At 39.5% G+C, this 144,179-nt stretch overlaps 2 protein-coding genes across 2 annotated transcripts in view; both read left to right on the plus strand.

The window, feature by feature from the left end:
* Positions 1–24,607: 24,607 nt before the first annotated feature.
* reck (reversion-inducing-cysteine-rich protein with kazal motifs) lies at positions 24,608–106,251 on the plus strand. Its single transcript, XM_023271774.3, has 21 exons — positions 24,608–24,791; positions 43,367–43,425; positions 48,670–48,744; positions 55,881–55,917; positions 58,089–58,174; positions 58,314–58,361; positions 58,814–58,847; positions 59,467–59,664; positions 61,615–61,879; positions 62,011–62,184; positions 68,142–68,354; positions 69,407–69,543; positions 71,203–71,346; positions 71,415–71,603; positions 78,035–78,157; positions 79,669–79,840; positions 83,302–83,491; positions 84,979–85,189; positions 85,346–85,419; positions 92,121–92,276; positions 103,152–106,251. The coding sequence occupies exons 1-21, from the start codon at positions 24,719–24,721 to the stop codon at positions 103,371–103,373; spliced, it is 2,880 nt and encodes a 959-aa protein (XP_023127542.2). The 5' UTR covers positions 24,608–24,718; the 3' UTR covers positions 103,374–106,251.
* Positions 106,252–128,622: 22,371 nt separating this feature from the next.
* tgfbr1b (transforming growth factor, beta receptor 1 b) overlaps positions 128,623–144,179 on the plus strand; it is a 61,530-nt gene continuing 45,973 nt past the window's right edge. The window contains exon 1 of the mRNA XM_023271778.3: positions 128,623–128,722. Within this exon, the coding sequence (XP_023127546.2) occupies positions 128,659–128,722 (64 nt within the window). The 5' untranslated portion in view covers positions 128,623–128,658. The remainder of the gene's footprint in view (positions 128,723–144,179) is intronic.

Genomic DNA, 144,179 nt, shown 5'->3' on the forward strand with positions numbered 1-144,179 from the left:
CTTTTTGCAAAAGACTGAACATGTTTTTTGCTCATTTGAACACACTTTTTCACTCAGCACACATTTTTCAAACAGTGAACACTAGGAAGCAGAATTGGGACACTGTTCCAACACTGCTGTCACAATGAAGACACAACAGGTCAAAACTGAAAACACTTTTACCAATGAAGTGCACACTATAAAACCTGCTGGGAAGCAGAATTAGCTGTTCAGAATGGATGTCAGAGGACCAAGAGGTCATGTTGGAAGAAGAGGACGTGGACGACCCAGACCACGGCCAGAACCAGAACCTGGACCTGCCCCTGCACCTGGTCCTGGACCACTTTACATGGTGTGTAGATGTTGTTTGCCACTTCAATGACATGTCTATACTGGAACAATACAAGCAATCAGCCTGTGGATGTGGGTCGGAACGGCAGTGGACAGAGTGGTGTTATGGTCCCTGCCCTTCTTCCTCCTTCTCCCTCTTTTTCTCTTTCTCCCTCTGATATCTCTCTCACTCATCCTGTCTGTCCCTGTTGTCTCTCTGTCCTTGTCTTGTCCCTCTGGCTCCCTCTGTTTGCATCTGTTGGTCTCTGCATCTGTCTGCCTGTCTGCCTTGTCTCTCTCACTCACCTGCCTGCACTTTGTTGATTATAGTGATGAGAGTTAGCAGCGCTGATCAGCTCATTAAGCTCACCTGCCCACAATCACACCTCCAGCAATATAAGCACAGTTCAGTCACTTTCTCCCCACTGGACCATAGACTGTCAGATCCCTGCTTTCCACCAGACTACTGATCCTTATATGGATGCCGTTATCCTGCCAACCCCTGCTTTCCTCCAGACTACAATAACCCCAAATGGACTCAGTTTTTCCCCGGATCCTTGCCTGTCTGCAAACCTGTCTTTGGACTCCTGTCTGCCCTGTCTCTTGTCTAGGCCTTCTGGCTGCACACCACCTCCGCCCTCCACGTCTCCTCTCCCATCTGCCACTATTCCCCAGTTAAGTTCTTTACTCAATCCCCAAACCCAGTACAGTGTTTTTTGTGTTTACATTTCCTGCCCTGGTAGTGATTATTGTTTTACCTCCTGTTTAGTTTTCCTTAATTGATGGTGATAATTGTGTTATTCCCAGCTCAGTTTTCCTGCCTTAGTTCTGATTTGTAATAAACCCTTTTTCTAGTAAACATCTGTCTGCCATTTTGTGTCTGCACCTGGGTTTTCCGACTCCCCCCATAACAAGTGGAGCCTCTGAGTTGGTCTTGAAGACCCTGAGTAGAACTCAGGAAAGATTCTTAGAAAGGACCTGTAGGAAGAAGGACTCATAGGAGGGATGACTCTGGGGAAGACTGATATTCTTTATTTTCTTGTCATGCACACAAGTGTGACCAACCCTCATGGGTTTACAAGACACCAATATGCTTGCATTGCAAGTTTGACTCCAGTAGTGACAGAAAAACTTATCCAGTCCAGTGTCTCGAATGCTACCACTGCGAGGTGCACTATATTTTAATAACTGCAAAGATATAATAGGATCGTTGTCCCCTAATTGCAGATCTTCTCTCTCTTGTCTGGCTTTCAGCAGGGTGGCCAAATTCGGTGGCTTGGCTCAGGATCTCCAACATCCATTAGATCTGCTGCCTTTGCTGACCTCCATACGGCTGGTTCCATCCTGCCCTCACACAGCTCTTTTGCAATCTGCTCACGCAGGTTTCCAGACATGAACTGCTTGGAACAGCCAGTGTGCAGGGAGATATCTATATTTTTTATGTAACATTGGAGCATCATTGGGCTATTAATTGCTGGCTCTCTGTCACATTTCATTTCCAAATGGCCATTACACTCCTTACAGTAGCCTCTAATCTGTATGTAATCATTGGTGACAGTTGGATAAACCTTGGCTCTTTGGAACACAAATGTGCATGAGTTTTTTTTATCTTCTTCCACATCAGATCATTTATGACATGAGTCCAAGTGCCAGGCTTCAAAACTGTGTATTCCCTTTTCTGAGATGGAGAAAACTTGTCTTTGTATTGCACTTTTTCAGGAATGAATTTAACCCATTCCTCAAAAGGGACTTCAAGCTGAAAATCCCGACAGTCTTTTTGTCCAGGAGAAATGCAACCCAAATCTGACTCCATGTCAACAGTACTTTCAGGATCACTTTCCTGCTCACTGAATTCCAAAGCTGACCAGATGTTATGTCTGTTCAGCTTCACAAAAGTGTACAGGGCCTTTGCAGACATCTTGCCTTCTAACTGCTGACTCAGCTCTGTCCAGACAGTGGCAGCTGGAGTGGCTATTTTGCCATTCTCGACTATGGCCTCTTTTGAAGTGCAGAGAACAGCAAAAATTGAATCCCTGTCTACTGATGGCTTTCGGGGCATCTAGTTAAAAAAACAAACAAAAAAAAGCATTGATCAAAACATTAATTCTGGCCTATATAATCTGCCTGGAGACACAAAGCATATCAGTCTCCAGCAATCTACACACGCTTACTTGGGTCTTTTGTGTATTTGCAAATGAAGTATTACCTGTTTAATTTTGAAAATGTTAGCGATACCATGTTAGCTATAACATATTAGCTATGCCATGTGTTAACTCGGTATTTTACAAGTGCACTTACCGTGTCTAGAAATCAGATTTATCTGAACGTTGTAAAAATACCACTGAAATGGTAAAATTGTGTAAACGTCATTGAACGTGTTTTTTCAAAATGCTTGTTGATTGGCTATGAAAGACAATGTGAAAGGCTATTTTGTGTAGTTCTTAATGGGGAGTGCAGAATGTTTTTTTTTTTTTTTAAATGCTCCATGCTCCTAAATAAACCTTGAAGCAATTTCATTTATTATCTTATGACAGAAATGTGATTGGCAAAGCAAATATAAAGCACAGTTCATTAAAAATGTAAATTATTTATTAAATTAAATGTATTAAATTTTATTAAATGTTATTGAATAAACATACACACAAAAGCACAAAGTCATTTCAGAAAGACATTTTCCAGCAATAACAGGTTGAACATCCTCAGATGTTATTACATTAGTTATTATACATGTTATATACATTAACACGTTATAAACATTGCAGACCACAGACGTCATCAATTCGGGTCAAGGTATGCAGGCAGCAGCTGGTGAAGGTGTTGTCCATGAGGCTGGGCTATGGGTAATTAATGGACAACAATTTGAATCATCATTAAACACCAAAGGCTCCCCACTCTGCTGCATGTTATTCCATATATGTTGGTTAAACAAATACAATATATAAATAATAACTAATGAGGGGCTACAACAGATAATTACGAAATTGCTTAATTCAACAAAATAACCTACTTTTGCAATAATCCAAAAGTAATGTTTATTTCCAGCTCTTACTCGATGATTTGTATGAGGCTGTACAAATGTAATTTTATCTGGTCTGACTGCACTGATTTTATCTTCTGCTCAATTTTTATTGACCTGTTTTAATCAGTTGTAATCTAACTTGTAAATATGTTTTTTTTTTTGTTACCAATCACACATAAATTGTGAATCTGCAGTTGTTCTTAATTTACCATCATCTGATATACTTTGTAGTGTAAAATGTTACTGAAAATACTGAAAATTTACAAGAAAACAAAACTGAAACACCAAACCACAGTTTTCTTTTGAAATGTAAGTGACGTTCTGAATATCTTTAACTTGAAAAAGGCACGTTATATGTCTCTAGAAGTCTCCTTGCTGATCTAAATGCTGCACACCTCCCACTGTCCTCCACTGTGTAAACAAAAGAAGAACACATAATAGAAAAAACTATTTGTCTAACTTGAGTATTTGGGTTATTTCAGGCATTAAGCAGTCTGGAAACAGCTTCACACCACAAACTGAGTGTTGGTTGTAGATGTGATTCTTTTCTGTGGTTTGGATCATCCCCGTTTTAGCTGGTAATTAGCTTATGTGCCATCAGTGGACGGCTGCCCTGAGGATCAAGGTTTGGCTGAGAGGGAATGGGGTACAGTTGCTGTGCTATGTGTGAAAAATATGTCATCAGTACAGACAGCATATGATGTATATGTTTTAGCCATTTGGAGGGGAACATTTTCCTCTCAAAAACACTGTGATATCTCTCCTCTCAGACCATTTAAAGGCTCAGTACTACTTTTACTATTTTCTCACTAGTGGCTGGTGGTATGTGTCCATCCAGACACATTTTTTGTCCAGGTGTACAGTAGTTCAACTGTGATGCTCATACCAAAAAAATTGCAAACATTTTAAATTAAGCCATTTTTAATTCAGTCCACGTGCAACTTACAGTAAAGTCCATTAGAAATGCATATCTTTGGACACTTAAAAGGCAAATGTCTGTCTGGGACTGGGCATGTGTCATGAATTTGGATGTATCCTTATTTTGTCAAGCATTACATCTGCGGTAGATTATTTGTTCAGCTGTGCTGCTGATCAACAGATGCTGGCTTTAGGGCCGTTTTCTTGTTTGCTAACCAAAAAACAGGGTGAACAAAGGTATGATACAAAAAAGACATGAAAATACTCATTCGGACACACAAGCAACCTGTTGTGTAATCTAGACCTGGGCCCGCCGGACGACCCTGACTGGCCCGTATGAGGTCATTGGAAAATGTTAAAAGTCAATGCAAATATATATCATCACAATACATGCAAGCAATACACCTGCACTGCTTTTATTTTGAAAGGTCTGCTAAGTTAACGTTTTTTCGCGCGTGTTTTCCGTACTTAGCATAAGGTTTATGCGCTGATTGGTTTGTTTGTTAGCTTCAGCCCGGGGAGGTGTCAGCTAACGGCAAAGAAAGAAAGATTGATTCCGAATGCAGAGTTTTAAACAAGGCATGGACTTCCAAGTATTTCTTCACTGAAGTCAGAGGTAAAGCTGTGTGTCTAGTTTGTGGAGAACAGGTCGCGGTGCTCAAGGATTATAATCTGAATCGACACTACGAGACCAAACATGGCGGAGAAGTACAAACATTTGACTGATGCAGAGCGGGGAGGATGTCTGAAGGTTTGCTAGCTAAACTGCTAAAGCAGCAATGACTTTGTTTTACCAAAGCTCACATCAAGGGATGCAGCAGTCAAGACGAGTTTTCTAATATCCTACAAAATCGCCAAAAACAGTAAGCCATTCTCTGATGGAGAGTTTATAAAAGAATGTCTGGTGGACTCTGCAGCGTTTATATGCCCGGAGAAGAAAGGAGCGTTCGTTAATGTGCCCCTTTGGAGGCGAACCGTAACGAGGCGGGTGGAGAGCAGCGCCGAAAATCTGGAGCTTCAGCTGCACAACAAAGTGGACGATTTTGACGTTTTCTCCTTGGCTCTGGACGAGAGCTGTGATGTCCGTGACACAGCCCAGTTACTCATCTTTGTACGTGGACTAACAAAAACCTTTGAGATGACGGAGGAGCTGGCAGCTGTGCAGCCAATGAAGGGAACCACGACGGTGAGTGATTTGTTCACTGAGGTAAATACACGCATGAACAAGCTGGGACTAAAATGGGAGAATTTGGTTGGTGTTACAACTGATGGCTGTCCAAATTTGACAGGGAAAAATGTTGGACTTTTGAAATGGATGCAAGATAAAGTGACTGAAATAAACCCAGAACAGAAACTGATATTTTTGCATTGTATTATACATCAGGAGGTGCTGTGTAAGTCAGTGCTAAAAATCAACCACGTGACTGATGTTGTAACTAAAGTAGTTAACTTCATCAGGGCAAGAGCATTGAATTACAGACAGTTTGTTGTCTTTTTGGAGGAGATGATAGTGAACATGGTGACCTTGGTTACCAGACAGCTGTCAGATGGATCAGCCTGGACAAGATGCTTAAACGAGTTTGGGATCTGAGAGCAGAGATTCAAGAGTTGGACATTGTACATCATTGTGTTGTGTAATTTACTGTTTTTATTGAGATATATTGAACATTGCTCTAAGTAGTGGGGAGCTGTTGTCTTTCTTTATGCTTCACAGTCATCTTAATGTAGATTTAGAAAAACTGACAACACCTCATAGCGTTCATGATGAACAAAAACTGACATGATAAGGCAAGTTTCAAATCTCTGCCAGCTGATGGTCATATTGTTGTAGAATAAATTCTGAGTGATGGCTTACTTTGTTTGTAAAAACAGTGACTGCTGAAAAGTAATTAAAGCACTTGGAAAATCAGTTTCACATTTTAAGTATGTCTTTATGACAGTAAATATCTACAACTCAATAGGCAGCAATCATAGTTTGAATGAAAAAACAAAATCTTTCATTAAACAGTTGTGTTCTGTGTTCCACATTTTCATTGTATCATTGTATTGTTTCATTTACTGTTTTTATTGAGATATATATTGAGCAGAGCTGTAAGTGTACTGGTCCGGCCCTTAACAACCGTCAAAGTTTCTCATGTGGCCCCACATGAAAATTAATTGCCCACCCCTGGTGTAATCTGAGTTTGAATGTTTTATTTTACAAAGACATAAAACCATCAGTATCCATTCTATTTATGCAGTGGTGGGTTAAATATAGCCACACACACATAGCAGAGAGCTGGTAATTGTGGCCTTCGCGGTCTCTTTTTTAGATGTTTTTCAACAGATGGTAAGGACTCCGTGGCAACATGTATGGTTTTCTGCACTGAATAGATATAAGACAAAGTCTCTCTCCTGCTAAAGTCATCTGTTACAAACTATTTTTGTTCCACTACGAAAAAAATAAAAAAAATAAACATATGTTGCTGGTTGTATAAAGAGCCTACTGTAGTGTAATTTCCTAACTGGGACAAAAGTGAATATGAAAAACAAAGTGACTATTTAAACGAAACTGTAGCCTGCTGATGTTTTAGCAATATTGATTTTTCACCTGAATGTCATAGTGTTGTTTGCATGAAGGTATTCGTATGTAGTTACCTGTTGAAACCTCCAGCACATAGCAACATTACCATTCATCTGAAGCAGTGCTTTTGTCCAGTATTCACTCTACTCCACTTCCTGAGAAAATGCAGTCTCCACATGTACACAGTGAAATGAGCAAGGAACAGAAAAGAAATGACGAAAAGAAAGATTTGGTTGCAAAAGAAATCACAAGTTAAGTTGTAATGCTGCACAGTTAATGAGGTATTAGTCATCATCACAATTGAACTGCAATATTGATGTTTACAATGTTATGTTCATAGAAAACAGGTCAAAAACAGTCCCGTGATTTTAACTGGAATAAATCTGACAATAGAATGCCTTATTTCACACTACAGTAACAGGTTAAGAAAAAAAAATATTTTTAGTCTCCCTGCATCTTGGTGCACATCTGTACATTAGTAGGGATGTTGCACAGCATGCAAGTGCTCTATTTATTTTAATGTGAAAGGACAATAAGAATGTCAACACAATCGCTGTGATAAAGAGGCAAAAAATCTGTGCTGATCAAAACAATTGTTAACAGTTTGGCAATAATCATGCAGCCCTTGCCAGTTATATTGAAATATTTCAGCCACAGAAAGGTTAACAGTGATCAAAAATTGGTACACTGTTGGCAGTGTTTTGCAGTTGTTGCCACCATATAAGGCAACAGAATTTATTTGTCTGACCGTTTAAATAAGTGTTTTTATGTTTCTGAAATGGCTAATCCGTCAGTATGTGCAAGCTCGCTAAAATCAATACATCTTCAATGCTAAATGGAATTATTGTTTTTATCCATGAATTTTCAGATGTGCTGTTCTACAAAAAAAGCAGAGAAAAATAAAGCACAATATTATTTTTTGATAGAGATCCCAAATTACAATTATTTACTTACGCTTCTGAACAGAAAATTTTGTTAGAATGTTCTTAATTAATTTTCTGACTTCTCAGAGAATTCCAGTGTGCCATCTCAAATTTGGGGATAAAAATGTGAATTCAGTTTGAAATTGCTCACTTCTGTTCAAAATGGTCAAGTGTAGGGAACTCACTGAGAAAGGCAGAGTCTGAATTAAAGCACCTCAGGATGCTAGATGGTCTTTGAGACAAATAGGGCAACACATGAAGTGTTCTCACAGTGTGGTCAAGTGTGCCTTGGACTCCACGGCAGAGACTGATACTTACAAAATGCGCCAAGGAAGAGGCCGAACACAAAAGCTAATTGAAGCAGATGTCAGTGGGAATAATATGACATAAGAACTGTCAGCGAAAGCCATAATTTTTAAGCCCCTGATTGGTGTCATGGGGCATGTCTGGGAACCCAGGTGTGGACACAAAAACAGACAGAACAGTCTGGGGAGGCTCTAAAGTCAACTAAAAGAGTCCAAAAAGCACAGGCTCAGCTCAAGAAGGCGGCCCAGAGTCTGGTCAAAACCAAAATGCAGAATTACAAAAGAAAAAAAAAGCAGACCAGAGGGCAGTCCAGAGACTGTTCAACAAGCCAGATGCTGGTCAGGCAGGCTGGGTCGAGGGTTGGAGCCCTTCAAAGGGTCAGGCTGTGAAGGAGGTGGAAACAGCGCAGAAAGAGAGACGCCTCTAAAGGCCGGACTGAGAATGGTGAAGGAGGCTGGACCCTCTGGAGGCTGGACCATGAATCGGCAAAGGGAGCCGCTCTGGTGCCACAGTGGCCAAGACTTTTCACAAAGTGGCTACTTGGAGTGCTGGGGAGCAGGTTCAGGGTGGTTCTTGGGAGGTGGTGGTGGTGTTGTGGACCAGGTGCTAGCAGGCTGAGAGCTAGCTAACTCTGGAGCAGGCAGGGGACTAGCAGACTGGTGGCTGATTGACAGGTGGAGTGTAAGCTGGGAGAGGGGTGAATCCAAAAAAAACCAAAATAAAGTCCAGTAGTGGATTAATGAGCTAGGGCTTTTGTGCAGCTTGTCTGCAAGCCACAGAAACAGATGTGTCTTTGAGATCTGTGTTTGAGGCCGTTTTCCATTCCTGATAAAAAACAAAGCAGACTCCAAATAATCATTTGATTCATCATCTTCAGCAAAAACCTTGGTAACTAGATGACCCTGGGGGAGAAGCAGATGATTTGGTGGGGATTAAGGGGTTTATTGACCTGGGCTGAGGATGAATGGCTAAGCTGAGCAGACAGGGAGGCCACCTGATTTGTAAGAAAACTAAGTTGACTGAGCAGAGTTGGTTAGAATTTGACAATGCAATGAGTACCTGCTCATGATGACTGAGTAACATCCCCTGGCTAGTTACAACCTGTTGGATCACAGGAGGACAGAAACAGGTTTTGTGTGTGTTGAGTTTGTAAGTGGCCAGATCATACTGCCACGGAGCTATCTATCTATCTATCTATCTATCTATCTATCTATCTATCTATCTATCTATCTATCTATCTATCTATCTATCTATCTATCTATCTATCTATCTATCTATCTAATCTATCTAATCTATCTATCTATCTAGAACGCAGCTGTTTCACAGTTCCAACCCATCAGTCTTAGTGAATATATATAATTATTGTTATATTATTTACCCATCCATTATCTAAACACCGCTTAATCCTCACTGGGGTCACAGGGAGTCAGCTGACTTATGGTGAAGGCAGGGGACACCCTCGACATCCTATTACTTAGCTACATATAGAGTCAACCAGGCACACTCATTCACACCTATGGGCCATTTAGGATCGCCAATTAACCTCAGCATGTTTTTGGACTGTTGGAGGAAATCAGAGTACTTGTAGAAAACCCACGCATGTACAGGAGAACATGCAAACTCCATGCAGAAACATCCCAGGCCTGGGGATCTTCTAGCAGAAAGGTGACATTGCTAATCACAAAGCCACTGTGCAAACCTTTGACAGTTTATTTCACAGATTTTTCTACTGTATTTTTGAAATGCAAATAATATTAATAAATTTACAAAAATAACATTAAAAATCTGGAAATGTGAATAATCATAAAATTTCCAATAATTTTTTCACAAAAAAGAAACATTAGCTCTTTAATTTCATGTAGATTTTTTGTCTAATTAGAGCTGTCTTGTATTATTACAGAGTTTTTTTTTTAGAAAAAAAAGGTTGAGTGGATATGTTTTCATGAAGGCATAACATCTAAAAACATTGGTAAACTTACAGTGTAGTTTTCATCCTTAAAAATAGCAATGATCACTGTTTAATGAATAAATTGATTGTAGTTTTTTCACTTTTACATTTAGATTCAAACAGCAAATACTGACCAAAAGTGAATCAAAAAATGCATATTTTATTTTTCTATTTGGGTTTAGTGTTAACTGACTTTATGTATACATGCATCAAATTATTTAATGACTGAAGGCTGCTATTACCACTTGTATTCATCAGTGTTGTGCTGTGTGGCAGTTAAGAATTAAATGCTGTTTGCTCTCTGTGTACAAAAAAGCAGAGGACAGCCTCTGATCCCAGTGCTCCCCCCAGCATGAATGAAGACCATGTGTTTATACATATGTGGTCCTCACACTGCTGTTTTGGAGAACTGCACGCACATGTAAGAAGGTATTTATTAAGCATGCATACCACACACACACACACACACACACACACACACACACACACACACACACACAGATGTGGGCTTCACAGTATTCAGTCCTTTGACATGATATTTTGCATGAGATTTCCTGATCACTTTAAAGCTGCCACTGCCCACCTTTAGAACTCTCAGAACTACAAGATGGGCTCAGTCTTGTTACTTGAAGCTGCACTCATTACTTTTGTTTTATTAATAATACATCATGTCTCTGTCCCACAACCTTTAACCTGCAGCAGTGGGCCGCTGTTCTCAGTTACGACACTCAGAACCCACTTTATAATACATCTCGACCAAAACACTTCCAGAGTAGCTGGAAGTGGAGCATTTAGCAGCTAACAAGTCACATAGTTGCAATGAAATCATAGCATTTATTATGAACTATTTTGTTGATTATGTTCCTGATTAGTCTTTTTTATAAGGATGTTCTATGACCAAATGTATTGTTATCTGATTGTGATTGTGAAACTTCACAAAGAAGGAAAATGACATCAAAACATTGGTGACAATTGACAGTGTGAAGGATATAATCTTAACCCTCTATAGACAGCAACCAAGAAAAAAAATGTTATTTGCTGTTCAGTACAAAATTGCCAAACTAAACTTTGCTGAATAACAAGAACTGATAAATACTGGCAGCACATTATTTAGTTAGATGAGACCAAAATACATTTGTTCAGGTCAGATGGGGTTCATAATGTATAATGTTTGGTGTGAAACTGAGGACTTCCACAGTGAAGCATAGTCCTGACAGTAACGCACAGAGGTGGGACTGTGATATATGGGTTAGGGTTAGGTAGGGAAAGTGTTGGGGAGATGACATTTCCAGATGCGCCATGAATGCCTGTGGATACACAAAAATACCATCTTAAAAGATGACTCCCAGTCCACAGAAGTTTTCACAGTTTTCCTGTGTGAAAAAAAAAAGAAAATGTGAAAACTATGACCTGCACAAGTATAGAATAGAAGAATAGAATAGCAACTTTACTGTCAAACAGAACATACACTAGCTGGTGCACAGTGAATGCAATTTCAATGCAAAAGCTCACCATCACACTGGTAAAAAACAAAACAAAAATTATTTGAAATAAAAACAATTTCAATATATACATGTGAAAACTATATATATATATATATATATATATATATATATATATATATATATATATATATATATATATATATATATATATATATATATATATATATACACATACATATATATGTGTGTGTGTGTATATACACACACACACACACACACACACACACACACACACACGCACACACACACAAACCAGGTGTCAATAAATACACCCGGTATGTGTATTTATTGACTATATTGTCTCAAATAATTTAAGCAGACCATCTTTGGGATATTTCAGAGAGAAAAGTATAGCATCATCTCTCTTAGTATCACACAAATTTGTGTCATACTGGTATCCTCCATGCCGAGGAATATTTTTTTTATTTCATTTAACTTTTATTTATACAGGTAATCTCATTGAGACACTGGGTCTCATTCTCAAGAGAGACCTGTACTCAAATAACATAACAAGACAACACTGAGTCATTGACAAACAACACTAAGGAACCTGTACTAGACAATATAACAATACAATATGAGTTCCAGACAGACAGGGTCATGACAAAACACAACATAGACAGCAAGCAATGAAGTAAAAATGTAAAAACACTCAGAACAAGAACAAGTCCTAACAGATGATATTTCCATAGTGTTTAAAAGACGTTTGAAGTCCTCCAGTGGGACATCTTCAGACTCTGCTGTAGTGAGTTCCAGGTTCCACGTTGAGGGGGAAGAGTAAGAAAAAGTTGTGTTGCTGAGCTCTGTGCAGACTGAGAGATGGTGAAAGTAATGAAGTCCTGGGAACATAGACTATGACTGAATTGTTTACGTGACTTGAAAGAGGATAAATATGTGGGCAGCAGACCAAGAATGGATTTGTAAATGCAGTGATACCAGTGGAGAAGTCTGTGTGAGGACAGTGATGACCAGTTAACCAGGGAGTACAAAGTGCAGTGGTGTGTGAGGTTTACAGTCCGTTATAAAACTAAGAGCTCCATGATAAGCAGCATCCAACAGTCTGAGAGAGTGGGTTGGGGCATTCATGTAAACAGTATCTCCATAATCAACAACAGGCACGAAGGTGGCAGCAACAAGCTGTTTCCTGGCATTAAAAGAAAAACAGGATTTGTTCCTGAAAAAGAAACCCAGCTTTAATTTCAGTATTGAGTCTGTCATCAGAAATAAAGGTGTACATATGAAGTACTGAAAAAAATAATAATTTGGATCTCAGTAATGCAAGGAGTATTGATGTTTGTTGCATTTCAGTTCCTATTGTGGAGCCTGTATTTGTAATTTAGCATATCTAAACTAGTAGTTTTTAATTTTCCACAAGAGCAAAAACTCCACTGTTAGAATGAATGCAACTATTGTAAGGTCATACAGTGTTGAATACTTTTACAAATATTGTAATGCTGCAATGTTACCAGCACATAAAGGCCGTGATCAGTTTTAATTCATGTCGGCAAAAATAGATTCTACGGCACCAGTTCTCATCAAGAAACCAAAGCATCAAGTCCAAACCAAAAGTCCACACAAACAACTCAAACCACAGCTGCAGCATGATCTACAACTATCCTTCTGTATTGTCCGTACGTTCCAATCATCTTTGCAACATAATTGGTCAATGAATTGCTTCTTGATATTTTTTGTAAGTTAAAAAGAATGTATATCATCTATCTAATTTCTATATTTAAAGCTGGTAGAAGTGGTTGAATAAGTTTGATTGTTGCCTCTTGAAGAACAAATTTGTTTTGAAAAGTTTTGTTAAATACATCATAAGATTGCTTTACATAGACCCAGAATAAAGAAATCTCACCCTGTTTGTGTTTTTCTCTGGCAAACGTCAGCTGACAGGGCACACACAGAGTGCAGGCATGCTGTTTCTGTTCTCAGTTAATATAAAATGTGGTTTGAATTTTTACATGTCTTTCATGAGTCTGTGGTGTTTTTAACTCAGCATGCAAAGACAAAAACAAAAAACAAGAAACAACAAGATCTGTCCAGAAAAAAGCCTTCAGACCAGTTTCATACTATACTGTAGTTGTGTCGCTAATGTGGCATTTTGAAACCTGATAACACCCTCAGTTGTCTGTTAATAATTTTTAGATTGTTCATCTTTCATAATGATGCTTATTATACTATCAACATGGATTCCTCTCTCTCCGATACCTTTAGATCAGTAAGGTGTGAACTCACCTGCGGTGATGTCACAACAGGTGTTTGATAGCTGATGAAAAACAGCTGCTGTGGCATTACTTGTTGCTGGAGTAGCAGCCTGCAGGCTTTTCATAGAGCAGCTTGGCAGCAGTGTTCTCCTTTGTGATTCACTACTAATAAAACCTGCTGTATTTGCTAGTAATGTGTCTATTGTGTTTCCATGTGTTATGCTAACTTTGCACTCTTCACCTCCTTTGGATGGATTCACACAAAACAGCTCATATGTGGTGTTTAGCAGAACATTTTAGCATAAGCATCCTTTAGGTTACCAAAGAAATTTGGAATAAATTCTACTCTTAGAAACCTCTCTCTTTTATAAACTGTAAAATGGCAACCCAGTCTCACAAAAATGTGTAACAGCTGTAGTGTTTACAAGAAATTCTGCAAAACTGTGAAATGCTTACAGTTTTTGTCATTCAGTTTTTAAGAAGCCTGATTAATATTGGAAGTGCATTCTTTAGTCAGATTAGACCAAGCTAATTGGTTGGTCTTAGATGGGGACAGCCTATTTGGTGTGAACTTGTCCAAGACTATCCCACTGAATACATTTCCCTGACGGTGAAGCGTGGAGATGTGAGCGTGATGATATGGGGCTTTGTGAGTTGCATTCCCCAGTCAACTATGATACAAGCTGTTAGGATATTCAGCATGTAGAACGTTTATTCAGCTGTTTCATATTTTCTGTTTTTCTTAAGCAGCACATATAAGTGAGAAAATTACTTGAACTAATGTTACACTGTTGCTATGTCTGTGAATTATTTCATATTTATTTTTCATTCACCTCAGTGATGCAAAAATACATTTGACTGTAATTTTCTTAACTGCATATTACTCCAGTGGTGGCATGAATCCGTGTCTTACCTTGTTCAGCTCTAAGTCAAGTACAGATTCTTCAGTTCAAGGCCAACAGATTCTGATTGGGTGTTCCTGTTACAAACACTGTTGTGGTAGCAAACTGTATACCTTCAAGTAACAAAACACAACCAGTAAACAATTAGAAGATTTTCCCCCACAGCAGACACCATCATAGATCTTATATCAGGAAATATAAACACATTCACCAACAGCCCGTAGCAGAGCCTTTTAACTGTGGAATGAGGTTACTTCAAGTGCAGAAGGAGCAAGCAGAGCAATCCTCAGTGTGTGGCCCAGAGTAATGTGGCTTCCCACACTCATCTTGTACATTGTCATGCATATAGTTAAATGAAGATACAGAAAATCTGATAAAAATAGCGTTGTTGTCACAGTCCCTGATGAGGGAAGATGCAGCTTAAGCATGTCACATAGGTCATAAAGTATAATGGAATCAGCTGTATTTTTGTCATGTTCATTGTATTCTTCAGGTAATATACCTTTAGTAGTACCAGGCATTGAAATGAACAAGAAATTGAAGTAAACAAGAGTGGTCTAATATTTTTTTTTCCATGACTGTATAGTTCTGAGGTTTCTATCTGTGTGAAAGAACATGTGGTCTTCATAAGTATAGAAACATAACTACACACACAGTCCTGGCTCAAGTGGCCCACAGGTGGCTCATGTTTTTTCTTCATTCTACTTTCAGCAGTGTTGTGAGTCATGGCTCATCTCAAGCTACGTCAAACCCAGCGCCTGGAAACCAAGCAAACAGCTCAGTCGTGAAACGGGGGATTTACTGAGAAACAATAGCAAACCATATGTTCCTGTTTCCCATCCATCATGGCTGACACCGAAACACTGACAGAGCCTCCTCTTTTCTCTTTCTCTGTTTCGCTCTCTCTCTTTCTGACACACACATTTCCCAATGTTTGACTCAGTGTGTGTTTGTATGTCTGTGCGTGTCGTGTCCACCACTGAGCTAGCAGGGACACTTACATCTGCAGCTTGTGTGAAGTTGACTGATGTTGTTTGTTCGGGAAATGTAGGTTTTCTATTCACACTTCTACTGCAACTGACTCTGTGTGTGTGTGTGTGTGTGTGTGTGTGTGTGTGTGTGTCTCTCCACATACTGGGAGGTGGTGAAAGGCCATGCAATGCTGCCAGAGTGACAAAACACACACACACACACACAGACACACACACACACACAGCTGTACTTGTAATCACCCTGGTAACTGCATAGGTGAGAATGGAAGTCCCACACACAAACGTACCATATGGTGTGATTGTGTTGACAAGGCAGAGCAGGAGGCTTCCTTCACTTTAACTCAGACAAGCCTTCACTGGTCACCATATGGGATTGTGGTTTTTTTAACCAATCACTAGGAAAACTAACAAAGGTCTGATGAACACACCATCAGCTCTGTGGTGTTTATTTGATTTAAATTTGTTAATTTGTTTCACTTATTTGATTGTTCTTTCATCATAAACATACATTTCAGTGTAACTAATGTGACCTGTTCTGTGAAGTTTCTCATGTTCATTTCCTTAGTATGAGGAATCGGTAAAAGTTTTTACATTAATAACATGGGTTCTTCATGTAAAAAGGCACACAGACACATGCATGCGTCTGTGTGCCTTTTTTCTTTTTAACACATAAGACAGAGTATACAGTAGGAAAACAAAACACTGAAGCTGGAACATTTACAGAGGAGAATAGGGGTATAAACACTGAAATTAGTATACAGGTGGTTACATGTGATTGTGTGTACATGACTAGTGTGTCCAGTAGGGGCAGATCATGTCAGGTCCTGGTAGTGTCTAGTTGTTCATATTGGAGATTTGTTGGTTGTCGTGTGTGCTTTTGTGGTGATGACTGGTTCTTGTTCTGGGCAGGTGCTGTGGCCTGCTCTTAGGTCTACAGACAGTTGACTCTGGTGCTGTGTGTTGCTTCTTTCCCATATGCTTCTCCAGTATTGTTCGGTCTCAGTTCTGGGTCTATCCATGTGCTCTTCCAGGACAGTGGCACTGTTGCTTTAAGGTTATTAAGCTGAACTATTCTTCTATTTTACTTCATGACTTGCATTTATTTTGTTTTTGTTGGAACTGGTTTTGTGCAGTTCTGATTTGCCTTGGTCCCTGTACAGGAGAAAGCTGATTCACTGCATGATCCCTTCTAAAACAGCCCCAAACACTGAGGAGAGAGCCTGTTTTTGGGGATTGGCAGTCCAGTGATGTTAATGTTGTGTGCAGCTGGGAAGAGAACAGTGACTCTTGATCTTCCTCCCCCATGCTGTGGACTGCTGCAGACCCCTCAGAGTAACCTGGATCTGCACACCGCCCCTATGCCAGTCATGGTCAATACAAAGATAACGTGAGTTTGAACCCACAGATTTTATTTTGTGTCCTAGTGGAGACTGAATTCAGTCTTTTTCAACATTCTCTCATCATTATGAAAAAGCCACCATGTATTGACCCTTTAAGGACCAGTGTTTAGCATGAAGTGGCATCTAGAGGTGAGGAGTTTGCAAACTTTTTTTTCAGATTCAGATTTTTCTGATTCACTCGTCACCTGTCTCCTCATACAGCACAGGCCCCATGTGTCCAGAGTTTTATCTTAGCAGCTCACAGTCATTAGAGGGGCAGCAGTTTTAGGCATTTTGATCAGCTGCAGCACTTTGTGCTTGGTTATCCCTGCCTGGTCTCATTTGAACGTATGCTTGCTTACTGCTTATTGTATCTAGTAGAAGGTTCTGTTAGCTGTGTTTTTAGTTGCATCACTACCTTTACTATAAATGCTATATACTGTATAGTAACGTTGGTCTTTTGTGCATAGTGTCTCTATTAAACCGCACTGTCCTCTCTGATGGGACTAAAATAAATGCATACAAAATTACAATCATTGTTTTTGCTTCAATTTTTCAACAAATTTCCATGATATATGGAACTGTATTAGTTACTTGTCTTATAATGTGCATGTCTTTCTGTTTGCCTCACTGCCAGCTACTGATTCCACTCACCTGTGGTCCAGCGTTCCTTGTGTTCAACCAATTCTCCTTCCTCAGACTCTCCATGCCACCTCCAGCCAGTCATCTCCACCCCTCAGCCACCCCTGCTCTCCTTTAAAGATGGTTTATTTAATAAATCAACCTTTTCTACCACAACTCTCAGTGGTCTGATTCATGGTCCAAAACAAAAACCCAAACCTCACAGAACGTGGTTCAGATTGGTGGGTTTCTTCTTCTACCATTGTATTTTCTATGTATATGACTTCCCTAGCACACTTCTACTTGCAGCCGTGTGTCTGTAGGGCTTCTAGATCAACAGAGCTGTGACAAGATCCTGAAAATGGAAATTAAATGTATTGTGTTGCAGCAGTATGTGTAGGGGACTATTGCACACATTGACATTGCTTTTAAACATAACCTTGACTCTCCTTTGGGTTCTGGAAGGATCTTGTAACTTTTGTTTATTGAACTATTTAAGGGAGAGCAGAGGAGTGTCCTTAATTTTTATTCTTACACTTAAATCTATTTCTGTTCAGCATTGCTTTACAAGATACGAAGTGTGCCAGATGTCTGTTTTGAAGAAAACAATACATGTGGCTGTCATCATTTATGCTGACTGAACAGCTCTGTCATAAGAAGTTTATAATTTTATCACTACGCTGTACTATTTAAAAATGTTAATTGTATCATATGAAGTCAGTCTGTGTACATTCAGCATCAAACATGACCATCTATTCTTCTAATCAGTAAAATCCTGTATGTTAAAAACACCATGTGTGAGGCGATGAGGAAATGTTACATTCAGAAATGTCACATTTCAATCATTTGTTTTCTGTCACCTGGCTGTATTAGGTATATGTGTGGCTCTTTAAATGATGAACTCTCATTGTATCCGTGTCTTCTTCAGTGGTTTAATGGCACATAACTGGAGCATTACATACTACTAAATATTGGCATAATGGAAACAGGCGAAATTCTAAATTTCTTTCTTCTAATTTGTGTAAAATCTGTGCTGCATTTGGATAATTGAGTAATTGTGACTGCAAAAAATTGAAGCATTATGAATGTGATTACTTCAGTACAGGCTTTCCTTTGATCCACTAACGAATCTGAACCAATCTAAGTTCTAGTAAAAGGCTGATATCTGCTCCATATATGGGTTTAATTCAGAGCTACACACAGTCCACATGCACCCATCACAGGCAGACATCTGTAAAGCTGTGTAATAAGTGAGATTATACAACATCTGGTTAGCGGTGATAGCAGCAGACCTTATGGAAAACAACAACACTGAATTAATCATGGTTTCTAGTAACATCGACTTTGACAATGGAGCTTTGTGCTGGAGCTGAGAGCCAGTTGGTCAGTCAGTGAATAATGGAGCCTCTGGCCTCAAGGTTCGTACTGTAGATCTGACGGCAAACAAGAGACTCTCTCTTCAACAGATGCTTTATTCTTTCTCACTCTTGGTCAGTGAACTGCTGCTGTATGCAGATGCCAGTATAACTGTTTCTAGTGATAAGCAAGTGACACAACATAGTAATAGTTAAAAATGGTACCAGTGTATTAAATTATTCATGATACGTTACTCATTTAAAAAGTTAGTGCATCATTTGACTCAGTTATTCTCAAAATGTAAATGAACCAACTCCCCTTTTCAATCACACCCCTGACTTTGTTTTGACATATGGCATAAAAATTGAACATCTAACATTTTTTTCCCCAAACTCTCTTTTATCTGATCATTTTTAATAACATTTGAATTTACAATGATGAAAAGTGGAGCATTTACCAAGAACACCAAGAATGCAGCACAGTATTTGTCATGCTGCGGTTCCCAGTTAGTGGCAGTACTCTTCCTCTCTCTTCCCTGAGTTAATTAGCAGGTGCAGCGGAGCAGGAGGCGGCAGGTGTTTCACATCTACAATCAGCTGACCAGGATCATCTACACCCTGTGCCATAAAATGAGACTTCATTCACCAGTCGACGCCGGACCATGAACAAGCAACACCTGGACCTCAGGTACAGTCCACAAGGTTTCCTTATATTCGGATGACCTCCTCCTTTGTGTATCAGATGCAGTCAATTCATTCCCTACAATTTTTAACATTCTTGATGAATACAGCAGCATCTCTGGATCCAAACTCAATTTCCAAAAAAGTGAGATCACAGATCACTGCTGTTCAAAGCATGTGGGAAGAGAGTCTCAATGTCAAATTAACAGAACAACAGTGGGAATCCGCATTCTCTTGTTCATTTGTCATCTATCTGTGTTCAGCACAGGCTGATTCAATGTAAGGTTTTATTCAGAACTCATTAAACATATACAAGACTAGCAACAATATATCCTTCTGTTAGTGACTTCTGGGCAGATGCAATTTATCTCCTGCAAATCGTGCACATATGTTCTGGTCTTGTGCTAAGCTGGGGTCATTTTGGCCATCCATTCTTGATACATTAACTAATGCATATGGTTCTGCTATTGCTCCAAACAGTTTGTCTGCGATTTTTGGCATTGCCCCTTTCACGGGCGCTCCTAAAATTTGAAGCAGGCCTTGGCATTCTCCACCCTGTTGGCCCGTTGGCTGATTCTCCTTAATTGGAAACTCCCCAGTCCCCCTTCACATTCTTGTTGGGTCTGTGAGGTGCTTTATAACTTGAAGCTTGAAAGACTCAGGTTTGCACTAAGAGGCTCGGTGAAATCATTTCATGTTACTTGGGATCCTTTTCTGAACTATATATACATGTGGACAAAATTGTTGGTACCCCTCGGTTAATGAAAGAAAAATCAACAATGGTCACAGAAATAATTAGAATCTGACAAAAGTAATAATAAATAAAAATTCTATGAAAATTAACCAATGAAAATCAGACATTGCTTTTTAACTGTGTTTCAAAAGAATTATTTAAAAAAATAAAGTCATCAAACAGGCCTCGACAACTATTCATCTGTGTTAAAATCATGTTCTAATATTGCCATGTTTGAATTTCGTCAATGTAGCTTATGGTTCTGAAATGGAGAAACCACATTGATGTTCACATGCTTTACGTAAATTTGGACCAAACAAGTTTTGTTTATTCAGTTGAGAACAATTTCTCATTTACATTGATGACCTGGCAAGAGACCACAGCAGGAAGAAAGATAACAAATAAACAATACATACACAAAAAGGACGCACAAGTGTTTAAACAGAGATTAAAAACAGCCTAAATTAATGCTAGCAATTCATAGTAAAACATAGTAGTACCAGGTCATATGTTTATCTCAAAGGACTATCTATCCCAGAGGACATTAGCACACTAGTATGAATACATGATTTATTGTCTCCTGCTGCCAGAAGACACTGTCTCCGAAGACACTGTCTCCGTGGCCCCTCACTATTCATGCCTATTGACAGCATGATGTAGCCACATGGAGCCAAAGTGCTGACTCCAGCCACTGGCATCCTCCTCACTAATGACCTCTGACCCAATACAAAAGAGGGTGTCTCCCTGGACAGAGATTTCCCTGCTGTTTGACGGCTGTGCAGCACAAAAAGCTGCCTGGCCCTGTTGACACGGTGATTAATAGGGACAATGAGGGGACAGACGGAGAGGCCCCCATGGAACACAACACTTCCTGCCGCTAGATGAGTATATTGGAAAATCACAACATCTGTCTTAAATGAATACTTTCTTGTGCTGAATCTTGGACAATATTCTAACCAGCAGTACTAAAGACAAGCCCAGATTTTACAAAATGATTTTTTTCTTTTATTTTTTAATAGCAAACCATTTAATATGTTTTACAAATACATAAAAGACATAAAGACAAAAACACACGACCAGACGTTGACAGTAAAATCAAGAGCAGTGTAACATATGATGAAATTATTCGAAATTAAAGTAAATTAAAGGGAGCAGTCTAGAGAAAGGCTTCAGCTGTGATTTTAAAAGAAGGAGGAGTTGGTGCAGATCTCAAATGTTCCAGGAGTTTATGTCTAGATAAATGGAGCATAAAAATTGAATGCTGCTTCTCCATGTTTGGTTTCGACTTAGGGAACAGTAAGCAGATGTCCCAGAATAATACCCCAACAAGACCAGAAATGCACTTTTGTCCCATACCAAACCATTCAACAAAGCCTTTTTTCAACACAGCAACCAGTGTAAGAATGTAAGAACGGAACTGATGAGATCCATTGTCTTGGTTTTAGTGAGGAGGTGCCAGTGCCAGACCTGTAAAGGCAACAGTACAGTGGTCAAGTCTACTGAGGTCTGCTGACACATAAGTCCTTAAATTCTTGTATATTCCTGTGGGGATAGCAGGCTGATTCTGAGATTATATTAATGTAGATTTTAAAATTTAGAGTCTGTGACTACATGAAGATTTCTGGTATGTGGTCTTTAACATTTGCGACTGAAGCTGAGAACTTATCTTCATTCAAAAAATACAACAAATATTTAGGCATATTCTACCCAATATGTAAGTTTCAGTCAAGGATCCATTTTATGCATGTGCATTATCACAGTTCTGAGATTCTTTTCACCCATCTAAAGCTTGAGATGTCTCTATTTTAAACAAGACGGATAAATAATATTCAATTAAATTTTATTTATATACCACCTATATGCCTTAATATAATATGAATACAATATGAAATATGAATGTATTTTACCAGTCAGTATTAAACATATCAACCAATGCCTGTGGTGCAAATTAAGACTGTTACACATGGATATTAACATGAAAAAAGAACACTCAGGAGTACAAATTTATGACACCAAAAACCAACCAAATACAGATTCAGTGACTGCAGTCAGGTCACTGCACAACAGGTAAAATAAAAACTGAGATGCACCTCATCTTCAAATGTGACAAATACAGTATTATAAGACATGGATAATGAAAGAAAGTTGACGTATTAATCCCCGACTTTACAGAGCTAGATGAAAATGAAAAGCAACAGATGTGTGTTAGGAAGGGTACATGCAGCACTGAGTTGCACAACATGTGACAGCATGTCACAAACTAATGATTATTAAAGCATCACTGACCAATAATTACTGCTTAAATTACTGCATAATTAGCACTGGATATTAGACAAGTGTAAGTAATAAACTGGGGAGATTTCATTGTGATATCTCTTAGTGAAAAGTTTTACTTGTAAATTGTGGTTTCCAGTAAATATGTGTGGCGTATTACAAAAGGAGCACTTTTTCTTTCTCTGAGCCACAAATCTCCTCTTCAGCAGCACTTACAACAAAGTCGACACCATTGTCCATGTTCTACAGGTTTTTACAGAGAAATTTGTTCATTTATTATTCACAGTCTCATTTGTAGAGCATTTCATTCATTAAAACATAGTGAAAGTGATTTTTGTTAAAAGTAATTTCTGGTTTATAGAGTAATAAAAATAGATCCCAAACTTCCCTTTTTAACAACTTTGGCTTAAAAGTGAATAGAATGAAACAAGAATTTTGACCCGAGTTTATCAAATATTTTTTGGTGGGGTTTTTTGTCAAGGTTTTTACAAATGAGTTTTTAAAAAAAAAAACTTTAGCATACAATTTCAGAAAACCTGTAAAATAAATATAACTGTCTTAATGTCAATAATGAACTGCAGTTTATACTAATATCTATTCCGTTTGTTACCCCATTCAGCTGTAGAATTTACCTTTAAGTGTACTTAATGTCAGCAATACACAATTTTCACTATAGTGGACAGCTGTGTATCTCACTCCAAGTAAGACAAGGGACTACATGTAAAAAAACTTTGAAAAAAAATCACGCTCTCTTTCTAATGAATCATGCATGAAAGAAAAACACACATCAGTCCATTCATTCACTCAACCTTTATTTGAAGTGAGTTTTAGAGACTTCATTTTCAGTGCAGTCCAGAAACAAAATAAGAGGTGTATGTAAGCAAATAGAAAACCTGGATAACAGCAACACTAAAACCCTCATATTCAAGTTAGAAAATTGATTTTTTTTAAACAAAACATTAATTATAGCAATTAAGTTCTCAAAACAAATAAATAAACTCAAACAAGAACAGCTAGAAGTAAAGTTAGATTAAACACCTGGACTGCCCTGAGGATGGGCTAAGTGTTGGTCCATGAACCTCAACAATAAACTGGACTGGACACACAATACAGAGGTCCTGTACAAGAAGGACCAAAGTGGTCTCCACCTGCTGAGGAGACTGAGGTCCTTTGGAGTGTGCAGGACTCTGCTCAGGACATTTTATGACTCTGTGGTAGCGTCTGCTATCTTCTATGCAGTGGTCTGCTGGGGAGCAGGGAGCACTGAAAGGGACAGAAAGAGACTAAACAGACTGGTCAGGAGGGCTGGTTCTGTCCTGGACTGTTCCCTGGACTCCATAGAGGAGGTGGGTGAGAGGAGGATGTTGGCAAAGCTCACATCCATCATGGACAATCCCTCTCACCCACTGCATGACACTGTGGGGTCTTTAAGCAGCTCCTTCAGCAGCAGACTGAGACATCCACCCTGCAAGAAGGAACGCTATCACAGGTCCTTCATCCCATCTGCTATAAGACTTTACAACATCAGCATCACTGGCTGATGTTAACATAAACTGGACTATATCATATCATCTTAAACTGTGGTAAAATCTTGCAATGTTGCACTGCTGGCATTTTTTCCACAAGTCACTTTATGCTGATGTCCCTTATAGTGTAGCAGTACTGTAGTTATTCATTTTTCATTCTTGTATGTATTGTACATATTATAGTTATAATTATTATCATTACTGTATATATGGTTAGTGCTGCTCTGAAAGATGTTTGCTGCTGTAACACTAGAAATTTGCCCTGACGTGGGGAGTAATAAATGATGGTCTTATCTTATGTTATGAAAGTAACATTTAACAGACACTTACAATACTCATGCTCTACTTGTTAATTTGACTTTGATGCAGGAGTAGCTTTGCTCTCGGCACCGTTAACCGGGCTCCTGCTCCGTTCTGCGCCTGCGCTCTGCAGTACACAAAACTAGGGAGTGTGGAGGCAGAGAGAGAAAGTTCACAGGGATCCATGGAGCGGCATGTCGCAGCACCAGTGTTTTCTACGTCTTCTTGTCCACGATGCACTTTAGGATTTCAGTAAGATGCGTGTGTGTTTCCAGATAATTAGCTTCCTCCTCTCCGTGAACTTTCACTGCCAGCCGCTGCGAGCTCAGGGTGAGTCTGTCTGGGATTTTTAACTACACAACTGTAACTCGCGTCCGCGTTGCTGTCTGTTTCTGCTTTCGTGATTTCCTGAACAAAACCAAAACAAAACCAAAGAGTTCACAGCTGAAGCTTGAAGCCGTCTTTACTTGATCTCGGCCGCTACTTGTTGATTCAGTGACAGCTGGCATCTGCTTTGACCCGAAGGGCTGCGCTCCTGACGACACGCAAAACTTCATTCACAAATCCTAGAATTTGACAACCTCTTGTGCATTAGTGAATTTGAACGCCTCAGCAACTAGTTCTTAAGTTGTGTTCTTCAGTACAAAATTCTCTGGTAAATTCGGGTCATTACGTAATCTAGGAACTCGCTGCTATTTAATAATAAAACGTTTTCTGCATCACATTGCTAGCTACCGCCCACCAGTCTAGGTGTAAAATTACTGTGGGAATAACGGTAAAAATAATAACAATAATAATAATAAAAACTTCTGGAAAAGAGGGGATTTAATAGTGTTTAGTGATTTTGCTACGCGTCGATTGAAAAGTGTATCCGAGATTGTCACCAGATTGTGTTGGTTAATTTTCGGCGTTAGTCAAAGCGACAGTGAGTGTATCCGTTCCTGCTATGAAAGCTAGCATGATCCGACGTATGGGTTAGCATCCTGGGTAGAAGTCTTCAGGACAAATGGCGAAGTTAACAAACATTTTCCTTGGAGATAATTCTTTCAGTATGCGGCGTCTGGCAGACTATAATAGTTTTGGAAGGGGATTTTTTCGGTTTCTTGCCTGACGAACAGCCGGGCGTTGGGAGGAAAGTGATCTGACATAGCGGATCCGGGGAAAAGTAAAAGAAGACCGGTGCCGCGATGGCAAACCGATGTCATTCAGTTATTATTACTGGCAAATGTACGCAGCTTCTGGGAACAACTGTTTAGATGTTTTACTGATCAGCATAACTCATTCTTCAGCCACAAATACCCTCAAACATACGTACTTCTGTAAAATATTTGATGTTTTTAATGGTTGGTGCGGTAGTACCTTATATTTTTTTCTCCGAAACACACCTTACTAAATGCTGTTATTTCAACGGAAATCTTGTACTAAATGATAAATTATATATATGTCATTTGTGTCTGTTATTTTGTCTTAAGTTTCACTTGCTTTAATGCTTAAGAACGAATGAAAACCAGGCAATAAAACTGCCTGCTGTTTGGAATGGAGTGTGGTTACTGAAAGAAAGAGGCATGTAAGCAAAATGTGAATGAATGAATAGTGCTTTTCAGGGTGCTAATTAATTCACTGGGACTTGTTAAAACAGCAAGACAAACACAGAGGTGTGTGCTGGTTCTATAGGACAACTGCTCTTGGATTTGCTTTCACTTGTTAATTGGCTGAGTAAACATGGAGTTGCCACTTTGTTCTTTGTTGTTACATATTTGAGCCTTTTGGCAAAGTGTCTTATCCAGAGACCTTCAGCTGTTGTCACTTTTTAGTATCATTTGGGCCACAGTGCGTCCAAGCCTCGCTAAGTAAGTGTTTTATCTAAAGGGGCTCCACAGACGGGGTTATAAATTGGTCTAACATGCTGGTGAGTAGGGCTTTGATGTTCGCTGCACATGGGTGCAGGATGTGGATTTGCTCTTTCTAAATATCACTATGTACAGTTTCTCTTCCAGACACATCTGTCTGGAACATGAAAGAAACACAACTCTTAGATCCTCATTTGGGGTGCACATTGTCTCCCAGAGGCTTTTGACAGTAATAAAGGTCTTAGAATGTACCAAAGTGGTAAAGGTGTTAAAAAAAAAAAAATAGCAGTAGGTGGAAAAGTGACAGAGCAGTTTTGCCTTAAGGCGACAGTGGCTTTTTCTTCAACTTCCTCCCTTCACTTTGTCTAGAAATACCATACATTTTTCTACATTATTTGTTGTGTGCCGAGTTTTGTGAAACTTCTCTCCTTCCTTCCTTTCATGTTGCGATTCAGTGAGGGAAACTAGCCACGAGAGAATGCATCTGGAACCAATTTTACTCTACAAAGCAGAAGGGGAAGAGGAGGGGAAGGAGGGAAGTGAACGGCAGCCCTTTTCTTTCCATGTCCACTGTGAGCAGACATGGGCCCAAGTCCCGCAAACCTAATTATAGTTTACTGAACACAAGATTAAAGTGCAGCATACAGAGCTGAATTTCATTGTTGAATTGACTGAAATATAATGTTTTTCCAACCAGCAGCCCATTGCAAGTATTTTGGAAGGCTAAAAAAAAAAAGAGAAAGTCAAATTATGAAAGAAAAAACTTCTTTGGGTGACGTCTGATTTTGCAAAGTAAGCTCATGATAATTTAAAAAAAAAAAATCACTATAAAATTAAAATGTGATGCATGTAAAAATTATGATTTTAGAGCTACATTTTAAAATCTGAAACAGTAATTAAGTTGTTATGCTGGAAACACAGACATTCAGAGTTCCAGAATCTCAGCAGTTTTGCTTTGACTGAGACTGTTGACTCGACTGTGGTCACTGGAGACGCTCAGGTCAAAGGATCTTGCTATCGAAGGCAGCATCAGCAGTCTCCATAGCTGAGGCTTACATGCTGGTAAACAGAAACTTCCAGAGCAACAGGAAGACTAGCAGAGGGCAAATTTAGCTGTAGACGCATTACACAAGCTACATCACGTCCAGGTAGGGTTTTCATATTGGAAAACCAGCTGCTACAGTCATCAGCAGTTCTTTTAAATCTATATCACATGCACCTGCTGCCAGTTTCACAACTCTTATAATCGACTAGGATTTTCCAAAAGTGCCGCAGCTCTGTCCTTTGTTATGGTGAGTAGGTCAGAATGAAGACATGAAGAACATTAATGGAAACGTGACCTGTCAGTACTTTAATAGACTGATGAAGCAGCAAAGTTACATATCCCATGTCTGACTTTGACGTCAGGAGCATTTTCAGTCTGCACATAGTGAAGGTTTTACTTCATTATTGTTCTGAAGGTTAGACAGTGCTAGTGGCTTCTTAGTGATTTTTTTATTAGTGTAGTTACTATATTGTATGTTAATGTTGTTTCACAATCCCAAAAAAGGACATCATGCAATTCATTAATATAATGGTCACAAATAGTCCGACACTGATGTTCCTCCGTAACAACACAGTGAGTTGCTGTTCCAGTCTGGGTCACGTTCTAATATTTTCTGAAAAAGTAAAACTAAGAGTGATGTCATGACAGTTGGTGAAGACGGACAGTAATGTTCATCACTTTAACTTTTCCTCTTAACTGAAACGGGAGACATGTTGAGTCACTGTTAATTTCACAACGTTGTTTTAAACTAATCTGTCGGCTCAGCACACTCCTGTAATGTAGGCTGGCTGTAGCTTAAAAGGCACAAGGACATCATTCTGCATGACTCCGAAACTTAACAGCATTTACTGTTTTATGAGAAATTAAGAATATATCTTTGTAATCGGCAAAACTCCGGTCGATGATGCCTATTTTGAAAAGGAGTATAAATGGCCGATTTAATTGACTGGCCGATAAATCATTTGGGCCCTACTGTTTACACTGCAGATGCATTAATTGCATTAAAATTTTTAATCATTTTAATTATGATGATGGATTAATCTGCGTTAACACGTTAATTTTGACAGCCCTAATTAAAATATAAAGGCTAATTTGTGAGCTCATTGGATTTCAGCACAAAAGGTGATTAGTTTGACATGAAAATGTTGATACTATCAAACCCCTCATTTGTTTTTATAAACATTGCAGACATACATGTTCAATATTCACTCTTCTTTTAGCTTTATGGAGTTTTAGCTAGTGAAACAGCAGCTGGTTACAGATTGGGCTGTATGAGTGGTTATTCCTCAGGTGTGCCGAGAGGCAGAGTGTGAACGTAGCTGGAGAAATGATGACTTTGTACTGTGTTTGGGCGGCATCAGGACTATCCACATGGATCCTTGTGAACTTGGTTGGATGACAAAATGTGCATCATGCCTACCCTTGCAGACAAAAATGCATAAAACTATGCATCTTTGCTGTCTGATGCTGAGCATATAGTTCTCACTGAAACAGCTGCTTCAGCTGGGAACAGTTGATAAGAATAGTGAGTTAGTTGATTGTTCACTCTTAAAACAAACTAATGAGATATACAATAAAAATCTTTACGGTTCTGTGTTTTTGGTGGAAGTGATTATTGAATAGTAAGATTGGAGCAGGTGTTGTACTTTTTATATCTGAACCAGACCATATTAACTGGTTACAATCAGCCTAATATACTGAGGCAGGTGTGCATGTTGCTTTAAGACAGAACATCCTGCAGAAAATCTCTTTCAGATTGATTTACTCGGGGTAGCAGCTTGTGTGGATGTCATTGTTTGAGGTAGAGGAGCATCTCAGCAGTATTGTGGTGAAGGTTGATTGAAGTTGAATTTGAGTCAGCTGGCCAACATTCGCACATTGACAAAAATGCTATCAATTTTATGTTGTCCTGATAAAGAAGTAAAATAAAGACATCATGTACCAAATTGATCAGGGTGGATACAGATAACATTACGTCTCTACTAGTCTGGGCAATCTGAGGATATTTTAAAGTGGCTGATCTTAATTTAGCATAAGTTCTGCCCTTCAGAGGCTGTTTTATATGTGCCAAAATGTTCCTAAACACTTTCCTTCTTTAAATATAATCTCTGGCGTGTGTTATGGTGTCCAGTGGCTTACTGGCTAAGCAGTATCCATGGTTGTATGTCCATGCCTCTTTCACTGCCCTGGTTTCCCGTCTGCCTCATGATTGTGGACGTTTGTGGTCACTAAGACATACTCTAGTATATTTATTAAACATAATATCATATAATCTTTAAAGAACCCGTAAAACGAGACACTTGACATACTGTTGAGAAGTGCTGTGTTCTAGGACGGAATTTTGGTGATCAGTCTACTTGTAAATACCATTATTTTTTCTTTTTTTTTTCAAAATACAAAAGAACTCTAGATGACTCTATTATTGCAAGTACGAGCTGCATGCTCATACTTTTTTGTTCTGTTCCTATCGTGAATAGAAAACAAAAGTTATTAAACATTCGCACAGGATTTAGAAGATACTGATTCAGGACCGGTCATTTCTTGGTGTATTTCTTTCAGGTAATTTTTATGCTTTGCTTATATTAGACCAAATCAGAGTTTGACTCTAGTTTAGGATGTACACAATTAAAATTTGAGTTTGGGGTTTTTTTTGTATTCAGGATATGATCTTTCATGGAACATAATAAACCTATTGATCACACCACACTACACACATAACATTTTACAGATTATTCAGTGAATAGCAGTTTATTTATAATGGTATTGTGCACACTGGACCTCAGACTAGGCTGAATGGCTCCTTCGGCACTTAAGTTTATACACATGACTGCATGCAGTTTGGTTACTCTTCCTTCGCTCCCCCTTTCATGCTCTTCACCTTTTCCTTGCTTCATGTGCTCACATGTGCCTTATTATGTCATTTTCCATTACATACACAGTGTCAGGTCTGCATTCTCCTTTGATTCTTCTAATTGAATAAGAAATGAGGGGGCAGGACTGACTCCACCATGTAGAAGTCTGTGTGTGTGTGCGTGTGTGTGTGTGTGTGTGCGTGCGTGCGTGCGCGTGCGTGCGTGCGCGTGTGCGCGTGTCATCTGCTCTTACTCTGATCACATTCAGATGCTCTGGAGGTTTTGTGGATGTGTGTCTGGTGTGTGTGACCGTGTTACCCAATAATACGCCTAATCAGCATGTGGTCATTCCTGCACATTATATAAACATAGACACACGTGTGCCCCACACACACACACACACATTTTAGTTAGTTTTTATTTCATTCATTGACAAAAGAAAAAAACAAAAAAAATATTCAGTACAATACAAAAACAAAAGTTTCCAAGCTTCTGAATGAAAGGGAGCAGAAAGACGAATAAACTTATGTAATCTGTCCCTTTATAACAAACAAACTATTTCATACATGTCTACAACACATCTGTAACTGACAGTGATGTATCTGCAACACACCTTTAATGTCTGATACTATTGTAACAACAACAAAATTCTGTTAAAATTATGGCTATGAAGACATGATTTTCAGGAATTGTAATTTCGTAGACAGTGTTTGGAATTCATTAAGTTTTCAAGACCAAGCTAAGCATCAGATGGACTGTCAGAGTCCTGGGTCTTTGAAAGTCATGAAAGCAATCTTAGTAGGTTGGACCTAAGAAAAAATTTGTTTCACTTTTCACTAACCCAGAACAGGTCTGAATGAATGCAGTAAGGTTAGCTGATTGACTTTGACAAGGGTCTAACTGTTGATGACTTCAGTATTTCGAATAATAGCAGCAGGTCTTGTTGTGTGTTCCCAGTATGCAGTGGTTCGTACTGACCAAGAAAGATCAAAGAAAGGACAACCATTGAAGCACTGACTGTCATTGGTGTTCATGGCTACTGTTGTACAGTCTGCTGTAAATCTTAATGGTGGCTATGACAGAAAAGAAGGCAGAACACAAAGTTGAGATGAGGTGAGGTGAAGTCACAGACTTGTCAGAGTGCCTTTGCCGGAAAACTATTCTGATCCATGGAAACACCTCGCAACTTCCAGGATTTTAGGGACCTGCTGTTTACATCTTGGTACCACAAGACGCCTACAGAGGTCTGTGGAGTCCAGGTCTCAAAGGGTCAGAACTCTTTTAAGCAGCATGAGGGGAATCTCCACAGTATTAGGCAGGTGGTTTTAACGTTGTTGCTGACTGGTGTGCAAACACTGTGTGTATGTGAATATATGCAATGACTCTTTTCATAATGGTCTCTGCATGTTTGAATAAAGCTGTAACATTGAAGTCACTTATGTTTCAATGACACAAAGCTCTGACTTTTAGTAATGTTATTGTTTTCATGTTCCATGTCTGAAAAGGGATTAGCTCCTGTGATGTGTCACCCAATGATATCTGAAGGTTCTTATGTCTCCTACTGAAAGTGAGACTCCCAAACAGCCCCACTCCCAATTAATTAGTAAAGTAATGCACAGATGCAACCCGGAGTTTAACGTTATGTTTGAAAGCAACGATACACACACGAACAACTCAGTAACGCTCAGTAACACACCCACTGACAAGGCTTCTGGGTCCTGTAAACATCTAATTTTCCATCACAGGAGAGTTTTTGAGTCTGTTCATGTCTCTGTCACAGATGTCATTCTGAGGTTTCTGACAGAACATATTTGTTCTGTATCAGGAACAAGTAAAGGCTCTGTTTATCAGTGTCTCCCACTGAACAATGCCAAAAATCTGAAGTTTCTTTAGTGAGGGAAGCTATATAGAAGTACAAACATTTTTCATTGTCTTAAATGTCACCACAGACCAAATGTTCACAGAGTTTATGCTGATTTCTTACTGGTGACAATGTTAGTGATGACAGACTGTGAGATTGGAGTAATGTGAGTAACAAGTTCCACAGTAGTTTTCCTTTCTGAATTGGATTCTTTTAAGCATGAAAAACCTAAGAATAGAATTTTGACCTTTATTACCTAATAAACTCAGCTGGTACCCTTGGTAAATTTGCTTCTTTTTGTAGTCAGTGATGCACATTGAAAAATAATTGTTTCTTAATCTTCTTGCGTGTTCTTGCCTGGAAATACTGTGTGGACTCTTTAATGCTTAGCTCCATATGGTGTTTGTCAATTAATCAATGAACAGGAAGTGACCTCTGACCTCCATCCATTAAATTCTTCTCCCACAGTCTGCAGAGGCTCTAAGGAATGCAGGCAGGAGAAAGGTAGTGCCTAGAATGCATTGCTTAGCTGTGTATATGTGGCTATGTGTATTCCTACACATACTATCAAAGTCAAATTTTGTTTGTTACAGTACTTAGTGGTCATAGTCATGGTGGAATGTTGTTTGAAGAAGAGATTTTTTTTCTAATCAATGCAATATTTACATACATGTACATTGGTAAGTATGAGTGGGTAGAACACATGGGCATGTCGGTATTGTTGTGGAGTTTGCATTTTCAGGTTTTTGCAGCTGTGGCCACTTAACAATCTTTTTTTATTTTATTTTTTTAGTAAACATGAGCCAAACTACAAAATTAAACTGTTTGCTGTTATCTCTAAACTATGCACTGTGAAACAATGTATGTAATGAAAACAATGTAGCCAAGGTGGATTCTTATGAAGTGCCTCTTTGTATTGCTTACATACACCGATCAGCCACAGCATTATGACCACTGACAGGTGAAGTGGATAACATCGATCATCTTGTTATAGTGGGCTGCACAGTGGCTTGGTGGTTAGTACTGTTGCCTTGCAGCTAGAAGATCCCTGGTTCATGTCCCAGCCTTCCTGGGATCTTTCTGCATGGAGTTTGCATGTTCTCCCTGTGCATGTGTGGGTTTTCTCTGGGTACTCCGGCTTCCTACCACAGTCCAAAAACATGCTCAGGTTAATTGGTGATTCTAAATTGCCCGTAGGTGTGAATGTGATTGTTTGTCTGTATATGTAGCCCTGCGACAGACTGGTGACCTGTCCAGTGTGTTCCCTGCCTTCACCCTAAGTCAGCTGGGATAGACTCGAGCCCCCTTGTGGCCCTAATGAGGATTGAGCGGTGTATAGATAATGGATGGATGGATCTTGTTATAGTGTAACGTTCTGCTGGGCAACCTTGAGTCCTGACATTCATGTGGATGTTTGGCATGTACCACCCATCCAAGCGTTGCAAGCAACCCTCAGCTGCTTCAGACGGTGTCAGAAAATGTATTTTGCATTAACTGTAGTACATGATTGTGCCACCAGGTGGAGCCACTTACTTCTTAGCACTGTTCCATGTTGGCAAGCTGCGAGTATTGTGGGAGTTTAGCTAGCAATAAATCACCACTTCTGTGATACTTACTGGCTTCTGGCCAGAGCTCATAAATGTTGCATGACCCAGAATTGACAATGACAGTGTTTCTGTAACCCATTGTCATATGCTACTTGGGTGGTCAAATTTATCTGTTGTTAAAGTACAGTGGATTTTAGTCACTATTACTGTTACTGTCAATTTGTCATATTGATTAATCGATTGATTGATTGCGCTGCTGATTATCTGTTAAGAAAATGATTCAAAATTTGCTAACCCTTAAATAAATATAAGTAGAATTTTTCACCTTAATCTCATTTTCACTTTTGCTTTCACTCGCTGCTTTTACCTTGGTATTTGCTTGCATTTTCAGACAGTGTTTCCTTAAGTTTAGGCACTAAAACTACTTGGTTAGGTTGAATAAAGGATCATGATTTAGGTTGTAGAACACTTGAGGACTCCTGGTCATCTGGTACCTGGGCCATCTGTGCTGCCCTGTTGGTAAACCAGCGTCTAGCAGCTTAAGACTTTCTAGAAGTAGCCTTACTTTTCATAGTGTTTTTGTTACTTCACAGTGATATTTATGAGTACATTACATCAGTTAGTGAAAACCCAGTTTGTACTGTACAGGACCACGCATATGTAACATACGTGACAGTTAGTGTTCTAGTGTGCATTACAAGTGCTGCCAAAATGTAAATAACGTACATTCAGTACAGTGTGTGAATGCCTCCTCTGTCTGTGGCACAGATGTAGAGCTGAAGCTGCTGCTCGACTAATGTGCTTCTCATGCTATGGCTCCTGTGTAGGCACAGTGTGAGATGACTTTATAACAATGGACGCAGACATGATGTTCACTGTGGAAGATTGGTCTGTTCTAAATCCTCTTGTGAGGTTATTATAAATCAATTGCTGCTTGGAAGACACACAAAAAAAAAATCATGTATAATAACATGAAATAAATAGGCAAAACCACAGTGATGCTTTTAGCTGAGCAACTGTTCAAATGCATTAGTTTGACTGTAGTTAGGGATACATTAAATTAGGTATTGGAACCAGACATTAAAGCTGGATATCCACAGCTCTTTAAAGCCATGAAGTGTTACTTTATATCTGTGGTTGAGAATTAGAAAACATTGAGTTCTTTCCATTTTTGCTGACGTTGGAGACTTACCCTAGGCTCTGCTGAGCGAACATTATTTCTTATTTGATTTAATATGCAATAATGCATTAAAAAATTTCCAATTGCTGTGCTTAATCCATAGAAAATTTGAATGCATTAATTAAACAAAATTATTTTTTACGAAAAATACTTGCTTTACTACTTCCTGAAACTTGCAGATGTCCTTTATGAGCATCAAGCTAAGCGTTATGCCAAGTCTCTTCTTCCACACAAACAAACACACCACAGGAAACTGAGTGGCAGGAAACCCCGAGTAATGTTACATTTAAAGAGTAGGGGGTGCACTGAAATTCCTCTCCTTATTGTTCCAGCAGCTGGCTCCCGGTCGAGTGTGGCTGGTTCCAGATTGTTTGTTTTGAAATAGGGCTTTTTTCTGGCTATTTAAAATAAAGCGGTGCCTCTGATAGTGGACACTACAGAATATAGTTTTGTCAAGATGCACGAACAGGACCAAGTACCAGCCACTTTAATTTTCTCTATTTTTTGATGCTCGGGGTGTGGAGAAGATCATTTGTCTGCATTATGATCGTTATTTTTAATTATACTACCCAAAGAACTTTTCCTCATATGAAAACAGTTATTTAATGCCTCCAGTGTCTCTGGTAGAGGTTTGATGAGTCTAAGAAAATGACTCTTGACATGCCTTGAGTAACTTTAAGCCTTCATCACTGTGGCTTTTATACAACATGTGCTGCTGTAGAGTTGACATTTTAAGACAAATTACTTTGTTTTTGCACCTTGGATGAGTGTTTCTGGTGAACCTGTTGAGGTGAGTGAGTTTGCATACATAAATATATGTAAACAATTAATTAACACACACTGCTTCATTCAAAAATACATTAGTTTGAGTTCTTTTGTTCAGACATAAGGTGAACAGATAGATGTTGATTACCTTCTTGACAGCTTCGGCGAAAGCTCTCGCCTTCATCTGAAGCGTCTATCAAGAAGATAATCAGCATCTATCTATTCACCTTATGTCTGAACAAAAGAACTCAAAACTAATGTATTAACAAGGAGACATGATGCACGTTTTTGATCTATTCAATATGATCATGCAATATTTCAGTGTAATACTAAAGTACCCCTTTCACTATCCCTTTCACCTTTCGGCTTTAAAGGCACTCCCAAATACCAACCAGCCAGTACATGTTGCTGTATTTTACGTATTAACCAATTTAAAGATCTTGAGAGTCGCGTCTTGCTGGCCAGAGGATTCTCTTGTTTCATTATGTGCCATTGGTTGTATCATCAGTAGGTGACTGATGAGTGATCAATAATGAATAAGATATTGTTTGGTGAAATTATGCAGCTCTGGAAGAGAAGGAAGAAGCAGTATCTTTTTGTCTTCAGATGCACTCAGTGGGAATCACAAGTCTGGGAACAGCAATTAATGCTGTGAATGTTTTTCGGAATGTTAATGATGAGCCTTTCAGTATTCAGTTTACCAAATCCATTAGATTGTGGTTGACTGTAAATGTTTGCCGTAAATCAGAAGCATTGTCAAGCAGCTTTTTTTTTTTCCAAAATAGTGATGTTGTGGCCAAGTTCGAGTTCTACACAGCCTCTTCTGGATTCACCAGTAAACTGGTTGTTATCTTACAGTGTTTGATAAAGAAATATTTAAAATTTGAAAATTTATGGTATTGTGCACACATTGAAAAATGAGGCAGTTGGGAGCGTAGCCAGGGTGCTTTTTCTGTTTGATGACGAACCAGTCTAACATATGGGGTATTTTCCTATTTGAGAGTGGAGAGAGATATTATTATGCTGTCCTTTAAAACTCTACCCTCACACTTAAATAGTCCCTGCTTACATTCAGAGTTGGTCTGGTCTTGCTAAAAACTGCACTATATTTCACAATACAAGAAATTTGGCAGTTGCTATCAATACCACTGAATATCCACAATCCTTGATACCAAAAATATAAACCAGTCAAATGAATGCATTTCAAAATAAAATATTTTCTTTGAATAAACCTGATGCAGACACAATGTGCTAACACATGTCAACAATGACTGACTGAACATTAATGATTGTAGCCTGCTAACGTTATGAGCAGCATCCAGATCAAGATATGTCTTTTAGGAGCGTTGATACAATTTCAGAACAGATCAGAACAACAGTTGCAGTTCACAAAAAATTGCACCATTATTTTATGAACAAGTAACGACCAGTAACAATGAAGTAACAACTAGTCTCTCACCTTGAATTATTTGTACAGATCTGGATGTGTGTCTTTCAGAGGCCTGTGTTTCCTCAGTTCATTCCCAGTTCTGTTACTTTTTGGGGATTTTAGCTGTTAGTTGTCCAGCAAAACATATCTCCATACACAGTATTGGGTGTGTTATTTTTTCACCAGTAGCATTTTTCACCTACAGCACTGATAGTACCATTATGGTTCTTTTGAAACGCTTTCATTAACATAGAAAAAGATGCATTTGCAATTAATGCATTTCCAGCATGGCTGGCTTTGACTTGAAGTGAACCTGAAGACTTGAATCGGTTCTCATGATATCCCTAGTCTACACAGAATGTACTGCTGCTTGTACAGGGTTCATATGCTCCAGCTTAATACCTCCTTCTTACTCTTATATTTCTTCTGTTTCCTTGTGAAAATTCTATTCTCAGTTCTCTGTTCCTTAACATATTCAAATAGCTTTATTTTACCTGACCAAGATGATGAGCTTACTGTCATAACTTGGAATGGATATTTTTGACATTTGTGGTTATGAGTGACTAGTGGTTATGAACAAAAAAATTTCAGGAGATTGATCCAGCCCTGGCATGTGAACATTTGTTAACATTAAACGTCTGAACACATACCATCGTTCTTTCACCTTTATCAATCAAAAGGTCAGAAGTAAGTTTGTGAGGCTAATGCAAGCTTAAGCAGCTATTGTGCTTTTAACAGAAGCATTAAGGCTTTTCAGAATTCAGATGATAATGCTAATACTACAAATGGACAACTATGTAGCTAAATATAATTAGCATTTAAGGTGTTATTTATTGAGTAATTGAGTGATTGTTTGACTGTTCTTGGAAATTTCCTGGTAGTTAACAGTGAGCCATAAAGTTACCCTGACACTGAGATAATCTGTTCATGAGATATGAAATCTGAACCTAACCTCAATGTCTGTAGAAGCTGCACAACATTGTGTGAATTTTTCAAGGGCAGAATCTTTTCCACTTCCAATTCAGTGGTTTTTTTCCCACTCCACAGAATCCACAGCAGTGTTTTCCATCACAGACAGAATTTCTCTCAGCCCACACTGGATTAATACTCCTGCATCTAGTCTGGCTTATAGATGGCCACCAGCTGGACACATTTACCATTTTACTCCACATTTACACCACATCCATGTCACAGTCGGCTCCACTGAGAACTCAGGGTTAATGTGGAATTCTCATGCACAGTTCATGTTATCGCCAGTATGTCCCTTTTATTTACTATTTTGCTGTCGTCTGTCTCTGAATTGGTATATGGGTCTGGATATGATAGCTGAGTGTTTCCACCTTGAAAGTACAGTGTACTGATGACAGTCTAAAAAGCATCTTCTAGGATTTTGTATGTAACAGACCTAAGGAAACACTCCTTTAAACTTGCATGGTGGGACTCTGTGTCATTATTCTTTTTCACAATTGGTGTCTAGTTTGACTGGCTGAACTACTCTAGTATTAAAACCTACCTTTGTGTAGTGTAGACTAGCTTTACAATGTTGGAGCAGAGTTGGAGGTGAGCTGGTATGCTCAAAGTGCCACAGTGTAAAGTTACATCTAAACCATTTTAAGGCATGACGGGATAATTTTCTTGGAAACAAAATTCTAATTATGTAATTCTGATACACAGAGAAAACTGTTTTTATGGGTTTGATCAATGGCTGAAGGAGGACTTTAATTTACAGCATTCCTTCCCAGATTTTCAATGTACAAACTGAAGTTGGATAGAAATACACTTGCAAATAGGAAAATTGATTTTACAGTTGGTGCTCCAATTTGTGACTGATGCAAGATAAGTTTGACATGAGGTTTGTTGGGTGTATGAGGTGTATGTATGTATCATATCAGGACTATACTGCATATCATCCCGTCTGAACATGGGAATAATTAATGGTAGAAGTTAATGGATGAAACGTATTTTCAGAAAAAGAGTTTCTCTGCTTTTACACTAATCTCAGAAGTAAAATCCTGTTCGCACCCCAGCTGTACATCCAGACATTCTTTGTTAATCATAGTATACAAGGAGCAGTAAACTGTAATGCGTTTGACTGACTGAAGAGGTTTTGCCACACTGTCCTTCATTCCAGCCACTCTGAATGCAACAGTGTAGCACAGAGGGGAGTTCTTGTTGCTGTGCTGAGTATACTGAGCCACAATGGGGCCAGTGCTCATTAGCAGCCAGCCATACCAGGGGCCTCATACTGTACATGACTGAATGGCCTCCATCATCCCTCCCCCTCCCTCCAACTGTTATGTCATCTGCCATTGTTTAGAAAAGTTGTGTGAGAGTGAGAGTGAGCGAGTGAGAGTACACTACAATGTCACAGTTGGGCAGAAGAATATAATTATGTAGCTTTAAAAATATTTTAAAGAAATTTGACAATTGACAAAACAGCAATTTGGAGAGAGAAATATCTGACAAGCAGAGAACTGGTGAGAGAATAGATATAGAGAGATTTTTAAAATTTATTTTCAATATGACCACATTACAATTTAGGCCACAAAGCAGTTTTCTGTGCTCCTCCTAATTATTAATTATTAATGTTTTGTTATTACACAGACAATGTGTTTGTGTAATGCTGACTACATTACACAAACACACACACTCAGTCGAAGCCAATTCTTTTTCAGAGCATCAAAGATGAGTGTAGCAGACCCAGTGATGGAATCCAGAAACTCCAGTGTCAGGCAGCTGAAGACGCACTATTGGAGGCCACACACACACACACGCACACACACACACACACACACACACACACACACACACTTGATTGCAGTCATACTGATAAGTGGGTGTTGTGGTTTTCATCAGCTTGTGTCAGGCCTGTGAGGTCTCATAATGCCTGCCAGCAGTGGCTGGTCTGGCAGAGTGGAACAAAGAGGGACTGGCAGAAAAAGCTCCAAGTAAGGACAGGGTGAGGAAGAGTTTTCAGCTCTACCCATTACTTTCTGTGGCTGTTAAGCAATTTAAACATGTCATTGCAATTTATTGTGTGACTTTGTGTGGTTAATTGTGATGAATCGCATTATTTCTTTTTCGATCTGTTAAACTTTTACTCCAGTGGAAGATTTATGAGGTCAGTATGGTCAGGTCAAAAAATGCGTTATACAAATTAAATTGTGTTTTTTTTTTTTTTAATTTGCTGTGTTCTATCTTTGTTTTCAATGTGCCATTGCTTTGCTCCATCCAGCAAGATGTCTTTTATCTGTTTTCATGGGAGTAAAAGTGAATGCAGTTTCCACTGTTAGCAATATAGTACGTAACCCTGAGGAAGCTATGTTTCCTGAGTTATGTCTAGTGGTGCTATGAGCTCCATTTCATACAACTGATATATCAGAGAGATCATCTTTCTCTTAGACAACTATGGTGACCTATTGCTTTAAATAAGTGTAAAGAATGTAACTTGTATCACTTGTAGTTCTACTGAGTCTCATGTAGGCAGCTAAGAATTACAGTGAGGCAAATAAGTATTTGATCCTTTGCATATTTCATGACGTTAGCTGCATACAAAAAATGAGCCTAGAATTTTAATAGAGGTTTAATTTTACTGGAAGAGACAGAACATCAAAAAAATCCAGACAAAAGCTTCATACAACAATCAGTTCTAGATTAATTCCCAGTTGATGAAGGGAAATAAGTATTTAATCCCCTTCCTACCAGCAAGAATTCAGGCTCCCACAGATTATTTATGTGGATAAGAGGCATGCATATTAGCCCATTCTGCTTCAGAAACTGATAATCTGAACTAGTTATGTGTACATGTAAGAAAGAAACCTGTCCGAAGAGTCACACTTTGCATGTCCTACTTTACTGACATGGGACAAGACCAAAGAGCTATCCATGTATGTCAGAGACGAGATTGTGGAGCTTCACAGTGCTACAAGACTATCAACAAAAAACTTTGTGAGAAGGTGACAACTGTTGGTGCAATCTTTCACAAATGGAAGAAAGAAAAAAACAATCAGTTACCCTCGTTAAACTTACAATTAAAAATTTTAGACTGGTAGTTTTTTTGTATGTGACCAAAATCATGAAATGTGCACAGGATAAAGTATGTATTTCCCTCACTGTACCTACACCCCTGTTAGCAGGTAGTTGTATGATTCTTTATCAAGCCACAACTTGATGGTTGACTTTTTTACAGCTGTTCAGTCCATATGAACAGTAATGACTACAGTGCTATGTCCTTAAATGGTGATGTAAATACATAGTTTTGAAAAAATTACAATCAAGCCTCATTTTGAACAGAACTGAAAAAAAGGATTTTGGGTAATTTAATACTTCCCCATTTATACTGTAGATATATGAATGACAGTACCTTTACTGTCACTTTACTTCAGTCAGTCGGGGAAGCTTTACCGTTCTGAGATCAAGTAAAATGCGTAATCTGTCATGTTTGTGAAAACGGTTCCTGGTGCTGACTATTTTTCACATCAGTGTTGGGCGGTTTACTGCATATGTGATAAAGTAGTATGAAGGTTCTAGTGTCTCTGGAAGGAACTGTGTGAAATTTGATAAACGTCCTAGAGTGTCGGTTGAATCAAAAGACTACAAGTTTGAAAATTGTAAAAAACTGCTGATACAGAGTTAGAAGATGCACCAGACCTCTGTACCCTTCCAATTATGTTTGCTGAAGCTTAAAGGATTCAGAATGCATTACTTGCCAGTAGCACAGCTGAACTGAATTTCAGACCATCTTTCCGTTCCTTACTGGAGGAGTCCAGCTCCTGTCGCTGCATTCACTGTTATGAAGTCCACACACAACGAGGTGGGTGCAGTTTGTTGACAGCAAACTGAGCCAAGCTGCTTACTGGAAGTCTGGGCAGGGCTGTGGTTTGGAGCTCTGCTGCCAGCCAACACCCCCGTTCTATTTGGGCTTCTCACTCCTCTTAAACTGTCAGACATGTCAATGTGATGTTGAAATGATTTGGGTGATATAAATTTTGTGTATCTACACAAGATGGTTCCATCTTTGCCACAGCACCATGCATCGTCTCACTGTTAAACACTGTACCTGTAAACCCTGACCCAGTGTTCAGAGGATGGCTGTTAGTCTCCCTGATTTCATCTCTGGGGAGGAAGAATCTGGTACATACACTTTAAGGTAACTCTGACTTTTGGGACCCTGCATGTGGAACAGTAATATTTATTATATTATGTTAGATTTTTTTATACTTTGTTGATACCAAGTAACCTCGTACATTTAAGAAATAAATGTTTTAATAGCCACACTATTAAAAAGTAGTGTGGCGTGTTGAAATAGTTAAGTGTTTTTCCCTGATTTAAAGTAATGGTAAACCATTATATGTTTAAGACAGCAGCCATTATACACAAACACAGTTGGAATTGAGCTTCTGTTAACATACATTCTATATTGAAAACTCTATGTCAGTGAAGATATTGACAGATAATATTCCCTAGGTCAGTATCATTCCAAGGTTGGGTCACACTAGCGAAGAGTTTCTGAAGAGTTCAAATTAGGTAAACTTTGCATGGCAATAAAATATAAGTTATTTAAAGTCAGATAGATGAGCTTTTGTCACTTTAAAGAAAAAATAGTGTTCTGTAGAATGATCAAAATGGTTAAAAGATGTGACGTGTTAATGACACTGACAGAAAATGCATTGCTATCGATACTTTTAACCAATGCACAAGTATGAATATTTTTTAATGCTTCACTTCACTGTGAAAGTGTTTTTCTTTTGTATGACTATGTAATTGCTGCATTATGACATCAGTTGTTTTTTGGCTCGTTGCTCAGCTCCAGTTAGGGCCACAGCTTCAGACAATGGTAGTGGCAGAGTCTGATGAGGTTAACTATAGAAATTTCCCAAGACCCAAGGCTTCCAAAATATGGAAAAATTATCCCAGAACAAAAAGCTGGTTTGTAAAGTGAGCAGAATTTCTGTGGCCTATAACTGCAGCACAGCACAATGTATAAGCACCTGAAGAAAAGCGCACAGGTAATCTTTAATACAGAGACAAATCCAATCTGTTTCCTCTCTCCTGCTCTCTGTGCTTACTGAGAGTGTATTTTAATACAAATTCCCATGCGCCCAAAGCTGTTCTCAGACAAGGGAAGGTGTGTGAAGTAGTGACTGAAACATGACCCATTAAACTACATGTTTACCAGCAGCTACTTCAGAGCTACTGCTCTGCACCACTAAAATAATCATTTTATTTTTTAGAATGGTTGAGAGATTATTTGACCGAAAAAAAAAAAGTACATTCCATTCGTATGGCATCGTCTTCTGGACAAACATTTGACATTAACTAATGGCTCTGTTCTAATAGTAACATCACTGCTAACTTGGTATATCTGTGTCTGCAGATCCCTCCTGTTGCCACCATGCTGCCGAGTTCTCGCCTTGCAAAGAAGCTTGTGACCAGGTATGTACACACACACACGCACACACACACACACACACACACACACACACACACACACATGCTCAAGTGCTCACAAACAAGCCCACTCCTCAGCCCATTATAGTCAGCCCATTAGCAGAGGTTTTTGAAGGGGAGTTGTGTAAAAAAATTTTGTCTGTTGGTTCTTTGAAGTGCAGAATAAAAGTTTTGTCACACCCCTTTTCAGTTGGGAGCAGGTGACACACTCTCTCTCTCTTTCTTTCCCTCTGTATCTGTCTGAAGCCCTCATGTCCTGCTTCATGGCCAAAGGGACATAAAGGAAATGTGAAAGAGGCTGTTCTTTTGAAGAAGCAAACAGGATGACAGTTCAAACCTTATTCCTGGGGGGTATTCACCATTTTGTTTGACAGCTAAAGATAAAAACAGAACAGAAAAAGATGAAAAAGTGAAAGATGAACATGAACACTAGCAATGGAATATTGGGAGGAACATCTTAAAAGAAAAACAAATGAAATGAAGTGATAAAAGACAAGAAAGCTGGAAAGGAAGGATAATAGCGTTTTAGAAGTATAATGGCTTTAAAAGAACCTTTGGAGGGTGTGATTAAAGTTTTGTGTGTGTGGGCGGTTGCATTTGTTGGTGTTGGGGTGTAGGGGCTGGATGTCAGGCATACGTAATCACCAAGACCATTTTAGCTCTAATGGAAGCTGCCATGTGCTTGGTTACACCCAGAAAATTAGCAGTTCTGGTAGTTATATAAAGAAAATAAAGGTTGAAAGAACGGCAAAGCTGATATGGATTAAGAAGCCTTTGAAATTGTACAAGCAGTGGACCAACAGAATTTGAGACAGTCAAGCTTTTGATTTGTTTCTAGATTAATTTGCTTAAATAGTTCTGGAGCTTTAGCCCTGCTGTGGAAAATGCAGTGCAATGGAAAAGCCTTTAAACCTGGGGAAGTTCCTAGACATTGGCTCCTAGGAAAGCAAAGTTCCTTGAAGTTTTGATGAAAGCTTCTTAAATTTCATTATTTCTATCTCTACATGTAGGTTAGATCTGGTATATTCCTTCAAATCTACAAAGACTTGTATTTTTCTTTGCTATATGTATTTCATTGTTTTTTCCCCCCATTGGCCTACAAGATTGTGTTATAGTGATGTCACTATATTCCTAAATGTTTGCCAATGTTTAAGTTGTTGAGTAAAATGTTTTAACAAATAAAAATGATTGTAGGAACTTTATTATAGAGAAAATGTATTTAAAATGTTTTTGATAGCCAAGAAGTCTATAGTATTTCATTCCATCTGAACTAGACAGAGATTGAATTCTGTAGATTAACATATCTTCATACTTCATAATCTGTAATTGGCTGTTTTGACTTTACTTGGAATGAAAACCTGCCAGCTGTCAGACTCTGATGGCACACAACTGGAAACTGCTACTGCACTGAACCATTTTTCTTGGTTGTGGAGTGTTTAATGAGCCTGCCTCTATCTCTGTTGGCGATTGAACCCATCAGTCTGAAAGCCCACAGTTATTCACCTTTCATAAAGACTGAAAGTCTTATAAATGGCCACCTTGGCTCGTTGGTTTTCATATTTTTTTTGTTGTATCAGTGAGATTTTTCTTCATTTGGATTCTCTGCCAACAAATCGCTTTCACTTCATTTGATGTTGCGTTTCTGTCAGTTTAGCAGGGATGGAATTGGTAAAGGAATGGATGTCTTAAGTTGACAGCAAGCCTGTGTTACATTCTTCTGATTCAGTTAACTCCAACAACAACCACATTATGAACACCTGCTGCCTGACCTGAAAGAAATTAGTAAGCTGGGAATGATTATTGATGTTCAAACAGATGTAAATGCGACATATGCTAACATGAAACATTCTCAGTTGTCCTTTCTACCCAAGCAAAAGATATGGAGAAACGTATGTAAAGCAGTGGGGGGACTCTTGAATCAGAAAAAAATTGTAACTATCAGCATTAGAAATAGAGTAAACATGTAATGTTAACCAGAACAACCAGTGCAGTGTACGACAAAGAGGATATCAGGCACATGAGTGAGCATTATAAAAGAAAATAGAAAGCATGCAGTACTGAAATCTGTTGGAAGCAGCATTTACTGAATTTTATGAGCCTTTTCGGGGCAACAGAAACAACCTCATATCATTGTTGGGGCAAATATATTACCTGGCTGTTTTGCACATCCAGAAGGTGCAATGCAACCTCAGGATTCTTTTATGTTTCATTTACTTCCACATTATGAATGCAAGTTCAGTATACCCCCCTTCTTTTAGCTCAGCTCTTTGCCCTTCATTAATTCTTGAATGTCTGTGTTTATGGTTTAAATGTGTGCCCTGTGTTCTGCAGCTACTCTCTGTGTTTTTCTGCTCTTGTTGGTAAGTAGGTAATGTACAGTGGGTTGATCGTAATCTTTTCATTGAAAACAACAACCTGCTGCTATTGGAAACTAGGTTGATGAAAGTTGAAACAAAATATTAAAAACAAAACTATGAGCTAAAAGAGGCTAAAAAGTTCTTTGGTGCTGAGGGGAACTGCAGAATTGATAGTTCCCTATAGAAGCAGGCATGTGATCTAACACCACTGATTATAGTTACTTTAATATTTTTTAAATAAACTACGAACAGAGATGTTCGAAACTTCAATCTGCACACTTGCATTTTCAGACTTAATCATGACCTGCAGCAGGTAAAGTTTGGCTCTGTGGGTCAGAGAAACCCCCCATTACTCACCCTATGAGCACAGTTCTAAATTATTGTGTTGTGTCTGTACAGCAGGCAAATATTTCTATAAAATGGATAGAGGTGAGTTTCAGTGTTCCAGGAATATAAGAATGGCACATTTTAGACTTAGATAATATTAAATAGTTCAGCAATTCAAAAGTCAATTCACTTTGTAACCCCAGTTCCTGGTTGGGGTCCTGGGAGATGTAAACAGGAAGTATAACTTTTCTTCAACAAGAAACCTGTATGTTTTGGCATATATTATTTTAAAATTTTGGAAAACTGGCACCATTCAAAGTGGGCTGATTTAGCTATTAGTTGATTTTGTCTGTAGCATTGCCATCGATGTACAGACATATGGTTGATAAAATTGTTTCCTTTTTATGATTTGTATGTGAGTGATTTTTTCACAATGGATGTTAGATGATGATATCCACAGAGGGTGTAAGTTACACTGATGTTACTACAATATGTGTCACAGCCTCCAAATCAGCAGTTAAACTACAGTAAGAAAGTTTCTGTTTTTAGAAAAGCAGCAGCACCTATATTTTCACTTCACACTGGTTCTTTGCCTCATGTTACTTTCTCCATGATGTCCCTCAACTTTCCCATGCCTCACAGTTTGTTTATTGTATCACTCTTGATCTTATTTTCTTACAAAGGCAGACACACAAGAGTTTCTTTTTCATATTCCTTAGCAAAAAATGAAAAATGATGACACTGTGATGACAGACCATCAAGCATCTTTGATAGTCTTTGTCTATTTATTTTCACAGACTTTGTTTGAATCACAGTAATGCCTTATCGCTGTAGATGAAAAGAGATGATCCACAGAAACGAGTGTGTGTGAAGCTGTAAATCTCACTCCCTTGGTTTCATGACTTCACACTTCAGCCAGACACTGCTGGCAGTGGCTGCATTCTCCCAGGCTCTCACCGTGTATGTTCACACACCACTTGGCTGAGTGTGTTTGTGGATGCTCACCACAAACTTGGGGGTCTTGTTGATGTCTAAATGAGCATATCAAGAAAGTGCTGGGACTGAGTGTATTTTCCGTCCCTTTCCCATGGCCTGAATACATTTCTCTGTGTAGAAATCCAGTGACATGCAAGACCAAAGGTGCAACAAGTATCTTTTTATTGTCTCGTGGATCAAAAGGACATATTACATGCAGCAATCTTGATCATTACTAATGACTCAGCAATAGAGCCCTAGGAGTAAATCTTTCACTATAAATTCTTTAATATGTTCTTCGTCTTCGTCTCCTGAGATACAGGATTCATTGATAATTTACAGTTTTTTGTAAGAACACAGTCAAAGGTGTTGATCAGAACTGTGTTTCCTGACAACAATGGACGGTGGAAGTTTTCAAGTGCATTTTTGCAAATGCGTTTAGGTTTCATTACATATTTTTCAGATCAGAAATTAAGAGAGCAGACACATGCATGGCATGAAGATCTTTTAAAGCTGACAGGTAGGGGTTCTTAAGTTGATGCTGAATGCTCTTAAGGTCATCATGTTGGATATGAGAGAAATGAGTGGGTATAATAACGAAATGAAGTGGTTGGAGCATCTCTAAAATGGCAAGACTTTGAGGTGTTTCTCGTCAGCAGTGGTAAGCATCTACCTACATCTTGATGAAGGGCAAGCCACAAATCAGAGGATGTGTTGAAAGAAGCCTGATCCATAGAGGTTTCTGCTCACAGCTTCCAGGACTTAAAAGATCTGCTGCTGAGGCCTTGGTTCCTGATACCACAAAACACCTCCTTGTGGAGTGCAGGGCTCATTAGGTCAGAGCTTGATGGCTCATTAAAAATCATCATATTTAGCAGAGCCCATTTCCCCCTTTTCCAACACATTGAGTGTGGCAACAGGCTGTTCATTTAAAGCCAGTTGACATGTGCTATGTGCTTTGAAAGTGTACAGCAGACACCATAGCAGGTAAACACTGGTCTGCTATGCAAATGGTAGTGTTGCCCCTCATATCAAACACATAAAAACACGTGTGACTTGATGTTTCTTAAAGGAAGACTGTGCGCTTTTTGCTGAACATAACATTTAGTTACAGATTAGGCTGTCAATGGAAAGCATGTATAAATCCAAGCACCCCCAAGGTCGGGCAGCAATTTTCAATTGCAACACTTGCAATGATGAACTATGAGGATGACTATAACCATTTGTTTTCCTGGCACATGTGCACTTTAAAATTTGAGCTGCACACAGACATGCACTTTATTTGTGGTTAGATTTCATTCACAAGAATGACACCAAGGCTAATTATGATGGTTCTTATCCAAGTCACTTTGTCTATGGAACAAATTAGGACACTAACAATATAACCTCTGTTTTTACAGGAGAAAGTGAGATTAATTAACCTCACTGTCCATCTCTTATTATTTTTGATCCAATATCTGTGATGGTACATAGACTAGCCACTAAAAGTTTTCTCTACTATTCTGTTATTCACTCCCAAAGAATTGGATTTGGAATGTGACATAAATTCTGGATTTTTGTTTTTATACAGCTTGCAACTATAAAGAGTGAGTCACGTCTGAAGCATCTCCTCCAAAGGTTACCTGGTTACTGTCCAGAGTCTATGGTGAGTCAATTTCCCATATGGCAATGACACATGCTGTACATTCACAGACAACATCCCCTGAACATTGGACTTTCAGAGATTGAGATCTAACCTTGAGTACCCACTGAACTTGCCCATCAGTTAACTGGTGGCACAGTCCACAAGGAATCTTCATAAGGTATTCCCCCTGAGGGACTTTTGGGGGTATAAATGATCTTAATCTGGACCCTTGTTTCTTCATTGGAAACCCAGATTTAGGAACTCAAAAAGTTCTTGTTTCCTGGAAGAGTCCCCATGGTGGAAATACACCTGTCATTAGGAGAATGTAAATTCAGTAAATGATAAACTGTGCTCTTGGTTTTTGGCCTAAAGCCCTGAATTTGTTCTCTGATTACATAAAACTAAGGTAAGACACCTTAATTATTTTAAACTCTGTCTGGTATAGGCACATCTCATTCAAACATGTTTTCCTTTTCACCAACTATCAAAGCTGAGCAGTGCTCTGCATACCTGTGACAGAGGAACCAGTTTATTTGATTTATATTTATAGAAATGAAAACAACAACCTGCTGCTGTTGGAAACTAGGTTGATGAAAGTTGAAACAAAATATTAAAAACAAAACGATGAGCTAAAAGAGGCTAAAAAGTTCTTTGGTGCTGAGGGGTTCCAAATTCTGATTCTACATAGTCAAAAATGTATGATTTGACACAAGATCATTCAAACAGGACCAGTCTCTGCGATTTTATTGTGAAATGCAATATTTCTGTATATTCAATGGTGGCCATCTTGAAAAGTGGCCGCCATCGTGAATTTTTAGGTGGCTAATGGGTTTTATCAAAAGAGCAATCCCCAAGGACTATGCATATCAATTTTGGTGCTTGTTAAAGGAAAGGAACGAGTCTCCTGAAATTTGCAGTTATCTGCTCTACTATCAACAGAACAGCCTACAACTCTATTGGTATCTGAAAACATATTAAAGAAAAACATTAACACGCAAGTATATTATTGTTACATGTGTAAATACCAGATTACGTGTTGTTAGTACTTAACTAATAAACAGTAAATTCAAATTTGGATTCAAAACAGAAACTGAAATGTAAAGTTGAAATATAACTTACCAAAACTCTGATACGATCAAAAACTGTTAATGCTCAAAGATTTTTTACTTTGCTATATACATAGTATCTGCCACTTCTGGGGTAAAATCTGAACCTTTGTGAAATCTGCTGGTTTCACCCATGATGGACCCTCATCCTTTACTGAAAAACCTTTAAAACATCCTTAACTCAGCCAGAACATAAAGGCTTAAAGTAACAAGAACAACAAACGGAATGAAAAGTGATCCAAAATGAATCCAAAGATAATGCAATAAGTCAATACTTGTTAGCAACCAAACATTGCAGTGTATGACATTATAGTGCAGATATGCAATACAGAATATATTCTATCAGGAATATACTATATATCAATGAAAAAATTGACATAAATATATGTATAATAAAATTTGAGTTGCTAATACTAAACATTTCCGGGAAAAAGTTAACTCTGAAACATGCTGTCATTGTATCGTATGTCATTTCTATTGTAATGAAAATACAAGAACAATATGATGCTATTTGTAAACTAATGATTCCAAGCTTTTATATGATATGTAATATGTTGTGATTGCCATGAGTGAAATGGCTACAACAGCCATGTTAATTTTCAGTAAAAAAGAACCGAAAAATTAGTGGGAAAAAATCACATTTCTGGGTAGGTCATCTGGCCTCCCGGACTATGGGTGGAACTAATTTTGTGTAACTGCCATTTGAAATTATAACTTGGAATGAATCTTTAAACCCACGTGTTAGGTGTAATTACAGAAGCATCGGTAAACAGCAGAAGCCGGTAAATGTGGGCGGGACAGAGTCTCCTCGTCTCTCAATCAGTCTGATCAATTGCTGCTGTCTGGCTCCACCCTCTGAAAATCTTTTTTTGTCTCTGACTTCAAAAATCCAAGATGGCAACCAGGACGTAGCAATATCTGGCTTCATTTTCTCAGTGCAGAAACCAGCGAGTGACGTCACGGTTGAATGAATACACAATGAGTAGTTACACCATCTAAGCTCTGGTACCATCGATCAAAAGTAATGCTGTGGTGTCTGGTTGTGTTGATCTCTTTCTGGCCAGTGTAAAGACAAAATTAGTATCAACTCTTTCATTAGACCTATTCAGGAAGTGGGTTAGTGGTTGTGGTTACTAGAGCACCTGGTTAAATCAGACTCACATACACACACACACACACACACACACACACACACACACACACACACACACACACACACACACACACACACACACTGGCTCAGTTCTTCCTACCACCATGGCTGATTACAAAGCAGAGAGGCTGGTTTGGTGCTGTTTGGTCTAGCCTCCCTCCAAGCAGCTTGTCAGAACACACCAGTAATTATACTTCGGCAGCCCTGAATATTTGCTCTCATTTGAACATATGTCCCGTTCCTATACAGTTAAACTGCTGCAAAACTAGAATAAGCAATGTAAAGTCTTTATCTGTCACTTGCATGCTGACAACTGACAACCTTCTGTCTGAGTTCCCCCCTCCCTAGCCCTCTGTCGCTCGTAGGGAATCCAAAGGTACTCTTTGGATTGTTGGATTTGTTGTTTCCTGTTGATAACATGTAAGGTCTGTAGCCTTCTATGCTAAGCGCTTTCAGATGGCATATGTTGTGAATCTGCGCTATATAAATAAAATTGAATCGAACTAAAGTTCTTTGCTGCTGTGCTTTTACAAAAAATGAAGGAAATAACAGTGTGTAGAGGTTTGTTTCACAGACCTTATAAAACAAGTTGTCGCTGGTAATAAGGTAACGATTGCTCTTAATTTTAGGTTTGAGATTAAACCAAACTTGATTATGAATTTCAATGCTGGCACAGTTTTCACTGTATAATCATGACAAAATCCAAACACTTTCATACGAAAACAAATAATAAACTGTCATAATTACAGCCTGTAAAAGTCTGCAAGTATAAGACAAAAATTTCAGTGTAAGTCTAAATTGAACTCACTAATTGAGTCACTAAACTTCACTTGTTAATCATTGAATCACTTGGGGCTGTTTCTTACAACCCACAGACATGTAACATAAGGCTATTTCCCACTGCACCAACCTGTGGGCCGTTTTAATGCAGAAAAAAAAAACTGTATGCGTTTTCCGACTGCAAGACCCTCCCTCTGTGTACATCTTCATGTTCATCTTTATCACAACTGACAGCATGTCTCTGAAAGAGTCCTGACCACTGATCTTTTATGGTGTAAGTGATGGTGGTAGTCATTAAGATATGGGTGACTTTTATGTTAATGTTCCTTTTGGCTTTATTCACCCATGCCATAATCATTATGAAAGAGGAATTGCATACTCATTATATTTAGCATCTAGCACATAAGACTGGACAGTGTACAAAAGGCCAGGATGCTTCAGTGAAGCTTTGTTATTATTTCATCCTGCTGTGAAGGGAGAGCAGGAATCAGGTCTCAGCTCCCTGCAAAGATGTCAGAGAATAAGTTGCAGCTTTTTCAGTATCACGTCCTCGGCTGTCATGATTTTCTACATCAGTACCTTGTAATTTTTGCATGTCTGTTTAAAATTGAGACTGGATTATTTCAGACTTTCTCTATGTTTAAAGTGAGACAAAAATCCAGTTCAATTCAAAAAACTTTGTTTTTCTCATGGGGGCAATTTAAAAAACACTACTGGGTCTAATCTATAGTAAGACTTCCATTGTGTCTTCAATAGAAAAAATAGTAGGGAACTTTGTGAGACCACTTTAAATTGTCATCAGATGAATGAAAAAGTGTGTGAAAGGAGATTGTGACATTGGTAGATGGGCTTCTTGTACACAGTGGTGTTTATGCTTTCATCAGCCTGTATGTATGCTGACCTGAACATGGCGTGCAGCTAAAATCTCCAGAAAAAGCTGTTGTTCAGCAAATATTTCCAATGTCAGGAACAAGCTTTTACAAAAAATAAGAAAATGATTACAAGGAGAATAAAATGAATATGCAAGAATTCTCAATTCAGGTAAGCTACTGAACATAATCTGATATGGATTTTCATTTTTATTAACATTTATTTTTCATTAAAGTAGTAAATTTCAGGGTATTTCTGGGATGGCAGGAATAAAACTGAGGAAATCACTAGATTCTTTAATTCTATCATTTTAAAATAAAATGCAGGGGCAAAACTAGAAATTGTGTCATATTATCCCTATTAGACACACAAAGACACTGACTCTGAGGCAACTGGAGGGCTTTCTGCTCTTGCTCTTCTAAACTGCAACATTATTCTTCTTGTCATGCTCTATCTTTACTGGCCTTTGTTTCATCACAAATCACATTTATGCTTTATGGAGAGACACTGTTACTCCCTGGACTGCCTCATAAATGATGCTGACGCCAGCTGAGAGGAACCTTTGTTCCCCAGCCAAAAGACACAGGCGGAGTGTTAACAGTGACGTGGATGTAATAACACAGGAACATGGAAGGGATTTTTCTTTCTACCACGGTTCTGTTTCCATGTCTTTCTGTGCTATCTGTGTCTCTCTGTCCCCTACCTTAAGGCAGAGGAGAGAGACAAATTTGTTTGTGGTGATTAATACAGAAACATCTCACCACAAACCCAACAGAGGTTTCATTCGATTCATGTTTTCCTGTTTTTCAACACTGTTTTGATTTATGGAATGGAATGTTTGTTCTCTGTAAAATTAGAAAAGTGTCTCTCAGGTTCTTCTCCGACTATTTAGATCTCTTCAACATCTGAGTCGGTTGTTTAGTATGTTCTGGTATCTCTTAGTATTGTGTGATAGGTTTTTTAAAGCTAAGGAGTTACTGGATAATTAGTTTATCTCTAGCTCCATGTGTTTCTCATCCCATACCAGATATGATATGTTCCTAAAAATAACCCTAACATAATGTAAATGTGTTAGATATTTTACATTAAAGTAAGTACCCAAGGCCAAGCATGCAGTTTGGTTTGTGCACTATCGTCACCCCTCATATTTACATTTTATGTGACCATCCCCACATTAAAACTGTTGGTCATTCAAGCCGTGAACTGATTATCAAAAAGGAGCCATGTACATTGAAGTACATACTGGATCAGCATCCAGTCTCCAAGTTCATAGTTAGATAGCTTTTGTCACAGTTCTAGTAAGACCCACATGCAGAATCACCTAACAGAATCAGGATAAAGCAAAAGTAGCAACTTTGTGTGCAGTTAGGCAGAGGGTAGTACAGTCTGTTTCAGAGATAAAAAAAAAAAAACAGCAATACGTCCAACCAGGCAAAGGTCCAAAATCATCAGGCAAAGATCCAAAAAAAATCCCCCAAAAAACAGGACCGGGCATGTGTCAAAATCAAAAACAGGAAATGCATATGGACAGGTGGGATACAAAGCAGTTTGGAGCACAAACTGTGATCTGGCAAAAAGTATGGCAAACTGACTTGTATATGCAGAGAGTTAAATAAGTTCCAGGTGTGTGGCTGAGTGAACAGGTAGACAGTCTGATAGGCTGATAGGTGGTCCAATGGGAGTATACTGTATGCAGATGGAGACTGTGCAGTGGTGAGAACAGCTGGCAAGTGGAGACTGAGCAGAGGGGTATGTGGGAAGAGCAGGAGGGGAAAGGGGTTGAAGAATAGCCTTAGGCTCCAGCAAAGTCCATGACAGGTTGGTGGATGTATATTCAGAGTCATGCAGCAGCCTTTTTGACGCAGAACAACTATCTAAATCTGTTGCTCTTGACTTCTCTTTCAACCTTCCAATTTTTCTCTCAAAATTAAAGGCCAGCCATTTGTTCCTTCAATACATTATGGTTTCATTTTCCCTTTTTGCTTCACTTATTTGTGTTGTTTAGGTTGAACTGAAAATGAAGCTGTCAAAAAAATGATAACGTACATTTTGGAGGGTGTTTGTTCCTTTGACAGGAATCAAACAAGTTCAGATCCAGTCTGGATCCCTCCTCCTTGAAACAAACCACCAGTGAAGCCACAATCCTTTTTCACTAAATGGTGCGACGAGCCTCCAGCATTGTGTATGATTTCAACACATCTGATCAGATCCAAACCTCATTTGATCCAATCACTTGCACAAAGACCTAACCTAAAATGAAGTGCTTTGAGAGACTGGTTCTTCAGCACATCAAAGACTGTCTCCCCCCCCACACTCGACTCCCACCAGTTTGCATACTGAGCGAACAGATCCACAGAGGACGCCATCGCCATAGCTCTGCACGCTGTGCTGAGCCACCTGGAACAACCGCAGAGCTATGCCAGGATGCTCTTTGTGGATTACAGCTGGGCATTAAATACAATCATCCTGGAAATCCTGATAAACAAACTGGACACCCTGGGCCTCCCCTCTCTCACATGGACCTGGATTAAGGACTTCTTAACCAACAGACCCCAGTCTGTGAGACTTGGCCCCCACCTTTCCTCCACCGGTACACCACAGGGTTGTGTGCTGAGCCCCCTACTGTACTGTCTCTACACCTATGACTGCAGACTGACCCACAGAAACATCATCATTATCGAATTTGCTGATGACACCACAGTGGTTGGTCTGACCTCAGAGGGAGATAAGACAGCCTACAGAGAGGAGGTCCAGAAACTCACAACCTGGTGTTCAGAAAACAGCCTGACACTAAACACCTCAAAGACAAAGGAGATCATCATGGACTTCAGGAGGAAGTCCACGATGTGATTTATATTGTATATTTGTAAATAGAGACTGTTTGCGCTATCTTTAAGATTTCTGAGACTTTTATCTTGCACCTTCTTGTTTGCGCTGAAAAGGAGAAGCTCTCCAATCTCGTACACTGTATAATGACAATAAAGCACATTCTATTCTATTCTATTCTATTCTATTCTATTCGCAACTCTTAACTTTTAGTTCGTACCCAACTCAATGACAGTCCTTCTGTACAGTAGGAATAGCATTGCTTTAGTCCATGTGAACAACACAATCTATGACAAACAGGAATTCTTGTGGTGTTAAACTTGTCCAAAGCAGCACCTAAAAATTAAGGTTAAATTTTGGTACTTTTGGTTCCCTTATGGTAACATGGTAACATTAACCCTTTCATCTCCCTTGTATTCCAGAATGAACTTTGGATGTGCATCAACTCCACACTTCCAGGTAAGACAAAAATCTACATTTAGCCAGTGCTGAAAAAGTGTTTAACTGCTGAATGTGCTGAATTTTAACATTTTAATGTTGGGGTCTTCTAGTGGTGATATCAGGAATGATTTAAGTGAAAAAAAAAACTCCCATTAACCTGCTGTACATTACCTGCCCAGCATCAAACAACAGACAGACACAGTTAGCAGGTAGGTTCAATGCTAAAGAGACAGATATTTTCCAAGGTCCTGGTCGAGATCAAAACAAATGTAAAAAAAAAAAAGGTGATTAAAAAAAGTCTTTATTGGACTTTCATTAGGTGACAAGAAACAGGACAAGTTATTCACTGCTGGATGTGCAACTATTCTGAACATTAGACACATCCACCTTGTAAGGATGTTATCTATCACATGTAAGTGTTATATTTAGGGTTGTGACTAGCACTTATTTTTAACATAATTAACCTACAAGTTATTTTTATTATTCCGCGTTCCTTGGCAGAGTTATGTGATGATCGGCGTACATGAATCCTTCCTTCCCTCCTTCCTTCCGTCTGTGCACAACATTACTCAAAAACAGATTTGGATAAAATTTTCAGGGAAGGTCAGAAATGACACAAGGACCACCTCATTAGATTTTGGCAGTGATGCGACTTATAGTCTGGATCCAGTATTTCCCATTGAGGTAGCGGCACAGTATCTGATAGTGGCGTGGCGTCACTGTAACTATGACAACAAGTGAACACTACCTCAGCTGCCTGCTGACGATCACGATTGTAATCCTACTACAAATCCACCGCTACCGATGATACAGGGAACAATTGATTAAATTGTGGAGTGTTTATGAGTCCCATCAGTTCCTGCCACCCGCTACATGTTTAGGTCAGGTGATTTGGTTTCCATACATAACATACACATGCAAAACACATGCCTGTGTTCAGCGCCATGTGAGGGAATGAACAGTCTTGGCAGAGTACTGCACTTTCTGAATGCTTTTCTTGTTATTTAAATACTTGAAATATCATATCTTCTCCAGATGTTTTGTTTTGTCTAACTGCCTAAAACCCAGACAGGCAATAATTTTTCAAATCATTCTTTACATCCACACATGAGAAGCTGAAGTCAGCAAATGTTTGTGATTTCTTGCTTAAAAAAATATACAATTGAACAAGTTAAAACATTTTTTCCCATTATTTAAATAGCTGCTAATTAATTTTCCGGGATGAAATAAAGAGCTTTAAAAATGCAACATTCAGATAAACATCCTAGTAATAGTGTTTCTACACATGGCTATTATGTAGAAGGTTTGCTGTTTTTCATATTTTTTTTGATAAATGATAGGCATAAGTGGTCTCATTTTCATTTTTTGTCTAATATTAAAACTTGAGGTAAGTTTGCCATTATAAAGATTCTTGACTGAGTTTTTATTCAAAATTGAAGACACACTTTTCCTCTGACATGAAACACGACTTTCAACTCCAAGCTGTATCTGCTGCGCGTATCTAACTGCATGGATTAAGAGTCGTTAAGCTGTTGTACCTGTGAAGAGAGCTGGCCCTAAGCAGAGCACAGCAAAGCAGAAAGCAGGCAATGGATCAAAGGCCTGAATCCTGCTGTCCGTGCTTAGAACAAATCTACCTGTCAGAAGCCTAATAGCCTCAAGATTGGGAGGTATTGTTTTATACCTTTTAGTTCACTAAACACTGGTGTCCACACTGTCTCAGGAGTCTGCAGACATTTAACCTGTCCTCTCAGACTGTGAGATATCATCAATTCTCTGATGTTCACTGCATTCCAGCAGCTTTTATGGATTTACTTTGATAGTGTAACCACTTTTATTCAACATTCCACTGTCAATTAATGACCTTAATTTCTCCAAATGCATTTCCTCAACATTACCAAAATGCTTTTTGAAACTCAACATACACTAGTGCGCCAAAATATTTTGAGCAATCACAGATTAGTCAAATAATATTGGTTTTCACTTGAAGGGACACGGTAATGAATACATAATTGAACAAATTCCACCATTATCACAGTATTGGCAAAAGACATGTCATATATCCAGCTTTTAATTAAGGCAAACATTAGGACAGTAAATAAATGAGTCTCCACTAAGTGTACGAGCTCACCCCCACAAAACCAATACGTAAGATATTGATGACTCTGTGGTGTTTGATTTGGCTCTAGGAGTATCCAGGAAGTCGGATGGCTGGGTGGGGCTGGGCTGCTGTGAGCTGGCTATCTCAGCCGAGTGTCGCAGGGAATGCAGACAGGTGAGATACTGGAAATACAGCGTGTCCGTCATTCTTTTCAGTGTGCTGCCCCAGCATTAGTTTGGTGCTACCTATGTACACTGTGTTTTCTCTTGTTCTTTCATGAAAGAGTTGAATTTAATTTCTTGATTCATTTTAGGCAACATCTAAAAATGACATAACAAAAGTCTGCAAGAAAGTCACAGAGGTGAGTCCAAGAGCCTCAGAGAAGGAACATTAACTCAATAGTTCCGGGTTATGTGCTGTATTTTAGAATTGTAAATATCTAAAAAGTTGAATAGAGCAGAATGACGTGTAAACCCGAACTGCATTATGCTTATTGGGATAAAAATGTAAAATGTGTATGCATATAGATGAATGATGAATGCTATTAATATATGTAATACTTCTTGAAGAAAATATGTATCAGTTGAAAAATGTGAATAAAAGAGCACAGATACACAATTCTCAGAATTTTGTTTAACTGATAATGTATTCATTTTAATGAAAAGATTTACAAATGGTTCTGTTCTATTTTTTTAATATGTACTGGATACCTCCATTTCTGTAGGTCTCTAGCTTTTTGTTTTTTCAATGCTTAAAAAACAAAGTAGCTGAAAAACTCTTGCCAGTATCACAGCTTTTCTCTTCTCCTTGTAGAACTCCCTCTACAGCTGCATCACCAAAAATGAAAGTAAGTTGTTGCATAGACAGGATGATCAGTGAAGAAGCCAACAACTACAAATATCAAGCTCCTCTCTCTTTCCAGCTAATACATAAATAAACTCCACAAGAACATCTCTTATTGTCCTGTACCAGTAGATGGGCTTGTTTGTATTCTTTCTCTCAGGGTCTCATTCTTGCATTGTGTCACACATGCTGTAAACGCACAACACACGGAGACACATAGCAGAGCCATGTTACTTGGATGGCAGGACGTGAGCTTAATAATGTCCTGTTGAGAGGTTGAATGTTAGTCAAACAACTTTAGCCAGAAAAATGAAATCTGAGGAGTGTTTATCATCTAGAGGTACCACGACTAGACCCTGAACTGATTAGCATTTTAGTGGATTAGCACAACATCCCAAGGCCCCCTAGCACAACCATTTCATAGTTGGCAGCATAGATGCCTTTGTGAACACTGCCCAGCTTTTACAGAACAGCAGGGCAATGTCATGTTGGCAGTGTTTGATGGTCACTCACTGCTGCTTCTTAAATGGCCTTTGTCTTTTCTGATCGCTTAGCTGATTGCTGGCATACTAATGCTTGTTTGTTTTAGTGTTAAATCTGTGTGTGTGTGTGTGTACCTCCAGTGGGCTCTACATGTTGTAGCTATGCAGGGCGTCACACCACCTGCAGGGACTACTGTCAGGCAATCTTCAGGACCGACTCGACCCCCACTGTGTCACAGATCAGTGCTGTCAAAGACTACTGTCAGAGTCACAGCGCCCAGCTGCTCAGCTGCGTCAGCAACTTCACCAAGTCCTACCCAATACGCAGCCCTATAGACAGTAAGTCCATCTGCATCTTACACAGCACACACAGTTGGCACACTGATGGATTGTGTCTTATAGATATTCCACCTTCCTTTTCCCTGTTTTAAGAGGAATTACATCAAACACGATAAAGTATGTTTGTCTTTTGGTAAATCACTAAATCTGATATAAATACAGGGTTTGAAAATATGCAAAGTGAGCTATGAACTGTTTTTTTGTATATGTGTTTGAGTTGTTGTTTGTACCACTGTTGTATGTTGTGCTAAATAACACAACAGTCCTCCTGTCTTTGGCTTCAGGACCACGGAATTGCTTAAATAAGCTCATTATTCTAAAGTAGCTCCACAACTCTCCACATGCTAAAACTAAAAATAGAGACCTCAAATATAATGAAATATGATTTCCATACCACCACTATACCATTAAAAGAATGTCTCCAGCAGTTTATATCAGACTTTATTTGTCATGGTATGCATGGAGTTTAGAACTGAAAGTGAGAGCAGCACAGAGCGGATGGCAGGCAGGAATGATTGTATGTACAGGGTTTTATTCACAAAAATACAACAAAAACTATTAACGCCACTTAAGGCCAAAACTCATTACGGGCAGGTTCTGGGCCGGGTCAACCGGAGCGGGTTTGGGGTCCACGTTCTCTCACCTACAGGACGGCAGGGGTCCCAGTCCTCACCCAGTAGGACTATCGGGGATAGTCTAGTCCTCATCCAGGAGGACTATCAGGGAAGGTCCAGTCCTCACCCAGGAGGACTATCGGGGATAGTCTGGTCCTCACCCAGGAGGACTATCGAGGAAGGTCCAGTCCTTATCCAGGAGGACTATCAGGGAAGGTCCTGTCCTCACCCAGGAGGACTATCAGGGAAGGTCCAGTCCTCATCCAGGAGGACTATCGGGGAAGGTCCAGTCCTCACCCAGGAGGACTATCAGGGAAGGTCCAGTCCTCACCCAGGAGGACTATCAGGGAAGGTCCAGTCCTCACCCAGGAGGACTATCAGGGAAGGTCCAGTCCTCACCCAGGAGGACAGCGGGGGGAAAAAGGCAGGCTGCTCCAGCAGTTCCTGGCTTGTCTGTCTGTGGCTAGCAGTAGAAACCCACACTGAACGGTGTGGGGAGACTGTCTTTATGCCGGAGGTGATTGGGATGAGCTGCAGCTGCACAAACCAGCAGCTGCTCTCCATCAATGCTGATCACCTCCAGCGGCTGTGACATTATTAGTCATTTATGGCACAAAACCATACTTGAGATCAAAAATAACCTCTTTCAAAATTTGATTTGATATTTTTTCTGAATTTTCCTTATTTGCAATAATGATTTTTTGGGGAGCATTTGGGGCAAGCCATGAACACAACACTGACCTCTCATCCCCTTTTGAAATAATATAGTGCAAATAATGAAGTCCAATATTAGTTTATATTTTGTTTGTATTTATTTTTGCACTGATCATCTTCCTGTTATGCTGGCGCCTAGTGAAGCGTAGCAGGCCAGTGAAAAAAAAAGCCGCCATCTGGTCAAAGGGTGCATCCTCAGCACTTCAAGACTGTTTTATGAACGCTGATTGGGAGGTTTTCAAGACCGCAGCCTCCCAGGACGATCAGACTGATGTTGAGGAGTATGCTGAGGTGGTGATCAGCTATATCGCAAGGTGTACAGAGGACGTCACAGACATTCACTGCACGTGGCAACCAAAAACCTTGGATGACTACAGCGGTGCGCCTGAGGTACAGCATTTTCAGGGTGGGCGACAAGACTGCTCTTCGCTCAGCCAGGTCTGTGCTCTCAAAAGGGATCAAGGCTGCGAAACACACCTACACAGAGAAAATCCAGGGACACCTCTGTGACACAGGAAACACCAATCTTCTGGCACAACACGTCTTGTTCTGTATTTGACCTATTTTTGTTGATTTGGCACCTTTTCCATTGCTGATGAGTCTCTGTGTCCCTGACACCTAGGTCTGTATTGCTGCGACCGGGCACAGGCCACCCACTGCCAGGTGGCTTGTCGTCGAATCCTTCGCACCATGAGCACAGAGCATGAGATCATGGAGGGTCTAATCAAGGAATGTGGCTCCCAGCCCCTCCCGCAGGAGCCCATGTGGCAGTGCTTTCTAGGCAGTGCCCACCCTCCTTCCCCGCCTGAAGAAGAGACTCCCCATCCCGCAAAGATGGACTGTGCCAAGCTGCACTGCTGCTCCAAAGCCAATACCTCACTCTGCAGGTACAGCACCCTGCTCATCTCATCGCATCAGTAGATGACATTGATGTCATCTTTGCTCAGGTAGAGAACAGGTTGAGGTGAAATGTGTTAGTCTTTACTGCTGTAACAGAATCTGTACTGTGCTCTGATAGGGACATGTGTCAGGAGATCAGCACAAACTGGGGCAGCCAGACGTGGCAGGACTTCGACCAGCTCTGTGAGTACAACCCAGTAGAGACGGAGCTCATCAACTGCCTGGCTGATGTCAGAGAGCCCTGCCAGCTGGGCTGCAAGGACCTCACCTACTGCACCAACTTCAACAACAGGTCAGACTCCTGCTTCTCACCAGGGTTCTTCATCTGATGCTTCCTATCTCAGCTACTCTCTGTATCTGCCTACCACTGTTATTGTCTAGTTATCTTCATATCAGGCAAAATATGTATTCAGTTAATATGTTCATGTTGCCCTCTGTCAGCATCCTTACAGCTTTCACCAGAACAAGTGGAGAGAATCAGGTTCATTGGGTTCCCAACATTCTTACCGTGTCTTCATATACTGCTGCTCACAGACACATCTTTTTTTCGCATTCACATCTGCAACCACAAAATGTATCCTCAGACAAATAACAAATTTGTTGTTCTTTTTTTTAACCAGATACTTTTAAAAGCAGGTGAATAATAAGCACCATGATAAATCACGTTTGTTTGGAGTTTTTAGAAGAGTGCACCAACTATGCAGATGAATGCTGTGTAAAAGTAACCACCTTGCTCAGTATCTACTGTTTTTTTTGTGTATGTAGCGACTTAAACAAACAAGAGTCGCTGAGAGACTGATACTAGGCCTGTTTGTCCGACGCGCTAAACCAAAGAATCCACTGCGATCTCCAAATAATAAATTTAACCTTTTATTAAAGAAAAAAGGATAATCAACTCATGATAACGTGCACAAAGTTATAATCAAAGTAATCAAAGAAAAATAACGAAAATAGCGAAAATAGTGGTCAACAAAAAATACGGCGACCCAGCCCCCCCCCCAAACAAAGAAAAAAATCAAGACAGGTGAACAGGTGAATATATTTACTTCATTATCCCCACCTATGCAGGTGACCCGTTATCAACCTATTTAACATAATAACAAAATCATACTATAAACAAACAATTAATCTACCCTTTAACCTTACAAATAAAACAATTCATTTATGGCTCCCTCTGGTGTGTGTGCATATATATATATATATATATATATATATATATATATATATATATATATATATATATATATATATATATATATATATATATATATATATATATATATATATACATATATATATATATATATATATATATATATATATATATATATATATATATATATAGTCTACCTTACAATGATGGCAAAGAGTCATCGTTTATTTTTTGACAACGTATACCTATTGATGCCAGAAGTCCGAATCTGTGAATATCTTTCCAACTTTACTGAACTGTTTTTTTCCATATATTCAGAGTTTCATTCCATATATTCCGAATTTCATTCTGTATATTCAGTATTCTAGATTTTTTTTTTTTTATATATATATATATATATATATATGTATTATAATTGCCTTAACGACATGCCATATGTGTACATGTGTGTGTGTATGTATATATATATATATATATATATATATATATATATATATATATATATATATATATATATATATATATATATATATATATATATATATATATATATATATATATATATATGTATTGTAATTGCCTTAACGGCATGCCATATGTGTATATGTGTGTGTGTATATATATATATATATATATATATATATATATATATATATATATATATATATATATATATATATATATGCCTCAAGGGAAATTTCCATTTACCCGTCATCTCAACTTATATTTGAAGCTCTTTGAATGACATTTAACTTTCAAATTTTGATGCTAATGCGTTTATTGCATAAACTTACTAACTTGAATATATCAATTACCTTCAAGGATGATTCATTAATGTCCATTACAGCTGTAGCCAAGTTTTACATTCGAAGTATTAGTTAAACTTTTTTTGATAGTCCCATGCAAACTGACAACTCCACAGCATGTAGGGCTTCTGCTTGAAACAGACTATCAGTCATTACATTTAACTGCTCTTTGTTCTAACACTTTAGCCCCTTTTAAAGGCTTACACTTCTAATGCAAATTCAAACTATTTCACTGCTTCCAGTTCAGCTGAGACTTTTCAGAGACTCTTCAGTGCTCCACAATAGTTTGGCTTCAATGCACATGCAATATTTTGAATTTTAAAAAGTAACATTTACCTTTTTATGACTTTTGTCTCCACCTGCAATTTTCAGCCCTAGAGAGCATCCTACATTTTTCTTTAGTTTGTGTGAACATATTCATATTGTCACACTCATTTCTTAACCTTTTCTTCGTGTGTGAAAATATATCACGTAGAGCCTGAAGGAAACAGGGAGACTAAGACCAAAACAAGAGACGGATTCATATTGCACCCAGTGTGACCCTGGAATGATCAGCACTACAGCATGTTTTATATAATATCTACAGATTGGGCGAAAGGCCAAATGGAACAGCTTCAAAGGCTGCACTGAGCAGTCACACTAACATAGGCACATCAAAATAAACTCAAATACACTTCACTAATACACACAGCAGTCTGTTGAATACCTGTTGAGAAAAACTCACAGCAACTTGTGGAGCATTCTCAAAACCCAGGGTCATGTTTTGCACAAGAAATTCGATTTTTGAAAACAATGTAAAGTCTGTCAGTCATGAAAAACATTCTAGTTTGTTGAAACAGTGGGTGTTTCCTTATGGTTTATGTGTCTCTGTGCAGAGAATTTATTACCCGTGAGCATAATGACTATGTCCAGAAAATTTGATATGTAGTCTGTATGGCATCCACAAAAACCGTGGCGACATCTAAACTATGCCCTGAAAGTTAACCGACAGGTGTCAGGTGGTAACCAAGATTTAGGGGTTTTTCAGAGAATTAGAATATAAAGTAACGTGATCCAAAGTGATGGTTTTAGAACATGATGGCATGCTGTGGCATTGCAGGACTTAAAACTCAGGTAAACAGACTGCATGCAAGGCTGTTGGAGTTTTCTTTGATGGGCTCGGGGCCTTGGGGGCCACTGTTTTCCCTTTGGGGGTGCAAACGCTGAGCTGTGTATCCACGACCCACATGAAGACGAACACTGACCTGGAGGTGGTGCTTCAGGGCAAGGGAGCATGGAGCTAATAACTGTGTTCACATGTCTGTCGCCCCTAGTGTGGGTGTAAGACAAACTGAAGTTCTTAAACCTTAAATTAGAAACAAATTCCTAAACTCCTTGTGCCTCGTGCTGTGATTAAGTGTACTGTGTCTTAAACTGGATGTTTTTTTTAGACACAGTCCGTTTGACTGGCCCAGAAAGTAACTCACACTCATTAAGTCTTTTTTTAAAACTTTTTTTTCTTTCATTGTTTCACTATTGTATAGAATTTTATTAGGTACTGCATAATTCTTTGACAGTGACTGGATACTCTATACTCTCTACCTCTTGGATGCATGACACATATGATTGCAACCGAGTCCCAGTTGAGGGGCTGGTTCCATTGCAGGCTTCCTCAATAATATATATTCTTCAGAGGAGCCAGGTTGGCCCAGGTTGACCAAAAATAAAGCAGTCTAGCATTTCAGAGACTTATGGAATGATGCATTTGGATGGTATTTACTGTTGAAATTAATGAGTTTGCACAACACTGTGTGCAACTACAGTGTCTGTACCTGTTCCCTGTGGACAGACCAGAGCACAGTGAGCAGACTGCAGCACTGCCTTCCTGATTCTTTTCTCCTAGAACTTTGTCTCATGTGTTTTTGCAATTTTGTTAAGTACGTGCACTGACAGATTCTTTTTGAAGTTATTTCTATTGTGGTTTTCATTTGTAGTCAAGCAGTAGTTTTGTAAAGAAACTAGAGCTGGTCACATTAACATGTTAATATGCCGCGTTAACGTTACTTAGCATAAATGGAAGTACTTTATGCTAATGAGCTCCGGGGCAACGCACCACATGTTAACCACAATAGTCCTGGTACCGGCAAATGGTGTCGCCAGCCCACAATAGAGCACTTTCCAAGACATTGAAAGTGCTTGAGTTTACAAAAAGTCTTAAAATGTTGAATAAAATCGCTATAATTGCAATTTGAGTTTGTAGTAATCTGTTAATATAGCAGACAGATGAAAAATGCAGATAAATATAAATGAAACAAACATTTTTGCTGTTTAAGTTCATGTATATGTCTAGTCATCTATTCAGTTGTCAATTAAAACTTCTTTGAAATGAAAAGCTTTGCTTATTGTGTCAAATATTGCTCTTTGACAAAAAATACAATTAATCGCAATTAATTACAAAGACTGTAATTAATTAAATATTTTTTTAATCGTATCCAACCACTAATATTAGTGGTAGGGCTGGGCACGTTAACGCATTAACCATCCCTAATTTTTTATATATTCACCTTTCTGTCTAAAATCTGCTGCTTCTGAAGATATTCAGTCCTCTTGAAATTCTTGAGGAGTCAAAGAAAGTGAAAACATTTCATCTGAAAGGCTGCACAAATATCAATATCATAGTTTTTTACTCCCTAAAATTGATATCGGCCCCCTCAAAAAATTCATTATCAGTTGAGCTCTAGTATGTAAGGCATAATTTCTAGGAGACAGGGTTATTAGGATTGATCCTTGGGCAATTATAAATACAATACAATACAATACAACTGGGGCTCCACAAGGAACAGTCCTGGCTCCATTCCTGTTCACACTGTATACATCACACTTCAAACACAGCACTGAGTCCTGCCACATTCAGAAATACTCTGATGACACTGCTATCATGGCATGTATCAGAAATGGACATGAAGCTGAATACAGGATCTGATAAATGCCTTCAGTGACTGGAGTCACAAACCACTTTTGAAATTTCAGGTCAATCCTCACTGACCCTCAGAGTAGTTTTTTCCATACTCAATAACCATGTACAATAGTAGTTCGAGATTTTGCAATACACAGTCTTGAAAAGCCATACTAGTAAATAATTTTTGTGGCATTCATACATGCAGAATAGTACGTCATCCAATTCAAGCACAGAGGATACTTAAAACATATCTTGGAAATTCACTCCTTCTTTAGAAGATCCCAATTAGATCCTAAAACGGTCCTTGTCCTTTGTTGGTTCTGTTTATTCTACTTTATATATTAGCGTATACATACATGTTCATACATGTTTGTTCATGCATTTGTTCCCACACACACACACCTACATTTGGCTGCTTTGCACAGACCCTTGCAGATGTGGTGCAGGTAAATGTGAAAACTAGAAATCAAGGTTAATATATTCATGTGATTGTGGCATACATTGCTGTTGGTCACAGTGGATTTGTAAATTGGTTGTACACTTCAAACTCAATACACACTTATTACTGCAAATCCATAAAATAGCTTTGATAACACTAAAATAGGTGGTATTTATTGAGATGGATTTTCAAACAAACAGGTTTCAAGCAAGTTGGTAATCACACCTTAATGGAAATGAATTTAAACAAATTACTTCCTTAGAGAAAGGAAAAAGTTGTTTTTCTTTGTTTTGTCTGAGGCTTAGTAAGAGTAATAATTCTTCATGGGAGTGTTGTCTGAAAAAGATAAAGACCCTGAATATATTTACTGCAGCAGCTCTGATTAAAGTCTTCAGACTGCCATTCTCTGTTATTGAACACTGGACAGAACTTTAGTGGGCCTTTCTTAATATGAATCAGCTGGTTGCTGCATTTACTTCTGGTTTGAGAGGAAAACCACCATTTACCACTTTGGGTTGACTAAAGTTCAGGATTCAAAGCTACACACACAAGCACGCACATTCACTATCAAGATAAACAAAGCAGTCTCTCTTGAGTCGCAAATAGTATGTTGGAACCACACCCAGAACTTCACCCTGGAATCTTGTCCATTTTAAACCACCAATTAGCTGACTCACTGGAGACCCAAGCCACGAGTCAGACATCAAAGACACATCGTGATGCAGAGAAGGAGGAAAACAACTCTCAAATTATTCAGATCTTAGCTCCATCTGTATGGCCTGCCGAGGAAACAGCTGCCTGCATTCTCCGTGTGTTCAGCCAAGCTCATGATTGTTCCTTGTTTTCATCAAATCATCTAAAATTTTAGTTTTACTTTCTCCAAAGTCATCTTTGTTTGTTTGTCTGTTCACAGGCCAACAGACTTGTTCCGCAGCTGTAACGTCCAGTCAGATCAGGGCGCCATGAACGACATCAAACTGTGGTCCAATGGGACGATCAAGATGCCGTTCATGAACATCCCTGTGCTGGACATACGGAAGTGTCTGCCGGACATGTGGAAGGCCGTGGCCTGTTCCCTGCAGATCAAACCCTGCCACAGCAAGTCCAGAGGGAGTGTCATATGCAAGTAGGTCTACCACCGACATTAAGATCTGGTGTCTAACCAGCTGTTTTAGTATGTGGCTAATGTAGATGTGAATACAGTGACATCGCTACATGTACGACTTGATTCATGTTTACCTGTTTAGTGATAGATCTGATTAATTCCAAATTGTCCAAAATGCATCACAATACAAAAGTGTGAGGTGTTCCACTATGTTAAGCTACCATGAATGAAACACAGCACTTCTTCCTCTTGTGTTTTTGAAATTTCTTTCATTTAGAAGGTTCATTTTATTTTCACCAATCAGATCCAGAGTTCAGACACTGAATTCCTCTGCATAAATCACAAGTGCTGCTCTTTAGCAGTCACTAATTTAATAAAAAATAAAATTATGTAATAGTGAACATGTCATTGTAAAACCTAACATACAGACTGACTTCATACAGAAAAAAGCACAGCGACACATTGTAAAACATTTTATCTTTAAAACTAGGTAGTCTAAGGCTCTTGTTAGAGTCTTACACTCTTGTGACGAAATCATCAGAACAGAATTTTCGGCATGATCTTGCTTGCAGGACTAGTAAAGTAGTAGACTAGTAAAAATTTGTAAGGTCTATAGCTTACTATGCTAAGAGCTTTGATATGGCATATATTACGAATCTGTGCTATATTAACAAAATTTAATTCAATCGAATAATTGAAAGTTAAAGTGCTAGTATTGCCTTTTCCAAATATGAAATGCAGCATGTTCCTAGTGATTGTTCCAAAGTGCAAAGTTCCTGTCAGTCCCTGTTGTCACAGGGAAACTATCGTGTGAGCACTGCATTACAACACTTCACCCTTCAGGCTATACTTGGTCTTGTTCAGTCATTTGTCAGATACAACCTCAACTTGTCTTGAATGACGTTACACCATTTCAAGTATTGACCTACAGGCTATGTGTGTTGGCAGAGGCTCTCACTCTGCACCCGCTCCAGCTTACAACTGTCTTTACCTTAAAAATTCTACATTTGTAGATGGAGAATTTATATGTTGCAGCTTAATTTAATGTTGTGTTTTCTTTCATCTGTCCTCAGGTCAGATTGTGTGGACATTCTGACCCAATGTGGGGACAAGAAACGTTTTCACGAAGGACAAACACCAGAGAGAATCTGTGAGTTGCTTTCACCCATTGATGACCCTGAACGCTGCATCCCACTCCACAGATACCTCAGTAAGTCACACTGTACAGCATACACTCCTCAGGAGAACCTGAAATATTTCCTCCAGTGCAGATCAGTATTAGTTTTTCTCAGTCGCTTTGGTACATTTCTCAAAACAATCCATACAAATAGTAAAATGCCATGGATTACCTGCAAAAGCCAGTCTCTTGCTCAAAATCCTTAGTTAAAATCTCTAAAAAGTAAATATCTGTCAATGAACATGTCAGTGGCATCAGAATGACAAGTCCTTGTGTCATTGTGTGTGGATCAGACAGTCAGATTACTAAGTCATGTTGTCATTACAACAGTGTTCTCTGGAGGATGTTCTGATGTAAACTGTGGCTAAAGTTTTGATGACAAGATTCACATTTACGCTTTTACTGTTGTAATTTGTTGACAGACCACATCATTGTGATACAGCGCTGCATAACGCAAACAAAAAAACAAAAAGACAAAAATATAAATGTGAACATAGGACGATCTCTTTAGGGAAAACTGTCCATGCAGTGCTGTAGGAATTCCAGTCCAGTCTTCCTACACCTCCTGACGTTCCTGTCTGTTGGGACACAAATTCTCATCCACATCACAAATATCTTCTCTTGCATCTTTGAGTGATTTCAGAAAACTGTAACCCTTCACACATTTCCCTTTGTTGAAGAAAATCAAGATTCACCTGGTAGTAATTTACCAATTCGGGACAGATTTAGAAAAAAGTCTAAAGGAAATGTATAGAAATATCCTTGACATATTATGACAACTTGTTCAACCTTTTTGCATGTAAAGACTGATGCGATGAACTAATGCCTAAATGTGGAGGGTGAGACTATTCAACAGAGACTCATTAGAATACATTCTGATCAACATGACATAAGCAGCTGATAATGTAGGAAACAGCAGAGAATTGTACAAAATCATTTGCATGGATTTACCAAAGCATTTGTAAATTGTTGAAAGAAATGAGAAACTGCTTTTTTGATGTGCACAAGTGACACAATGATGTGAAGATTGAACACGCAGTTTTGAGAATTTCAATTCTGATCTGAGAAATGTACCAAAGCAACCGAGAAAAACTAATTATTTTAGAGACGCAGACATGAAAAATTCCAACAAGATGCTGTGACCACTAGAGGGCAGAAGATCACATCGGATCAGAGACGGTCACAGAACTCACTTTATTTTATTTAGGCAGTTATGGCTCACATTTTAGCCAGCAGTAAAGATGTGTAAACACATGTCATAAATGGACAGAATCAATAATGTGTTGCTTACAGTGAAGTGTAAATACTGAACAGTCATAAGACAAGTTGTATTATGAAGAGAGGAGCTGAATCTGCAGCATTATTGTTTTTCCTGGAACAGCATGAAGAAGAAAAGACTCTTCATCTCAGACAACCACAGCTGGATGATCATGTTCTCTGTGGCTCTCAATCCACATCAGATTAGATGTTCCCAATGATCCACACTTTTTAGAAAATATATGGTGTCCAGAGAAAGAATCTCATTGCCTTTTCTCTGACTTCTTTTTGTAGTGAAATAGCTACTGGACGGAACTGCCATAAAAACTGTGTACATGTACATACTATCATAAACAGAAGGTATTTTCATATCTGATATACTAACTATCATGTTTAATCTTATTTTCCACCTTCCCCCCAACACACACTGTCCAGTGCCCAGTTCTCTCGGCAATAACATTGTTGAGGAGGTCATCCATCCATGTAACCCTAACCCCTGTCCCAGCAACCACTTGTGCCAGGTCAACAGGAAGGGCTGCCTTGACGAGCTCAACTGTCAGCCTTACCTTTGTGTGCCAGGTAGGACCATCTGCACTTTTCAGCAGCTTTAAAGCGTTCCAGAGTCTGAAGTGTGTATATGTTTTCAGGCTGTAAATTGGGCGAGGCCTCTGAGTTTCTGGTGCAGCAGGACACTCGTATCCAAGTGCCGACTCGCACTGGTCCTGCTGGGTGCTACGAGGTGTGCAGCTGTGGACCCAGTGGGCGCCTGGAGAACTGTGTGGAGATGCCCTGCGTGGACACCAACAAACCCTGCATTGTAGGAGGCCAGAGGAAGAGTAAGATCTCCCTCATGTATTTTTTTCTCTTCAGTATTTCTACTAGTCCCTCTAGCACTTTCCAGACGTGCACTCCTTCCCATTAACCTAACAGCAACCGAATGAGACAACTTCATGTCTAAACTAGTACCCTGTAGTGGCAATCTTACTGTACCTAGTCACATTTTGGTATCACTTTAAAGTTGGCAAAAGTCTAAACTGCATTCAATCACATAAACAGATAGGTGCATGTAGGTGGCAAAACTGAATTGTAGAGTTATTTGGTCAAACTTTTTCCCCCACGTTTCAGCGCTGATATTTGTTCCAAACATCACTGAGAGCAAAAGACACAGTTTGCTGCCAAAGTGACAAAACACTTTTTTCATTCACTTTGCTCTATTATTTCATAACTATTACAAACTGTAAAATATCCATAAACATAAATCTTTACTGTGATGAAGACTGAACAGTCAGACTAATGATACTGACCAATAATAAATGTAATTCAGTTTTTGACAAAACATTAACAGTAGCAGGTAGTTGTTTACAGCTGTTTGAGTTTATTGAAACAAAAAGCAGGATCTGTATGAACATATGAAAGTAAGAGAGGTACAGGCATTTGTGAATGTCGACCAGCAGCATTACCTTCATTATTTACCTATAATTACAAATTGTCGCTGATACAGATCAAGATCGAACAAGAAGCCACACTGTGTACTTGTCTTTACCTTAGATAGGTGAGCTGTCACACAGTCACAGTTTATCAGCTGCAGTTAAATTATTTGTTACATACTTAAGTCCCAAGCTCCTTCACAGCTGCCATAATATGTTCATATTGCAGCATCAATTGCATTAGGATCTGTGTCAGAATGACAGAATTCCATCACTTTAACAGATTGATGAAACAGCAATGTCATGTATCTCATGTCTGAAATGGGTTTAACAGACATGACAGTCTCAATTTTTTTTTTATGTCTAGCATGTCTTTTACAACAAGATTGTAATCCTGTATTGTAGCAGCACCAACTGGTGGGATTCAAGTGTTAAATCTTACGAACTTTGTTCAGGAACTAATCTGGTAGTGGATGATGAAAATCACAGCAATAACAAGCTTAGGCCTCCACTGGAGACATGATATCTCTGCACGATCCTCATGAAATAAGTTTTTAGACTAATCAGTTGCTGTGGAGAGGAGAATTAAATTTGGACAACTGTGATTCATCTACAGCATCTTCATTACAGCAGCAGGACACTGTTCTCTTTATGTCATGCAGTTTCATACAAAAGAGGAGGTTGTTGTGGATGGTTGTTTCTCCTAAACGTGTGAGACCATCCTGTTACAGTCTGTCTCCTACCAGCATTAAGTGTTTGTTTTTGTCACAGCACAGCTCAGGCACTTGTTGCATCAGATTGAAGGAAGTTTTGACTTAGCCTAGTTTCAAACTGTTGAGGTGTTTACTATGTGCAAATCAACAGATCACTAAATCAAAACTTGTTATATTCCTCAAAGTTCCTCCTCCACCTAAATTAGATGTCCCTAATCGTTTGCATCCACAAAGTGTCCTGTGGAACTGTGGCACAGCATAAAGTAAGATTTTTAACATACGACAGACAGAACTGCTCCCCATTTACTATTATTATTAACTGAAAGCTGTCTCCTGTCTGAAAGCTGTTTGTTAAAGATATATCCATGTCAGAAAACGTTTTGTAAATTAGCTTAGGTAGCGGTTGTACTACCAGGTAGAGCCTCTTACTGTTTAATAAGGCCGAAGACAGTAACTTGTTTCCTGTGTCTAATGCTGTAACAGCCTGAGATAGCGGTCACTCAGACTACGGACAGTTTTATGTTGCTGCAAAAACTGTTGGAAATGTTCAAAACCAAATTCAAAATGCAAATACAGTTGTATTTAGTTTTTTTGGGAATTGGTGAGGTGTTTTTTGTCTTGTGTCTCCGAGAGCATTGTTGGGGGGGGTTAGCAGAATTCTGTTGTGTTTAATTGCTTCAGGTCAGTGACTATGGGCAGGTAATAGTCTCAGCGTGGTCTAAACAGCAAATCTATAGCCACATGACACTTTACTCATGGGAAATGATTGCAAAACTATTTTTCTTGGGTAAGCGCTGGACCAGGCTAGTTATTGCAGTTAATTATCAGTTGTTTGTAACGTATAGTTCAAAATGCTTCATGTTGACTGTATCTGCTTCTGAAATTTCTAATGCGAGTTGATTTTGTGATGAACAGTAAGTGTCAGTGGGTAAAAATGGCTATATCAACATATGGAAAAACGTCCTCTGTATTTGATTTACTTCGAGGATTAAATGTTCTTATTATTCTGAGTTGTTAACGTAACCAACAATCGATTTAGGAGATTGTTCAAAATTTCCATTCCTAATTTTTCATAAATGGGTGGTCCACAGGCCCACTTGCCCCTGCATGTGTGCTCTCAATTAATTTTCCTTTCAATCGTACCCTCATTGTTAAACAGCAAAAGTCAGAACTTTTCCCACATTAAGTAAAGGTTTTGGTTATATTATGATCAGCAATTTGAGTCATTTCAGCTTTGATTTTGTTGCATTCAGCTTTCAGTCTCGGCTGCTGTGGAAAACAAACCAGACAAACACAAATGAGAGACTGCTTTAAATTCAAAACACATAGTTATTACAGTTTCGCTTTTGTGATTGTGTTTGTTCCGGTAATCAAAAATTGGCACAAAACTAAATTTGTTTATGCAACAAATTGTATTATTGGTCTTTTCAACTGTGTAATCTCTAGCCTCTGCCAGCTACCTGTAGGTTTAGAATGTGGTTCACATATTCAGTTTAGTGAGCTGTTTCTGCAAGCATTTTTTTTAAAAATCAATCTTATCTTTAATCAGTCTGTTGAATGCAACTTTCACTCTCCATGACTCATCCATACAGAAATTCTCAATGTCAAACTTAAGAGAAAGGAGAAAGTTTAAAGCTTGAAAGCCTGTGATCGAGCCTCAAGAATATGTAAGAATGTGTCTGTCATGGACCAGGAGGTTTAGAACCCAGAGAGCAGGCAAACAGACAACAGAGGGAGACAGGTCAGATTGAGCAGGGTTTATTTATAACACAACGAAGCTACAGAGAGTAAAACCAAACTAAACTCTATACACTAAAGCAACAACTAAACCACAAACTAGAAGCCAGACTAATTGAACCAAGGAATCAGGCTTAAATTTAAACTGAAGGTGATTAGCATTTAATCTAACAAAACGGCTGACTCACAAGAATCAGAATCCTAATGGAGTGGGGCCGGCCAGGCTCAGAACCCGGCGGTCTGGGAGACGTGGGCAGGCGCCGCACCGTGAGGCGGGAACACGGGTCCGGATCACCCGGCAGATCAGCCGGGCAGAACAGAGTCGACAAGGGGGTCCGAGGCCTCTTCCAGAGGCGGAGCAGAAAACCGAATTCCAGCTAACGGCTGGATCGGCAGGGCTGAGGCAGAAAGCGGGCAGTGCGGCCAGGCAGAAATTACGGGCGGAACAAAAAAGGATTAAAACACTGATCACCCAGAGAATGTGCAAAGAATGTGCCCCCAAAACCAGACCAGTTGGCATCGTGATTGACACTAGGATCTCGCGGAGACTGGAGAGCAGACTGGGCGCCCATAAATCCCGGCTCTGCTCTAGAGGTGGGCGGATCCTCTGCCGTGATGATCCACAGCTGCGCTCCCTCTGCAGCTGTAATCCATTCCCCCCACTGATTCTTGGCAGCCAGGAGTGTAGCCAGAGGCAGGAGGTGCCAAGGATGAGACGAGGAGGAGAAAAGGAGGTAGAGAGAGAGGAAAAGAAGGTGAAGAGGGGAGAGAAGAAGGCAGGAAGGGGGGCCAGGCAGGGATCATGACAGTGTCATTTACAAACCCAAACTTTTACCAATCATCAGCTGCCTGTTGCTCATTGTGCCCAACCAGCTGGAGCAAGGCTAGCTGCCCCCCCCCCATTTCCAGTCTTTATTCCAAGCTAAACTGACCGACTCCTAAATAGTAGTTTTAATCATATTCTAACCATGCACTCAACTCCTGCTAAGATCTCTCTTAAAGCAAAGTACATTTTGGAAATTTTGTGACAAACTTCTTGCATTTATAGAACTAAGCCAATGGGATTAGAATTACAAGGATCAGTTGTATATATGTTAGAATGCCAAGTTATCCTAGGTTAATAGTGGACTTGTTTGTCAGGACTGTTGTTTACTGTTTAAGCAGTACAGGATATACACTAATGCTAAGAAGCACTTTCTATAAGAAGAATTCTGATAGCACTGCTGTGCCTCAGATTGTGAAGGGTAAGAAGAAGAGCTCTCAGTTGATTTCAGATCACAAGGAAGAGTGCTATGTTTGTAATGCACCTCTTAACGTAGTTCATTGTTTTAGGTTATAATCACAGCCTGTCATTTTAAAGTCTGTTTAGTTGGGAATGTATAGAGTGGTTGTTGGAGGGGATTTAGGGAAGTCTGTGAGAGGTCTAAGAGGGGAAACCCTGGGCAAAAATGTTCCACAAAGCGCTGAGTGCTCACTACTGCTGTGAGCTCACCATAACAACTGATGTACATGACTGTAGCTGTATTTGTAGTTTTAATTTTCACTACTCAGAGAAATTCTGGAATAAATCAAACTGAAAACTAATCTGTCAAACAATGCTGTTTTATTGTGGCCAAATGGGATTTTGGCTGCCTTAAAGTTTTGATTTACTATGCATTATAAGCTGACAAACAAATGAAAACAATGTGTATAGGAGTCACACAGCATCATTTATGCACTAAATATTAAAACACCTTCATTATTAACCATGTTAGCAATAAGTGCATTATTGTTTGGTGTGTGTCTCCTGAGAGACTAAGAGACACAGTCCTTATTTAAATTCCATTAGCCTAATGAATTAGTTTCTCTCTTTGTTACTTATTGTCTGGTTTCAGTTAGTGCAAGCAAACCTAAGCTTTTCATTATGAAATCATCTAAATGAGAAATTGAGGTTTTTAAAAAGTTAACTTTCTCTGGTCAAAACTGAGAAATGTTAGGAAGGATGACTTTCTCTGGATGCAAATGTTCCCGAGTCTTATCCACAGTTTCAAATTGATGAATTTTTAATGTGACAGAAAAGAAGCATGGCAAGCACAGCAGTAATGGGACTAATAAATCACTTCTTTGGTAGGAATGAGTAAATTAATAATCATTCTTTACAGAAATAACAACCAAAAAGTCAAATAAGAGTAGCACACCAGATATATTTTGTTACTTCCAGCTCCATCATCTGCACCCGAATGTTCAAATTCCATCAGCTGTCTACAACTGCACACCATCGAACAAAAAGTATTGCCTCATTAATGATGCGAAATACTACTGTACATACACCAACAGAAATAGACACTCCACAGGTATTCAGACAAGAATAGTTTAAAAAAATGCAATAAAAATTTAATACAAACATTGCATATGAGTAAAAATTGTACCTAAAGATGTTATGAGAAGAACAGAAAAACAAATGTTATCTTAAGAAGAAAGCAAAAAGTGTTTGGGGATTTTCTTTGGCCAGAATGAGCCTTTGGGGATTGATTACACATAATACTAAGCTTGACTGGTCCATAAACATACTGTACTTTAATGTACCACGAGTCAGGAGGGGTTAATTGTTTTCCATGCAGCCTTAGCAGCATGGTAAACAATTCTAGCACAATTTAGCAGTTAAAACACAGTGGGTCCCTTTCCATTAATACTATTACGCCAAACCTACTAACATTTTTGCATTACTTTCAACACAAAAATTAACCTTGAATGAACTTCATAGCAATCCCGAGCTTCACTCAAAAGTAGCAGTTCTTGACTACAAAAAGGAGCAATTTGGGGATTTGTGAAAACACAAGAAAAATTACCATGATGAGTGGTCTCATCCCTAGCTTTCTGTGCTGACTAGTTTGACTTGTTAGAGACAATGTTTGAATTATTTACTTTGGCTCTTTGTATAACGGTACAGTGTATCTGAATAAAACCCATTTCACACATCCCCCGTCTTTGAATGACACAAAGCCATCAGTTTAAAAGTTGACAAATGTTGCACTCCTCATCTATAAAGTCCTGCAATGCAATGACGGTCAGATTAACATTATAATGTTAAGATGTTACTGCCTCAGCACACCGCTTTTTTACAGGATGGTTGATGCAGAGACTAAAGGTTTTCAATTGTTAATTGGTTAATCAATTGATGTTTGTATGACTGCTTTGGTCTTGTTAGTATCAACTTGGGGCTGATTGGCTGAACCCACTGAATAAAATCAGTCTTCTTTACTGACCCTATTCTCTGTTCTAAAATAAAGGCTTTTTTGTCATCTGTCTTTGCTGAAAGTGATGTTTTGGGAAGATGGACTGTGACATCTTGTACACTCAGCTCAACATTTTGTTCACGTCCTCTCGTATTGTCTTGCGGTGTGTTTTCAGGCCATGGGACGTCTTTCAGGATCAACTGTCACAGCTGCTCCTGCTTTGCTGGTGACACCATCTGCTCCACTAGAGAGTGTTTCGGCTTCAGCAACTCAGATGATGACCATCGACACTTTACTGGTTTGTCTTATGTCTTCATGGTTTGAACAGAGTTTGGCTGTTCCACATTAGGTTGGCTAACAGCAAAGAGTCTCAAGAATATAAGGTTGCCTTGTAGACACATATCGTAGTGTGCACACATTAAACAATCTACATTACTACTCTATGTGTCCTCATCAAAGCCTGATCATATATAAATTTCAGTAACTTGACCCTTTTTTCCATTGTATATATTTTGAAATTAAATTCAAGGCTTGTAAGTTAAAGATAAGGGGCACCAGAAAAGAAATGGCAAAAGGACAGAACTGCAAAAAAATGTACCAATAACCTGTCATTTTGTTTTACTTTCTCTGCCCTTAATTAGCAAAGACTAAAAGTATCTGTCCTGCCATCAGCGTTCATCAAGTATGGTGGAAGGTGCATAGACTTACTCAAGAGCTGTTATTTCTGTGAGTCAGCTTTCAACAAACAAACATTCAAGACAGATAAGTTCATACAATGCTGATTGAGTCTGTCAGGGCCAGGTGAGTCTTAGGGCATTTCACAGTATACAGAGTTTTAAATCTGTTGTGTTTCACTGGTATTATGTATTATGTATTGTGTTATCCGGCAATGATTGGTTTGTCAGAGTGGAAGAGTAGAGCTGCCATAGCAACGGAGACAGAGTAGACAACAGCAACTAGGAGAATGGTGGAATCTGTGGCTAGTGTTAAGCTTTGATTATACTCCATGCTGACTGCTGTGGACACTACAGATGCATAATTGTTATTGCACTACTCTCCAGTCTTATTGGAGGACTCTATTCTGTACACAAACAGTTGGTTCAGCTTCTGCATACACCGTGCATGAACTTCCATGCATGTGCCCTACAAATTTTGAGCTGGCTGCGTAAGCTGAGAAGTTTAGGGACACTCTCATGGACTTGGAAAGTTTCTGTCACATGGAAAATGTAACACTGGCCTTTCTGCATCTCTGCATGGCAATGTCAGCATCTGCCTCAGATGAAAGTGCTATGTAAACCTACTTTGCATTTATGGTTGAGTTAACAAACGAGAAGGTCGTACAGTAACTATGCATTCGTGGTTATTATACTCCATAAGCAAGTTCACTGCGTCTGTCGCTTCCATGCTTTATATTTATTGTCCATGTAAAAGACCTTGTAGTGCATTGTGGTAGTGCTGCAATGTGTTTTTAGACAGAGGATGTTGCTTGCTCGTCATTTGCATCAAGTTGAGGTCTTGGCTACTTTCTGCAAATCAGCGGCATCTGGCCCCTTCTCATCGTCTCTGAAAACTTGTTGTTATCCTAAAATGAAGACAGATTCAGGAACTGCAAGGCTACAGAGCTTTGAAAAGACAAGCTAAGTAAGTCATTTTCCAGTAAACCTTAAGGTTATATGTTGTAGCTTCTCTGGCAACTGCTACACTGCACATTAGAACTTTCAGTGTTCCAATGTCATCCGGTAAGGATGGAATGAATGTTTCCCTCCTTCATAATAAATAGTTGTGTCTCCTCCTCATCTTCCCCATCAGGTCTTCCCTGTAGCTGTCCAGACCGCTTCGTGCCAGTATGTGCCTCTAATGGGCGGACTTATCCCAGTGCCTGTGTGGCTCGCTGTATGGGATTCAAGGACCATCAGTTTGTCTTTGGCCAGTGCCGCCTGAGTAACCCATGCGCCAACAAACCCTGCCAGAGAAACCAGAGGTGGGTTCAGAAAACAGAGTAGCTGCTGCCAGCACTGAGCACCAACTCATTAACACTGAGGAAAACTCATTATTAAGATTCTCCCTCCCATTTTACTCTCTTTTCTTTCCCCCGCCACCTTCCCTGATTGATAGCCAGGGTGTTTCAGGTGATCGTGTTAAGCAGGGTTTATTCACAGATTATCATCCAGCACACTTCACCCATGAGCTCTGACCTCCTGAATGTTGCTTTGGAGGCTTTTGCTGTGTGACGGGATTACAAATCTGAGAAAAACGCATCTATTTTTGATTCTGGACAAAATATAAATGATTTCACATACCAATGGCAGATTAAGATTTCTGTTAATTGTCATATTGATACAGTATGTGTATATAATATCATGTATTGAAATATTTAGCACTGATACAAAAAGTTTCTTGCTTCATGAAATAAGCTGATATTAGAAACAGGTCTGTATTACTAACTTTCCTTGAAGAGAGAGCTTTATTTGTCTCATTAACAAACTGTGTGAAAAGATCAATGGGAAGTAGAATTAAAAAGATAATTTACTGAGGAAACAATTATGGATGGATTATAGAAAAATGCTAAAATATGTGTGCGGCAAAAAAATGACACATTGTTGTCATATTCCTGATCTTTATTATGTAATATAATAATATAACATCATATAACATAATAAACCTGTTGTCTTGATAAATTCAGCTCATTTTTGCATATGCACAAGATGCACATAGAACATACCCATTCATCAAGGTATTGCTTCATAGCACATGGATGAATTGCTCTCTGAGTATTTATTGCAGTGAGATGCAGCACATATCCAACATTAAGCTGCACAGCTTGATCTCTCTAACATTGGTATTTGCCTTTCTGTGAAGAAAAGTGTCATTGAGCAAAAATAATCTCACATTTAATCACATTTAGAACCTGCATACAACTCTCCGTCCATCTCTTTACCAATTTAACTCACTTTAAAACCCATGAAGTCATCATTGCATACATGTATATCTACATTTGTTACAGTTTTTCTCAGTTGCTTTGGTACATTTCTTGAATCATCCTCAACATTTGCAAAACACTAAATGCATTTCTCAAAACTATTCGTACAAATAACAAAACACCATGGATTACCTGCAAAAGCCAGTCTCTTGCTCAGAATCCTTAGTTCATCTCTCAAAAGTAAATATGTGTCAATGAACATGTCAGTGGCATCAGAATGACAAGTCCTGGTGTCATTGTGTGGATAAAACAGTCAGATTGCTTAGTCATGTTGTCATTATAACAGTGTTCTCTGGAGGGATGTTCTGATGTAAAATATGGCTAAAGTTTTGATAACAATTATTGTAAATTGTAGGTTACACCTTGATGTATGTGGGAGATTGATTGCAAGAGATGCTTTTACTGTTTGTATTGTAATTTACTGACAGACCACGTCATTGTGATACAGAAAGGAAAACAGCGCTGAGAAACAGCACAAAGAAAAAAGCAAAAATATAAGTGTGAACATAGGAAGATCTCCTTAGGGAAAACTGTCCATGCAGTGCTGTAGGAATTCCAGTGCAGTCTTCCTACACCTCCTGACTTTCCTGTCTGTTGGGACACAAATTCTCATCCACATCACAAATATCTTCTCTTGCATCTTTGAGTGATTTCAGAAAACTCTAACCCTTCACACATTTCCCTTCATTAGAGAAAGTCAAGATTCACCTGGGAGCAATTTACCAATTCAGGACAGATTTAGAAAAAAATCTGAAGGAAATGCATAGAAATATCCTTGACATATTATGACAACTTGTTCAACCATTTTGCATTTAAAGACTGATGCGATGAACTAATGCCTAAATGTTGTGGAGGGTGAGACTATTCAACAGAGACCCATTAGAATACATTCTGATCAACATGACATAAGCAGCTGATAATGTAGGAAACAGCAGAGAATTGTACAGAATCATTTGCATAGATGAACCAAAGCATTTGTAACTTGTTCAAAGAAATGAGAAACTGCTTTTTTGATGTGCACAAGTGACACAATGATGTGAAGATTGAACACGTAGTTTTGAGAATTTCAATTCTGATCTGAGAAATGTACCAAAGCAACTGAGAAAAACTGTAATATAACACCAGAAAGAGTAGAACCAAAGCTTAGTAATTCAGCTCATCACGTATTTGTTCATACAGAAGTAATGAAATTTTGAAGACAGATCAAACTTCTGCAAAGCCATATCTATACTTGTTTTTCTCTTATTTTCACACTACTGCTTCTCAGTTTTACAAATTACAAAGTCCCTGCTGCCTCATAAATTAGGCCTACCACACAATAAATAGCAGATTCTACTAGACTAGTTGTGTCTGTGTACATCAAAGCATATACTGGTCTTGTAACTTCAGCAATTTCTGCAAAATTCACAAATCTCAAATCTCTGCAAATAAGCTACAGTGTGTGAAAACGTGAGTCAATAAAATAATAATTTCCATTTAACAGTAAGTACATATTTTTCATACAATATCTCATCACTACATTCCACACAATCTCCTCTACCAACTGTGAAAACACATTTCTATCGCCAGCATCTTATGGTGTAGTATGTGTATAAGCATAACATTTTCATAACAGGGTTTTTATCCTCAGGTTAATATAAAATATCTGCAGGTATTATCACATCAATTGATGGAAGAGCTAGAAAGCCTAGACTGTTCTGAAAAAACAAGATACAGCATGTGCGATTAGTCTTTATAATGATTACAATAAGAACTTAAAAGCTAAATTATCCTAAAAAAAAAAAGCCTATTATAGGATTAATGTGAAGCATCTGTAGGACATGACATGTTTCAGTGGCATCAAAAGAACATGTGTGCCATGTATGTGTATGTATGTAGGTACTTTAAATGTGGTATGTGATTGTGTCTTTCACTGTGTTGTGCTGCTGTACTTTGTAGCCACTTTGGTGTGCAAATATACTATAGAGTAAAAGGTTGTTTTCTAACATGTTTCCATTTTTTCCAGTAAGAAAAGTATTGATTTTTCCTCTGATGTAGAAAACATTTGTCCTAGAATGAGCACATACACACTAATATGTGGAAGTATTTGTACCTACACAGCTCGAAACCATTTTCTGTTATTTGGGGGCCAAACAGTGCAGTAAGTGAGCAACACAGCTCGGATGTGCTGAGCACCTGATTGGTCCAAGCCTCGGAGACTTGGTGGTTGCTATGGTAATAGAGCAGGGTTTTCTGTGTGTTTGGAGGGAAGTAGTTTGCGTTTGTTGATTTGCTCTTTTATTGGAGCGTTTTGCTAAAATATTCTCCTGTGTTATTTCTGTTGTTTGACTGTGTGAATGTACATTGTGAGGTGATACTCGTGAATATCAGGTTTTATAGATGCTGTGTGCAGTGTGAAGGTTCTCCTCTGATCTCAGTTACACAGTCAGTGTCTATATAAATAACATTGTGTGTGTTGTCAGATGTATCCCAAAGTATCGTGTATGTCTGAGTGACTCGTCAGACTGTCTGCAGTACGAGTGTATTGGCCGGCCAGCAGCCTGCGATAAGAACAGTGTGGAGCCCGCCTGTGATACTGATGGCCTGGTCCATCCCAATCTGTGCCAGCTGCAGCAAGCTGGGAAAACCCTGGCCTACATGGGCCACTGCCAGGTAGGTTCCACACAAAACCAAGAGCAGCAGGGTTCAGAGACAGCTGTGTTGGTCTTAATAACACTTATTATGAAGAATTCTGACCTTGCAGTTGCTGTTTTTTGATATATCTTGTGCGTCACAAGATATATCTAAACAATGTGCAACTTTCACTGTTGGTAAAGCTGAAAAGCACTCAGCAGAGTGCAGATCTCTATCAGAATTTTAAAAATACTCTCAGTTTTATATATATATATATATATATATATATATATATATATATATGTGTGTGTGTGTGTGTGTGTGTGTAAATGTAAATGTTGCAAATATAAATAACTGACAGTTTACAATTATTTATGTATTTATGTCACTTAAATGTTTCTAGGATAGTTCGTGTCTTCATGTGTAGAGGATATACAGCAGCAGAAGTCAAACTGTGGACTTGTACAATAATGTGCTGTCCTTGATGATCTGCTGCAGCTTGAATACATTTTGATTGGTACTCTATATTTTCTCAAATAAATGTTTCATATCATTAACAGTCAATGTTATGTGTGATCCTACTTTTTTAAATAGAGAGCACAGAGAGCAAAATGAGATGTGTTTGCATGGCTGTGTCCATCTGATTTAGAAATAAAACTCTTACATGCAGTCTATATTTTACTTTATATTCTGACCTAATGTGTGATTTTAATGTCCTGCTGATCTAGGCCAACTTTTAGTCTCCCGAGCAATATTTCCCTCTCAAAGTCTCTTGGAGGAGAGATTTTATTGAATCAGGAGCAGGCTGAGGTCGTGAGTCTTTGGTCACTGCATTTGTCACTGTCAGCAATATCAAGCACCAAAACACTACTGCTGATTGACTGTGCTTGAGGGGGGACAAAATAGTTTTACATGAGATTGGAGAATGCTGATTTGCTAAATGTACATGGGTATGTGTGCATATCTTCAGTTAGCAGTTGGCTACACTGCAGCACAGACGTTTCTAAAAAGAAATAAACATGAAGCTGCTGCAGCATCCCTCTCCCCTAGCAATAGTGATTTATATTTCATGTGCTACTTTTGGTTTTTACTGTCTTTTCTATTTTAAATGCAAAATAAATAGTTTACTTTAAAAGATATTTTTAAAAATTAAAAAAACATTTTTGACCAGAGAGGATATCCGTTTCACATTCCATTTCCTGTATACTGGCTTTGACCTGTAAAGTCAGTTCAGTCCCCTTTAAACATGCATCACCATTGTCCCCAGAGGATGCATCCTAATGTTTCCACAGCCAACATTCCTCTGGAGCCACCAGGGCAAGACCACCATTTAAGGCAAGACATGTCACAGTGGATGTTCTATTTATTCGTTTTTATGTGCAAACATTTCTAAAACTTGGTTTGGTCTTGGTTTATTACTGTATATGCAGGTGAAAAAGAACCAAATAAAACAGTGTAGCTACGTGTCACATATATTCCAGGTGTACAGTATACAGTGTACAGTGCATGGTGCGCTCTGTCCTCAGGATGCCTGCAGGAAGCCACAGCAAGTCTGTGGACACAATGGTGAGACCTACAACACAGTGTGCGACGCCTTCTCTGACCGGGTGGCTGTGGACTACAGGGGCCCCTGCCATGCTGTGGGGGCCGTGTCCGATGGGGCTCCTGACTCAGCCTGCAGTTTGGTTCCCTGTCCAGCTCTCTCCACTCCAGGCTGCCGTCCTGTCACCCCACCCGGTGAGTGGAGCAATGCCATAGGTAGAAGTTCCAGGTACACCGGATAAACTGTAGTCAACACACGGGGTAAAGCTGTGTAGTGTATATGACATGTAGCTGTGTATTCATCCCTGAAAACTGCATGATAATGAGCCCTGACCTCAGGTCTGTTTTCAGGAGCCTGCTGTCCCATATGTGCCAGCATGCTGCAGATCCTCTGGAACAAAGAACAGATGAACACATTCTCTAAGGTATGGATCACTCAAAATTCTGCTGTTTTATGTGACAAAGCTTCTTCTCACAATATGGTAATAAATCATTCATGTGCCAATGAAGAGATTATTGAAGGTATTGCAGTCTTTAACCGATGTTGTGGTAACATTCAAACTAAATGGAAGTTACAGAATAATTATTTGAAGCAGCCTAAATTCAAGGTAGTGCAGTTTCAGTAGGCATTCAATTAATTTTTTTTTTTTAACTGAAATCAACATTATTAATGTATGTATTTTTAGTAGCGTGGCCATGTTTAATGTGTGTTCATTAGTGTAGCTGGAATGCAGCTGGTTGTACTAGATGTAATTACACGTGCTGGCCACGTGGGGGAGATATACATTCAAAGACTACCGCCACATACAGGCTGCATAAGCCTCTCATACAAAAGGAAAAGGCTGTTCCTGCATGTATAGTGTTTTACTCAAGTGCAAAAAAAAAGTCAAAGAAGTAGTCCATGTTCTGCACTCTTAATTTCCCACCCAAGTCTACTGCTGGGAAGGAATACAGTACAGTATACCACATACCATGGTGAAGAAGGAGAGAAAACAGAACTGAATGAAAACTGTTGCCACAAATGAGTGTTATTTTTAAAAACTATTATTTTTGGTGTTCTCAGCACAACTAAACCTCCTTACAGGCATGCCTTCCTGTCCATTAATCTGACAGCAACTGGACATGTTGCCTTCATGTCTGAAAGACCATAATGGTAACCTTTCTGCACAACACACATTGGCATTCTTGGACCTTAACAAATCACAAACTACCTCTGTAATTCTCTTTACCCTACAATTTCCCATCATTATAAACTGAAATGTCCATTAAACTCTACTGTGATGTAGACAGGGTCTGTGACACGTCAGATTAATGAGTCTCCCCAGGTAAGAATTGTGACATTAAACTTTAAGTTTACCTTGTTGATTCTGTTTGAGAGAGTCCTTTCATCTGAGATGAATGCAGCATCTGACAACAACAGAATCCATATGAACATCTCCAAGAGTATGCATGCATTTACACTTGTGAAACAACAGCAGTAACTCTAATTATCCCTGACGTGGAGACAGGGTTGGTCAGGAAACTAATGGCAAGTAGCATTGTGCACTTCTCTTTACTTCCAGCAGGTGAGCTTACCAGATTAATTTAAGTAACATTTCTGTACTTTTATTTGTAATAGACTATATTTACATCGTTGAATTGGTGCTTCCACCAGTGTAATCATCAAAACATGTGAGAAGTGAGAGATTTTCAAAGTGATGGTGGAATGTGCTTTTGTTGGTTTTGGAGAGAGTAAAATACAGGCTTTTGTTTATTTTTTTCACTCTTACATTATTACATTACATTACAGTTTAACCACTTCGACATTTCTTCACTTTTAGAAAAAGGAATTAAATGTGTAAGGAAAGTGTCAAGTGTAAATAGGAATTTTCTTACATCACAAGTGCTGGTAATTCAATGTGCAGGTAGTGTTATTTAACTGAAATAAGGCACAGTTCCTCAGCCCTTTTTTTTAAGTTTACATGTTATGTTGTTGACCAGACACACAAAGACAAGTATTCGCTATACGATAAAGGGATAAAAAAGGATGGAGATAACATGCTACACAGTACATTAAAGTCTCCTTCTTCCTCAACTCATGTATCCCAGCATACTGTTTGCTGCAGCTGAATTGTAGTTCCAAAGGTATATCCCAAAAAAAATTTACTGACCTAATATTCATAACAAACCAATTACAAATTGGCTATTTATTTTTATATTTACCTGCAGCATCCTCTGACATGGCTCCCATTAGCTTCTCTGGATGTGGGCCTAACTTGAACAGCAGCAATGCTTTACGCCCACTGAGGCATAAACACTGACATGTTAGAAGCTAATAAGTCCCATGGCATTTCATTCTGATCAGCTTAATTATACAACAAAGCCTCCTTTGGCTGTTAGTCAACTTGACTGTAATCCCTGGCACAAGCACTTCATAGCAAGACTGAGCATTAAGCCCTTTAATACCAAACACAAGCAGAGCTGATCTGATCTGCAGCTGTTCAGATACATGAGAATATAACTGCATTACTGAGCTAAAGCACTGACTTGTAAGTCAGTTCAAGTCATATGGGTTCTGTATAGCATCTTGAGACAATCTGAATTGTAATTGGCGATATACAAACAAAATTAAATTGAATGGAATTGAAGTTAGCCTGCAAACAGAACTGCTCAGTGTGATACGCAACAGGCTGCTTTTATGACTCCCCTTTATCCATTTCATCCATAAACAAACTTCCCCTCAGAGATTAATAAAGTATTTCTATTCTATTCTGTTCTATTCTATTTACCTTTCATTTACTCTTTCTTCATACAGAAAGTAAAACTTTGTTCTTAAAGGCAAATTCCACCAATTGTCCACATCAGAGAGTGTTTTTGGGTATTGTATAAAGTAGTGTAAACCCTTTGGAGTCTTCAAGTGATGCCGTTTGTGTTGGCGTTGGTTAGCTCCATTGATTGGACTGCTGTTTTTAAGTCTCAGTTTTGCATTTGACTCTTGCCATCTTGATCTTCTGAAACCCAATGTAATGAACAAGCAGTGGATCTAATGTGGGTTTATAGCACTTTCTGTGTGGGCTTTATTTTCACCCAGACCCTAAATCAATGTTTTCTATACAATCTAAGCTTTGGTCTGAAGATAGAAAAGCAGAAATCTGTTGATGTGGAGTTACAATGAAATGAGTTTACCAGACCTCTGTAAACCACTGTCCAACTCTGCTCCAGGGTAACACCCAAATCTCTAACTGAACTACCCCCAATCGGGCTATGTTGTGGGTAATGCAGGTGGTAGAGGAGTGCATGGAATCAGAAGACAGTATCTTCAGCTGTGATGCAGTGATCTTGATCCTTTTCAGGTTGTATGTTGCATGCATTGCATTTTTTAATATCAGGATCCTGTTTTCTTCCCAGCCTGTCTTCTATTCTAAATAATATATGTAACACTATCTGATTCATATATTTTTAGGCTGTATCTGAAATGTGTTCAGGTGCTTTATTTTCAATATCACATATAAATGTAACAAACAGTGTCATAACAAACACAAAAAGAAGGTCCCCGTGACCCGAGCATGGTGTACGACTCTGGCATTAAATACACTACATATATAGCTGGTATTGAGATGCAAACAGTGTGTAGATGAGCATATCATGTATAATAAGAGTGATGCAGAGTAGACAGGTGGAAATGTGCAGCTGGAAGCAGTGAGCTGGAGGAAAGACAGCAGCATCATCCCACAGTGGACATGATGGAGACTAAAAAAACAAAAAAAAACCAAACTCAAAGTCTGCCACACAGGGGTCCAAAAAAAGTCCACAATCACACTGGCAGGCAGGCCAGGCAGACTGGGTTCTTCCAGGGGCGACCCGGGGCCAAGTCAGGCAGGCGGGACCACTTCAGGACTGGAGGCAGATTCGGCTCTCTGTTCCTCCAGCATAGGCGAGGCGGCATTGACACCTTCAGGGACAGGTGAGGACTCGGCTCGGAGCTCCTCCGGGACAGGTGAGGCATTGTCGTCGACCCCCTTGGAGACAGGTTCACGTGATACTGAGGGGTTCTGGCCAGCCCCCACGGAACCAAAAACAACATGAGCCGGAGAGCAACTGCTCATATCCGGCTGCAGAGGCTGCTGAATAAAAAACGCAGATTGCTCCGTCAAATTGTCCATCAGTCCATCGACCCATGCCAGCAAGTCAACAGCTGCTTCATATATCTGTCACTCGATGTGTAGCTGATCTTGGCGGCCATGCAGCTCACTCTGGAGTGTGGTGGGGGTCCATGTTCTCACTCTGGAGGGCGCTGGGGGTCCATGGTCTCACTCTGGAGGGCGCTGGGGGTCCATGTTCTCACTCTGGAGGGCGGTGGGGGTCCATGGCCTCACTCTGGAGGGCGGTGGGGGTCCATGGCCTCACTCTGGAGGGCGCTGGGGGTCCATGGCCTCACTCTGGAGGGCGCTGGGGGTCCATGGCCTCACCCCTGGAGGGTGGTAGGGGTTAGCTGCTCCGGCAGTCACCAGGATGTGGCACGTTCCGTCGTCTTCATGTGACGGAGCGTCTTAAAACACATGTTGATGGTTTAGATGAAGAAACTGAAATGAGCTCAGAGAGATGTATAGGAGTGAAGAAGTCTAAATATCCATCAGGTCAGAAAATTCTAAAGTAACTGTAACTGGGAGACATTTGACTATGGTTGCTGGTGCTGCTAACTTCACATTTCTGGCTATGGAGCTGAGTGGGTTTCTCACTGGGTGGGTCACTGAGTGGGGAAAAATGATTAGAAACGTGAAGTGGTTGATGGTTAACCTGGACAGAGGGCTTGAGCTTAGGACTACGTTTCCCACGAACTGTCACTCAGCTTCCCTGACTTCCTGGCTGCTTGAGAGCTGCCAGGGGACGGCTAGCAGAAGCTACACTAGCAGTTGTGCTATTGCGGTCCACAGTGGCTATGGGGGGCCTGGCTAACTGCTAGCAGGTTGCTTTCCATGGTGCGGAGCCTCACCTCCAGAGCTACAAAAAATCAATTCAATTCAATTTTATTTATATAGCACCAATTACAGGTCAAATTGTCTCGAGACACTTTACGGAACCCATACGCCTGGTACATGTAATAAGACTACATTTATTACATGTACCATTATCAATAAAGGAGATAGAGGAATAACTGAACATGTGACACGCCAAGCAGGAGAGAGAAGCCATAACAGATTAAGTACAAGACTTTGAGTAATAGGTGCTTGAAGAGAACAAGTTACAATTGAAAATATTCGTGTTACACAGAGAAATTTGATGAATATCAAATTAGATAATGTGAATAAGCTAGGATAGTGAGAGAACACAACACAGAGCTAGAACAGGAAGTGACACAGTACGCTCACAGTAATGGCAGACGTCAGTCTGGATAGAAAACATCTGATTATTGGTTTTTCACTTTAGTGGATTGATTCAAAAATCATTTTAAAAAAATTACATTCCACTAAAAAGACTGTTTCCTCTCATGACAAAGAAGAGAACCTTAATTTTATTTTAAAACATTTAGTAGATGCAAGGTTTTCACTGAACACTCTGAGGAATACAGCTCTTGTACTTTTTATTTGATTGTTAGAATCTGCCTGTAAAATATTTATCATTGCAGAATGTAAACTCCCTCCAGGCTTTTTCAGTTTTCATATTCCCAGAAAAACCCCTGAGGCCATGACTGCAGAGTTCTCAGTGCCTTTACTGAAGCTCCACCTGACTCCATCTTCTGATTCTGTTTTCCCCTTAAGCATTGATTATGCTGCGTGCAGACGCATACTGGACAGCTGTGGACGTATCGTAAGCCGTATTTCCATGTTCTGTGCTTGCACACTGCTGTAGTGTGGTTACTGTGAGGACTCTCTGTGCAGACACTTACTTTGAACTACATATGGACGTCCAGGGAGGACTCTCATAGATTTCCCACAAAAAGTATACCAGAAAAGTTTGTGATAAATAAAGGTCTTGAATCTCTTGAATCTTGAATTAACACTGTGTGTAAGGTGTGTCTGGTTGTGCCTGTGGTCACCAAAGCTGCAAAAAAATACAATGGTCAAGCCAATTTGTGTTTGCTCCCTATTTCAGGAGAATAGAGACGTGTGTGTGGCTGCTTTCACTGTAACTGCTCAAAGGAGCTCTAATAGTTATTTCAGCACACTGACATCTCTGCACTAGTTTCATAGATTTTATGAGAATATGTACTGCTTGTTTGACTTGCTGCTTTAACAATGTAGTGTATCTGTATCTCTCCTAATTACTGCTGTATTGTGTGTAAATCATTTAAATATGCCGGAGTCACATATCTTGTATAGAATGTATATGCCAATGTATATAATAAAGATAAAGAATTGAAAAAAAAAAAAAAATAACCTCTGAAAAGCTCCGGGCTGTGGACAGAGACTGTGATGTGTGTAGCCAGGGTAGTTACAATCTATTTTGGTCATGTTTGCTGCTCATTGGAGTTCCAGCCCACATATCAGAACTCATAAATGCTTCAGTTAAATATTTCAGTGGATGCCCATTTCTGTCGTTCACAGTCCAGCTCAGTTTATGATCATCCTCATTTCATTATTGACTAAAGACTAATGGTAAGAAGAACAGCAGAGACACTATCTGCAAGAGATGAGACGTTTCCTCCGTTCCTCTACATTCTGGCTTTTAGTCATTGATAACTGGTCCCTGATCATTGCCTCAAGTGCTAAATGTATCAACCTATACTTACCGACCCCATTCTGAAGAAATCACATTCTCAAGCATCTGGCCTATGACACCACAATACTTTCAGTACCATCAGTACCACAGCAAAGAAAAAACACTGTCGCATTTTCAGAGTTTTCATCTTGACTTGTTACTAAAGTATCGACTCTCGTGACCGCAATTGTTTTCAGAACACAAAATGTTTCCAACTGTTCTCTCGGACGAAACTAGGGAATTTATCTGAATAAAAGCTGACACTTCAACTCTTAGAAAGCTGTTTCCTGGTAGTTATTGTGAAGTACTGTTCTACACTTACAAACTTTGGTGATTTGATCCTTTGATAAAAGGCACTGGACATACGCTGTTTTCATTGTCATTTAAAAATGTCACTACAGTTTTGCTTAAGAACCATGTGTCTCTGTCCTCTGGCCCCTGTGTGCAGTTGAATAAGAACAAGCCGGTGATGGTCCACGACGTCCTTCAAACCCTGCGGCTTCACGTTTCAGTGCCACAGTGCGACGTCTTTGGCTACCTGAGCATCGACCATGAGCTGGTGGTCCTCATCGCCCCAGTGGACCAGCAGCCGACACCGCTGCAGGTAACACAAATACACACACTCACATGTAAACAGAAAACTGATTCAGTGTTTTGACCATTTTTCTGCTCACTCATGGCTGTTGCTTTTTACTGGGTCCACTGCTGTGAACATCATGTTCATAGTCATTAGTGAACAGATCAGGGCTGCGTCCCTATAAACAGTATCTATCTTGGTAGCAATGTCACACTGACAATAATTCATGCAATCGTATAATTATAACTTCATGAAAGAGTCAATGTGTGTTCCTTTAAAGTGATATAAATAGAGTCAACCTGCAACACATCATACTAAACATTAAAGGATAAGATTAGAATATTCTGTCTTCTTTGTATTGTGAGGTTTATGTTATTTTTGGACCCAGACGCAGACACAGAAAAAAACAAAACAGTCCTTGAAAGGGAGCAGTGGTGGCTGTGGGCTGGTTGTGAGTTGGGAGTGGGAGTGAAGGCTTGAGCATGTGAAACACTGGAGTAAAGGTGATGTGAATCAGTAGCAGATAACAAGGCACACAGGCAGGTCTGCACATGGAAGCACAGTGTATCAGATAAATTACAATCAAGAAGCACGAGAGAATAATTCTCAGCTGGTTCATGTGTGAATGCCAGAGAGTCACCATGACAGTACAGAAGTCACAGAACAATCTGGAGGAAGAAGAGGCGGGGATTTATAGAGCACTTGATGAGGTCAGATGAGTTGCACGCATGTCTCATCAGCCAGGTACAGAAACAAAGGGCCACACTGAAAAGGAATGAGATTAGCAGGAAGAGGGAGGACTGAAGAGGAGCAAAGAAACCTAAACACACAACATGACATGTATCATTAAGAAAACCCCAGCACAAAATGTGGACTGACCTGCTTCTGAAAATAGTCCCCAACAAAAGCACTATTTCCTCCTCTTTGAGTAGAAGTTGTGGAAAACTACACTGACAGGCTGTTTTAGGTATTTTGGTACTTTTTACAGATCAAACTGTATATTAGAGAGGTGCTTTTGAAGACTTCTATCTTTTGTAGTGCCACAGGCTCTGTAGGGAAGTCATAAGGTTAGCAAGTAGTCCAAACACTCTCTCACATTTCAATTATTCAGATTCAGAAAACTTTATTTGTCCCCAGGGGGCAATTAAAAAGACACGTAGAGCAGGCAGTGCAACAATGATGTAATAAGAAATAGGGATAAATATATATACAAATCTAGAGCACGTAATGTAAGAATAAAAATAAAAAAGAGAGAAAGACAAAAAACACAGCTTCGTAACATACTAGTGCAAATATGTCATACTAGTACAACACAAATGAAAAGTAGGTGCAATATGGCAATGAGGTAGATACAAGAATATATCATGGTAGATATAAATTGCAGAGTGCAAAGTGGCATAGTTCACAGAGTTCCATGTTAAAGTCCGTGTGTAGTGGAATTGTATATTGCAATTCAAGTGATCTGAGGGAAAACTAGACTTCTGCACCCTCTCTTGGCTCTGTTTTCAGGCTTTAGAAGATCTAGCTCTAAAAGGGAGGTTTTGGCCAATCAGTGTTTTTCAACCAGAGCAGGTGAGGAACTTTGTTGGCCATTTCATGTTTTCCACTTCTATGTGGACAAACCGCTAAGTGTATCCACAGATGTGCTTCTGTTCATACTACAATATGAGTATCAACAGTCTTTGACATGGACTTTGAGACAAAGGTCCTCATCAATAGTTAATTCCAGGTACTTGTAACTGGTGACCAGCTCTAATGTTTTAACATGGTCAGTTCTAATTGAGGGGATATCCTAATTTTCTAAAGTGAACTTCGGACCACTTCTTGTCTGTCCACACAACATACTCCTCAGCAAAGGTTAGTGTAGCCTTTTAACTCTGTCTGCTAATGAGAGGTTTGATCACTGTAGAGTGGGCTTTCAGTCCAAATGCTGTTGAAATCGAGACAATGTCGAGACACTGTCTGACAAGACAGAGCCTTATCCTGTTCAGCACTGAACTGGCAGCAATTCCAGCTGCAGTGTTGAACCGATTGCGTATTGAGATCCTCCACATTATCCTGTCCTCTCTGGCATTTGTCTTTCATGGACGACCAGCCTTCTTGGGGGACTTGAATGAGTTTGTGACATTGTAAAGAAGAAATATCCTAGAAATCACAGATTTGGAGCGACCAGCTTCTCTTGCTATGGCTGACTGGGTCTTCCCTTTGACCCTCATCTGGACAACCTGCTGCTGGAGTGTTTCAGTCACCATCTTGCAGAGTCAGTGAAAACTGGAAAGTTAGACTGACAGTAAACTAGGGTTTGTCAGATAATTAAGGAAATTAGCACCAAGTGCCAGATTAACACAGATAACTGGGAGGTACATGAAAGTGTATTTTGATCAGTGTTCTTTTTGTAATATCTCATTTAAGTTTTTTATATTCTGCTTCAGAATATATGTAACTCATGAAATATGCTTAAAATATTGCTCTTTAACTCCTGTTTGGATATTTCCAAATCTGACTATGTGGTGACCTGGACATTTAGGAAATTGTAGGTTGTTCTCTATTTTTGATCTCCAGTGTACAAATCTTGTTTGTTCAGAGTTTTTAGTACTATCGGTAGGGGTGTTATGTAGCACAGCTTCAATAATCACTACGTCCAGTACATTTGTTAATTATTTCATGTGGACGGCAACAGGTGTTACCATACATGGATGATTTGGATGCTGTTCTTTGGTAAATGAGCCTTTTAATGCCCAAACACAGACATTTCCCAGATTTGGCATGCAGCTGTGACCATAAATGCATTGTGACAAACATCAACGGACAAATATAAAAGACATGAAGCAAATCATGGCAAAGTCATGTCTGTCATCAGCTCTCAGCTTTACCATCACTATAACACAGCTACCAGCTCAGTACTTTAATAAGTGCAACCAGTGGTGTTACAAGCCAGTCATCACTGTTTTAACAACCAAAGTGGGAAACTATCAGCCAATCGTATTGTGGCACTGATGCAAGCATGCTGTCGTGAAACAGTGCATATAAGTAATAGAGGTATAAAAATGTGTAAACCACCCAATCACTCAGATAAAAGCTTGGTCTCGTTAGCCTGAAATAACTGCTTGGAGGTGTTCCAAAGATGGCTGCCTAGTGGCAAGATTTGTCTCTAAGGACTTTATGAATCTTGGAGTTCCTTGTTTTTACTTTGTACCTTGTTGAAAGTTCTACAAAAAACTTGTTACAGTGTAAAATTACAGTGTAACAATGTATGTAGTGATACAGGTGCCTAATCTGACAAAAGACCAACATATAAAAATGTCATCACAATTACATCAACCACATCTATAGGTGAAAAGGACTTTGCAGTACAGATTCTCCACCAACACTATCTGTGGCCCTACAGAACTGATGTCAGAATTCATTGTGATTGTAAATGAAGTAAAAGTTCTTTCATTCCACATTGTACCCTCAAGTCATGAGGGGATCATGTCAGGTTATTCTAATTGGAAGAGGTTTATGTGTGTCACCCAGTAAGTGGGTTATAAACACCAAAGTATAACTGCTTTCAATTTGGAGCTGAGATGTCTTCAGGCTGGTGTTTAACTGTTGCTGCTGCTGTTAGCAATCTAATCTAATCTTAGACCAGAATCAGCTCATGGCCATAAGCACTGAGCACATTCATAAATGCTGCTCCTAGATACTGTAGTACTGAAGGACTGGGGTCAAAAAGAAGCAGAAGAGCACAGATATGAAGACATGAAGTGAGAGAATAAGATAGTGAATACTTTGAGCCTTAATCCTTTATAGGGCATTCATTGAAATACTTTGAAATTCTAAATTTCAACCCTAGAGTGTTATTGGAGGATAGAACACTTTTTTACTTTTGTGACATTTTTCAAGATTTTTAATTTTCATGTTGAAATTCAATGACAATGAAGTTACCATTTATGGTTCCTTGCCAGTTAGTGATAAAAACAAAAAAAAAACATTCCAAGAAATGTATATTTCATCATTTAGCACAACTACTCAGCTGTAAAATATGTGAGTTTCATCAGCTAGCCATAGTTAGTTTTGAGGTTTCGACCACAAATATGGAAGAGGACCGAGCCACAAGTCTGTCTTTTTCCAACTTTGGAAAAAAGAGAAAGTTTGATATGCTCCAGGCCTCTGCTGATTGATCAAATGCCACGATGTTGTGTTCTGTAGTGCAGAGTGATCTTCCAAGATTGGCAGGATGAAAACCACATGCTTCTCACCCTCACTGAGAGGCAGATATTTAATGTGTGTGGAAGCTACCAAATGCCATCACTTGCCCCATAAAGGGTTAAGAGGGAAGCATAAAAAGCAATAGAACCTCAAATGTTTTAGTTTTTTATGTTTCTGCATTAAAGAACAGAAAACTTCTGCATAGTACTTCTTAGTCATGCCTTTGAGACCTCTGAAACCAAGTAAACATTCATTTGATCTGAGTTCTCAACCAACTGCGTCAGATCAGCTTAATTTCAGAGTCTTTTTCCCAGTACAAATAGCATACAGTAAAACATCCCCTCAGAGCATCTGCAGCAGCACAAACACCAGATGAATATGTAACTCCCACTGCATTCTTACAGAGGAAATATATCCAAAAAAGGTGGTATCAGTTGAGATCTTTTCAGAGGAAATTGTGCTGAAAGCAGATCCTTAAAGCAGACAACAGGTATGACGGCACAGTTGTTTCACTTTTGTGAGTGTTCATGGCTTTTTTCTTTAGATCAAGATTTTTTTTATGAACAACACAAAAACACTGTGACCTCAAAGGAACCATATTGATGAAAAAGAAGGTATAAAAGTGGTATAAATATTCTTTATCTATTTATATGCTTGATAGAGCATTTGACTGACCTGGTTTTTCTCCAGGATAGTGAGGAGCTGAGTTGCTGTGTGCAGAGAGGGCAGCTTCCCACTTTCAGACTGTCTTTTTGAGCTCATCTTCTGTGACGGCTGATTTTCTCCCTGCTCATCATGAATTCATTTCCTTAGTGACTCACAGACACGTAGCAGTCTCCTGTATTTTAAACTGGGCTAACCAAACACTTTTAGTGCCCACTAATTCTGAAACACTCACTAGAAATGGACCAAAAGTAGTTACCTACCTTGCTACAAATCAGATTTGCAAACTCTCCATTCAGAACCAGCATTTAAACTTGCGATTATCTTGTCCTGTAATATCTGACAACCTTTCATTTGGACCCATACATTATCCTTTCTCTCCAGAGCAGTGCAGAACTCTCCAGTATTTCAGGAATATGCAAATTCACAGAGCTAGCTCAGTTTATTTCACACAGATTAAAATAAAATAAAATACACCGGCATATGTTAATAGTTCACAATTTTGAAACTTCATAGCATTCAGCAATTACAGACTCAAAAATATGAACTAAAGAGTTAATCTCTTCAGGTTTTTCTGTTTTGTTTTTTTGTTTGTTTAATGAGTTTCTGATTGGCTCTTTTTTCATAGAACCTGCTCCAAGTCATCTATCTCCAGAAATTTTACATTTTAAAGTCCTGTTTCTTTGCCAACCATGTCACATTGAAGTCAAGTGAAGATACTTTATGGTTTCAAAAGCTGGTCCGACTTGACTCAGAGTTACCATCAGCCATATCCATGTTCTCCTCTCCATTACCTCAGCCTCCTAGAAAGACGAGGCAATGAGAACATTAAAACTTTTCATTGTTCAGACAGAGATCTGAAACTGCCGTTAAGGAGAACTGGACCCTGAAGATGTAAAATGTCAAACTGCTGCAATCACAGATTTGATTTCTTGCTGTTGTTCCCAAAAACAACATTATCCTCAGGCTAGCTCTCTGTCAGATCTTATAACTGTGCTTCTTAATGATGCTCACGTTCTATAGTTACACACTAAATAAACACAAGATCCACAGCATTAGAATTTTGACCTAAGGATGTTCCTCATGACAAGTTCAGCCATATAAACCAAAATTAAAATCTACTAGTTGACTGCTCTGAATATATAAAGTACTCAGAAAACACAATTCTGCAGAAACATTTAAAAACTATTTTTGTTTATAGTATTTAGAGCATTTTGAAACTGTTAGTCACATTCTTGAATTGCTAAATCATTTTAAATGTGCTGAAATGTTTCCTTTGTGTTATGTCTTTTAGCATGACAACCACTCACTAAATAAAAGTGAACTGATTACATTTGGAATAATATTTAAAAAGGTCAAAAATATTAATTAGTCATTGGAAAAAACACCAATAAAAGTCTTACAAAAGAGACTAAATAGGTCTAGATTAATCTTTTTTGGGGGTATTCAACAACAGCGTGCAGATGTTTCGCCACCAGGAGCATCTAAAATAGATCACATACAGTATTTTGGTCAATGATCCATATTTGTGCATTGATGCTGACACTTTTGTAATGTGCTTTGGTTTCAAATAGCAGGTACACACACACGTGTCACACACATAATGTGATAGACCCACCTACTTGACTGACAAAACGTTTTTGTTCAGTAAAATCAGCATGTCAACATGTTCGGGTGAAAGGGACGTCTAAGTATATTAACAGTGAGTCCAGCAGCAGAAACATTCCTCTGGCACAGATGTCCCACAGATACACAACTTGTATACCTGCATAATTTTTCCCACACAACAACACAAGTGGAACTGGATTAGGTGGGCAGCTCGTCTTGATCCATAGCCATGCTTCAGTTTTGCTTTAGTGTGGTACTTGTCGTGTACCTCGTCATCTATAGGCCCGTTACAGGCTTCATTATCAGCTCGTTACCAGCATTCACTGGGAGGCTGTGCTACTGAGCAGCAAGAACTTTCTTTCTGTGGGAAGCAGAGGTGCTTGTGGCAGAGATCCAGAGCAGAGGCACACCTTCAGTTCCTCTTGTTCTGCTGGATGCATTTGTCTCCTCAGTGATTGTGCCACTTTACTGCAATCGCCTGCTGAATTGAGATTCTTAGTTGAGAAAATTGAATGAATGGAAATGGTATAATCAGCTCAAGATCATTGCCATACATGTAGTAGATTGTGTAAATAGACCTGGAATAGCATTGACTGAATGTGCAATAGTTTTTTTTTGTTTTTTTTCATAAAAATGTATAATTCCCATGTTGAAATTGACATTTACTACTTCTCCCTCATTAATAATTATATTTATTTTATTATATCTACCTTAGCAATCTCATGGTAACAGGAATTCTAAGTCTTTCAGTAAAAGGTGACTGGACTTTGCTTTTCGGCCCTGGAAGATGTTTCACATTTCATCCAAAAGGCTTCCTCAGTTCTAATTGACTGGTGGTGAGTTCCGGGTATTTATTCTCACCTCCAAAATCACATGATTCACAGCCTTAGTCTGTTTTTCCTCTACTGTGCATGTCACAGTGCACAACGCTGGCCTTCAGTGGTGTAAAGTGCAATCACATAATGTGGAGCTGTGATCAGCACCACATACACATAGGTGATACTTTCCTTTTCAGCTGGAGTCCACTTGGAGGACGTTGTTCCAGGCATGAGCAGTAGCTTGTATCTACATGTTCCACTCATGCATACTACTGCTGAGCACGTGCTCTATTGCCATCGTAATGCTCTTGTAATCTCAGGGCAGACAGTTTGTTTAGCATCTCTGCTACCTAGGGACCAGGCCAGTATTAGCACTGTAATAAAAAAAAAGCAAAAAAACTGTTCATGCAGTTCAGTGAAAGCATTGTGGTGCCAGCAGGTTCATTTGGGGGGAAAAAAACTCAAGCTGCCTCGATAATGTGGCATGTTGTCGTCCAGCAACACAATGCATCAGTATTCAGAAACAGCAATGGATTGATAGAAAGGCTCAGCTGATGTTTGACCATATGCTATGTTTATCCCCCATATTTTCAGCTACATTGGCTTCATCAGCACCACACGGCACCACAGCTGAAAACGATCTGGGAATAAGCATAGCATATGGATAGAGAGTTACACAACCACATTTTCACTTTCTTTGGGCTTGGATTGCTTGTGTCTCCACACAGTTCACTCCTTACAGTTTGCATGCAGCCTGAATATAAACGCTACTCAAATCATCTGTTTTCCTGGGCTATATTTTAGCTGAGCATTCAGGATGTTTTCCCTCCAGCAGTCCCATCTTCTCCTAAGGGCTGATTTTAACTCACCATTACTTTTAACCAGCAATTGCTTTTTCAGTTTTATTCTGTTCAAACACAGTAATGAACCAAACCTGTAGGACTCACAGTTCTTCAGATAATCATTTATGCTTTTAAAATTAAAAACAAGTCTATTTCAAAAAACCTGCAGCTGAAGCTGAGCAAGGAAATAATTAGACTGCACCTTAGTGAAGAGGAGCCTGTATAATTTAGTATTTACAGCTTCAACCAAGACAAAAGAGATTAACAATGTGCATGTCTTGATAGAAGCCATATTAACATATTTCAGTTATGAACAGCCCTCAAATGAATGAGTAAATCATGAAACTAACCGAACACATATTTTAGTCTTTGGGAAAACAAAAACCTTACAAGTGGCAAAGTGGCAAAATGGCAGTAGATTCAGACAGAGGAGCAACTAAAGAAGAAAGACAATTATAGTCAGTCAGACAGTCTTTGTGATAAAGAGAAGGTTTTAGTTTTAACTGTTACTAGGCAACAGCCTCTTCCACTTGTTTTAGAAGTAAAGTAATATCGTTCCCCAGGTTGATGAAGGTTGTGCCAAAACGAACTTTCTGCATTTCTGATCACAGCTGAGCTGATCACTGTGTGCTTCAAGTTTTAAATGTTAAAGCACAGTCAACAAACCACATCATGTAGCACAGATTAGTGTTTCACAGGATTTGCCACAGTTTGAATTTTGTCTTCTTTGTGGTCACTGCTGATGAATCTCTACACGAATAATGACAAACGGTTACTGGACAGCAAAATCACAGAGCACTTAGTGAGGATTCTATCCAGAAAGGCTGGACTCGCCAAGGTTAGGATGAAAACAGCCTGCAGCAGAGCCCCACATTACAGCATTGACTTCCATGAAAAGCTGGCCTTCACAATTTATACTATTTAATATGTATCATCTGTTCTGACAGTCTGTATGGCAATACATTGAAAGTGTTGACGGGCTTATTTTAAGTGTCTCATTTCTGGCAAAGTCTCTTGACAGTACAATGTAAATAAAGTCTGTTTCTAGCCAAAAACAGTCCAAATGACCATCAGTGTTCCACATGTATCGAGAATTCCGCCTCATAAGGCCACACAATGGTGGAAAAAGGTGACTGCAATTTAGTTTTACTGCGATACGTATTACAGTATGAAAAAAATACAGGATGATTTGAACAACTATCTGAGAAGAACAAATTATTCTAGAATAACTTGGGTATTTTTATGGGGAGTGCACCTGCAGCGAAAAGAAAAAGTCTTCACTTTTTACTGTGAAGACTTTTTTTTTTAACCATATGGAACCTTTCTCATATGATGTAGCACGGATCCATCTTGCATTTATAATCCAGAACTTTGTACTGTGGATTGAAATGTTCCAACAAATTAGTTGTGTGGTGGCAACAGTTCCAAGATACTGATGACAGTGTATCTGTTTTTAGTTAATATTATCTCTTATGTGGTTAAAATATTTCCATACAGCTTACTAGGGCTTCATAACAATGGTCAAAATGCTTAAAAAAAATAATAATTAATTAAAAATTCTTTTGATCAATATTTAGATAGTGATTATTTATGACAGTTATTCATTAATTTTAGGACAAAATATTTGTATTGTATCTTCATATATTCAATAAACAGTACTGCTTTCCTGTCCATGTTGTGCTAACTTCCTGCTATTGTACAAATGTACATTAAAATAAGTTACTTAAATGCTGCACATGTAGGCTACACAGAAGCCTCTAATCTCCAAACTAATTAGTTTGCCAAAAGTGAAATAATGCCAGATTTACCCAAGTTACAAGCAAGTGATTTTATCTATATGGGCTGTTGTCCATAAGTGGCATTCTGGATGAGTGCAGCAGTTTAAATGTCAATATCCCAGCCGATGGTGTTTATTTATTTGTGGGAGGCTGAATCATGACCATGATTAAGATTCCATTAACTGTGCAGCACTACAACTAACTTTGCATTTCTTTTTGTAACCAAATTTTCCTTTTCAGTCTGTCTTGTAAATAAAGTAGAAAACAACTCACTCTACCCAAGAACCCTTAAATAAGAGTAAATAGTGTTCTATCAAACAGACTTCTCCTGTAAGTCGTTCATGGAAAATGAGAACTGTGAGTTTTTTTCCTACTAAGCACCAAGTAAGTTGCAGTCTAATGTGTTTAAGTTTGATTTACTTGACATCTCAATACTACAGTTTTGTTTAGCAGATGCTTTTATCCAAAGCGACATACATCTGACAGTAGATACTATTGCACATGCACACCTTATAATATTGATGCTGAAACAATATATCATGCGGCCCTACTGTCTTGTGTGCACAGTATCCCAGAATGCATTTTGTGTCAAGCAGTGGCAGAGAATTTGAACCAGGTGCATGGTTGTTTAAGGGAATCGGCCTTCATATATGTCACGTGAGGTGAAATCAGGTGGGCAAGCTTGTAATGAGACATGCATCATAAGAGGTGTCCTGTGATAGACTGTTACCTGTCCAGGTGAACCCTGCCTTCATCCTCACTCAGCTGGGATAGACTCCAGCCCCTGATGACCCCATAGAGGATACAGTGGTGGATAGATAATAGACAGATGGATCATAAGATGTTGTTGACATTCAGTTTTCCTCAGATCCAATTTGTAATGAAAGAAAAGGAAACTATTTCAAAAAGGAACAAAGCAGCTCAGGGAGTGCTGCAGTGCTGCTCTGCTGACTGACAGAGAGAAGACTGTGGAAATCATACAGTTGTTCTTGTGTTTTCCAGATTGAAGCCTGCAGTAAGGAGGCTGAGAAGATTGATTCCCTCATCAATTATTCCAGCCCCACTCTGGTCTCCCACGTCCCCCTCTCTGCCTTTCTTACCTCTGAGATCAAGACCTCCTCCATCCACTCCTCTGGGAGCACAGTGCCTTCCCCTCTGCCCCCCGTCCTGTACTTGCTCCTTGGCCTCCTTGTTATGGCAGCACCTGGCCTCCACCAGCTCTAAGTGGTTATTATCCCAACCCAGTGTCCCCCTCACTAACTCTGAGTGTTCCAAAGTGCCCCCAGACCCTTCCTGGGATGATGTGGTGAGGTGAGTGTGTTCAGGCGGCCACGGAGCAAGAAGAGGCAGCGGTGATGACAATCATTCCTATTGACTGACCTGCGTTTCAAACAATCAAGGCAGTGGAAAAGCTATTATTATGGAAAGCTTTTGTATGAACAGTATTATTCAATGATGAGCTCCTCGCTGGGCCTCCTTCCAGTGAAGTGTGCTTAAGTGTGAGTGTGTATGTGTGACCTTTAAGAAGTATTTGGCTTCATACCAACAGTGTTTATCCATTAGTCCCAGCAGCAAGCTCTCTGAAAGCTGTTAAGTGGTAATGTCATTTTCATCACTTATTCTGCCTTGTGCCGAGGCTCTTTTTGGATGTATACTGATCAGCCACAACATTAAAGCCACTGAAAGGTGAGATAAATAACACTGATCATCTTTTTACGGTGCGTTGTTCTGCTGGGAAATCTTGGGTTTCCACATTTATGTGGATGTTACTTTGACGCATACCACCTAAATATTGTTGCAGACTAAGCATGCTTCCCCCAGCAGAACAGTATACCCCCCCACACTGCAAATACTGCTCAGGAACAGCTGGAGGGACACAAGCCCAAGGCGTTGATCTGATCTCCAAAAGTTGCCATATCCCAAATTCACTGAGATTGTGAGGGATGAACTAACCTGATCCACTGAGGCCCCACCTCACAAAACACAGGAACCAAAGGGTCCACTGACAACATCCTGGTGTCAGACACTACAGGATGCCAACAGAGGTCCTCTCTGTGTCTCACACAGTATTCATCAGGTGGTTTTAATATTGTCGCTGATCAGGAGTATGTGTGTGTTTATGCACGTCTGTCAAACAAGGACACAATATCTTTGTCTAGCAGCACATCTGTCAGACAAATTACCTAAAATTCCCTCAGCCACACGCACACACACGCATACACACACACACACACACAGTGACTGATGTCACTAAGTCCAGAAATCTCTGTTCTTTGTAAAATGCACATTAGATAGTCTGGTCAGCATTTAAGTGGCACCTTTCATCACTGTGGTGCATGAGAATGCAGTCTGTGGTGCACTGCACGGTGCAGTGCACGGTGCAGTGCACGGTGCATGTACGTGTATGTGAAGGGTATATGGACCTAGTGGTTGAACCTGTAACCTCAGCAGTGTTAGTGCTGTGCTCATGGACTGAGCAAGCTCTGATGAAACTAATCAGCCTCCAAATTCAGTTCTAACTACTGACCAAAGTGCCCCAAATCTGGTAAGATCAAAAGTCCAACTCAAAGATCAAATACTAAGGGAGCCCAGGTTCTGTTCTGAAGCAGCTCAGTGGTCAAACTGAGACCTAAATCACTTTGAACTGCTGACATGAATGTTTCTCTAAAACAAACTTTCTATCATGTGGTGCTCATAAGGTGCCATTGATGTATGCAAGTACATTCTGAGTGCATCAGAGACAAAATAAATAGTAAAAATAATATCACAATGTTATTCACAATGGGAGTCGTAGAAGATTCAAATAAATACACACAAATTGATATATTGTATAATTGATCCTTTGTCAAAACAGTTCTTCAGGTTCCACAAGTCATGCATAATTAGTATTAATGCAAAGGTCTTTATATGTTAGTTTTTTTATTCCCTTGATGTAAATTTTAGTTCAGCCAACTAATTGATCAATTGACTTATCATGTGTCATCTCTTTTCCACATGGACATTAGGGAACTGAGACTTTATAAAATGAATTCAGCACAGTTCTCACAACTTTTTAGCCAGTTTTTCAGACTTTTGTCACACAGTAATGCAGCTGCTAATGGAGGACAAGACGTCAAAACTCAAGGCTCTGTCTGGTGCAGTACAGCATTGTTTAACAAGCTGATTCCAGTAGACACAGACTCTGGCGTTATGACACACTAAATTAATACGTTTTGTATTGCTTTAATTTTTTTTTACTGCCTTTGTCCTATTAGATGTTTAGAATTCCCAGTAAAGACATCACAGTGACATGGACTAATAGATTTCTGTGTTGTGAGTCTAACTGAGGCACTGTAATAGAGTATTTTATGAGCACCGCTTCTAATAAAGGGCTACCCAGATGTTTTCTCAACCGCAGGTGGACAGTCCAATATAGTATAAAGCAGCAGAACAGCCTGGATGGTCACTCCCTGTGTGTTAGGCCAGTAGTTCGGACAAGCATTAAAAGGGATGTTACCTTTCTGTACATAAGAACTAGAAGCCATTTAATAAGAAAAGGACAATCAGCTAGTCGCTACCTACAATCCACTTTGGGTAGAGAAGATTTTCCACCGTATGCCTTGCATATAGTGTCTTATATGAAGTAATAATGAAAATGCAATAACTTTATATTTGTTAAAAAAAAATGTCTCTATATTTGATATGTATCTGATAATGGGTTGAAATAACCTATGTGCCATGTCTTTTTAAACAAATAGCTGTTATTCCTTATTGCATGATGACAATTATGAAGTGTGTTTACTCCAGAATGTACCACAGTGTGTCGTCCTGTCCCGAGGTGTTTGTCTCTGCCTGTACAGCACAATGTGTCCCCGTCTCTAACAGTATTACTGTGCTAGGCAGCTCTGTAGCAGGGAATCATCACCAAAGGCTCCTCCATCTATTACTATTATTACTATTCTTATTACTGTTATTATTGTTGTTATTATTATTATGGTTACTGTTGTGTGTATGTCCTCTGGAGCCTACATGGATTTGGATTACTTTTCAATATTTTGTGTGTTATCAGTGTTTATTTCATCTTATATCAGAAAAACACAAAAAATTAAAGACTTCACACCTGGCTGCTTCACAGAAGTTTTCTGCTCCTGATGAGCTACACATTTTGGGAGACATGTGGATTCGCTGTCTTTCTCAGAGAAAGGTCTTGTATACATTAAATCTCTGTTTATACAGCACTAGTATTACCTAGGGACCTCTAGTAGTTTTCAGTAATTGCAGACGTTTATCTGCAGAGGTCTGCTGTTGTGTCCATAATTTGTAAAATTTAAATTCCACTACAAATTACCCACCATATTTCACCAAACACAGAGGTACTTTCATAATGTTAGTCTTGTTTGAACCAGCATCTCAGTGATTAGTGATAATTTATCTCTTTTTTTGCAAAACAAAACAATGTTTTGCATTTTAGGCGCAAATATAGGAGGCTAGCTTTGGCAAAATCTCAAACAACGATTGGAGCGATGATACGTTGCAGTCTTTCCACAGGTTCAGAAGTTATTATACAGTAGCCTGTGATATCATATCTGTCAATAATGTTAGCAACTGTCAGTTAAACGCAGACTTTGTTCAAGCTGAGTGAAGTTGCATGAAATCCTGAACTGTCATGGTAATATCTCAATCACATCTCAGATAATACTAGTCCAGTGCCAACAGGGAAGAAAAAGGATATTATGGACAGAAAAGAATTTTCTCCACATGACCATCCTTTTACAAAATATCTCTACACACAAAGCTGAAGCTCAGAACTCTTCAGTTTTGAAAGGTGTTTAAAAAGAATCTATTTTAATGATCAAAGTGTTTGCATGTAGAGAGGCCTATAACTAGACGAATTTTGAGAAATATCCCTATTAATAAACAAGGCCTTACAAGACGAGATTTATGTTAGTCTAGTGTCTGTGAGTGAAGTAAAGTGTTGGCATCTGGACACAGTTAACCTAACTTAGCCTAAACTCTGGGATCAGATTAAAACAGCTTACCAGACTGTTCCACCTTTAAAACGTAGCAACACTTTGTTTTCAGGAGCAGTACTAAGGGGTGACTAAAGTCTGGCCCCCCTATAATACAATAGTGAAGCCTGTTCCAGGAATACGCAGGTACTCATAGAAATGGAGTTACATTCTAACCTGATTGCAGTTTGAATCCTAATATTTTAGTAGTTTTTTTGTAAGTCAATTGAGGATTACACTAAAGGCTTAACATATACATATGTATATTGTCATAGTGTATTTTTATGCTGAAGTCATGTCTGTGAAAGTACATGATGACCAACTCTTTGGCCTATGCAGAAACAAAAACTGACAAGGTATCCATTTCTGGACAACATAAAAATGACTGGTTTTAGAAGAAGTTCCTTATTGTTATCTTGCCAAACAATTTATTCATCTGCTAGCTTGCTAAATTTGCTTAGTAGGCTGGTTGAAAACTCTGACTCTTAATATTTCAGGCTCACTTGTACGATGCCTTAAAAAAAACAATGTGTAAATAAACATTTGATGGTTGTGTACAGGATGTTATGGCTTGTCAGTTTGTCACGATTACAAACGACAGGCTAATGCGACGTGTACAACCAAAAATTTGCATTCTCATCAGTGGAACAACCAAGAGCAGCAGTATTATTCTTTGGTTGCCGAATACAGTCATTCTTCATGTCACAGGGTAGTAATAGAAAATAATAATATTGTGCCACTTCTGTATAGCATAACAACATTCCAGGCTGGACCTTTCATTAAACTCTTATACAGCAGTTATCCTCAAACTTGCTAAATCTGAATGTAACCCTTCATAATAATTTAGTTAATATGTCATAAGTAAACTCTTAGCCATGGAAGTAATGCTAATGCTAAGCTAACTAATAAGCCAGGCATGCTAATAGTAGCTGTTTAATTTAGAGCAGATGGAAACTGTTTTGTATATTTCTTAGACTTTACCTCGTGTATTTTTGGAAACATAGATAAAAAAAAAAATCACACGTAATTTCAGTGAGCGTGCCATTTCCAGTCTTTATGCTAAGCTAAGCTAATGCAGTCCTGTCTCAATACAGATACGAGATTGATGACATCATTCTTGTCATCTCATCTTCAGAAAAAAGTAATATACCAAAATGTTAAACCATCACTTTTTATTCATGTTTCATAGCTAACTTGGTAACTGCTGAAGGGAACAACATGTTTTGCTGAAATCTCATCTCTCCTGCCTGTCCATGATGTAAATGTAGTGTTTCTGAGAGGTATTGAAGTAGTGAGCTGTTCTGACCTCAGGACCTCAGTCCTCCTGGAGGAATCGCTCCAGTCTGTTTAGATGGTTCCTGTAATGAGAACTTCCAGAACTGTTGTCAACCTCACTGTGTTTTTGGTCAGATCATTGGATTTCTCCTACCAAATAATTTTTACTTTGTATGGCTCATGAGAATTGTTCTTTTCTTTGCATTTTCTCTGTTCGACTCTGTAAAGTGATGTGAATTTATAAAAAGAATGGAAGGAAAGTCATCTGAGTGCATATTTCATGAAATATTAAAATGCAATACCACAACCAACTATGTGTTTTTGTTGTTTGTTTCATCACATCCTGCAGGGAGACACTGTTTGACAATGACATGAGCTCAGCTCTGCCTTCACATCTGGAAACCAAAAAGGAAACAAAATGATCTGAAACAAAAAGATGGTGGATGCTGAGGCACACTAGCTGCCACTCCATCTCTGTGCTCTGTCTCTGAAACACCAGATCTACATGTGAATCGTTTTGATTCACAATTTGACTTGGACAGATTTGAAGTTTTTAATGTTAGTACCAACCTCTGTGCTTCCTGACCAGCGACAACTCTGTCACAGCGGTCTCAGAACTGTCTGTGCCTTCCACTACACCATCTGACATCACAACAGCTTACCTCACTGGGGTCTTCCCATCCGAGTGTTCAGCCTACACAGCCCACTGCTTTCCACCGCAGACATCCTCCACTTCTTCCCACCAAGCTAGAAGCTAACTGGCGAGCAGGCAGGATGCCCAACCTCCACCCGGCTCCAGACTGCTTGTCCCTACTTCCTCCACTCCACGGACTGCTGGAACCGTGTTCTGCTTGTCATGCCCCGGATCATTCTCTGGATTCTCATGGGTTTCTGCCTCCTCGCCCACCTGTCCCATGCTGTACTCTGGCTATGGTGGTTAGCCCCCGTGCTAGCTCTCCTCCACCGGATCATGCCGTCGCTGTACTCTGCCTCCGACCTCCGCACCCTCAACCACCACCTTCCTCCAGACTGTCTGGACATGCTGAGAGTAGCCAGAATACTCTGCATCTGCCGCCCTGCACACAGGGGATCAAGCCGAAAGTTTATCTACCGCTCTTCATCTCCACATTCCATTCTGTCAATCTAGAACGTGCCATCGCCGCTCAGCTCCAAACCCACCTGACCTCCTATAATATCAAGTGTTTCAATCTGGTTTTCAGCTAAAACACAGCACTGAAACACCCCTTCTGAAAATATCCAATGACCTCCTCCTCTCCTCAGACTCTGCACATCTCAATATTCTCATCCTCGTCAACCTCTCTGCTGCCTTTGACACCATCCACCACTCCATCCTCCTCTCCCATCTTGAAACATCACTCCACATTACTGGCACAGCACTCATCTGAATGACATCACCCCTCTCCAGCTGACAATTCATCCATATGAATAACCACTCCTTCTCCACTGCTCCCCTGATACAAAGCATCCCCCAAATTTCAGTGCTCAGCCCCCTGTTCTTTATCTTTTACTTATTAGCGCTTTGTTTAGCTTAGTTGCTGTTGTCAGCATCTGTAGCCTCTGGCTTCCCATATAGTGTAAAGTGGTTCTTGTACATGTTTGCTTATTCTGATAAAGCTGTTTTGGCATCTAGTCTTTTGTGCAGTGAGTGAACTTGTGCAGTTGTCAAACACATGCTGGACATGTCAATTTCCCTGCCATCACTGAGTGCCTCTCCACTATCAACACACCTATGGCAGTGGGATTGAAGGCAAAACTCGGTAAATTCTCCTCAGTGTATTTGCTGATTGTTTTCAAGGATCTACTGTCTGTAACAGCAGGTTTACACAGATACCTACAGAATGAGACCATAGATATTGCCCAAGCACAGACATACAAAGATGCAGTGACTGAAACTCTGAACCAGAAACGTAGTGATACCACTGCTACAGATCTTCATGCAAGAACAAAGGCTATATGTGAGGCAAACCAGATAGCAGTCTTGGAGCTGTCTTCTGGACAGAGGTGGAAGACAAAGAGAACGGATGGATTTGTTGTTGAGTCAGCTTGTGGGGCAGGTAGTGAAGTCTGTGGTTCTTCTGAGTCAGAAGAGCTCAAAAGGAAATAGTTTTTTCCTTGCCTGGACAGAATGATCTCTGAACTTGAGAAGCGTTTTTCTGGTGTGAATCAGGACTTGCTTAACGGAATTCAGGCGTGCAGTCCAACCTCAAACCACTTCTTGTCTGAGCCTCATTTGTCAGCAATGGCACTGCATTACCATATTGAACTTAAGTCAGAGGAAGTGATGGTTGCCAAAAACTTTTTGAAGTGCAAGAGTGAGGCTGGTGCCATTCAAAATATGCTGACAGCGTACAATCTTCTGGATTATTAGATGTTCCCTTCACTGAAAGCTGTTATTCAGGTTGCCTTAACAATACCAGTTAGCAGCTGTGGCTGTGAGAGGTTTTTTAGAGCCTTGTGTCGGCTCCATACCTGGCTGAGGAGGACCATGGGTCAAAGCAGACTCCAGCACCTGGCTGTCATGTCAGTTGAGAAAGAGATGCTTGAGAGAGTTAAACACCAAAAGGTAATTGACAGATTTGCCAACTTCAAGTTGAGGCGACATAGGTTAAAGTACAAGGAATAATCTGCAGTGTCCATACGAAGATCATTACATACATTGTACCATAGGCAGGGTTGCCTCTCTTTTCTAATTTTGTTGTTATGATTTTGTAGATTTCAAGCACTTTTCTTTTTTTGAAGTGTATTTTTATTTATGTATTTGTGTCATATAATACATACATTGAAAAAGTCAATGTCTGTTAATCTGTTTTACATGCTGTGCAATGCTTTTCAAATAAAAGTCAAAAAATAAGTCCAAGGTCCATTTTTGGTGTTTTTGGTACTCAGTATAGGGGGCTGGTTTACTCCAGAAACATACATGCTGTTTATGTGTATGTTGAGGAGCTGCTGTATCTAAATGAGTGGTGTTTTCCCAGAAATGAGGGTTACAATATGTTTCTTTTATGATTCCAGTGCATTCTTCCTTTGCTGTGACTCAGCATTTAAAGAACCTTTATCAGATTGGATGGTTTAGTCACAGAAAGTGTTATGCTTTTCTTTCACAAATGTGGGAATGAAATTGTGTTAAAATGTACAAAACAGTGAAATTTATCTTGCCTGGCCGGGCACCTCTGGGTGGTCACACTCCTAAACCTCTGATCCTGGAATCGCCCCTGGGAGCAGGTGTGGTCCAGGCTGGAAAAGCACAGAGCGAACAATTAGCAGAAGCGAGAAAACACAATGAGCAGAACTAAACAGTAATCACAATTAACTGTGGCCTGTTCACAGTCCAGCGTTGAGCAGCCTATATTCAGCACCAAGGCTCTTCACTTGCGAATGAGAGCTGCTGATAAATCTTGAAATATCATCACCGTCACTGGCCCGTGTTTTAGTGCATGGGCTTTATCCCCCATCTGCCTCGAAGCATTTAACACACTCTGTTTATCCAGAAAGTTGTGAAATCTCACCAGAATTGGCTGTGGTTTTGCCAAAGTGGAAGGCTTGGCAACGTCTGTGCGATGCGCCCTCTCCAGTTTCATTTGGCCTGCCTTCATTTCAATAAATCAAACTTTTTTGCCAACCAAATCTCAAAAAACTGTGTCGGATTAGTGTCCTCGGCATCCTCTGGAAATCCGATGATGCGGATATTCTTTCTCCTCCCGGTCTCTCCCAGGTCGTCGATATGATCATTCATGTCCAGTATCTGTCTCTCCTGCACTCTCAGTTTGCCCTTGACTGGGTCCACAGTGTCCTCCAGTGCTGAAATACTTCAGAGATCCGGTTTGTGTGGCCGCCAAGTTCTTCCCATTGCATTTGGAGCAGCAGTGACAGTGGACCCAACTTTTCATCTATTATTTTGGAGATATTGGCTGTAATTTTGGAGATTGCTTTCTGAATTGCAGGTTCAAGTGTGTTGGCGCAAGCTCCGGCACCGACGTCCTCGCTGGCTTGTTGACTAGGGTCTTTTGGTTTGTTTGGTTTTGTGTTCTTTCTCTGCAACATGTTGTTGGACTGTCTCAAAAAATAATTATTAATGCTCATTATGTGCTGTAGACCTGCAAGGGTCTGTGAAAAGTAATATTTGCAGGCTATAATGCAGAAAATTAGCATCATGGCACACCAGCTCGACTAATCGTGTCCTCAAGCTGCCATCTTGATGTTTAGTCTATTCAGTAAAGGAAGAATTACATTTCCTGCTACCTCTCAGATAAATTTATATTTGTAGTGATTTGCATGGATTGCAACAAGACACAGTTCTGTAAGTTCTCCCCTCAAACATGTACCATTACTTTCTTCTTCCATTTTCACAAAAGCCATCTCATTAAATTTTATTTTATGTATCACTGAGGCTGTCCTTCTGAAATAATCGTACAGACCTCTGCCCATTGGTATGTGGAGTCTTCTCCTCTTCAGACTCTTGACAGGCTTTGCACTTGGCAAGAGTGTTAGTAAGGCAATACTGAAGTGAACTCACTGTTGTAGAGTTTCATAACCCACTCCCACTTCAAGCTAGCTGGTCTGAAAAGGCACTTAATGTATGAGACCATTATGTGAACTTGCAGTCAGAGTTAGTAGGGAGAGACTGTAGGCTGCAGTGGTGGGATGGAACTGAGCCATGGTGTGGTCCCACCAGCTGCCTCAACTGACCTCCTCACTCTTTGACTCATTACTGCTCTAGTTCACATGCCAGATCACGTCCTCATAGTCACTTGCCACTTCTGTACAATCCTGAGGTGTGCACATTCATTTCACCTTCAGCAAAATCAGTGTATCAGTGACAAACATTACGTTTCAAACCTGTGTCTGTGTCGGGAGTTAAACTTCATATCTAGGGCATGGCAGAGGTGTGGGGAAGTTGCTTCCCCAAGCGAAGGAGCTCAGGTATCTCGGGATCTTGTTCATGAGTGATGGGAAAATGGAACGTGAGATGGATAGGCAGATTGGTGCAGCATCAGCAGTAATGCGGCGGTTGTACAGAGCTGTCGTGGTGAAGAGGGAGCTGAGCTGTAAGGCAAAGCTCTCAAGTTACCAGTCCATCTACGTCCCAACCCTCACCTCTAGTCATGAGCTCTGGGTAGTGACCGAAAGAACAAGATCGCGGATACAAGTGGCTGAAATGAGCTTCCTCCGCAGGATGGCTGGGCTCAGCCTTAGAGATAGGGTGAGAAGCTCAGACATCCGGAGAGAGATCGGAGTAGAGCTGCTGCTCCTTCGTGTCAAAAGGGGCCAGTTGGGGTGGTTTGGATATCTGATTTGGATGCTTCTGGAGAGACTTCCTTTGGAGGTTTTCTGGACACGTCCGCCTGGGAGGAGACCCTGGGGCAGACCCAGAACCCACTGGAGGGATTATATATCTCATCTGGTCTGGGACCGCCTTGGGTTCCCCCAGGAAGAGCTGGAAAGCGTCGTTGGAGGGAGGGACGTCTGGACCTGCTTCATCTGCTGCCTCCGCGACCCGGCCCCAGATAAGCAGAAGACAATGGATGGATGGATGGATGGATGGATGGATGGACATATATATTTGTATATATATATATATATATATATATATATATATATGTCCATCCATCCATCCATTGTCTTCTGCTTATTGTCTTCTGCTTTATATATATATATATATATATATACAAAGGATAATTATGGTTTATTACAGTTGTACAATGTACTCACCACATTAACTACTGAGGTCTATGAATTACACTGGCACACTTTAGCAAAATCACAGATATCAACAATTTAGTAAACATGCCATTATAACAGAAAACTACACTCACAAAACCCAAGCTGCAATGAACAAGAATTATTCTTTCAAATTGTGAATACACTGGATGTGGAAGTAGATTGTTCATTGAACAGTGGCAATCAGGTTACAATTTCACATTTAATACTAGTCCGAAGTGTGCTTTTTTTTTTTTTTTTTAAAGCGTATACCTATTAAGTGTATTGTATATGGGAGTCAGCAATAGTGACAGCCTATATACTGAGGATCACACTACTTCTTATCCACAGCTGCTGATGTCCTTTGAGTCAAAAGCCAGTGTACACACACCCACACACTAGGGCTGGGAGCATTAATGTAGTGCATTTATTAATATTATAATGTTCTGGAGACCTGCATGGATGAAACGTACACCTCACTAAGCAAAGCAGTGGTTGGCCTTCTAGGCTGTAGAGAGCCTTACTTTTATTCACAAATACAGACTCATCAAATAGACAGGCAAATTGATTTTTTCATCTATTATTTACATTGAAACTACATCTTTGAAATAGTTGCATTTGTATAAAATATTATATGAATATCTAATACAAAATGCAGTAACAAAATTCTGAAAGTTACTAGTGGCTTTGCGGAGAAGTACATCCAGGGTGTGGCACAATTGTGGATGATCTCTGTTTTTAAAATGTAATGTTGTTTCAATGTCAAATACAGTTTTGAATTTTCACTTTAGAACAAATGCTTAATGTGGGTTTCTAAAGTACAGTCTATAGTTCAGCTCAATAATAATAAAGTTCCATTGACCCAGTTTTCTTATCTAGGTTCTGGTCATGGTGAAGCAATCTCTTCAATGTGAAGAAGCAAAGGTTCTACTTCAAACTCTCAATATCAAGTCTCCTCACTGGGGTGAGAAAACTGGAGTCTTCCATCAAATGAGCTTTAGCATTTGACTGAAGACTCCTTTCCTGGTAACAGTTTAGCCTGAGTCTATGCCGTAACTGTGGATCAATTTCTTGGTCACAAGCCGCAGTTCAATATTTATTGTTGGTTTAATCTGAACAATATTTTTGTAAACAGCTCCACCCAGACCCAGAAAACCTTTGTGAAAATGCCAATATCCTGTGCTTCAGACATGCACTCAGTTCCAAAAGTCTGATGGAAACTGAACGCATTGGCTTCACGTCTGAATCTGCACCCTGGTCACATTTCTGTAAAAGCTGTGTCGACAGTCTTATTAGGTTGGACCTAGTCACATTTCTGTATCACTGTCAACATGGTACAAGTCTGAACTAAACCATCACATTAATGATAGACACCACAAGCAACAGTAGTTTGATTTGTGTAACTGAGGAGGGGAGTTTTCCACAATTCAGCACCAACATTTGTCTGAAAATTCAATTCAATTTTATTTATATAGCGCCAACTACAAGTCAAATTGTCTCAAGACGCTTTACAGAACCCATATGCCTGACCCCCCAGAGCAGCCCTAAGGAGACAGTGGCAAGAAAAACACCCTTTTAACAGGGAAGAAACCTGGAGCAGAACCCAGCTCTTTATATGGGGGAACCCATCTGCTGCTGGCCGGCGGGTTGAGAGGGAAAGAAGAGGTAGAGAGGTAGAGATAGAGGGATAGAGAGAGAGGGATGGGAGAAGAGGGGGGTGGGGAACAAAGAACGTATAACATACAGTTGGATACATGTATGATCAGATAGATGATACATACAAAGTACAAGCTGACATGGAAACTGATTCATAGTTTACTGTTATGGTGTACGGCTCTAGCATAAATATATTACATATATAGCTGGTAGTAAAATTCAAACAGTGTGTAGATAAGCATATCAAGTATAGTGAGGGTGATGCAGAGTAGACTGGTGGAAATGTGCAGCTGGAAGCAGTGGGCTGAAGGAAGGTCAGCAGCAGCATCTCACAGATGGACATGATGGAAACTAGACCAGTTGGTGGGAGAACAACCACAGATCTGAGTGAGTGAGTGTAATGCAATAATGGCATATATATTAAATATAAAGGTAGATAGAGAAGGGCTCAGTGCATCCAGAGAGGTCCTCCAGCAGCCTAGGCCTATAGCAGCAGAACTAGAGACAGAACTAAGGGACGTCAAAAGAGGAAGTCAGTTGTGCAAATGAAGACACCAGCTTTTATTTGTTATTCTTTTAATGTAAACAGTTACATGATAAGCAGAGTGGAACATTGTGGTTATAAAAGATGACAGACATTCTGCTGTCCTTGCTCTGTCTGGGTTTGTCAGTCACCTGCCAGCTATTCACTGACAGATAAACCGTTCAATATTTAAATCTTGATGCAATGAAAAAGGAGTTTAGCAGCAACAATAATATTGCACAGTCTAGGTGATGTTATAACAGTCGTAACCATCATTAACAGGATGGAGGTTTCTCAGTCAACAGTTTCACTATGACAGAAGTCATGAGCTTTTTGTGAATATTTGCAAAAACCGGAGCTTCATAAATAAGAGCTTGCCTGCTGTAGCCAGAATCTGCAGCATCACCAACGACAACAATGATTAATTTTCTTTAAGGAGTTCCACTTTAGTTCTGCAGTTGGAACTTATAACCATATCTTCACCAAATAGGGTAGGTGATAATGTGGAAGGTTCACCCTCAGCAATACAACACCCTCTACATTGACATAGTAGCACATGATCCTGTAGATAATGCTGTTAAGGCCCCTGATAGTCTACTGGTGGGAAAAACAATAAATTAATAAGTAAACTTGTAGTTCAGCTTTTTCTTGGTTCTTTTCTGCTTGTGATGGTGTCACTGTTATTTTGTCCTGTTCTAAATGTTTGATTGTGTGGATACCACAGCCCTCTGCAGTAATGTGGGGGAATCTCTACATAAAACCACAAGGAACATTAGTGGAAAGGAGGCCAATATCTGAATGACTAGCATACAGTCATGGATTGATGAAGCCAGCAATGTTCCATGCCCCCGGTCTGAAAAGAGCTTTAATGTCCCAAGTGCTGAAGTCTACCCAGAGCCAAATACCAAACCTGAAGTTACATGTTCATGTATTCCTTCTCTGTACTCAGTACAGTCACACAGTCCTATTTTCAATATATTTAAATAATAAAATTTAGTTTCTCAGAATAGCTATTTTAGATAACAGTACCAGACACAAAGGCCACTGTGTGCTCATAGTGACACAACTTCTTAAAGGTTGAGATAAAAAGCACTCTGTCTGAATGAGCACAATGACAGGATTAGGAAATGGTTGCTATTAACAGTGTAATCAGAAGCCCGAGGACAGAGCAGCTCATGGTGAGCTCCTTAGTGGCCTTGGCCTCGACTTTCATTCTTTACTGCAGTCACCAGTAATTTACAAGTTGTATTTTCTTCACTGCATGTAAGCAGACATAGACTGTCTACATCGTGAATGTGTCTGTTTGTTAAGGCTGGAATATATTTTCTGCACAAATGAGCCACGCGGAAATCCACGCGAGAGAACGTGTGCATTTAGGAGGCAACTAAAAAAACAAAGAAGTGCAGCTGTTCTTTTTTGGTCAGCCTTCTAACAGTAGTCTTATAGGTTACATTCAATTTGATGGTATTTTACCAATCTACATTTCAAAGTGTAGTTGTTGGTTTCAATTTAGGTTTTTGCAAGATATAAAGTCTGTTTCATGAGACTTTTTCACCCTGACAATTTGTAGGGAAATACTGAATCCTTAAGCATTTTCTTCCCTAACCCCAGTATATGTCATGGTACGGGGGAAATTTGACCCCAAGGGAGAGAACACATAGAGCAGTCAGCAGGCAGATCAAAATCAAAAAGATTTTACTTACCAAATAACTAGCAATTATAAATTGCCATTCTCTTGGTTCAAACCAATAGAGCTCACACCATGGTCGGCCAAATGAGGTGGCTGGATATATATATATATATATATATATATATATATATATATATATATATATATATACACACACATTTATAAACAACATGCCATTTGACCTCCACACAAAATTAGACAATAATGTGAACCTTACTGGAGTCAGAAGGGACAAGGTGTTATCATGAATTGCTATAAAGAATACAGAAAAGTGTAAAAGACAAAAACAGGTATTAACAATGTATTAGTGCAATGTTATAATACAAAAGGCACTATGACTGTAAATAAGGCAGGGGGGATCCTAGTAGACTAATCAGAGTCTCATTTTGCTCTGTAGAGCACTTTGTGTTGCTCTACAAATAAAATGAAGTCTGATTTGGCCCTGAATACGTTAGAAACAAACAGTGTAACTAAATAGTTACTCTGGATGACAAAGCCTTGACATCCAGCACTATTGTGAGGAACCCTGGAGCTATTTTTGATCAGGATATGTTCTTTAACTTTGGTGCTGTGAACCGCATAGATTTTTTAATAAAACATCTCTTTCATTTTTAGTTCAACAGGCATTTAAGACTCCTTACATAACATTTATTCTTTGTATTCAAATCCCGTTTTCAATAAAGTAAAAGTACCAAAATAAAGGTGTAATAATCATCAGTAAAAATTCTGCATTTAAATTCCTATTAAACAAAAACTAACTAAATATCAGTTAAATGTTGTATTGGCAGTAAAAGCACTTGTTCTGCAGTGTCCCGCATGTGACTAATAAATTATAAACGATGTACCAAATTGTTAATACTGATGCATTCATGTGTTTAGCTGACCATTATGGAACTGATTTGAACTATGCCTTATATAGTTTGGTAGTTGCTGTGGTTTCCAGGTGTTGGTGGAGGTTGTCTAGAATGGAATCCGGAGATGGTCAGGTTGACTGTGGATGATGGACTGAAGGTTCAGGCATGATGCAGACGGAGCAGGTCATGAACTGATGTACAAGAGACAACTGGTTAGAATATTGAGTAAACATACAGAGCAAGGCTTTTATGGTAGAGGTAGATGGGTTGTAGGTGGACAACTCCCTAAGGAGTGCTTAGTCCGATGACTATCAAATGACCTGCACCTGCCCCAAATTATCCACATTATATATGACAGGTCCTGAGTAACTCAGTCTGCAGATTTTGAAGAGTAGGTTTGTAGGACAGAAGTTCAGTGTTTTATATGGAACTGCAGCAGAAGAGTTTAGAATTGTTTGGACACAATCAATTGTTGTTCTATTTTTCTATTTTTCTTTATTTGAGTTTACAGTTTTAACGTTCTATGCAACTACACCTCCTTTAACACTGTAAGATGTTTAATTTGCAACCAATGACAGCCAGTCCCACACACAAGTCAGACCCCTCAGACATCCAGACACAGACTGACTGACAGACACAGACAGACAGACACAGAATGACAGACTGAAAAATCCAGACACAGACTGACAGATACAGAATGACAGACAGACACAGACAGACAGACAGACAGACAGACAGACAGACAGACACAGACTGACAGACAGACAGACACAGACTGACAGACAGACAGACACAGACTGACAGACACAGACTGACAGACAGACACAGACAGACAGACAGACAGACAGACAGACAGACAGACAGACACAGACAGACAGACACAGACTGACAGACACAGACTGACAGACACAGACTGACAGACACAGACAGACAGACAGACAGACAGACTGACAGACACAGACAGACTGACAGACACAGACTGACAGACAGACACAGACACAGACAGACAGACAGACTGACAGACAGACAGACACAGACAGACAGACAGACACAAACTGACAGACAGACAGACAGACAGACTGACTGACTGGCTTTGCCTTTTTGCCTGCTGCGGTTTTGTAACATTCATATGAAAAAGAATTTTGCAAGCAATAAACATATGGGATGGTTCTTTTGTTTGTCTTTTTAGATTTTTTTACGGTTGGAGTTTAGGGTCTTTATTCTATGTGATGGAAAACATTGTTGTCACGCCCTCTAACTCCTACGCCAGGTAGTAGCAGGCTTTTTTCCTCCCTTCGCCCTCCCTTCTCTCTCTCTCCAGGTGGGTATGTGTAAGTGTGGTGTGTGGTTTGTGGGCAGGTGCTTCCAATCTACAGTCACCTGAGGAGGCACACGAGCAGTTGGGAGTGATTTCGACAACTACCTGCCTCCTCCATAAAAGCCAGATGCAGACCACTACTCAACACCGGAACGTTGAATGGCCTTTCTGGAATCCCTGCCTGCTCGTAAACCCTCACCTGGATTCATCACCATTCTCTCATCAGTCTGGACCAACCAAGACCCTCACCTGCCAAGCTCCATCATACACAGCTCCTGCTGCACTGCCGCCATCTGTCACACCACACACCACCTCTGCCTGCCTCGTCCCTTCCTGCTTCCCTTCTCATCTGTAGTCAGCTAAGTTCCCTGCTTGCTCTCTGAGTCCAGCTCTGGTTAGTAGTATTAATTAGTGTTAGTATAATTGCAAGCGCAATTCCAGCTTGCTGTTCCGCCATTCTTTCAGCGTAGTGTTTTGTCCATATTTATTGTTCTGTTGTAATGTTCCTAGCTCGGTATTAATTAGTTTGGGCTAGTTCTGTTGATTTAGTTTATGTTTCTGACTAGACTCTTGTGTTTTGGTTTTCCCCGCCAGCCTCACAGGGGTTGCTGCAAGCTACTTTCAGTTCTGCAGATATCACATGGTACTACCTGTTGTAGTTTTCTTTGACATTGTAAATAAAAGCTGTGTTTTTTTTACTGCAAAACCTGTCTGCTGTGTCTTTGTTGTTCTGTACTTGAGTCTCTGATTCGGCATCGTAACAGTTGTTTGGGTATAGCATCTAACTGATACCATCCAGGTCCCATGACACATATGCCAATCCTGTATGAAGGGCAGATGAGATTTAACTTTGAAAAACTGTCTTCAATTTAATTTAAATTCCAGTTGAGGATAATAAAAGCTGATTTCTCAGTACACCTGTAGAAGACCCTCCTCTAATCATATGTTCATCTTTGCTTGCATCACATTTTGCTGCTGCAGTGAATAAACTTCTCCATGCAGTCATTTCAGCTTCATCTTCCTCTAATCTTCTCTATCATCTGTGAGTCCTGTCTTTCCTCTCTCCTCTGCCCAGCTGCATGCACACGAATCATGCAGGTGATTGGGTGAGGAGGCGGTCTGTCCTTTCCTGGGTGTTAATGGGACCAGCATTCCCATCTGTCCCATCAGGGGCTGCTTGTACTGTCTGGACGCCATCTGCTGCCAACACATCCTTCACCATTACAGAGGCAGACAGGATGGAAGGGAGAAACAGGAGACATTTGTCACTCTGCAGAGGACCATGTGATCCTTCTATTAATGTAAAAACTGACTGCTGCTGTCACCTAAATATGTAACATCACCTGTGTAAACCACACTATGTCTTTGTGCTTAAGTACATTCAATTTGAAATAAAATTATTAACAATACATTCAAGTGCCAAGATTCAGCTCTGATTTCAGCATGTTTACATCTGTACTGAAAGAACTGTGTGTGAAATAAACCTCTTTCTACAAATAAGGCACAAGCTGTAGGTTTTCAGAAATATTTAGACGCTTGGCTACTAAATACTTTTCGGCCATTTGCCATTAGTTTATGGACAAAAATGTCAGAGCTGATTGAGAGTTGACATGTACATCGAGGTGGAACTAAAATCTATTCAAGAGACATCAGTGATGGTTGGTGTATTACAATTAACAGGTGAGTTCATTCTAAATACGCAGCTGTACACAGAAAAACTATTAATGACAAATACAATCTATGTAGATATAGCACTAGCAGAATCAGCTTTAGAGAGGAAATAATGTTGGATTGCAAGGCAGCTGTTCAATCTTTGTTTTAAGGCATGGCTAAACTAAGTGCTAGGCAGATGTTATGCAGATGTGTAACATTGTGATGTAAATGAATAACAGAAGAAAAGCCTGAACTTCAAAAGAAGTGCTGGAAGTTGAGGTCAGGTGCTCTGCACACCAGGCAGTAGGTTATTGGACTTCTGTGCTAGTCATAGATTGGCCATAAAGAACACCATGTTCGAGCATAAAGTGGTTGATGAAATCAACTTTGTATTCATGTCATTAGACCTGTGGCTGTATGCCTTGGACACTCGGGTGAAGAGAGGATCACAGCTGTCAACTGATCACCACTTGGTGGTGAGTTGGAGCCGATGGCAGGGAAGGCTGCAGGTCAGATCTGGTAGTCTCAAACACACAATAAGGGTGAGCTGGAAAAGTCTGGTAGATTACTGCATCAGTGGGGTTTTCAAATCACAAAGCTCTTAGATGGCAAAGTGCGCGGCGTGGATGAGATTTGCCCCGAGATGCTGAAGGCTCTGGACATTGTAGGACTGTCTTGGCAGACACGTCTCTTCAGTGTTGCGTGGGCATTGGGCATGGTGTCTGTGGAGTAGCAGACCGAGGCGGTGGTTCCCATTTTTAACAAGGAGGACCAGAGAGTGTGTGTCCATTGTTGGTGTATTACACTTAGCAGCTTCCCCGGAAGCAACTTATATTTGATGTTTAAGGTCATCGAATGACATCGCATAACAACAGCGATCAACTCAGTGGATCGTGATATGCTGATAGGCGTCTGGGAGGAATTCTCTTATCGCATTGATGTTGCCCATGCTGCAGATGGTGACCACATGGAACACTTGTAAGACAGGAAATAAAAGTTGATTGTGACTAGAATACTTGTGACTTGGCTGGAATTTTCTATTGCTTTTCCTTATTAAAATATTGCATAATGAAATCAGTTCATTCTTTTTGAATAACCCTGTACATTGAGTTTGAGTGAGCTTGAAATGAGCCCTAAATTCTCATTTTTGAGACCCAACAATATCATCATGAAGATGTCAGATTGATGAGTTCCAAATTACGAGTTCAAACATATGATTATACTCATGAAGAACTGAGTTCTTTCACAACACTACAACAGTTTTCAAAAAATAATCATATTTGATTGTCAGGGTCCCTGCCTGACACATAGTTCACCTGGTTTTAGTTAGACTCCTAGGATTATTTAGCCCTACTCCTGCCTCAGGCTTATTTGTGTTTAGTTTTGGTTTGCAGGAAAACCTGTATAATTGTGATCTGCCTCTGCCTGCTCTGTGTGTTTCTCACTTTGGGTTCTGTTCTTGACTGAACAGTAATTCACTAAACGGGTGTTTGTAGGAATCAAAGCACTTCTCTTTAGTTAGCATATCTGCCCCTGCTCTACTTGCTGTTCAATACCTTTTACATTCCAGCCTCTGAGAACCATGCATAATGTAAACGGTTGTATCCTCCACCGTAGGCAGACTGATTGCCCCCACTGAAGGCTCATCAACTAAAAGATGCTCTGCATAATAGACCAATTTTAGCTATAGGGGAAAATGACATCTGGAGAACATCAAGGTGCTTTGAATCTGTCCTCCTACTCTTTCCGCCCAGCCCTCCATCCATAGACTCTTAATATTCATCTTCAAAATCTGCATAGAGATTCCTTAGGGTGTTATTTAGCAAAGAGTTTTCTTCAGCCCACAGGCTTCAAAGGTTTTAAAAGCCCCCAACCCACAGCAACATTATTAGTCATGAGAAGTATGGAAGATGATTCCATACATTGCTCTTCAAAGTAAGTAACTGCACAGGCAGCATGGAAGGAACATAATCTGATAGGTAAATGCCTTGTCCGGGAAGTAATGATTGTTGAACACTCCGCCCTCCGCTTCCTGGTAGAATATTACACAGCACAACTTTTAGTCTGGTTTACATCTGGCCAGAGCTACTGTATCTGATCAGAACTGTGGTTGGGAAATCAAGATACCGTAAATGATCTAGGGTGGTAATAGGAATAGAGCTGTAAGGTTCATGCTCTGGTGAGCATGATTGTGCTCTGAACATTCATGGCAATCTTGAGTTTTTTAGTAAACTGCATGTTTAAAGAAAAAAAAAGCATTCATGTCCAATGGCATTGCACCATAGATCTTTATTATGTACCTGACCAGAGCTGGGGTCCGTTTCACAAACCAGGTTCAACAAACTCTGAGTGTAACCCTGAACTCTGAGTTGACCTACTCTGAGATAGGAAACTCTGAGTTTTCGGTTCCAGAACAGCTGATTTGAGTTGGTTTAATCAACTCGGAGTAGCTTCACCCGGAGTTCAGCGTGTGTACCACAACTATAAAAAGACAGCATCAATGGAGCCATGATTCGACGAGTCACCATGGCAACGGGGAAGCGGAGGGCTGCATTTTTCATCTCACTTGAACAGAAAATCTTAATGCGCTCATATTGCGACTTTGAACACGTTTTTAGAAAGAAGTGCAACACCGCTGCAGCTGCAAAAGAGAGAGAGATGGCGTGGGAGAACATTGCTGCCCGGGTCAATGCGTAAGTTTAAATGTAGTCCTTTGCAATTGCAATATTACAGGGGAAAACTGTTTGAATGGTAGCCCATTAAATTATTTCATTTAGGTGCAATCTCATGGGGGAGAAGCGCACGTGGCAGCAGCTTAAGATGAAATATAAGAACACTCCCTGGGAAATCCTAAAAGAAATTCAAATTACTAATCCCAGTCTGAGGTTGCAGCCCAATGTCATTAAGAGAATATGATTTAAAATTAATTTAACAGATCTCTACATCATTCACCTGCAATCCTGTGGAACTCCTCCTTGATGGTTCTGACAGGTTTATGTCCAGGGAAAACCACAAAGATGATTAAAATTTGTTTCAGGGCCAGGCTCACTTTTCTGACCGTCCTGCATACAGTTGCTTTACTGAAGTGCTCTGCATCGCCGACATTATATAAAAAAACTTCCATTTGCAAAGAACCACAGCACAACACACAATATCTGCTGGGATGTGAGAGCATGACTGTGGTTGGTAATGTTGTAAATGTAAGGACGGATTAGGTTGTTTATGTAGATTATGGACTGTGACGTGAAACGGTACCGCTCAAAAAAATAATTGTCCGGAAATGCGAGAACATCTATGTGTGATCTGACAACAATCTCCCGAAGAATATTTAATTCGCTGCACAGTAACTGGATCGTTAATAAAAGGAAATGCCATTTTGACACACGGCGTGTGACTGAAAAAGGGCAGAGACAGAGAGAAACTTGAGGTTCACTTATTGTGTCAAATATTGCTATTTGACAAAACTGCAATTAATTGCGATTAATTAATTACAACACCTATAATTAATTAGATTAATTTTTTTATCGCGTCCACCACTAGTTATTTTTAATCCTGTTAAAATTACTATTTTAAAATGTACATCCCACAATAATATCTATTAACATTAGTAAAGATAATTCTGTATGTATTCTGCATCCAGTATTCTCAAAAATACTAACTCCCATGCACAAGACCTGTGGAATAAATGGGGTTTAAATTTGGGTAAGATTCACATGTGAAAGCTGCATTGTTGTTGATTCACTTGACCACTTGAAGACTGGGACTAAGGATGTCTAGTCAAGTTATCACAGTAATGGAAGAGCACTAGAGATGGCAGCAGGGATTGTCCTGAGTTTGAGTGCCAAAGAACATGTGAATGAGGTCATATTACAATTAAACAGTGATAGCTGTGTGGGCAGGGCATGTATTGCATGGGTACAAAAGCTGTCAGTAGTTTGTGGTTCTATTCCTTAGCGTCACTGACAGGTGGAACCTTTACCACGAGTCTTTCCGCTGTGGAAGTCAAAATAACAAAAAAAAAAAAAATCAATCTTAACAAAAATGAAGTAGAGCTTTGGTAATCTGTGCTCTCTTGTCTTTCTCAATGACGGAGAGACCTTTGACCATCGGTTTGTACGATGATGCAGTGAGAACCACCTGCAGCTGAATGTGACGAAGATCAAGGAGATGGTGGTGGACTGCAGGAGGAACAAGTCGCCACCCTGTCCTGTATGTATCAGCAGGACTGATGTGGAGGTTGTCCACACTTACAGGTACCTGGGAGTGAGTCTGGACAACCAGCTGGAGTGGTCCACAAACACAGAGGCTGTCTACAAGAAGGACCTGAGCTGGTTCTACTTCCTCAGGAGGCTCAGGTCCCTAAATATATGCAACCCCATGCTTCTGATGTTTTATCAGTCCGTGGTGAGAGCGCCATCTTCTTTGCTGTGGTGTGCCGGGGTGCAGGCATCAAGTTGAAGGATGGCAAGAGACTGAATAAACTCATCAGGAATGCACAGTCTGTTGTTGGCTGCCAGTTGGTCACCCTGGAGGAGGTGGTGGAGCAGAGGATGCCGACCAAACTGCTGGCCATCATGGACAACATCTCCCACCCCCTCCATAAAGCTGTGGACAATCTGAGGGGCAGCTTCAGCAGCAGACTGATACAAGGAATGGTACAGGAGGTCATTCCTCACCACAGCAATAAGACTTTTCAATGCATCTGCATCTGGCAGATCACAAAAGGACTCTAGCACTTTGTCTGCTGATGAAACCACTTTACATCCTGGACATTTTACATCCTAAAATCCTTCATTATATTTGTAAACTTATCTGCACCTACTTATGTCATTTGCACATCTAAGCACATTCTCATTTGCACATTCTGTTCATTTGCACACTTCTGTATCACTTGTATATTGTTGTATATTCTGTTGATTTTTTCTTTCTGTATTAGATTTTCTATATTTTTATTTTATCTTATTTTACCTTCACTTTATACCCTACACTAATATTCTGTGTTGTCTTATTGTTTACCCCTTTGTTGAATATCCCTGCTGCTGTAAGAACTGAATTTACCTCTGGAGATTAATAAAGTCAGTCTAAGTTGAAGCCTAAAACCATCCAACTGCAGGCAGACACAGAGACAGGTGGCGTTGTAATTACTGAATGCGTATTCATGTCCCCCACTAAATCCCAAATCACTAATTTTGTCCTGGAGTAAAACATTTTCTATCTCTGAAAATTCTTTTTTGCTTTATTGTGTTTAATTAGAATTTTTTTTACAACATCATTCTGCGTTCATAACAATACAGTCACTGACCTTTACACTATCTTCTACTGGTTGCTTGTAATTTTGTGATATTTTTGTGAAAAATAAGAGCTTTTTGTACCACTCTGCTCATTGCAATCCACTCTGGATGACTGCGTCAACTAAATGCCAAAATTGTAAATTCAAATGGGAGAGCTACAAGCATTAAAACTTGAGCAGCACTTGGTTACTGCTAAGAGCAGGTGGTGCCTTTGTTTGTGTGTGTGTGTGTGTGTGTGTGTGTGTGTGTGTGTGTGTGTGTGTGTGTGTGTGTGTGTGTGTGTGTGTGTGTACTAGTGGGATGGAGTGTCAGAGGTGCCTCTCCATTTAACAACATCTGTTTTTGTGAATATATTTTAAATATAATCCTATGTATTTTTGTTTCTTTTGCATCCCAACATTTATTTATCTGTCATGGTATTTGTTTGATCAGCACTGCAATTCTTATTCTCCACATTTTGGGGATAAATATGCATGAGAGTGCACCACTCTGTGTGTGTGCAAATGAATGAGCGCGTGTGTGTGTGTGTGTGTGTGTGTGTGTGAGTGTGTGCAAGGCAGGGCTCAGTTGGACATCAAATAATAGGCCATCATCAATCTCTGTCAAACTCTCCAGGGACTAAGGACTGTGTGTGTGTGTGTCTGTGTGTGTGTGTCTACTCAAGAGGTGGAGTATATGTGGATGAGACAAAGGAAGGGTTATATACAGGGGGTTTTGTGTGTGTGTGTGTGTGTGTGTGTGTGTGCGTGTGTGTGTGTGTGTGTGTGTGTGTATTTGTAACAGTAAGACATCTGGACGAGGTACATGGATCCAGCCACAGCATGACATTGAGGATATCTTATCATTAAGAATATTATTTCTATTTGCTGATGTTATTAATATGATAGTTTTCCTCAGTCTGAGCCACTGTGACATGGTTTTTCTGTTGGACAAAATCTTTCTCTCTGTCCCACAAGTACAAGAGTTTTCCCTCCTCATAAAGAGGTTTTGGAGCATTTAATCCAAACCCACACATTGTGACATATTCCATTTTGCTCTTCTTTAAACCGGAGTTTCCTCAGATTTTGAGCACTTTTTTGATCAACACTGGGTCATCAGTATATCTATTGTTATTATAGTGATGGTCTCGTATCATCGAATTAAGTCAGGGTCAAGTCACCATTATTTAAATCAACCTGTCTAGCATGAATATATACTTTAAAACTTGACTTTACAGTGTGTGTGTGTGTGTGTGTGTGTGTGTGTGTGTGTGCGTGCGTGCGTGCGTGCGTGTGGCAGAGTAAAATAATGAATATGAGATGACAATGACTTTATAAAAATTCACGCTTTGTCATTGCGGTGAATAGCAAACGTTTGTTTACTGGAGTGGTAGAGTTGCTCCAGTAGGGTGAGGTGTGGCAGCACAGTCTGCCAATCAGCATCGCTTTTCACTCGAACAGGCACTGGTTGGGCGGGACTTACTCCTCTGTCAGCCAATCCGCGTCTACCTCCCTCAGAGTGGGGAGAAGTTAGCAGTCGAGTGCCAGTCTGGTCCGTAGCCACGATGGATGCAATACCATGCTTCTTGCTCGTCCTCCTGTTCGGGACAAGGATACAAGAAAATACTGGTAAGTGCCTTGAAGTGCACACTGTGAAGGCAGTGTTTTGTTTTACTCGCGTGTTTCTCGAAAGTTATACCGTGTGGTGTTGTGAGTTCGGTTAGAGAAGCTCTTTGTTCAAGAAGCCCGAAGAAGCAGAGTGTGTCTAACTAAGATGGCGCAGGGTCTGCGGCCAGCCTACTGCTGCCTGTCTGAGGAATGTTTATTGTCTGGGGGAAAAAGGAGCAGGGAGCTAAAAGTCACACTGGGCTTTAAAAGGCTGACTGCCATTAGGTCCGGGTCAGAACTGGCCCGGGTTTAGCCAAGCTTAACTCACGGCATTTGGATTCTACTTTACCAACAAAGAGCACCCAGAGTCCGTCCAGAGGAACAGTCCACAGTTTGGCAAATACAAAGTTGGCATCACAACTGAGTGATGTTTGCTTTTTGTCAAGTATTAGTTGTCCATTTACCTTGTGGCTGGAGTCATCCAGACTTGAATACCACTATGCTGCGGATTGACATTATCTATCGGTGTAGCTTTGTTTCACCTCGGATGCTATGGTGTTGTTTGGATCCGTTTAGAGTTGCGTTAAGGAAGAAAACCCTAACCCCATTTCTCACATTTTCCTTTCGTTTGTCTGGTAGCAACATTGACCGTCTCACTAAACTATTATCAGTGTTAACTGGTGGTGTAACTTACCATTTATTGTCTGACAGATGCTGCTAGCTTTTATATTTTTTTTAATTTTTAGTTTAATTGCAACTTAAGAATAGTTTACATTGAAGAGATAACAGTTTTTTTCGTTGTAATTAGTGACCGTAGTTGTATTAGTTCAGACATGCAGCATAGAGGGTTTTGTGTTTTTTAACTACGTAGCGTAGCTGCCACGGTTAAACCGCATGCTGCCAAAGGATGGGAAAGAATTTCTGCAGTGCTTCTTCATTCTCCCAGTTTATCAATAACTTAAAAAACACACCTTGGTACAACTAATTCCGTTCAAAATGCACCAACTGTTGTATGCTGCTTAAAACTTGAAGTTATCTGGTGTATGGTAGACGTCCAAACGACACCCGATTCTCGAATAACACGACTTTGGAAATACCTTTGCAGCGATAGTTTGGTTCATTAATTGCAGCGGAAGAAGACTGCGGTTGAAACGTGTAAGGAGACCTGGCGTCTGTCGTGTCGGAATAGACGGGAGTCTCCTGAACAATCTGAGTCATGTGTAATGGGCTGTTTGTGGTTATAGATGAGCAAGATTGAATTATCCTGCACGATATGTGAAGTGGATTCGGCATTTATAGGTCGTCATTAGAGGACGGCACTGACACATCAGCCACTAGCGCTGCTATTACTGATGCTTCCTCTCATTGTGCTGACATTTTTATTTTCGTTTTGCAACAGAACTGTTGTTCTTTGTTTAAAAAGACAGGATGTGATTGCTAAAGGAGGGGCTGTTTTCATAGGTGCAAACAGCCAATAGCGTGTTTTTTTCCTATTGATTTGCAGACTCATGCGTTTCCTTTGTGTGACATTCCTTTGTGTGTGGAGAGAGACACAGAGAGCCTCATCACTAGGGGAGCAGCACGATTTTCAAACAGCATGCATAAAGATCTCATTAGAACCTCCCCATGCCAAAAGCATGGTCGTGTCCTCATATACCCCATTGCTGTCTCAGATGTAGGCTGGATATTAAATTGATATGTTGGCTCACGGACACACAAGAAGGGAGGAAATTTCGCTTTCTTTGTCCAGCAATAGGATTGTCATGGCATGGGTCCACGCTTGGAGCTGCATCATTTACATCAGAAAAGAATCTAATGTTTTAGATGCAGGATAAAAAAGAATCAGTGTATAGCACCCATTTCAGCTGTGATGTGAGTAATGTTAATATCCGGGCTGTATATTAGATTTAACACATTTACAAAAGGATTAAATTGAGATAGATATGATAGAACCAGAAAGCACCTTTATTGATACTGTTATATGTCATGTTGCTGTTCAGCACCACACCCCTGTAGCTCACACAGTTGCTTCAGCTGCATCGACACAACAGCATCTGCACACTTCTGAGTGCTGGCAGTGGGCTAAATTAGGTGGTGTCACTATTACTGTCTTCAACCTATCGGCCTCCGTCATCCTCCATCCTAATAGGTTCTATCCTCGTGGTCTGTCACTCTCTTCTTCCATCAGCCATCCAACCTTGTATTTTCTGTTCTTAGTCTTGTGCTACTCCCCCAGTCCCCTTTAGGCCTAGTAAATAAGTGGGCTACATTTAGCTTTATATATAACTGACAAGTGTTGTCTCAGCACTCTGAATCAAATGCAGGCAGTCCAGTGTCACAGGAAACTTCAAATCAATCCCAAGTGTGCCTGACAACAGAGGATGTGGTGATCAGTTTAGGATGTTATCTCATTTCATCTTGTGTCTAGGTTGGTACTGGTTATGAAATTTCTGAAATGTCTTAAGCTTTGAACTTACGTTATATTCTGTAATGTGTACTTCTTTCATACAGACAGTAGACAAAGTGTAGACTATGTATGCAGGAAGGTGTTTGAATGCAAGAAATTAAAAGGAATTTGGTGACAGATGTCAGAAGATAATGTGATTAAACTTTTTTCATTTTCTCTGTTTGTGTTTGGTTTCTTTGCTTGGTATGAGAGCTTCTATTGTCATTTTTTGGCTGGACCGAAAGTCTGCTGTAGCAGCATAAGGTTTCATCATAACAGCTCTTTTTTTTAAAAAAAATTGTGCATTTTTCATACAGCTATGGGATGGGAACTTAAAAAAAATAATTGTGCGATGGTGTTACAACCCGCTCACCAAGATCATGTTTTTAAAACCCTCTTTGGTAAATGGGTAATTGGTGTCATGTTTTTGCTGAGGTGAAAAGCAATTATATCTGTATTTTCTCTGCAGTTTGGATCCTGTTGTGTATGGTGTAACACTGGCAAAGGCCTTAGATATTATTATTTTTTGCCTTAGATAAAAGTCAGATCTGGCTTTGCCATTGTCATGCAGAGCTTTGTGTTTCTGATTTAGATGGGTTAACAAATTAGTCGTGTTGCCACATTGGCAAGACACTGCTGACACAGTAGCTGTAGTCAAAATATTTCCATACATCCGAGGGCCCTGCCACAAAGCAAGTTGGGCATTGCCAGGGTTTCTTTCTGTAAACCTGAAACCCCAGTGAGAGATAACTTGTACTACAGTGGTGGTTATTACCTTTCTTTGTTAACCAAGCTTTATTTTTCAGACTTTGTGTGTGTTTACATCAAAGGGGCTGTAACTCATGTAACTCTATTACAGTCGATCAGTGGTGTGCCACCTACTTCAGTCAACAGGTTGCTACAATAGAAAGCAATGAGGAATATAGAAATTTATGATGGTGAAAAATGCTGCTTCTGCAAATGATGCAAGACAGGAATGCTGGTAAACTGTTAATTGTGTGCTGATGTATGTATTTTATTGATCAATGCAGCCTCATATTTTTGTCATGACTAAAATAATAATGTGTTTTCTAGGTTGTGTTCTGTCAGCTGCAATACCTGCAGTGTAAACAGGCTAGGCACCTAATTGGGCCAGACATTAAAACATATTTGTGCGATTTCTGCATCATCAGTGGAATACATGTTGGCAACATGATGCATACAGTATGAAAATCCTCATTAGGGTTTCGGGGGGCTACATATAGAGACAAACAAGCACACTCACATTCACATCTACGGACAAATTAGGATCACCAATTCACATCAGCATGTCTTTGGACTGTGGAAGCTGGAGTACCCGGAGGAAACCCATGCGTGTACAGGGAGAATATGCAAACGCCATACAGAAGGATCCCAGGCCCAGTCTGGGGATCCTCTAACTGTGAGGCGACAGTACTAACCACCAAGCCACTGTCCAGCCCCACAAATTTCATATCATTTTTTTTTAAAGTTACTGAATAGACCGACTTCTATTGTAGATAAGTCCTGGAAAATCAGAATGATGTGAGTTTTCTTTTTGTATTAAGCAGTGAAAAAGTTCATTTTTCCCTGACTTTCTCATTGCACTTCCTGCAGTGTGACTATTGGGCATGCGGACATCAAAGTGTCGTTGATGAAATGATATATCGTGCAGTCCAGCCTAAGTGGCTTGTCGATGTTGCTGATTGCTGCTATGTTTGAAAGTTAGTCGGTAAAAGTAAAAATATGATAAATGTTAGATCAACAGGCTGAATGACAGATCAAGCCTAAGTTCTCTATTACATAAACTGTGTTCTTTTACCAGCAGAGTAGTGTAGCCTCAGCTGGTTGATAAATACATCAGAGTTTTGTGGTTCACAACCATTGTTCATCAGTGTTGTTGATAAACCTGTGATTTAGGTAAACAGATGAAAAAGCAGGGTTGCGTGTTTATTCTATTATGTAGAATAAAACTCAAAAACTTGGATACTAATGAGCCTCATTGTGCGTTGCTTTGTGGCACTTTATTTAGTCTTTGTACAGGCATTTCAGTGCACTTTTAATTTTGCTGTTTTCCACTACTGCTCAAAGCAAGATTTAAACTAGTAGCAGGAATTCTCAAATAGTGTTACATGGAAAATTGCATGTCGTGTATGTCAAATTGATTGATGACTTTTTAGAAGAAGTAGTTTATAGCCCAAATATAGTGTCCTTCAGAACAACAATGACAAGGAAGGAGCATATGTTAGTAAAGCAATAGTCATTGGACCTTTCATCCAAGCAATTGCCATGGGATTATCACGAGTCATTTGCTTCCTCTTTTCTGTAGGGTTCAACAGATATGTTATAGTTGCGTTTAAAAAAAAATAAAAAATCTTGATACCGATTGTGTCAAATTCCACAGAGACTGCCATTAGTTGATGTTTTGCGCTCTTATCTGCACTGTGCTTTTGCCCCATTCCCCAGTTGCTAGAGGCCATTTTTTTGCATATGTTATGTGTTTCTACAAAATGCTTGTGTAGCGTTGTATTTCTGGGTGCCATGTGCTGCTGCTGTCAGTACTAGCAGTGGAGGAATGCCAGGCATGCGCGTGACCCTGGATGCCTGTTGTCTCAGTGCAAGGAACCACGACTAATTTGAGAGGTTGTAGCCATGCCAGTGGCCATTGGATTCAAAGGCACCAGTGCGTTAATGAATGGTCCCCTATTCTGCTCTCCATCATGGATAGGCCACAGAATCACAAACTCAACTGCTGAGTCTCTGTTTCTGAGAAAAGGCAGTTATGGTTGTTTACTTCAGATGGGAATAAGAATAGCAATGGCTCGCAAATCAGAGTAGTTGTGCTTGTGCTTTAAACTTGTGAATATTAGATAAACCTACAGACTACTGGTTGCAGTATTTTCTTGTTGTTTGTATGCAAGAGGTGATCAACTAATTTAAAATGAGTAATTTTGTAGTTCATTAAAAAGAATGGTGTACACTGTGTTTCCCATTTGTACTGAATACACCACCACTGTGCTAAAACTACAAGCCAACACACCTCCCACTTCCCCTCCTCAGTAAACTGATGTGGTTTTACCTGTCTCAGAGTGTGATGCTTTGAATTTAACACAGAGAGGAAGCAGCAGCAAAAAAGGTCTGTTGATTGTCTTTGTTTCTTTTCCACTTTTGGCTTTATGTCAAATAATGATTCTGCATCTCAGAGATGAAGTGCCCCCAATCCTCTTCAACCAACACAGAACAAGCCATATTATCTTGCCCACTGCTGTTTTCTTCAACGTACATGTTGTCTTTTTCACTGAATATGATTATGTCGGCCTATGTTATGCACAATTGCAATAATTGTAGTTAAGTGGTTATACTTTGGGGTGGCTGGTACTGTCTATTCACAGCTAGAAGGTCCATTCACAGGTTTCCTCCCACAGTTTAAGACAAGTTTAGGTCAACTGGTAATTCCAACTTGGCCATGAGTGGGAGTGGTTATCTCTGTGTTGGACATGTAATGGACTCTCCCCTGCAGTCCTACAGAGAATAAAGCGGTGAATAGAAAGTGGATGGATAGAAATATCTATTTTGAAAAGAATGCCCTGATGATGCAACCACTCGCAAGAGAGAAAGGATTAGAGTATTTCTGCCGTGCAAGTTTTTGTGACTTTTCAGATGCTGCTGTGCAGTGAGTTGACGTATTGAGGATCAATATTTTTACATGCTCTTGGCCAGCAAACATATTAAACATACAGCAAAGATGCAGCCCAACATATTTGAATGTTTTCTTAATCTAGCAGTATTTCGACATGGAATTAAATTTTTTGTTCAAAATGTAATTTTTAAAACTTGGGGGTGTCCAAGGTCAGATATACTTTTTCCTTTTAGCTGCTGAGAATCAATACTGATTCAGCGACTTCTGTATATCGAATTTTGTAAAGAATATTCTGCACAAGTACATGCTTTGTGTTGCACTATATTTCTGAAGATGTATTTGCAAGTTTGTTTACACTTTTTTTGTTTACATGGTGTTCTTTGGGCTATATTCACATAATTGTTTTTTTTAACAGGAAAAGACACAGCTGTGTGTAGAGTTTCAAATGATCAACTTTTAAATCATTTATCTTGGATACATCATCCAAATAAAGTTTAAAAGGAAACCACTAATTGCCAGTAGATTGACTTCCACAGCCAAACGCTCACACTACATTGTGATCTTCCAAGAGAACCTGTGTTCTTGCTGCACTGTTAGTCCAAATGCTCTGGTTTACAACTCTCTTAAGGATACTTTGTAATATCTCACTAAAGCACAGGTTTTTACCACATTACTAGAGTAAACGTTTCTCCAGTTACCTGCTTAACGTATTTGTTCTGTTCGAGATACAGTTTTGCAGCAGTACAATCATTTTAGTGTTGGTGACGATATGTTTCACTTAATGTGTTTTTTTTTTCTACTAGCACAAAACCTTTTAGCAAACATGCTTGCAAACAAGCATGTTGAACATAAATCTAGCAAAATGCATCAAAATGTTGTTTTTTCAATACTTCAGATTATAAAAACTGAGTTTTAGCTAGTTAACTCTTTTCACATTGGTTCAGGGCTCAACTGGGACAGGTGTTGGTTTTTTGTAGGGAAAGTACAAGGTATTTAGTTAAATGAATAACTGGTTACACTCAGAATATATAATTGACATGGAAGTGCCCCCAGCCCAGATTAATCTCTAGAGTTCAGTTACTGAAAAAGATTTTACACAATAAATGAAAAATAGTTAAGTATGTAATGACTGAATTTCTTTAAAAAAAACAAAAAAACAACATATCACTAATAAGTAATTTAAGATTATGTTTATACATGCACATCTGAGTGCATCAGAACAGAATAAGACAATTTGTGAGGAATGTTTGACTGCAATGTTATATCTCACTCCTACCCAGACCAAAGGGACTTTTGTGTCTGGACAAATGGAAAGTAAATATAAGGGCCTCAGAAAGTTGATATCAACTCATGTTGTATTGAATTGAAGTGCTTGGTGTTGGCCTTTGTTGATGCCATTACTTTGTTCCTCTCTTTATATATCTGCATCCTTACACTTTACAGTTCCCACTCAACTGTATCATTTTTAAATGATTTTTGACCATATTTACTTGATGCTTTATTTTTGTCACAAAGTTTTGGTTTAATGCATATTTCCATTTGTATGAAAGTACAATTGCACAAACACGTTATGAAACTTCTGCCATGGGTGTTACTTGGATGTAGAGGTGGTAGTGTAGTGTAGCAGAGCAGACTGTAATAACCAAGTGTGTTTAAGATGTAGGACGGGGGGCCAGGCACCAAAGCAGCCAATCAGAAAGTCAGCCGGTTCAGTCTGAGCTGTGAGTCAGCCGCTTCAAACAGTGTTCCCCTCTCTGGCCTCCATTAACTACCTCTGGTTCTCTCCACCTCCGCCTCTTTCCCATCCCTGCTTCACTCAGACATCTGTGTGTCTGTGTGTGTGGAGAGAGGAGAGGAGGAGAGGGGGGGGGCAACACAGTCATTTATCTGAAACTGCCTGGCTGCTGGTCTGTCAAGCTTTGACAAAAATGTGTAAAAGCAAAAAAGTGCTGTTTAGCAATTGGTGAACAAATCACCTCACATTAAGAATCTCAGGTCTTACCATCTCCAAATCAGCATTGATTCACAAATCTTTATTTATTGGTAAAACAATAATTATGCAAATGATGTCAAACATCTTGGATTAATCTTATAAAGGCAGGTTTAACACATTATAAAATTGAAATAAACTTGCAAAGAAAAAAAACTGTCGTCCATTTCTGCTCATATAGTATAGAGCTCAACCTATTATTGGCCTGGCCCATTATTGGATCAGTAGTCTGACTCAGCAGATGTAGGTTGTGCGTATAAGCCTGTGATTGGCCAATTATGTCAGTTTGCATACTTTCCCCCCTTCCACTATCTGCGGTGAAAATGAAACTGAAAGTTCTGCAGATGATTTGGATCATGCAGTAAAGCAGCCATGCTAGTTTTTTGTTGTGGATTGTCAATTGTCTTTTTTTTATCACAGTCCTCCTCTCTCTGCATGCAAATGTTCCACCTAAGCAATTTCATCCATCACTATTTTGAGGGAACACCGAATCTACATCTTCTGCTAAGCCTATGATGACTGTGGTTGATCATAATGTACTACAGAATGGGCTGGCAAAGCAAGATACTTGGATCAGATATTAAGCATTTTTCTGTTCATGAGTATTGTTGCTGATGTTTTTAAGCAATTCTCGATAAAATAAATTGAATGTACAGTCTTTGACTTTGATGCAGCAGCCTTTCTGTCTTTAGTCTCCACTCTGTTCTCAAAAAATGTACTGTCCACAGCTTTGTCTGTCTGGTTGCTTGTCAGGAGTAATAGCCTCTGAGCACTTAATGATAAATCCTGACATGAACAACTGATGTAAAATCAAAAATTAGTCATTGCTAAAGCATAAAGTCATTTCAATATAGTTTGGTGTTAGTGTTATGCCAAATTGTGATGCCAATTTTTTAAAATTTTTAACTAGGGCTGGGACTCGTTAATATTGATTAATAAATTACACCAAAAATAACGTGTTAAATAAATTAACACATTTAATCGCAACTTTCTCAGTTCCCTCATTTCTGGCACACCGGTAACTCTGATGAACAGCCCAGTAGGTGGCGGTAATGAACCTAAAGTCTGTTTGTAGCCATGAAGAAGAAGCACAGGAAGCACTGATTGAAGTCAGGCACCGGTGAACAGTGAAGGAAGACGAGATTGAGCTTGTTGGGCAGAAGGTTTTCTTTTAAAAATCTTCCCGATGGCAGCTTGGATAAAAGCCTGGTTGTGTGTAAATTGTACAACAAAGAGTTTTCTGATCACTGCGTCCCTTCAAGCCAACGGCTTCACCTCAATGTAAAACATGTTGGTGTTAGCACCAGAGCTAACGTTAGCTATGACAGTCCTGCTAATGGTGTAGCCATCCCATAATAGACCACTTTTCAAGACAGTGAGTTTACAAAAAGTCTTAAAACTTTCTGAAGCTCCTTGAACTACTTATGCTGATTTTATGTGCCATACAGTGGGGGGAAAAAAACTAAATCCAGGCTTTAAATCATCAAAATCACTTTTTTCTATATGTCCCATTTTAAATTTAAAAAAAAAAAAAATTTTAAATTTTAAAAGCGTATGTCTATTCATTGATTCAAATGTCAGCCACAATTTTATTTGAATTGAAAAACTTTATTGCTATTTGACAAGTGCAATTAATTGCAACTAATTAATTACAAAGCTTGTAATGAATTAGATAAATTTTTTTAATCGTGTCCCATCCACATTTTTAAAATTTATATCACTTTCAAATATCAATTTTCAGTCTTTTTGACTACCAATAATCGGTTATTGGTCAACACCTCATACAGATTACTAGGTAATGATGGCTTTTGTACCTGAGGGCTGTTTTCCACTGCTTGAGACAACACGGCGGAGCACGCCGCTTTTCTTTTCTTTTCTTTTGGACTCCCTTTTCTACATACCACTCTCAACAAATTATTGATATTTTTATGAAAAAAGAGGACATTCTAGTTAATAGAGTTAGCTTAATGCAATGTAAATCAGAATTATATCAGGAGACTGGTAAAGATTTTGAATGCAAATATTGGTGTGTTTAAGTGAGTTTCCGTGACATGGGATTAGTAAGGACTAGTACAAAAAACTTGAACTGAATTAAAGACCCAAAAGTAGTGCTGGGCGATATGGAAAAAATCATATATCACGATATGGATTATTTTATATCACGATAACGATATATATGATGATATACCACAACAAAGTATGTTTTCAGTTATTCTCTGAAAAGTTTGACAAAAATTTCATTGCTTACTTTTCTCCATGAAACTTCAACCTCTTGCTAGGGCTGGACCCGAATATTCGGTCCCCATGGTGGTATGCGGATATAAATTTTGAGATCCGAATATTCACAAATCATTTGTCAGTGGAGCGCTGTCTCTAATTTATACAACTAAGTGTGTTGAAGCTTCCTTTTTGTGGTGCATTTGTGATGGTTAAGGGTATCCTTTCTACTAGAGTTGGCTTGAAGCAGGTCCTCATGGGGACAGTGACAACAGCCTTTCTTGCCTGCCTGGCAGGCTACTTGGAAGAGAAATGTTGTTTGGTGAAGTCTTCCGTTACAAAACGGTGAACAAGACATTTGGAACATGAAGTTGATGATTATTTTGTTACACGACTTGATCATGGACTCTACCATGAATTGCCTATCGTAACTGACTTTGCGTGCATCCGTGTGCTCTGTGTCTGGGTCGGAGCAGCTGCCAGGATGGCTGTCTAACCTTTAGATCAAACTGTTGCATATTTATAAGACCAGTGGCTCAGACAAATGCACTGCATTCTCACCCTCTCTCATTCTCAATCTGTTAAGTCATTCCTACGTTTCTCTGTTGTGTACTAACAAGAGACTGCCTCACTGGCATTTAATCTTCACTAATAAAAAAGGGAAGGCTGTATTGCACATACGTTGTTTTCAGAAGGATAAGTTGCAGTTGCTGAAACTGTCAGCAAACAGTCCATGTGTCCAAATGCATGTTCAAGTGCAGACAGGCAAAACAGTCATTGTTATGACCAATTTCTCCATTTACAAATTGTAGCGAGACAATTGATGCATACACACATAAAAACGTGCATACTAATGTATCTGTATTTAAGAGGTACTGTTGTTTAGTTCTGCCTTTTTGAAAGTTCAGACTGAAGGCAAATTATACTGACAGTGTAGTCTGTTACTTTAATTCCCAGCCAGGCTTTGTAGGCTACCTCTGCACTCTCATAGTATGGTTTCCTGTCCAAAACTGATGTCAAGGACAGTGTGTTGATGTCTGTTATAGTTTGAACCAGCGCTTGGTTTTCACCATAGTGCTGAGCTTTGGCTCAGGCTTTGACCTGCAAGGGTAAACAGTTGGCTGTAATTTGTGTTTATAAAAGAGGGATGCTCAGGGTCTGTAGCAGTGAGTCCCCTTTCCCAACACACACACACATACACATTCAGAAATCACATCTGGTGTGGACAAAGGGCTGGCCATTATGGAGCTGACTGGGTTGATGGGGGTACGGTGGACAGGGCGGGTGGGGCCATGACCTATGGAAATGACTCTGGGAGCTGAAAGGTACCACTGAAAAGGGGGAGTGAACTTGCACACAAAAGCACGCACACACGCACACACACACACACACACACACACACACACACACACACACACACACACACACACACACACACACACACACAGAATGATCTAAGAAATGGAGTGGGGGCAGGGAAACGTGGATGGTAACATGTAGAGTGTGTGTGTGTGTGTGTGTGTGTGTGTGTGTGTGTGTGTGTGTGTGTGTGTGTGTGTGTGTGTGTGTGTGTGTGTGTGTGTGTGTGTGTGTGTGTGTGTGTGTGTGTGAGAGATAGCATATTTGCATTTCCTTTTTTTAATATTTGAGTCTAAGGATTACTGGAATTGAGTTATATATAAATGTATTGTGATATTTTAGTATAACCTGTGTGGGTCGTTGCCCACAAGGATTAATTTAACCTTTATCTACTTTGGTGACATTAAGTGTTTCAAAATGTGTTTACATAAATTTGTACAAAATAACTTACAACATTTTAGCATGTAACAGTACACAGAATTCCACAGTTTGTGATGTACAATGTATTTATACATGAACAGGATTGTAGCACAGTATGGGAAGCTATACCCTATTTATTTAAATATGAAAATGCAATACAAATATTTTGTCTCCAAAATTATTAAATAATTGTGATGCCATTCGTGCCATGATTATGATTCTGGCGATAATTATGCAGCCTTAACTTGCTTGTAGTTCAACTTTCAAGGCCAATCCTTCTAGAATGCTTTAGCTGACATAGCTAGCTTTGGTAACCTGAGTACACAAACCTAAATTGACATCTAACAGTAATGTTTTTGGATTACAGAAGTTTCGTACTGCATCCCCTGCTTTAAAATTCAGACCAAACACGCATACTGTTACATTCCTATTGTCCATTATGTCTATGCAAAAAAAGACAGAAGAAAAGCAATATATGTGATGTCAATGTCATATTTACTTTTTGGATAGTTTTCTGTGATCTTATCAAGGAAAAATTGAATGGTGAAAATTAGTCTGAAAATACAGTGAGACCATCAGTTGCTATTCAAGCAGGCGTAGACCACTTAATAATAAAAATGAAATGTAATAAAATGAAATATATTAGGATTTCTAAGTGTAATTCTATGCAGGAGAGTCGATCTCTGTGGAGATTGTGGTTTCCATGGTAACAAAAATAAGACAGCTCACGAGTTGGGCGAGAAGGGAGGTGTGATGTGTTCATGGGACTACACATTGACCAAGGTGTTGCTTGTAGAGAATACAGTAGCGTGGTTTAGGGTGAATAGGAGTATTGTTGAAAGGGTGCAAAGTATTCATGGAAGAAGAGGCATTGCACTCACTCCACATTTTAGCTTTTGTCATTAGTACCAGAGTACTCATTAGTAAAGGTACTTGGCAAGTGATTGAGTTGGGATTTTAGTCCATTAATGAAACACAATAGAATCCCAGTCAGACTAGTCACTGTCTTTAATAGTGTTTATGCGCACTTAAGTAACTGGACCACTCTCTACTTTCTATAGTTAATTGTAAAGATGATTTAAATTTTAAATTGTTAATTGAAAATTGGAGAAGCATATTTACTCCCAGAGAATGCAAATGTCTTAGCTATCTAAAAGTCTAACCAGATTTCCATCTGTTTACATGGAAACATGTCTAGGGAGAGACAGTATCGCTTTGACAACAAAGCAGCTGGATAAATGGAAGAGATGATTATATTTAACTATGTCACTGTATTCCAAAATAAATTTTATCGAAAGCTGAAAGCTAGTCTAGACCACTTTTGTTAAAACTGCAAGATAGTGCATTGTCCTTTCTGAAGGATGCGCACTCTATGTGCCCTTATAGGTACTTTACGTGCTGACAGTCATCACTCTTGTCATCCTCCTCAGTCATTGTGCTAGCTAACCTTGCAGTCACCATCAAATTGATACTAATTAGTCTGACAGTAGGTGACTGCTAGCTGAGGTTTTATTTAATTGACCAAAAGACGTGCATGCATGATGCATGTATCTGGGGCTCCATCTCAGAGGCTAAATATTGTATGGGGAGTGTAAATGCATAATGCAGTTATATAAAAGAGTCTTTCATATTTGTTGTGTTTCAGGCAGCATCTTGTGATGTGTTTACATATTCTGTATGTTCATATTGCTTTCAATATAACAACTTCACAGTCCACACTAATGCATTAATACATCCTGGCTTACACTGTTCAATGTAAAAGGAAATGACTGTATTTATGCTACATGAACCTAAGTATCAACACAAGTATAACTTAGAGTGTGAAGTATTGGACCATCCCTGGCACTAAAAAATTTAGCTCTGCCTTTGCACTATTTTGCAGTAATGGGCTTTGGCTGCTGTAAGCATAGAGGCTATTATAACAAACACAGTAGGAGACTTTAAGTACTATAAAATAACTCCATGCCCACCAGCCTATGTTGTATTAAACTGATAAAGTGAATTTGTGAGCTGTACTCTTCATGTTTCGTTAGAAGACATTTGCTTTTCTGATGTTTATTTCTGTGTTCTGAAATTTCAGTATTTGAAAAAAAACTAAACAAGCCTGTCTATATTTTCATCACCTGTAGGCTTAAAAGCAGCTTCGTCTACAGGGGAGATGTCTTCCTCTGAAGGTTTGTCAAGATCAGAGGCATTTTTGTTGTGGATGAAGTGAGGCTGTGATGTGAGCTAGGTGACAGTTCCTTTGGAACTGTTGTTTAATTCAGGATGGGCATTTGAAATGTCTGACAGCAGTGCTCTTACAGATCTCAGTAACAGCAAAGCGTTGAGCATTTTGATACCCTTTCACAGTATCTCATGTCAAACTTGGGCGCTTTCATGCTTGTGAAATTTGAAAATAGGACTTTGTTCTAAACAACTGCCTCACCTCCCTCCCACCAGGGACAGTGTTTTCTTAAATACCTGCTAGATTAAAATGTTACTTTCAACTAGGCAATACTGGTTGTATCTTGAAATTATGAAGTTATTGAACTTATACTAACTTGCTGCATCTCATAACCCCTCTAAGTACAACGCAGATATGAATTCTTCCACAGGAGGAGAAGATTTGTGTTTTTGGGCATGGCTTGCTTTGACTACAAAAAAGCTGGTAGCATGTGGGTCAAGCGGGTGAATTAAGAATGCATGAGGTCACATGAGGGAAGCATGTTGACCTAATTCTCAGTCAGATGAATAATGAAGTCTAGTACTTTCCTGTGTTTGGTCTTTTGAAATCACTGCTATTTACCATAGCTTGCTAGCTAACATAGCTATATAAACAGAAAATGCAAAAACTAAAATAGCAAAAGCTGGTGTGATCAGATCCTAGCCATTATATTCTCCACTCTTCCAGTTTGTACCACAGGTTTAGTGTTTTGCGGCCTCCGAGCCCAACCCGAGTAGTGTAGAAAAGAACTTGCTGCTTTTTTTGACATACAGTGACATCAACAGGGTGACGTATGAGCCTTTTAAGAATTTCTGAGTTATTTCTGTGATTACAGCTTATAGTAAATCAGACATAAACACAGCATACATTATAATTATGTTACACACAAGATGCCAGTTATCTGCCCACAACTTACTCAAGTTTGCTACCCAAGTGATCTGTAATGCTGTGTTTTGTCTGCTGTGTGCTCTCTGAGAGAGGATGAACCTCACCTGGTCTCAGGTCGATCCATGATGCGGACCAGGTGTAACTCATTAACTGTCAGTGTTGAACAAACTTGAGATTCAAAGTGCCAGTTAATGATGCTATAGTACTGTAATTTTGTAGTTCTTTGTTGTGACGAGTGCAAAGGACAGTTTAACAGAGCATTCCAAGACCGACAGTTCAGAGCTGTATTGTGGTTTGCTTACATACCCTCCAGCC

The sequence above is a fragment of the Amphiprion ocellaris genome, chromosome 22, assembly GCF_022539595.1.
Source record: "Amphiprion ocellaris isolate individual 3 ecotype Okinawa chromosome 22, ASM2253959v1, whole genome shotgun sequence".
NCBI lineage: Eukaryota > Metazoa > Chordata > Actinopteri > Pomacentridae > Amphiprion > Amphiprion ocellaris.

What these genes read in the sequence shown, in the direction of transcription:
- reck (XM_023271774.3), top strand. Translation starts at nt 24,719, where the DNA reads ATGCGTGTGTGTTTCCAGATAATTAGCTTCCTCCTCTCCGTGAACTTT. An exon ending in GCCAATACCTCACTCTGCAG is followed by an intron (nt 61,880 to 62,010) that starts GTACAGCACCCT and finishes GTGCTCTGATAG; the next exon opens with GGACATGTGTCAGGAGATCA. An exon ending in AGCAGCCGACACCGCTGCAG is followed by an intron (nt 92,277 to 103,151) that starts GTAACACAAATA and finishes TGTGTTTTCCAG; the next exon opens with ATTGAAGCCTGCAGTAAGGA.